Raw genomic sequence first — 144179 nt, forward strand, 5'->3', positions numbered from 1 at the left:
TGGGTTCTTGTACTAAATTATTTTAAAACCAACTGTAGCTATAAAAAGCTGTAAACGCTTAGGCCATGACTCCATAGTGATTATTTGACTAGCCAACTTGTCGAAGCTGTCCGAGAGATTGTCAACCCATTCTTATTGAGAACCTAGTGACATTATTGTTAAATAAAGTTTTAAGAAATCTTACTTTACTGGTAAACAAATAACTTGCAAAATAGTCGTGATACCATAGTTGCTTTCCAAAATAATTATGATGAGGTACACAGAGTATAACACACCATTTCTGCGTTAATGAATTCAAGGGAAGCAACGCCACTATTAGTAATAGCTTTTTATTCGGAGTCCTCATTTTCCAGATAGGTCACATTAAACACAGCCATTAAACAATAGCGTTGAGATAAATCCATACAATGTATGCTGCTTTTGTTGTTGTCCTTGTTCACCAATTGCTTGGTGCAGCTAAGAACCTTATGGAGTGATGGGGCTGATACATGGGAATAGCCAACCTGCAAAACACTGAGGCCAGGAAAGTCAGACTTTAATCAGGTCTCATTCAATTATGTTTCAAATCAACACATCTTGATAGCCAAAACTCTCATTTGAATTAATGCTGTGATAAATGCTGCCTGTTGTCAAAAGAATATAATTAGACAATAACGAGTGGGCATATATTATGCCAGACCTCAGTCTACTTGTTGACCTCAGCAACTTCTACTCCATTAGGCAACAAACAGCTTTTAACCTAGTTCTAATAAAGCATATACTGCTCTATCGCTACATGACTTTTTTTTTTTTATGGTGTCATTTTTTTTTTAAATTGAGCACTGCCTAGATCCTTTAAAGGGAAGTCATGTTTTACAAGATCTCGGGAAAACGAAACAAAGTCAATTTCCCAACCAGGGATTCAATTAATTCATGGAGTAGTGAGCCAATCCTTGTATATTGCCTGTAATAAGGATAAGTATGTAAGGTTAAGAAATAATATGAAAGTATTCTTTAAAATTGCATGATATGTCTCTTTAATGTTTACTTTGGTATAGGTATAACTAACACTGATTCTCACTACTTTTAACTTTGATGAAAAGATCTTTTATTAACATTTAATGAAAAGATTGTTGTGTTACTGATTTTTTTTTAAGTTCACCAGTGAACAATTTGAGAACTTTTGACTTTCTTACAAAAATTTCTATAAATTCTTTTTCTGTGCTTGACTTCAGTTATGAAGGACCTAAAAGACAAAGTATTATCAAGTTATTCATTTTTGAACGTGTGGGATTTTTTTGAGGGGTTAGTTTTGGAGGACGTGACTTTTTCCACATTCTGAATTATGCTGAAACCCCTTGAAATATCACTGTTTGATCATATATCACCCCCCCAGAGCAAGTTGCTCCTTAGAGGGGTGATTTTGGCATCTCATAGACTTCCTTGGAAGCCAAGCACCAGAGGTCTGTGATAAAGGCAGTCGCCAGCCAAATGAACAAAGGCGAGATTCCCTCAACTCAACTACAAAACCTCAGAGTCCTGACTGCTGAATTACCACCAACTTGTAAATAAATAATCACTACTAAATACAGATAATGTGTTAAACAGCTAACACTAGTAAATCACCGGTGACAGAGAGCCTAAAGGTAAATCCCTCACACATTGGCACAACCAATTCTTAAAATCTTATAGTGTTTTAATGTCTTCAGACACATATAATAAATTGAACAATTGGTTACTCAGCGTTAAGAATGTTTTAAAAATAAAGCCTACTCTCTGTTGATTTCATTTACATACTGCCTTAGATTGTACTACGTGGCTATCTGTCTAGTAAGAGAGAGGCAACACTTGGTAAGACTAAATGGAAATTAGTTTTCCATCAAATTTCAGCTATCAAGCTAAATCAACCTGTAGTCTCCTGGCAAAAAATAACATCATATAACAGAGACAACACATTTCAGATACATAAATTGTCCAAAATATAGAGAGTCAATTAGGTTTCACGTGTACAAGATCCCTTCTTTTCTAATTTAAACATTTATGAGTAATAAAAACCAAGAGTAGCGCTTTGGAAAGGCTGTTACTAGGAACCAAATACAGTTCTCGAGAGAATAAGGCTGATGGGAGTTGTCCACTCTTCCCTTTCAAAGCAGTTTTGCAAACGAGGTACAGTCTAAATTCTTGACGGCATTTGACGGAAATATTTTCAGCTGAATTTTTCGAGGTTTAAAATTACAAAACTTAATTCAGTTCAATGTTTGTTTTTGCTTTTGCTTTTGTTTTAAATATAATGATTTTATGACATTTATGCTGTTTCTACACTGGCTTGGTGGCCAGAAAAGAAGGCACAGAATTCTCCACCAGTTTGCAAATAACGCATTTTTCTGCTCCAGTGCACAAACAGCCTTTATTTAACTCAGCACCACATTTTCTAAGGTATGGGCTGGAAACTGTTTGTCATGAAGCTGTAAAATGCCAAAAATTTTAAATGCTGAAGGAAAATGTCAATCAAGGCATTTTCCCATCTGCTGCTACTTCTGCAAGTGCTAATTTTGTTTTTCCCAATTCCTGAAATTTGAGGTTTCCTAGCCTCACATGGAAGTAAGTTTGAAACTTGCTAAATGTCACAAGAGAAGGTGTAAGCAAATGAAGGAATAGAAGGTGTATTGTTCTCAAAGGACACCAATAAAAAGAGGCTGAAGAGCATTGAGAAAAAGGAAAAACATTTTGTTAAGACCCAGACCTCTTGAGAAACACTACACAATGCAAGTAACCGGTTCTGGTGTCACACATGCATTAAAGCATTTTTTCATGGTTTTGAAATATAATGGGAACACACATCTTGAACCACTTAAGATACTTTTGAGAAACCAATCAACGTTATGATATCTACATAGGCAGAAGCTGGATGTTATTGAAAAAACGTGAAGAAGTTTCAGGTATCAGTACAAATGTAATTCTTGTGATTTAGCGTGACTTTAATAAAAGCTTCTACAAGGACTTGCACATAACCATGACTGACGGATGTATTTTTTGACCTTTCAGTTAGCTCCATCAGCTCACTCAAACACATTTTGAACAGATTATGTACTGTAGTACTTGGTAGACTATACATTAAACGAGAGACTTTGCTCTGAGGCACTGCTTCCCACACTCCATGGGGAAAAGGAAGCAGGAAAAAACAAAACTCATAGAGTTCGACAGCTACCGAGGCAACACTTGCCATTTACAATATAAGCCCAAATATTTTTGCAACACAACTATATATTAATTTAATAAAATACACAATATAGCTCTTATACACTCAACAATTTGGCTCATATGCACTGAATCTGCAATAAATCAATAAAAATATGTCATTTGATGTAAACACATTGAATCTTCTTACATTTGCACATTTAAATGGTCATATGATTTGTGTATGTCTAAGACATTTTCACTTTCCTGAGCTATTTTAGTGTCCACAAATGAATAAAACCTATCAATCATGTTAATTTCCTCTGAATATTAATCATTCCACGGTCACTATTTTTTTCAGGTCAAATTTAAAACATATCCATCATTATTTATACAGTTTGTTGGACACTAAAAAGCTGAAGAGGCATTTTAAACCTTTTAAAATTTCTTCTCCTTTAATGAAGTGAATTAGTCTATGTGTGTGCAGGACAAAATGGACTATATCTTTTTACATTTAACTTTTATACGACATGAAGTGTCTTACAAATGACCAAGTTTTTTTCTTTTTTTAAACTTTTTTCCGACTAATGATATGGAATGTTCTTTGTGTTTATATGTGTGGCAGGTAACTTTATACAGAAATGTTTACCACAAATATGTGTTAATGTTTGGTGTAGCTTGGACTACTGCAAGGTCTTTTCGGGATTTTAAGTAGAAGCCTGTGATGACTGCTAGAAATCCACCACAGATCACAAATTATGACCCTGCTTTGTATGGGGTTTATAGGTAAACAGTTAAGTCAGCATAAATCACGGAGGACAGTCTTAAGAGTGATCAGAAATACTTCTATTCTCACACTGCATACCTTCCTAACAGATTGTCAAAAGGTAACTCGCCTCCTCATCCTCCTTTTTCTTCTTTCTTTTCTCTTCTCTCTTTTTCTTTTCTCTTTCAGCATCATTAATTCTGTCCTAATATAAGTTTGGTCAAAACAAAACCATTGTTATCTCTGGAAAAGAAACAGCAGTGAAAAGAACATACTTGTGGGCACTTCAGATGTTCACTAAAAGCCTTAAAGCAGCATTGGTCTTTCTTCATCCCTGTAAAACGGGTTGTTCACCAGGAGGGATCATTTTTAAATCAACAGAAGAGACAAGAAAATGCCAATGCTTTTTTTTTTTTTTTTTTTTTCACTTTCTCACAGCCACAGGGTCATTTCCCCGGCAGTCCTGCAAAAGCTTATCAATTTCTCTCACGACTTCCTCTGCATCCACCGATTCTCTGCCCAGATCCCTGTTGGGGTGATCAAGCTGCTCAAGAACAGCGCCCATCTCGCTGGAATCCCGGCTGGCTCTAGAATGCACATCTGCAAAGACCCTTGCCATCTGATCAGAAGCCATGAACGGAGGGTCTCTTGGTTGCTTACTGGGTGACAGATACTGACTGTCAGTGGGCAAGTACTGGCTGCTTGCTTCGGCCAGGGCTCCTGGTTTTGCTTCGCAACCATCCAGAGAGCCTTTTGTTGAGGTGCAAGGCTCGATGCATGCCTTGGTGGGGCTGCTTGATGCTGAGGGGACCTCCTGGAGGAGAGGGCTCAGGGCACGTTTGGCTTTTAAATAAGGTTTAACATTGGCAATGAGAATAGTGTGCTCTCGCTTGTCTTTTCCAAATGTACAAAAAGTCTTTTTCCCAGTGGGGTTCACAGTTTCGTAAGTCTCAGTCTCAACATTAGCTTCAACTGTGGGTACAAAGAGATTTGTGCGGTAATCTGCATTTTCAGCCTGATTGGCTGCAGGGAACTGTGGCATCCAACACCTGTCAGAATGACCAAGCACTCGGCATTCATCTGTGCAATTAACACACTCTTCTGGTTCTGCAAAACAAAAGAGAAAACAGCAAATCCAATCATTAGGGTTGCTTTTAAATTTCTACTGAGGCTGCGATCAGCTCTCAGTGGGCTTGTTTGACCTCTGGTCTCTTAATTAAAAAGGAAAAGAAAACAATAATTAAAATATTTCAGGATGGTTGCATAAACCTGCTGGTTGAGACAATGGTTTTATTTAAGTCTATTCTCTAGATATTAATGAATTCCCATAGCCTGGGAAGAAGTAAAAAGTGGCCATTGGAGAATCATTCTCAGTGGAATAGAACATCACTGTAAACTAATCTCCTGGAGTATCAGTTAGTCTTTGTTCTGTATAACCCATCCTAGAAACAGTGAACTTCAAAAAGGATTACCAGGATTAATTTTTCAAATCAAATAATGGGGTAAAAACTAGATCACATACTTCCATAACAAGTCCTAAGCTGCTTTTTTTTTTTTTTTCATGTTTCATCCCTATTTTGCTTGTAATTGTTATTTTGGTGACAGTCATGAAATAAAAGGTTTCCTTAAAAAGCCTACTTTTCCTACTGAGAGGAACAAATGGAATTTTCAATCAGAATGTGTTATGAATAAACTTGTCAAAAAGTGTACATTCCTATTTTATTAGATATGGGCATAGATCATCAATCAGTTTTCTTCACTTCAGCTTTTTGTTTTTGGTGTAAGTAGGTGAAAATGGATTTAGTCAACAGATATAGTTCAGATGAATGACAACTCATGATTTCCTATTTTAAATGATAATGTTTTCTGTGAGAATGTTTGCTTCTCTCTTTTGCCAATAGGCATACAGAGAATCTAAATAAAGCCTTCTTTAATGATCCCTATTTCAAAGATGCTGAACAGAAAATAAGAAAGAAAATTCCTGCATTATGACAACAGCTGCATAATTCCACCACCCCAATATTTTAAACAATAACTTTGAACTACATCTTCCTAGTTGTCCCTTTCACCTACAAATGATTGTTTCCCTTTATGTTTAATGGTTCTTTTTAAATCAGAACTTTCTTTTTCCAGGAGAGGATATTTACAATTTACCTTTGTGTGATGGGAATAGAATTCCCTACACATTTAGAGACCTTTGGGATAGTCATTTAATTGATGTGAGAGGATCCCTTCAAATTCATAGTATCCAGTGCAAGGAAAAAATAGTCTATATGAAAGATATTTAAAATAGAAAGCACCAAATTTAAAACCACTGATAAATTTATACAGTTACTTTCTAAAGTCATATATAAAACCTGAGTTCATATTTAAAACACATAAATAATTCCTTATCCTAAAATAAAATAAAATAAACCACAACTTTATTTATCTCAAAAGGTAAAAGAATTTCTTATGAGATTAATTATTTTTTAGAAAGATATCAAAATGGTGTCTTGATAGAACCAAAGTACTATGGTATTTCATAGCATGTGTCATTCATATTTGTGAAATGTTAAAAATGTATTCAGGTATCTTGCCTCTATTTTAATTTTTCATGTTTTCAAAAAACATATTTACAGACGAATGAATGAAATATGTTGTTTATTATGTAATGGTGGCAGGAATGGTGAAAGATAGCCTCAAACTGAACTCAAATACTACCTGTCTTGGAAGATTATTAGGCAGATGGACACGAACAGCAGCAGAAAACTCTAGACATAGAAATTTGCTAGGAAGCCTTCCTATGTGGATTTAAAGTCGAGCAGAATTTTTTTAAAAAATGGATATCAGAAAATTTTAATATCAGGTATTTTTTTCTACGTATTGTGAATGAGAACCATAAATATAACCTCTACATGAGTGTTAGTCTGTGTTAGAAAATAAATATGTATCATTTCATTCAACCAATTTTATCCTCCAAAAATACAGTAGAAAACTTACTATCTATTTCATTACTTTTGTGTCTTTTAGAGCCATGACTTTTAAAAAATTCATTTACAACTCGTACATTCTCTTTGAAATATGCTAACATAGTTTTATATCTCAATATTGACTGGACTTCAATTTCAGCAACTTGGATAGCCTGGCACTGCATGAATTCAATATGAATTTAAGAAGAGACTGAAAGAGATAGAATAATGCAGATGTATGAAAGTATAAATCGACCTTGAATTTGAAACCATCAACATGAAATGATTGTTTGCATTTCACAGCTGAAAATCTGCAGCTTTTTACTTGACTCCTTTATGTCACGACCTAGGGAGCAAATTCTAAGTATTGATTATGATACATTATAAGCTCTTCACCTTCTGATTAGACTGTAATTTTGACGGTAGCAGTTCCCAGACAGAGAAGAAAATCTAATGGATACTCTTGTACAAGCAGCAGAAACTATGAGCAAAAAGTGAACTATTACTGCCAAGGGTCAAATAAGAATTTATGAGAAAGTGAAATTATTTCTGAAAGAACATAAATAAATAGATGAATAGGTAGGCACAAAAAAGAGACATAGGTAGTATGTAACGAATGACTACCCAGACATAAAAATAGACAAAATGAAAAACAGAAGAAAAAAAGAGGGAAGAAGGAAAGCTAAGTGAAGGGAAGGACAGAGGGGGAAGGGGCAGTTGTGCAGGAGGATTTCTGTCACATGTACCTTCTATTATGTATTTTTAAGATCCCCTCAATAAACCTCTCAATAAACCAAGTATGTATAATAAAAATAAAAATATCAGTGTGGAGTATTTTCTCAAGACCTAGAGCTACAAGGTAAATAATCTAACTTTTTCCTATACCTTAGGGAAAATGCATCTTGGAATAAGTAGGTTGAATTATATACCACACAAATGAAAAAGAAGCAAATTATATAGATTGCCGTTATTAGCATAGATTAGATATTTGTATTAGAAAACAAATTCAGAGGCTCCGGATAGAAGAAATCAAGGTAAACATAATTGATCCAAGATTCAGTTTCTTCCTCTGGACCAATCTGGATTTACAAAGAAATTATTTATCTGCATTTTCACCCTTTCCTCAATAAAACATGATTACCTTTTCACAGAAGGCACCCTTTGCCAAAATGATGGCATAACGCAAATGGTATGCAGATGAGAAACTAAGAGATAAGCATGCTTATATTGCAAAGAGAAAAACTGTTCTGAAGGCCAACAGCTGGAATTCTGGGCAGTTCTGCCTATAGGGAAAGTTTAGTGTCTCATTTTTAAAATGCATGATTCTTTGAAGGATCATGGAATAATATGATAAATTTGTATACTTGTTTAGTATTAGGAATTTTCTATACTCCTGGGCACCTGGGTGGCTCACTGGTTGAGTATGTACCTTTGGCTCAGGTCATGATCCCGGGGTCCTAGGTTCAAGTCCTGCATGGGGCTCCCTGCAAGGAGCCTGCTTCTCTCTCTGCCTGTGTCTCTGCTCCTCATGAATAAATAATTAAAATCTTAAAAAAAAAAGAATTTTCTATACTCCTATAGCTACATCTATAGCCACTATTACACAAGCTCTCAAAAAGAGGGATCTAAACACAGTCATATTATTTTAACTTTTCATCTTAATTATATAATATTTTTTCAAAAGATATAAAGTCACTCAAATGACTATAGTACTTGCAATTCAGTTGTACAATAAACCACACATGCAGACACACATATAGATCTTTATTTGCATGTGTGTGTGCACGTGTGTGTGTTTTAACACATGTGTAAAAAATTGAACTTTCTCTGGGATATAGTCCAAACAAAATCTTAAATGTATAACCAATGTATTCCTGAAAATTTACTATCTGTAGTTGTCTTAAGAGAAATACAGATGAATCAATAAAATGCACAAGAAAGTTCTATACTCATAGTTTAGGAGATAACATGAATACATATAAAACACACACACAGACACATATATATACACACATTTTTAAATATAAAACATTACAAACATAATGTATACATATAGGTATTTATATTTTTATTTAAAATCTCCAAAATTTTAATTTCTCTTTGCCCTACAACTGTAGGTATGAAATCCATGATTGGACTAACAACTTGGCTACCCCTGATTTTAGAATATTATGTAATTCAAATTGTTTTAGGCATAAATGCCTGAAATCTACGTATTCATATTTGCTGACATATCTGGAAGCTCTCTCTCTTTTTAACCTAGACTAGCATTTTACTAACTTAATCTTAGCGATATTCTGCAAGCAACTGTTGGGTGCCAAACTACACCTTCAAAGGAACTGTCATTGCGGAAGTTACATCTCTGTGAGGAAAGAAAATATTTAGGTAAAACATCAAACTACCTGCTCTTAAATTATTGGGTTTTAGCAATCTTCCACAAAGGTGTCCATAGCTTAATGTTCCCACTGTGATTCTCACGTTGTAACTAAGGTCCCTGTATCGCTAGGGGTGCATAGCCATCTCAGCAGTGGGTAAAAGGTGCCAAAGATTACTATGTATAAGATTAAAATTTGAAGCCAAGACACCATTTAAACTAGAAAGGACTAATAAAGATTCAGGGAGCCTTTGGTAAACATGATTATTTTGGGAAAAGTCAAGGGAACCAATCCTTGTGTGTTATGGCTTTAGTGGTGTTCACTGCAAAGGGAACATGTCAAGGAGTCAGTCTCCATAAAATGTCTTGGTCCTGAGTAGATCTATATATTTATTCTAGTCTCTCTCATCTCAAGCAGGAATTTATCACAAATCAGAAATTAAGCTTATTTTCCCAGTCTTCAAAGCACTATGCCACATTACCCAAACAGAGATACTTGGCAACTAATTTGTTACTACTTAGGGAGATATTAGAAAACATAAAAGGATTTCCTCCCCTAGTTTCAACTAGCTTGCTGCCTCGGGAGCCCACATATTTGTACAAAAACATGCATATAGTTTCTCGCATAAGAGTTTCACATATGCGTCTGATTTATTTTTTTTTTTATGATACAGAAATAAATGTCTGTGTCATAAAAATCCAGAAACCAAAATCCCCTGAGTCAAGGTATCAATGAGAAGGTTCTAAAATGCTGTGGCCATGGGGTAAGGGCATTTGAGAGAGAGAGAGAGAGAGAGAGAGAGAGAGAGAGAGAGAGTTTTCTTTGCTTTTTGACTGTCAACAAAATGGTTTTATTTCTGCTTTGTAAACAGCTTTAAATAGGAAGAGTTTTTATTCTCTTAGTGTGGTGGTTGCTACTGTTTCTAACAGCATCTTAAAATTAGAGTTGTTTCCAAGTAGACAACTCTATAAATGGAAGTCCATTTTTTATTTGTTCTCATTTTTCTTTTTTATTTCTAATTTACCTTCTTTCACCAACGTAAGCTTTCATAACACCTAATTAGCTGTCTGGAAAAGCAGAGACCAGGCACCCATCTCTATTTATGGCTGGCACTGGGGTTTTGGAGATTAACTCTACAGAATCTAAACTAGGTACCCATCACAGACCAGCAAAAATGACAAGCCAAGACCTTCGACTGGCAGTTTCTGTGTATCAGTTTTCTCCTGAAGGGTTTCACTGTTTCAGAACAGCTTGTTTTCGCTGTCTTTTTCTGTTCTTCAGCACACACACTCAGTTTCACACATGCACACACACTCCCTTATGAGTGCGACAAATTACAATTTAATCCAAATATATTCTAACATATCAGATACAAAGGATCGATGCTAAAATAGAAATCTCATCAGAATACAGTCCAACGGATCCCTAATAAAATGTTCCTTTCAGTGGGTTGACATGATTCACAAAGTCCTGTGAGCTGACACTTTTCTAACATAAACAATCCTTTCTTTTTTTTGGCGGTGGGTTATTATTCACTTACTTTCCTTTACCATCCTGTAAACTCCCTATACTTGTTGGGGTGATGGGGTGAATTATTCCGCATACATGGCATCTTAATCTACATTCATTCAAATTATTTTCATTTATGATTTCTATGTCCCATTTACTAGCCTCTTAGTTAAAAATAAACCTTCTGATTTTGCTCTGACTATGAGAGGGGTAAAAATTTCACTTTCAATCTTATTTCTAGAGACAGCTTTGGAAAGTTGTCTCCAAATTTTTTTTTCCCTGTGTCAGAACAAGAAAGAAAAGAATACATTACAATTTTATCACATGCTTTTCTTTTTTTTTTTTTTTTCTGCTACTGTTCACATGACTGCCAGGCTTAATTTTAGTACAATTTTTAATAAGCTTGGTGCATCCCTCGTGCTCGGAAGAAAAGGAAAAGGTTAGGGAAAATGTGGTATCAGAAAACTAACCACTTTGACTGAGTGATCTTTCATCTATTGCATTGTATTTCCCCTGCTTCTTGTGCACAGGAACATACTGTTTTACGAATCGAGGAACATACACAAATACGTACAGGCAGGATGTGTTTTTGCCTCTTTTACTTTTTTAATGTAAGGGGGACCATGTATCTCATTATAATATGCCAATGCTCATTTTATGAAGATGCCTGTTTACGTGTTGGCAGCAATACCTGATTAAACCCTGGGTATACAACTCCAGAAACTTAAATACTTCCTGATAATTGGCTGTAAGGAATCAGAAGGTGGAAACATAGTTCACATAATAAAAAACCTCTGAGACAAACACATATAGTTTTAGGTTGATCCACTGGCAATAGGGCTTCTAGACTGTGCCTCAGTTGTGCAATACCACTCTGCCTGCTTTTGATAGGTGGAGAGCATATTTTGAAGAGGAAGTTATTATAACACCATCAAATAGTCAAACCGTGGCAGCTTTGAAGTAGCAATCCTCTAGCGTGCACCTGCATTGCACAATGCCTCCCAATGTACTGCCACGGTTGCATTCAGACACCAGAAACCACTGGCCTATATCATATTCAACTGCATCCAATTGCAGCTGGGTATCTGGAGCACTTGGAGCCCCTGCACTTATTATTCAGTGCACCTGCACGCCTTCAGGGATGGTTTTAAGTGTTTGTGACCCCTTGGACATAATAGCACGTCTACCAGAGTGAATTCTCTGGCATATATACTGACAACACACAGATAACGCTCCGAGATGAAGAAGACTTACATTAAATGGAGACTTCAGTTAAGGAATGAAAGCAAAAGGATATAAGGAGATTTGCTATGCAAGCATCAAAAATATTTTAAAAACGAGACTTCAGAGCATGCATTGGGAATCCATAGCACAAACCTAATTGTGTGCCCTGGTACACTGCTCTGGGATTAGCCTTCAGTTTTTAGCTATCCTCTTCCCCTCAATCCCATAGTGTAGGTGCAGCCATCACCTGGGGGAGCAGCAGATGCTTGGAAGCGAAGGCACGGATAAATGTGGGCCATCTCTGTCTTAACTTAGGCTGAGGAGAACTGGCTCTGAAGCTGGATACTATACTATACTAATGAAACAAACTTTGTTTTTTGTTTTTGTTTTTTGAGAAAAGGACCCTGACAGAGTCTCTTAAGGAGAAACAATACGACACTAATGTGCCAGCAGAGAAAAGACAGCTCAAATTCAGTGACAATTTTAGATGTGTACAGTTCAGTAGTTAGTTTAAAGAAGTTATACTTAAGCATTCACAAGAATGAATAAAACACCAACTTTGTGCTTCGAAGGCATTGGAGATTTTCAAGCAAAGGCATCTTGAATAGAATGTTGTAGAACAGTAAGGTTGTGTCCAGAAAAGGTTGGTAGTACGTAAAACTATGTCTCCCCACTTGTAAAATTCTTCCATCTGTAGGAATTTTTTTAGAAAAGATTTTATTTATTGAGACACAGAGAGAGAGAGAGGCAGAGACATAGGCAGAGGGAGAAGCAGGCTCCATGCAGGGAGCCTGATGTGGGACTAGATCTTGGGGTTCCAGGATCATGCCCTAGGCCAAAGGTAGGCGCTCCACCACTGAGCCACCCAGGCATCCTCCATCTGTAAAATTTTATCTCTTCATTAAGGCATTTACACTTTGACTAGAAATTAGAAAGTAGGTTTAAAACCAACTACGGGAAATAATTCAGGATCAATAACATTTTGAACTATGTCATAGGAGTGTCAGGCGACAGAAATACAGGGAAAAGTGTAGACTATGATATTGTGAAAGGCTTTGTACAAGGAGTGGTGCTTCATCTGCAATTCAGTGGATGATCCAGGGTTTCAATAAATAGTGGCGAGCAGGAAAAGGATGATCTAGGGAAAGGGATGAGAAAGTGAAATAACCACACAGGACTGTGCATTTCACAGGGTAGTAAAAGATCAGCTTAATAAGTCAAAGGGCATATGTTGCAATGCCAAAAATGTAAAATAATAACGTACAGAAAATTTGCTAGGATTTAAAAGAGAATGGAAAAGCTCTGAATAAAAACAAATGTAATGAAGCAGGCTATGGGCACTGTGATAGGTATCTGAGCAGTGTATTGTATGTCTCAGACAATTTTTGAAATATTTAGGTGCTTGACTGAAAAAGTATTAGACAACACTTATTAACATACAACACTTTGATGCATTCAAATCAGCATTATTTCTGGAAACAGATAGCTGGAGCTTTGGTCCCAACCAGGATTATCTCCAGTGGAGCACAACAGGACATGACATGATTCACTGGCATAGTTATTCCAACTTCATCGTGACCCCATTCTGCTCGTGTCTCATCCTACTCCTTCTAAACTAAAGAAAGTCTTAATGTATGTTGATTCAACTGGTACTTTATATTAACTATATAAATCCTACAATTTATAATTCTTCATTAGAAAAAAATATTTCCTCTTCTTACATCTATTTCTCTCTTTTCACTCTTTCTCTAATTCGCTATTATTAATCAACTATAAAATTGATCACATATTTGAAAGATTAAATGATTCTTTGAGAAGGCCAGAAGAGGAAAGGTTTGGAAGAAAGAAGACCCTTTAGGTAACTAGGAGAGAGGTAATAAATACTTCTCAAGGCGAGGCAGAAAGCCACAAATAGGTAGATGTTGAATCTCAGAAACTTTTCCAAGTTGTTTCTGGATATCATAAAGAATAAATTACTACAGGAAATTCCTGAAAATGTTGTCTAAAATAAGCACTCTATTTTGGATGAAGATAGTGCCACCATTTCCCCACTGAATTATGGATTCTAGCATTAGCTCCCTAACTCTTATTTTTCAATCTGTCTGCCTCCATGAGATCTTTATATCTCTTGAGGATCAAGACACTGATATCATTATATATGCTTTCATGCTCCATTCCTTGAACACACAGAACTCATTATTCACACCTGAATGTTATCATTGATGTAAAGGAAGACTACACCAAGAAGATATCAAATACTATTGATAATCTATGATGAGAAAGACCACTCCTTACAAATTACTTATTTCAAAACCATTCAGACTGGAATATAAATAAAAACTTGAAACCAAACACCCAAAACAAACCAAACAATAAAAATCCCATTCATTTTTGAGGCTGTGATGCTGGCATTCAGAATGATCCCAGGACCTAAACAGTTATGCATAATGGCTCTCGTTTGCTATAAGGTATAGAGGATTTAAGGTAACACCAGGTCTGGGGTACCTGGCCAGCTCAGTTGGTAGAGCATCTGACTCTAGATCTCAGGGTCATGAGTTCAAGTTTCACATTAGGCCTAGAGCTTATTTAAAAAATAAATAAAGTAACATCACGTCTGTATGTTAAGTACCGTGTTTACATAAAAATCCAAAGTCCTCTAGTAATTATTGAGAACTTATAAAATTCAACATTTATGATTTATTTATTATAATTTCAAATAAGATAAACAAACCTGCCTGGCATATATCCACGGAAGCACAAAGGCCAGAATATTTTCCCCTCAGGGACTTTTAAAAATCAGTGACACCTCTATTGAAATTAAAGTCTACATTTAAATAATCACCTCTTTATACTTTTAAATTACAGAAAACAGCGAGTGTCCTTAAAACCCACACCTCAGCATCTATAGGTTTCTTTCTTCACGCCTACGTTTCTCCCTTTGTCCTTTTTTGACTCTACTGCATTGTGTCAAGTGTGCCAGTTTCTCCCTTTTATTTTAAGTTAGCTGCATCTGTATCTTACCCTTTATCTGATAGCTATCATCACATATGAATTAATTAATAAATCCTTGTAATTTTAGAGTCCTAAAAGGGTTAATGCAGCTTCCAAAAGAACCTGATTTATATGCAGCGATAAACTTATGCTCTGGCATGCAATAGTTAGTAAAAGCTGTTTGGTTTACAGGGGCAAATTCGAAAGTATAGCAACTTAGAAAATAGTCTGATTTTCAGACCCACGACTGTTTAAATATGCGACTATTCTTCATCTTTAAAAAGGATATTTTCTTATGCTTTTATTGCCTGTGTTAGCTAACCCCATCTCAGATAATGACACCATTTTTGATGACACAGATGAATACATCTAAAATTCAAGTCATCCTCCCAGCAAAGTGGTAATCCTGTAAGGAAGGTCAATAAAAACATGCCTATTAAGCCGAACCCTTTGCAAGAAGCAGGCAAGATAGTCTTATTAGCGTTTTTCTCCCAGGCTTGCTATCTGATTTCTTTTGGGATGTGTATCTATTTACCAGTTTAAATTTCATTGTTCATCTTATTTCTAGCACTTGTTTGTTTTCAATTGCTAGAGACAAGTACGCAGAATCGGGTGTCATTTTTAACAGTCTCAGAAAATAGAGTTAATTCAGATGCAACTAATCCTCTCCTGCTTATTATTTAGTAATCAACACCTGCCAATAGGATTTGGGAGTCCCAAAAGATAGATTTTTCAGAAAGATTTTTATATGTTTTGTATTTTCAAAGACATTCTAGTCTCCAAAAGCTTTTCATTAAATTCATAGAACTCCACTCTAGAGACAGATCTAAAGTTTCAATTCAGTTACCTTAAGTGAGATGGATATAGTTCTGAAAAAAATAGAGGGGTACCTTGCTCAGATCAGTATTTTTAAAAATACAATTTAAAAAAAAAAGATTTTATTTATCCATTCATGATAGACACACACACACAGAGAGAGAGAGAGAGAGAGAGAGAGCAAGAGAGAGGCAGAGACACAGCAAAGGGAGAAGCAGGCTCCATGCAGGGAGCCCGACATGGGACTCCATCCCGGGTCTCCAGGATCACGCCCTGGGCTGAAGGCGGCGCTAAACCGCTGAGCCACCTGGGCTGCCTAAATACAATGTTTATAAAGAAAGAAGCAATACAAAATACATTTATGTAAATATATGAGTGGGGAATATATATGAAACTATACTTCTCTGTAAGTGTGATTCCTACAAAAACTATTTTTATTGTGATTTAAATATAAACAAAAGCTGAATGTCCTTAATGCACATGCATACACATACGCAGATGACAATAAATATGTATTTTAAGCAAAAATGCCTTCTGTGAAATGAAGTTTGTCTGAAAGAACTATTAAAATTGATAGTGTTGGGATGCCTGGGTTGAGCGTCTGCCTTCAGCCCAGGGCGTGATCCTGGAGTATGGGGATCGAGTCCCTCATCAGGCTCCCTGCATGGAGCCTGCTTCTCCCTCTGCTGGTGTCTTTGCCTCTCTCTCTCTGTGTGTGTCTCATGAAAAAATAAATAAAATTAAAATAAAATAAAATAAAATAAAATAAAATAAAATAAAATAAAATAAAATAAAATAGATAGTGTCCCAAAGGTAACTTTAGAATAATATACAGATAGTTTGAACCTAAACAATTTGGCCTTGATCTTACTAAACAACTCCTACCTTCAAGCTGCTAATACTGCAACAATTGTTGCTACTATTATTATGGATAGTTTTAAAATACATTAAGAGTAGGAAAGGAAGGATAACTGACATTTTAAATAAAGCCTGTTCTTGGAATTATTTCTCTGAAACCATTCTGTTCTTATTACCTTTGGTGTTCTGTAAGTTTATTGGAAGCTGATGTTTTTTATCCTGTATGATTGGGTCATCCCAAGAATGAAAATTTAAGCAAAATCAATACACTCAATAGCATGTTCTAGAGTAAATATACAGAAGTGTTTCTTGTAATGGATTTTACTGGCAATGACAAGCCATTTTTCTGTAACAGCTTTAATATTTTGTAATCATGAAAGCACACTGAAGCAATGGAGAAACTGGGAAAAGAGGTCAGGAAATTCATATATAGGAAGATAGGAGATGTGTCCCTATATATCACCCTGCTATGTAATCAAACCGAGAGTCAAAAAGCTATTGGAGGATGCTACCCTTGAATCAGAGCAAAAATAAAAATGTGTTTTTAAAGGATATGAAAGCTTATCCATACATAATGCAGTATGAACATCAAAAGGTGTCTACAGTGATGTTTTAAATACTTTCTTATCTTGGAGAGTACTTTCTGTGATTTAATTGATAATCAACCATACCTGGAGCAAAGAACAGATGATAAAAGTGAAGTGTATTTCCCATGAGTAATATTAACAGGGAAATAAATATAAATACATGAGAGCTCATTTTATTTTCAGACTTGTAATCTAAATCCAATCTAAAAAGAAATTCATATTGACATCACAAGGAGAATTCGTTGAGACAGTCTTTTTTAATTTCAGGCATGCTATATTTGAATTTTTCCCCCTAAAAATATGTATGCTCAGTCTTAGGAGAAGTGATCCTTTGTGCTGCCAAAACTATTTTTGAATAGCTGCCTAACAATTTCCATGGTCATTACCGAAAAAGGTTATACAGTAGTCCTCCCTTCTCTATGGGGATATGTTCTACACCCCCAGTGGATGCCTGAAACCATGGATTGTACCAAACCTTATATAAGCTATATTTTTGCCTGTATATACATACCTACAATAAAGTTTATTTTTCAAATTTATTTTAAAAATTAGGTACACTAAGAGATTAACAATATCTAATGATAATATAATGCAATTATAACAATATACTCTAATAAAAATTATATGAATGTGATCTCTCTCAAAATATCTTATTGTATTGTACACACCCTTCTTGTGATAATGTGAGATGATAAAATACCTATGTGATGAGATGAAGTGAAGTGAACAAGTCAAATTTGAATACTTTATTTCACAATGAATCCCTTTGCAATCTTTAGGAAAATGTCAGAAACCTTCACACTGAACCCTAAAATACCTTTAGAATGTTGTAATTATTTGAGACAATTGGAGAATGTGGAACCTGCTAGTGGACACATATTTGGGATCACAAAGTATCTGCCCAAAGAGAGACCAACTTGAATTTGAGAGAGTGTCACCTAACCTTAAATTTTTAGGTGACTTATTTTAAATTTACTAGTTCAGGTGAGTATGTTCCTTGACCTATAATTATCTAGTATTAAAACTCAACCCCCCCCCCCCCACCAAATAAAATGGAGTGAAATCTAACTATTTGATTTGGCAAATTTCTTTTTTTTTAAAGATTTTATTTATTATTTATTCATGAGAGAGAGAGAGAGAGAGAGGCAAAGACACAGGCAGAGGGAGAAGCAGGCTCCATGCCAAGAGCCTGATGCTGGACTCGACCCCGGGACTCCAGGATCACGCCCTGGGCCAAAGGCAGACGCTGAACCGCTGAGCCACCCAGGGATGCCCTGATTTGGCAAATTTCTAATAAAAGATATATTTTAGTATTTTATTCACTGAATTGATAAAAACATACATGATCACAAAAGAAAATTACCTAATTATTACTGTAAATAAGGTCATGGTGATAAGTATAATAGCAAAATAGAAAAATTATTAAGTTAGAAGTACTTGGCAAATAAAAACTTCTTATCTATTGGGAATGATGCTTTATGATTAAAAACATATATCTGCACATAATTTTGCATAAAATTCCAAATATGAATGATTCATTGTAAGATCAACCATTTATTTTAAAAGTTCACAGTCTAACATATAACTATTGAACTACTTATTATCCATACACATAAAGATTGTCTATGTAAACCGTATATTTGAGAGATAACCATGATTTAAACAAAAATATAGTTATGATTACTTTATAACACACAGATAAAATGATTATATGTGATATAATCATTCTAGTATGTTAAAAATCAAAGAAATATATATGTGCAAAAATAGGAAAAGATTATAGTCAGTGAAACTTCAGTAAGTGAGTTGTAAATTGTAGAGTTTTATTGTAGCATATATGTTGATGGAAAAAATTCACAAGCTTCACCATCTTAATACTTTAAGTGAAGGAAATAGAAGTTTTGAAATGATAAGATAACTTCCAATGCACCAGAAAACTATCAATAAAGGACTACAACTAAAAGGCAAGCATGCATATCCTTATCTATGCACCCTTTGTACCCATGATGAAAGAACATATTCCCATACCAAATGGAAATGAATGGAAGGAGCCTTGCCTAAGGACAAAAATCTTCTGGAACTATTTAGTGGATGTAAAAATAAAGGCCTAATCTACCTTGCAAAGGCCTTTGGGTTTCCTGAGGCTCAGTTCCAACTCCCAGATGACTCTGTTTCACATTAGTAGATAGTGATGGTGAAGCATAGGTGAGTACATGCACCTGTGTGTGTGCAGGAAGCATGCACGTGCTCACCAGCAGAGAGTCTATGTCAAGAGGGAGAGATTTTTAAGAACACATAGAATAATGTTCAGAAATTTAAATTCTAAAAGCCAAAATGTTTTTTTCAGTATAAATGTTATCCTTAAATTTAATTTCAATTTTTACAGAATTGAAAAAATAAAACTTTTTTCCCAATTGATTTTAATGAATGTGAAGTCACAACTATTTAAGGATAACAGGGATGATTTTACATAGATGTGTCAGTATATGTGTAGGTACATGCACTCATGTTGTCAAACTTTCCCCCTCACTCCCCCGAATCAGACATAAATAAAACTTTCCTCACTGTAACACTATCTGTTTAAGGACTTTACTTGAATTTTCTCTCCAATTTCCATTCATTTCCATACAGAAATAATGTAACCTCTTCTCTTTTTCTGGCATGAGTAAAGCAATACAAATGAATATAACAGTAATTGTTAGATTGGTTTAACACACATGTATATTTTTCAAGCACCACAAAAACCTGATATAAAAATTTTCTCCACTGGCTCGTTTGCCTTGTGTAGAGGTTAAACTGCTCAGAAACCAATCTAATCTCTCAAAAGCATTCAAATGACTCAGGCTTGGACTACATACAATCCAGACATAGAAAAATATAATGTGATGAACTAAAATTTCACCTGAGATACTTATTTCTTTTACTTAATCCATTCAGTCATGTCAAATTTCAATGTATTTTCCCAGAGTCTCTGAGTCCCATTCTGAACATACTTCGAAATTAAAATATATTGACAAAATTTATCAAGTTCAGAGGATTTTAATTTTGAGCTTCACTAGCTGTTGCAATTGATAGGAACTTTTTTCTGCCCTGCCTTTAGGAATCTGTAATAGGGTGATGTGTACAGATTTTACAGTCATGCGTGAAGTAGTCTTTGATACATATCCATAAAATAACACTTCTAATATGGAGTGCAATTGCCTGTCCAAAGTGGAAGAAGAATTTGTGGACTCAATTTCTTAGGTGAAACAGTTTCTTCTTCAGGCTGCAACAGTCATGTAACTTGCTCTATACCCACAACTAACACCAGAGGAAAATAATCAACCTCCTTTCCTATATCAACTCACAGTCCAGACTACCAATTTCCTCCCTAGTATATTCTACACTAACTCCAAAGTGAAATTTGTATAAGAGGTGATTTTCTTTTTACATTAAATAACTAAAGAATTGAACTACTTCAACTCACTTAAGAACAATAAATGTAAAAAAAAACTCTGATGTAAATGAATATTTAGATTCTCTTTTCAATCCTTAATGCCACACAGCTTTTCCTGAGATACTAATAGTACTGATGCAGATATAATAGAATAGAATTACTTATTTACTATACCACTTTCTCTTAAAGAAATCAAGTCTACAAGTTCTGCATTTATGTGTGTATAGTCTTACGAGTGCCATCATCTAACAAGTAAAATTCGGATCACAGAGAAGAAAGCTAGCAGATGAAGAAATTGCTCACCTGGAGGAAGCAGATCAACAGACTGAAGTCTAGTTGTGATGGTGTGTAGGGTGAGGATAGCAAAGGAAAGCAAAGTCGGGAATGCTTGAAAAATAAAATATTTTTAGTTAACAACTAGAAAAACCAAGTGGGAAAAAAGGGCCAATTGAATCATGAATCCCTCTCTACTGATTGCAATTTTTATATTAAAATCCTTTAGATTGTTCAGTCCTTAAAAGATACGGTCATTGGTATTTCCCCAGATATGTACAACTTAGTGTGATTGGAAGAAAATTACTTTGGGGGAGTATTTCAGTTTAGATGAGATAGAAACAATGCAAAATAGCTATATGAATGCCTAGGTCAATGGGAAAAATACTCTTGTGATGATGGATTCATTTATCCTAGATAAAACAAAAACCTTTCTGTAATAGCGGGTAGAAGATAAATAAGCAGGCCACCAAGTCAGTTGCAGACTGTTCTTTAATATCCCTAGAGAACAAGGCTTAATAGAAATGTTCACTGCTAGTGAAATTTCGATGTGTATTGTCTGGAACTTGAAACAACAGACTATTTGAAACTTAGCTCTTGACTCAGTCACTTAGAAACTCTTAATTTTTAGAAGCATACTGACTTTAATAATGAGAAATATGCATATTTCTGTAACAAATCCAACTTTTGTACATGTTATTTTCTATAAAATTAAAGAGATGCTACATTTTGTTTTTGTTTTGCCTTTTAAGCACCTCTAACTTAGCCATATATGGATGTACAACTGGTCAGTTTCTTACACATGAAAAACAGAGAACGCTTTCTTTGGATCTAAATGCACAGTGAATATATGAAATCAATTGCTATCTGAAAGTCCTGCCCCCCGCCCCCCAAAAATGCCTGTTGGTAAGCAAAGTAGCTTTATTTTTTAAATAGTCTCATTTTCTTATTTTCAACCTTTATTCAACATCTGTTGCTTGCCCCTCCCCTGTAATGTAATTATGCAGGATTCCAATGTAAAACAGGTTGAGTAGTTAATAACAGGCAGCTCAAACATTTTTCCACACTGTTGCCCTGCAGATGTTTTCTTTCATTTTTTTTTCCTCTTTTCCGTGGCTTTGTGTTTAATTTGTGTATGTTTCTTTCCTATTCTTAGAGTATATTCCCATAACAGATGGAAACACCTGAAAATAAGTCTGCCTCATACACATGCTTAAGTGATGCCTATTGTGATATTTAACTCAGAATAGAGAATACAGAATATTGGTTAACAGAAAAAAAAAAAAATTAATCTGTAAGTCACCTTGTTACTACGTTCAATTTAAAATTCTGAAGAGACATTCTGGTTTTTGCCAAAGTAATTTGAGGGAAAGTTTATAGTCTACAACCTTCATTTATTCTTATTTTGTTACCAGACTCATTTGTCATTTTTGCATTTGACACAATTCTCTTAAGTTTTCATTCCCCAGAAATTGGATTTTTTTTCTATCCATGGATCATTTTACTATGTAAAAGGCACTTTACATTCATCTGATAATAATCCAAATTCAGTAACCAAAATCTAACATATTTCAGGTATATTCAAAATATAGCATATATTTTGAAAATAATAAAAGAATCATATAAGGTATAGAACTGTTTTGTTCAGAAAAATATATTTTATCAAAATTGGAGGAATAAAAAAAGGTATAAGCTATGTGCTGGGTTGGATACTGTCCCCCAGTAGTCCTGTGCACCAGGAACATTAGAATATGACCTTATTCAGAAAGAGGGTCCTTGCAAATGTAATTACTTAAAATGAAGTCATACTGGATTGGAGTGGGCCTTAATCCAAAGTATGATGCTCTTATAAGAAAACTGAGACACGGAAACAGTCACACCGAGAAAATGCCATGTTAGGATGGAAATAATCATTGGAGTATTGTGTCTAGCTTTGCTGCAACCATCAGAAGTCACTAGAGGCAAGAAAGGATCCTCCTCTGGAGTCATTTGAGAGCTTAGCCCTGATGATACCTTGATTTTGGACTTCTGGCCTCCGGAATAGGGAGAGAATAAATTTCTGTTATTTTCAGCCACCCAGTATATTTTGTCGTGGCAGCCCTCTAAAACTGATTTTGGTTTCTGGAAGTGATCTGCTGTTACACACCTAAAAATGTGGAAGTGACTTTGGAACTGGGAATGGTAATAAGCTGGAAGAATTTTGAGGTTCATGAGTTTTAAAAGCCTCGTTTGCCTTGAGGGGCCTGTTGCAAGAAATACAGACATCAAAAAACTTATGATTCTGCTCAGAGCTCAGTAAGAAGTAAGGAGAGCTTGAGAGAAAGTTTCTATCATCTTTGAGGATATATATATGTGGCTTTATCATCAAGCACAGAAAGTACATAAAAATATGAATGGTAAAGGTGTTTCTCATAAAGTCTCAGATGGAAATGTTATTGGGCAGTGGAAGGCAGGAAACTTGGCCAATCTTGAATGAAAAGTAGAAATTGTAATTGACGAATTTGGATACTTAGCTAGAGAGCTTTCTGAGCAAAGTATAGGAGGTATGGTCTTGGTTTCTCCTTTCTGGCTATAGTAAAATGTGAGGGCAAAGAGGTCAACTGAGGAATGAACTTTTAGGCAAAAAAGAAACCAACACCTGATTTGGAAAATCATCCGCCTATCCAGATAACATGCTCTGGAAACAAGGATGAGTGTGTAGCTAGACAGCCATTTGCTATAGAGATTAGGGTGTGATTTATGGATCCAATCAACCATCATTAGAGAAGTCAGAATTAGAGATAAGACTACTAAGGATGGATCTATGGAGAACATGTTTGTTTAAGGGTGTGGATCCCCTCAACATCCACAGAAGACAAACAGTTACCAAGAATTTTATGTAACACTGCTAACATGGACCGAAGAGGACAGAGGTGAGACAAAATGAAGGAAAAATTACTCTCAAGTGCAGCCAGAGATACAGGGACCAGGAAGAGTAGGCTACTGCCGCAGAGGGTCAAGAGGGCTTAGAGCATAGAGCACCAGGACACAGAGAATTATTCTCAGGCCCTAAAAATCTAATGGAATTTGCCCTGCTGTGCTCAACTTCCTTTAGACCAGTAACCCTTTTATTCCTTCCATTTTCTTCCATTTAGAAAGAGAGTGTCTATCCTATGGTTGTTCCACCGCTGCATTTTGGAAACAGGTAATTTCTTTTCTAGTTTGAGAGGTCTGTGGAAGGAGAGGAATGATGCCCAGGGGGGACCATACCCAGAGTCTCACCTATACCTGATTTAGATGCTGAAATGTAAGACTTTTTTAGTTGATATTTAGATGAGATATGGGACTTAGAGTTATGCTATAAAGAGTTAAGATGTTTGGGTGATATTGGGAGGGGAGATGGATTTTTTAAATGGGACAGATATGAATTCGGGGGTCCAGAGGGTAGACTGGGTTGGATACTGCTCCTCCAAAATTCATGTCCACCTAGAAAATAAAAATGTGACCTTATTTGGAAATAGGGTTTTTGCAGACATAATCACTTAAGATGAAGTCAGTTAAGTTAATACTAGAATGAATCTAAATCCTATGACTGCTATCCTTACACGAAGAGAAACAAGGGACACAGAGACAGTCATACAAGGAGAATACCATATAACTATGGGAGTAGAAATGGGAGTGATTTGTCTACAATCGCTGGCAACTACCAAAAGCTGGGAACAGGCAAGGAAGAACTTAGTCTAGAGCTGTGAGAGTATGGCCCTGCTAATACTTTAATTTTGGACTTCTGGTCTCTAGAACTGCCAGAGAATAAATTTCTGTTTTTTTAAGCCACCCAATTACTGGCATTTTGTTACAGCAGCCCTAGGAAACTAGTACAGATTGTCAAAAACAAAACAAAACAAAACAAAACCCTTCAAAATATAAAATACCCAGATGGTAAAAAAAAAAAAAAAAAAAAATCGCTGTGGAGAATGACAATAGGGCAAATTAAAAAGTAGATACCAGGAAAAGCAAAATAAGATTAATATGAATGAATTAACATGTTGTCTTCTATACTATGGTTCATAAATAAACTAAATTTGGCATAAGAGATAGATGCATATGCCAGTAAAATTGATGCTGTTGAGTATAAGGCTTAAGTGAAATCATACAGGAAAAATATGTGTGTGTGTGTGTGTGTGTGCGTGTTTGTGTGAGATTATTCAAATTTTATGAAGTATTTTGAAATAGAATATTTTCTTAAAATTCCTGCAAATTAATAGCTCTCTGTGCTTATTTTCTAAGATTGCTAAGACTTCTCACTTCAGTGTCTATTACTTTTGATTTGTGTGTATATTAATCACATTTTTGGTACCATGTGTATGGCAGCTTTGCTTAAAATTTTCATGCAAATAAATGGGGTTTTAAACAAAATGTGACTGTAGGTATGTACACATAGGTGCATGAGTATTTAGATTAACAATAAAAGAAGTCTCTTGTAAGGAGAAAGCATATCTTCACATATGTAAATATGGCTTCGAATACATGCTTGTTTTTAGTCAGAAATTTACTTAGCATTATCTGAAGGCATATATTAATAAATTTTTCCACTTTTTTAAGAAAATGAACTCATAAAAATCAAAATAGTTTTTATACTTATATGGGTGACATTTGACTTAATTTTTCATTTAAGGGGAAAAAATAAGGCAGAAATATATTTCCCTTAAGAAATACAATATTGGGCAGCCCGGGTGGCTCAGCTGGTTAGCGCCGCCTTCGGCCCAGGGCGTGATCCTGGAGACCTGGGATCAAGTCCCATGTTAGGCTTCCTCTGCCTGTATCTCTGCTTCTCTCTCTACCTGTTTCTCGAATAAATAAATAAAATCCTTAAAGAAAAAAAAAAAAGAAATACGATATTTGAGGCTTGCCTGGGTGGCTCAGTTGGTTAAGTGGCTGCCTTCGGCTCAGATCATGATCTCAGGGTCCTGGGATAGAGCCTCATGTCAGGCTCCCTGCTCAGTGGGGAATCTGCTTCTCCCTCCCACTCATGCTCTCTCTCTCTCACAAATAAATAAATAAAAATTTTTAAAAAAGAAATATAATACATTTCACCAAGAGATTCTGCACATTAGCAAAAGTTACATGAATTATTAGCAAAGTATTTCTTTTTAATAATCGAGTACACACATGCACAAAAACATAGTTTCCCTTGGGGTTTTATGTCCCAGCATATTAATAAGTCATCTTTTTTTTTTTGGTAAACACTTACCTTAGTCCTTTTGGGGTATTATAACAAACTACCATAGACCAATGATTATAAACAACAGAAATTTATTTTCACAGTCCTGTTAGCTAAAAGTCCAAAACTCAGCCACCTGCAGACTCGGTATTTGGAGAAGACCTACTTATTGGTTCATGGAAAGCTGTCTTTTCTCTATGTCCTCACATGGGAGAAGGGGGGCTATTATAAGGCCATGAATCCCATTCTTGAGGGCCCCACCCTCATGACCTAATCTTCTCTCAAAAGCATCATACTAAACATTAGGTTTCAGTATATAAAATTTGGAAGGACACAAACATTCAGTCTATAGCCACACTCTTCTTCATGAAAGGAAACAAATGCTGTGAGAGGGGAAAAATTAAATATCAAAGAGTTCTACAAAGAAATGGAACCAAATCTCATACCTGGTGTTTTGGAACCACCTAAAAATGAATTATATATTATTATATATATATAATATACATATATTATATCTCAGTGTATGTTAGTTATTGGGTATTCATGTGCGCTTTGCAAGTGAACAGTCTAAGAATGGATCTAAGTTACAGATCTCTCAAAGTGGTTGAACCTAATGGTGTATAAAAACTGACATTAGTATCTTACACATAAATGCAAGAAATTTATCTTTCACTGTTTTGTTATACTGTTCCAAAGTAGAATATTTCTGTCATTTTATTTCAGTTTCTTTAAATGAAAAATCAATGCATGCTTTATTGCGGCATAGCAAATTACCCCCTGTCACTTTATCTCAAATAATGTCTTCTAAGTACCATACCTACATCTTAGGTTTCAGTGGCTTCTTGGTAGGGATTTGAGTCACCGAGCTGAGCTTTACAATAGCAAAGAGCTATTAAATTAATTTTTCTTTGCTATTTGGCTCTCAATCATTATGCTGACCCAGAAAAAGAATGCAAAATTAAATTTTCAAAACTGATTTATAATATCAGAACTATAATCAAAGGGAAACAATACTTGGTACACTTTGGGTTTTCTACAAAAGTTCAGCTGACTATTAGACTGCTTTAGTGAGCAGATTTTATAATCTGTAATTCTCACCAAAAAGCCATGAAGGCATAATAGGCCATGTAATCATCATTATCTTTGACGATGGCTACAGAGAAGAGGGAAATCATTTAATCCATGTGACTTTGATGTCAAAACAAAATGGCACACTGACAGGTACAGGCTAGGTTATGATTAAATTTCAGAAATTACAAACCTATGTAGCTGAATTCTCATTCATTTTAGTCTTGTAATCAGAGGACAGGTATTTAAGAATATTAAAATACCCAACTAGGTCAGAAGAAAGTCTTATCTGAAAATTCTCTGTGAATTTTCTTAATTCAACAACAATAACAATGACAGTAAAAAAGAAAAAAGGTAAGTCAACATTCTTATTACAACAGAAAGCAAACATCACTAGAGCGCTGTGCAAGCAAAAAATGCATGAGCTTACATATATGCCACAAGCACAGATGAGTTATATTGTGAAATTTTATTCCTTATTCTGACTTTGGACTTCAAAATGTATTTCATTACATAAAAAACCCATAGTAAAATAGATTCTGAGTTTAGTTTACAAAAACTTGCTTAACTCGTAGGGTGGCTGACTATAGTACTGAGAATACTAATTCTGGCTTTAATTTGAAGTCCTAGCAACAAGGAACAGTAAAACATAATAGGAAGTGGAGAAGGAACAGAGCTGGTTCCCTCCAGTCCAGACACTGGAGTGATTCTATGAGAATATATGAGTAAGAGTTTGTCTTCTTCCAGTCTCCTTTGTTCTCTCCTGTATTTTCCCTCCATTTAACACACTTTCTCCCACTTTTGAATTTATTAGACTTCCCTTACTTTCCCAATCAAGAAATACCATATTGGTTTATTTACTTCCTCAGTAAGTTTGCTATGCTCCCAAACTGCTTAAAGATTTCTTCCTTCCTCAAGAAAACTCTCCTTCAGGCCACGCAGTTCATATCTGGTATATGTTACGCATACAAACATGAAAGCAACCCGATTAACTTTATCCAAATTCAGGCGACTTAATAAACCCCTAATTCCCTCAATATTTAGAGAAAAATAAGGCACCTTTTGTGACCTTTTTAATGAATTTCTTGGCCAAAGAGTCCATGTCTTTACAAAAAATGGTAACATTTACAAAACTAGTTAACTGTCTGGTCTGTGAAAATTGATCAAAGTAAGCTGGGGGCATGAAAACACGAGCAAAGCAGAACACACAAATGCACACGTGCACCTGCATTCACACAGATGCATACACACTTTTATAGAGAGACAGAAAGGCCAGTGTCACATGGGAGCCTGCCAGCATCCCTGGCTGGGCCTGCTTCTAATAGCTATTTCCTTTTCCCACTTTTTGAAGGCACAGTCAGCAGCAGGGGTTCAGAATGTGGCAAAGACAATGAGGAAGGGAGAGTGTTCTGTGTATGTGGGTCATTTATAAATCAGGCACTGCCTGTCTTGCTACATGCAGCTGCATATGACACTGCTGAGTTCTTTCACTACTCAGAGAGCACAATGCAGGCAATGAGAGAGCAGTCCTACCATCTTCGTCTCCAGCTATCTGCTCTGTGTGAGAAGTTGAAAATTTCAACCTTTAAAACTGCATTCTTACAAATATAAATAATATTTGGCGGTTAAGAATAGTGAGGAAGGGCAGAGATTGAATTTGGCAAACCCCATAGCTGGATCTGAAGTCTCACTGCACTTATTCTGGATCAAATCACTGAACTTCAACGTTCCTTCATTCTTCATCTGCAAAATGGGGATATCCTCATTGGGCCGTTTTGAAGATTAAAGGAGCACATGCATGCAAAGCACTTAGAACAGTTCACAAAAACAACTCAGTGGACGATGCCAGGAAGTTATAATGCCAGGGCAGTGCTGGCAAGTCAAAGAAAGTACAATAAAATTTGTACACAGACTCAGTGTGAATGAGGAGCTTGCTGGAAGTGAAAGCCACTCATCTTGGGGCTCAATGTTTTAATATTACAGAGCAAAACATACATTACTGTTGTCACTTTTATTTTTAATATGGTCAATATAATACATCTCACCCTAAATTCAAGCATAGAACGAGTAATACACATAATCTTTTTGGAGTGGTATTAATTTATACTGTTGCAGTGGAAAGGTCAAAAATATATGATTTTTTTCCTCTAGTGCATTTTGGGAATGAATGGAATCAGAATGTCTGAAACAATGATGTCTGTGCTTCTCTAAGAGGAAAGTACATTCAGGATACACAAGGTAATTTGATAAACTATGAAAGATGATGCTAGTTTTGGTTTTTCTTTGGTTTTTTTAATTAATCAAATACCAGTTTGAACAATTATTTCCACTACATCTTAATGTTGGGAAAAAATAATGAAGAAGGTTTATTTTTTGTTTGGCCTTTTTTTTAAGAGTTTTTTTTTTAAGTAATCTCTATACTCTCTGTAGAATTTGAACTCAGAACCTCAACCAAGATCAAGAGCCTACTGTACCTACTGAACCAGCTAGGAGCCCCTGTTTTGCCTTCTATTCATTATTCACATATGGTTTATTAACATTCAAAGAAATAGTGACTAAAAAATACATCTTATTTAACTCTTAATTGAACATTGTGGAAAGAACTTTATTTTCAGAATTGCTTGCCTGAAATTTTCTTAAGATCTATTTCACATTTTCACGTGTATGACTTACTTCTCACATACAGAATAAGTTACATTGATACACTTGTTTTATATTTTTCCAAAGGTATTTGGACAATATCAATATACCTTTAAACAAAGCAAGTATTCACTCCCACAATCAAGCCATCTTTTAAGTCAAGCATACTCATCCAAACTCTTTTCCTTTTTTTTTTTTTAAGATTTTATTTATTCATCAGAGAGAGAGGGAGAGAGAGAGAGAATGGCAGAGACACAGGCAGAGGGAGAAGCAGGCTCCATGCAGGGAGCCTGATGTGACACTCGATCCTGGCTCTCCAGGATCACGCCCTGGGCCTAAGGCAGGCGCTAAACCCCTGAGCCACCCAGGGATCCCTCCAAATTTCTTTCCTAGCAACTATTGTTTATATGCATACACAGTCTTTGTGTAGTTTGAATCTCAAAGGAAATGTAATTATGTGTGGTAATTTATATTTTAGGGATGAGAGGCTTAGAGATTGTGCAATAAAATGTCCTTATTTTCCAGGTAAGAAAACTAAATTCAGAACAGTTAGTAGCAAAATAAAAATTACTCTCCTAATCCCAAGTACAGTTCTTTTCCCTCAATCTATGTATTTATACATTTTTCTTTTTATGTTGTGTTTTTGTAGTAGTCACCCATAAAAAACAGATGACCACATAACATGTCCAAGCAAGGGTATTTCTGAAAGTGACAGAGACCACTATTAATGATTATGTCTGGACAACAGGTGTATACAGAGATTTTTTCTGGGTAAATAATGACAAATGATAATCTATCTATAAAGAAAGACTAAGTTTAGCATCCTCTGATATGTTTCTGAAAAGGTCATTTAAATAATAAAACAAATAAAAACCTTCTTTGGGATCAGTAATATTAACATTTATTCTAGATACTAATATGAATTTTTATTATTTAAAACTGGAAAACGATAGCATATTTATTGACTGTATTAAAAGATGTTTCATCTACATACATAGAAAAGTGCAGTAGAAAATCCTTACGGCATGGGGTGCCTGGGCTCAGTTGTTTGGGCATTCAACTCTTGATTTTATTTCAGGTCATGATCTCAGGGTCGTGAGATCAAGCCTGGTGTTGGGATCCATGTAGGGTACGGAGCTTACTTAAGATTCTTCCTCTCCTTCTCCTTCTGCCCCACCCCTTACTCGGAAAGAAAGAAGAAGAAAGAAAGAAAGAAAGAAAGAAAGAAAGAAAGAAAGAAAGAAAGAAAGAAAGAAAGAAGGAAGGAAGGAAGGAAGGAAGGAAGGAAGGAAGGAAGGAAGGAAGGAAGGAAGGAAAGAAAGAAAGAAAGAAAGAAAGAAAGAAAGAAAGAAAGAAAGAAAGAAAAAAAGAAAGAAAAAGAAAAAGAAAGAAAGAAAGAAAGAAAGAAAAGGAAGAAAGAGAAAAAAAGAAAATCTTTGCTGGTTTGTGAGAAAAATCCTTAATACCACAAACAAAAATAAGGGAATGTTAGGGAAATCCACACAAAATAAGAGCTAATCAAAAACCTTTAAACCAAATTAAGAGTTCTAAAAAAGACTAGTGATAAAAACATGCCTTAAAAAAATCAAATAAATAAAACAGCTAGTAAAAAACAACATATAAAAAAAGAGGAGGAGGGATCCCTGGGTGGCTCGGTGGTTTAGCACCTGCCTTTGGCCCAGGGCGTGGTCCTGGAGTCCTGGGATCGAGTCCCGGGTCGGGTTCCCTGCATGGAACCTGCTTCTCCCTCCTCCTGTGTCTCTGCCTCTCTCTCTCTCTCTCTCTCTCTCTCTCTCTCTCGAATAAATAAATAAAATCTTAAAAAAAAAAGAGAGAGAAGGATAAAAAGGCACTAGATCCAGAATGAAAATGCAAGTATGCAAAGAGACTGTATGAATTAATCATACAAAACAGAAGGGAGAAATATAATGTGCAAATTTGATGAAGCGATTCTGGTGGTGCTCACTTGAGTAATCAAAGAATGACAGATCAATAATTAAAATTAGAAAGAACTGAAAGAAAGTTTCTTTAAAATTCAGGAAATTAATAGAAAGGAAACCTCACCCCTTTTTTTTTTAATTTGGGGAAGAAACAAACCAGAAATATGAATAATTTCACACACACACAAACTTTAAAAACACAAATCAATGAAACATAACTAAATATAGACTCTCTAATATCTCTTTTGACACAACATCAATGCCTACAAGGGAATGCACACATTACAATAATACACGCTGAAACCATTCAAATGTACCATGGCTAGTAATTATCTAGGACACTAAAAGATCCTGGCAAAAGTTAATCTAATAAATCTGCCATTATCTTTAATACTTCAAATCTGCGCCTTGAGCTAAACAGTTGTCAGAACAGAGCTCTGTTTACATAGAACTGAATCAGAGTGGGGAAATAAAGATGTCAAGGCTTTTCCATTTTTTTTTTCCCTTTCGGTTGTTGACATGAAATGATTAGCTGGTACATTTTATTCTGACTTTCCACACGGTGCCAAAGATCGCTTTTTCCCCCCTCCTAAATATGCTACATAACGTGAAGGTGACTGCTCATTTGAGTTCTTCAGCTCTGAAAACTGGCTTTGGCAGTATTCAAGGCCATTCTACACGGCAACATTTCTGATCATTATATCTCTATGACCTGAATCAATCAGCTTCAGGATGAGAAGCAGTATGTTGGAATATTTTTCGAAAGGATCATATTATTTAATGATTTCTGTAAAACAGGTGATTTCATTTCACTAGATAATACTCAAAATTAGTACTGTAAATTGTTCAAAACACAATACAGTGCTCTTTGGTGTTTTCAGGAACATAAGCAGAAATAATTGCCTGCTGTTTCCTGGAAGATTAAGAGAAAGTAGTATGAACTTTATAAAACATGAAACACCGATGTTGGAACCTTGATTTTCCTTCAAAACTGTTTGACTCTATGCAGGCAAATGTTCTATAATCTCGATTTCTCTATCAGGTCAACAAGAAAAGTTCCTCTGAGTATCTCTCAATAATGGTAGCTAATATGAATGATTATATGTTGTTAAAGAAAAACTAAGCAAAACAAACAAAAACCACAAAACCCTCTCCTCTTTCTATATGTATCTTCTCATATTTATACATTCTTTACATATTTATACATACATACAGAAATGAAACCAATCAATTCAGAACATTTTATTAGGTCAATGATGCCACAAAATACATCAGGTTAAGGTAAAAATCCACTTAATGAAATTTCTGTGTACACTCTTAACATGATAATTACATTTTACTGCTTTATCAAGATTATGGGTGTTCACCTTCATGGAATTTAGATGCTCCACTGTTATGACTTGATTATGCATGGAAAGAACTGGAGAATACCTGAAATACTGAAGCATATTTTCATGTATTTGAAGGAATGATGGAAAGATAAGTGGGATTATGATCTATTTGATTTCATATAACAAAGAAAACTTAAATTCATTTAATGTGAAATACCAACGACTTGTAGTATCAGTTCTGTTTTGTTTCTGACCCCCTTTTCAACTTTCTTTGTAGTCTTAAAAAAATTCAGTTTTGTTTTGAGCTGTAGGATGAGGATGCTAAATATATAGACCCTGTGTTTTATTTCGTTATTAGTATTCTATGATCTTAAAAAAAATTTAGAATACTTGACTTTTGATTCTATATAGAGAATATATAAAGATGGTCATTCTTATCCAAGCAGTGTGATTTGGTAACAAGTGGTTCATTGCACTTCTGGTAGAAATGCATTTATAATAAACCTAAATAGCAGATAATGTGGTAACAGAGCTATTCATGTTGGATATGAGGCAGTTGGCTTCTTAACAACATTTTCCATATTCTGCTTATTTGGCAAAATCTCTGCATTTTTTTCTGTATGAGTTGTATAAAGTACATGTTACATTAACATAAATCTGAAAAGATAGCTTGTAAAACTAATATCCTGTCAGGAATAAAGAGAATCATCTTAGATTTCTAGCATGAAACACTCATGCAAAAATTTGCTAAACTGCTATTCTGTAACATGGCTAATATACATAAAATAATTTTATTTTATGAATAAATAAGAACTACTCTGTATAGGCATGAGGTGTAGAAAGAGTGGAAAGCCAACCTGAATTCATCGGTTTTCAACTTAATGAAAACAAGTGCATGTAGCTCAATGGAGAGGGGGCACCTGAAAATGTAAGCAGGTACCTAAATGAATGGAAGATTGTCTCTATAAAAAAATGGATCCTCTACCATAAGGAAAGCAAATGACTCCTCTAAAAAAGTAAAGTTTTAATAATGAATAAAAACAAATAAAGGATAAAAGTCAAAGCCACACAAATGATTACACTTGATGCAAGTATTTCCTAATGATTTAAGTCTACTTAAAAATCAAAAAAAAAAAAAAATGAGAATTATTTAAAACAAATCAAGTGGGCAATTATTAGTTTGTTGAGAGTGTCAATCAACTCTGGACGTGGGAGGAATTTGAGTAGATGAAAGCACCGCCAAACTTCATATTTGACTCCTTTCTTCTATTAACATAGATAAAAACTTAAGCAGTTTCACTGTCATTTAGAAGAAAAATGTTTTTTACCTCAATGTGAATTTCAATTTATAATTCTTCTAATCTCTATTGTTAACACTCAAAATGTGTGAAATCTTATACCTTGCTTAAAAAAGAGAACCACTAACTTCATTATTCAATATAAATGATAAAAATAAATTTAAATCTATTAATGCTTTGAAATATGTAATATATTTTGCTCAATACTGTTTAAGACTGAGTGCAAAGAATTAACTTTAAGACATTTTAAAATAGCCAAATTATTTCCCTTATTTTTTTGTCTGCAAAAAAGTATATATCTTTATTTTCTTCTGTTAAAATAATCTATCTGAAGTAACATTGACATTTTCTAATTGTATTCTAATACAATTTTCTATTCACATAATATGATTTTTCTTTCTTAAAGTGTTAGGACTAAATAAATTAATTTATAGGAAATTATAAACCCATTCTTGAAAATTTACAAAATAAGAATTTGGTCCTTGAAAACTGAGGACTCAAACAATTTTATGCCATCTGCAGTTTTCTTTTTGTGTTCTAGAATCAAATTGTATTTTCATAAAATGTTGTCTGTTAAAAGTTAAAGGTAACTGGTTTAGAAAACCAAGGTAATAGTTAAAAATAAAATATAAAGATCAACCATCTATTCTTGTGTCTTGGTAAGAACAACTCTTATAATATCATATATGTATGTATAGAGCTTACAAACTGTGTTCACATTTATCGGTACGCTTGAACTTCATCTCTAAAGAAGATGGGGGCATTGCTATTCTTTCAAGAGGATCCTGAAATCCAGCCTTAAAAGAACAAATGGCAAAAATAATCCAGAATCCAGGTTTTCTTCCTCACTATTTACTTCTACATGAACCAAGATATCCTGAGCAGACTTAAAGTACAAGAATAATTGCAAAGCCATAATCCCTCTTTTAGTAAAGTGGAAATAACATCTAAATTACAGAAGTTTTATCTGTGAGGACAGTGATGATATTTGTAAAGTGTTTAATACAAAGTAGAGATGTGATAAATAGCAAAGAGGTAGTCTACTGCTTTGTTCCAAATTTTCCCATCCAAAATTAACTTTATTTCAGAAAAGCTTAGTCGGGGAAGGGGAATGATAACCAGCAGGCTATATCTTTAAAATGAGTTGATTTTTACTGAAATAGTTGTAGTAAATACAATTTCCCCTGAAGACATAATTTATCTTTGGAAACCAGTCTTTTCCTTTCCTTCTTGCCCTCCCTCTTTCATCCTTTCTCCCTTCCTTCCTTTTCTTTTCCCTTTCCTTTCTTTCTTCCTTTCCTTCTTCCTTCCTTCTTTCTTTCTCATTTGTAATCTTACTTTTATCTTGTATGTTTTTATATGACATATTTTTTTTTTCTATCAGCATCTCAAAACCAAGGAGCTGGAGCTAGTATTGATAATAAAAGGCAAATTTTCATTAACTAAATGTGATCATGCCCCTCCTTTTTGAGAACTACTTAATTTCTTAAGATGTAAATTATTATTATATTTGGAGCCATTTTTTTTAAGACTTAGTATTTTGAAAGAGAGAGAGTGAGCGTGTGCATGCACACCGGAGAATGAAAGGAGGGGCAAAGGGAGAGAGAATCTTAAGCAGGTTCTGGGTTGAGTGTAGAGCCCAATCTCAAGAAAGTCACCTGAACTGAAAGCAACAGTCTGCTGCTTAACCGACTTTGCTACCGAGTGTGCCTGGAGCCACTGTTTTATACCAGGTAGCTCACAACAGAGAAAAAGCAATTCAACTTCTCCGTCCGCATACACTCAGTTTTAACTTATTTGGAAAAGAAAAACAGAGTTGATTTCATTTCTTGCAGACAGAAAGAAACTGTTTTCAAAATTATATTCAATTGAATAATTGAAGTTTTCACTTACTGGAACAAAAGTGTGTCCTACTTAGCAGGTATGCTGAGCAGGAATCAACTAGTTAATAACATATAAAACACTAAAGTCTATATAGCTCAAAGGCCAATATCTTTCTACTCCTCATCAGGGAATTACAGAAACATCCTGACCCAGCTCTCTGGACACACAGGAGTTCCATCCTGATTCAGATCCTTGATTAATATACTCTAGAATGATACATCTGGCAATGGCCTACATAGGATCTCTCTGAGGACTAGGGAAAAAATAGATTCTATTAAAATAGAACAATTATACTACCATATATTGTGACTGTATTTCGGTTTGCAGCAAAACAAAATGAAAAAAAAAAGGTTAAAAATTTTAAAATAATCAAATGCTGATCTCAGGAGACTTCAGGATAACATTAAAAAATGATAAAATTTACCTTCATATTGCTTATTTTAGAGACTAAAACTACTACTTCGTGTATTTATTCAACAATCAATAAAAACTTCATTTTGAAGGTTAAAATTTTGCGTCTAACTTCTGAATTAGCTAATGCTTCATGACACTTTTCTTAATACTGAACATTCAGTTCTAGAGGAAATCCCTGCATGTAAGAGGAAGACTGACACCAGGATTGCCCTTCATCCTCATTGATTACTTTACACATTCATTACTCTCCAAATTCTAACAATTGCTTTGTATGATGGTAAATCTGCAAGGCATTGCTGAACATAATTTTATACACAAAAAAGTAGCTATTATAATGTAGGAATTGTATTGCGCTCCAAAAATATTGCAGAAAGAACCCTCCTCCAACAGCCATTTTTAGTAATAAACACCTGTGGCTGAGAAAATATAGCATGAGGAGTCATACAGTTGACCTGGTCTACCTACTTCTAGCATTTACATCTAAATAACTAGCATCAGAGTAGGACCAATTTTATTTGCATCTAACTTGACCCAGAAAAAATATATAAAACTTGACTATAAAATATCCAGGACGTGTTGCCATCAATTATCTGCACATTCCTGATATGCCATTCTTTAAGCACATGGACTAAAAAATATACCTCACTGAGTATTGCAATATGGCTTCTAAAATGTATGCGTAAAAAAAAAAAATGTATGCGTCTATGATCTATAAATTGGAAGTATTCTTACAAACTATTTTGATTTTAGTCTCTGAAAACACAGCTTAAATTATTATAAAAGAATATAGAATATGAAACTATAAAAATGTAATAAGTTTTTAGATTTTCTTCTTAAATAGGGGATTTATAAACTGTGTTCTTTTTTTCTTCTTAAATAAGGGATTTATAAACTGTGTTCTTTTTTTTTTCACAATACGTATATCCTAAAAAGACAGTAAAAGATTACAAAATGTGAGAAAGTAGTATAAAAGACATATAATTAAGAAAACGCTTTTTTGACTGAAGTGAAGAGCTATGTAATAATTTAATCTTTCTTATAAAAGATATTTCTGAGGGCAGCTTGGGTGGCTCAGCGGTTTAGTGCACCTTCAGTCCAGGTTGTGATCCTGGAGTCCCGGGATCGAGTCCTGCATCGGGCTCCCTGCATAGAGCCTGCTTCTCCCTCTGCCTGTGTCTCTGCCTCTCTCTCTTTGTGTCTCTCAAGAATAAATAAATAAATAAATAAATAAATAAATAAATAAATAAATAAATAAAATCTTAAAAAAAAGATATTTCTGAGTAATTGAAAATTAAATAAAGCAATCATCAATGCTAAATTATTGTATCACCACCATGATATTTGAGATAGTAAGATCCAGATGATTTCAAGCAATTTAATTCACCATTAAAGTATGGTGAATTAAAGTATATAGGTATACTTTAGTATACCATATAAAGTATATAGGATCCATCTCTACTCTGATCAACCTGTAATTCCTCTAATAATATGCTCAAACTTTAAAAAGATAAAACATGAAAGACCAATGCAAAAATTTTTAGTAGGCCTGAATTTGAAAATTTGAGTATTATTTGAGAAAATGTTTTCTGTGTCCTAACTCCTTGATATATTTATGAAAGTAAATGAACATATCAGTTTCCTTTAAAATAATTTTTCCCCTCACATAATATTTTAATTCACAGGAGCTTATAACACTTAAACAGGAAAAAATGTTGATTTGTATTTCAAATGTTCTCTTTTCTTGTTTTAACAGCAGTAATTTCCTTGGTATTCGAAAATTGTGAACATACCTTAAAATGGAAGTATTGACAAGAGTCACATCCCTTGAAATGAGGAGTCAGGAACTATACCCTCCAATCTAATCTGTGCCATGGATTTCTTTTGGGTATGGTGAAGCTGAGAAATTCTACTGTTTCTATTTCTTTAACTGAAGAAATTCCTAAGCCTCTTAAGAGTTTATTTATTAGAGAAATGGATATAAAATTCTTTAATTATAAAACAAGTTCAAATAAAGATAAAATCAGATATTGTATCACATAGATTATCTTCCCGCTGAATATATATGTTTAAATACACATAATATTTGTTTTTTTAATTGGAATGCTAACTTGGAAAATGAGATTTTCTTTTATGGAATGAGCTAGAAAAATTAAATAAGCATTTTTTTCCTCCCCTTTAGAAGGAACAGTATGAACAGGAGATTAAAAGAAGAAGAGAAACAAAGCAATAAAAGTACTAATCTAGAGTAAGTGAATGTGAAAATACAAGTTAATTTGTGTTCTTCCCTTCTATTATAAATTATATTAATTCATCGAGCATTGCCATTTTTAGAGATGCCTTCCAATAAATGGATATGAAATACATACAGCATTTTAGAATTCCCAGATGTAACTATTTTACATTAAGTAAAATATTTAAATTACTATAGAAGAAACTAGCTGTACTAGTTTATGGCACATCTTAATTCATTTTAATAAAAGACTTTTAAAGTTTTATTTCATTGTAAGACTGCCAAATATCACCCTAGTTAACTTCAAAACATTAATAATATTACAAAAGTAAAAAGTAAACTAATACAGATAAAATTAACTGTTGATAAATGAAGAAGGCAGCTAGTTAAAGAAACATTCAGTTCTTGTATAGAAATGAAAGCTGGCAGTATGCTTCCTGGGCATGGCTGAGAAATGGAGAATTTCTCATTATTTATCCATAAAATTACAGACAATTTAATAATAAGCATAGAACTGTTATTCAAAGCATGAAAATGCTAAATATCAATGTCTGGATACCAGAAAATAGAGGATGAAAAGAAATAGTAACAGAAATTTTTATCAGTCTGCAGCATGAAATATTATCAAGTTGAAATTATCTTCCTGAATTTTATAAGCCTTTTAACTTCCTGTTCTCACTGGCATTTATTAAACCATAAGTCACCTTAAATTGGTTTACTTGTATTAAAATTTAATAAGCTCCAGTATATATTCAAAATAAAAAGTCATAGTCTGATATGCATTCAAATATAGGTTTGCCTTTAATTTAAAAATAAATACCTTTGTTAGTTGGCATAATATTAACATGTTTATTGATTTAGGAAAAGGTAAAATATATAAGGATAATATATTTTACTTTGGAGAAACTAAAATAATTCTAGATCAGCTGTTTCTATGAATTACATTTTAAATAATTTTCTTTCTCATGGATTCTCTTTCTAACTAAACATTTCCACTTGTAAATACACAAGGGAGATGAGTAAAGCTATTTGTAAAGCTATTAAACATTTAATTGATGTGTATACACACTACATCTCTAAGTAAAAAAATAGCTTGTATTCTTTTTAAAAATTAATATGCAAATGTTAAAAGCTTTAACATTAAAAAATAATCACCAAGGAGCCAAAAAGAACAATATTAATTTTTATGTTTCACTTTTTATCTGTCCATTGGTCTTATATTTCAATTTTCCTGCACAATCACTGTTTATCTTATTATATTAAAAACCCCGATACAATAAACTAACTATTGGTTGATCTGCTGTGCAAAATCAGTCTCAGAGAAAGTACTAAAAGTGCCCCTTTTGCCCTAAAAAATGAGCCACTATGGATAATAAATCATGGTCATCCCACTAACTTCTGTTACTAAGTGGTATTAAGATGGTTATAAGTTAATGGGTGAATGAAGTTAATTTATTTTATTTTTTCACATGAATTTAATTTAAAATGAACACAAAATTTGTTTCATTACTCTCTATTTTTTTATTTAATAGAATTTTGGCTAAAATGATTCAATGTCTATAATTTCTTCATACTCAATTTTGTGAAACACTTTTGACAAGTGAATTGATAAACAGTCACCCAAGAATTAATAAGTTAAACTTCCAATAAGCTGGAGTAGATGAAAAAAGTATATTACAGACATTTTTCAGAAGATATGATTTTAATTCAAATCCATGTAACTTAAATGCCTGCAAAATGATTCTGCCAAAATATTGATGCTGGATTTAAAAATCACAAGGGATACCATTTTCAAAGGTTATATAGTTATACCGTCAAATGAAGGGCATACAATATAGCTAGTTAGAGTAATGCAATTAGTGAACATGCTGTGGTTAGATTATTTTGAAAATTGTACCTGGCACAAAGTAAAGACTACACAATTTACACATCACACATCATCAAACACAAATGATACCATAAAGGGTTTGTAAGGCTCATGCATTGAATCTTTTTTTTCTTTTTTTAACCCAGGAGAATTTTCAGTTTTATTCAGAAGTCATATTCTCTGATCATAGCTACATACTAAATATATTATTTCACCTACTAAAAATTCATGATTTTGCACATTTTTGTCTTTTCCATTCAATTTCAGGTCCTAATTTGATAAAACAAAGTATATTCCTGTGTGCATATTATGGCAATAACTTGAGGTTTTTTAAACTGCTGTATCTAACATCTGAACTCTTTTACTTCATTAAACAATCTCTTTAAATTCTAATTGGACAAAGAACCTTTGAGCACAATCATCTAAACTCTTTATTACATTAAACTGACATTATAGTCATTCTTGAAGCTATTTGTGAAAACATTTTTGCTCAAATAATGCCAATAATATGAATATGGTTAGAGTGCTGATCTAAAAATTAAAAATATTGTTTTCGTATATGATTTCTAGAACCTAGTATGAGATATGAAAAATTAATTATATTTCTTTCTTAAGAATATTCCCTTTAAGAAAACTGGGCTAGTTTTCCACGTAAAAACTTTGAGGAATCCATAGCCTATTAATTTTTTTTTAAATTCCTATGGGGATCTGTTTGTCTCCTTTGGAAAATTGTCTATTTGCAAGACATGGATGAAGCTAGAGAGTTTTATGCTAAACGAAATAAGTCAGTCACAAAAAGACAAACACCATATTATTTCACTCATATACGTAGAATTTAAGAAACAAAACAGATGAGCAAAAGGAAAAAAGAGAGAGAAAAATAAGCCAAGAAGCAGACTCTTAACTATAGAGAACAAATTGATGGTTAACAGAGGGGAGGCAGGTGGGGCATAGGTTAAATGGGTGATGGGGATTAAGAAGGGCACTTGTGAGGAGCACCCGGTGCTTCACGAAATGTTGAATCACCATATTGTACACCTGAAACTAATATTACACTGTATGTTAACTAACTGGAATTTAAATAGAAACTTAAAAAAAACTTCCTATGGAGTTTTAGTTTTTATCAGGAACCTTAAAAACCATTCATGTTCTTTGAAACATTAGTAATTTTGCTTCTAGGATAAATTCCTAAAGAAATAATAAGATATATTAATGCAAATTCCCCCTTATATATAAAAGTAATTATAAAGTATATGTATATGACATATAAATAACTTTCCCCAAATGGAAGCATGCATCAATAAAGACTTGTTCAACCACAATTTTGAATAGTGAGATTAAATATTGAGTTGAATATAACTAATGCTTTTGAAGATTTACAAATTGGGGATTTGCCCAAGATATAATGCTAAGTGGCAAGGAAATACACAAATTATATATTTGGGATGAATCCAATTGCAATACATATGTGTGTATATACACACATACACACACACACACACAATACATACACACACGGATACATTCGAAGGCACTAAGGAAACATATAAACAGGTTTACAAAGATTGTCTCTAGGGAAGTTTTATTATAATTTAGAATCCCCACAAAGTTGGATATTTTAATGTAAGAGAACTCAAATTAGATGATTCTTTCAATAAACAGATCACAAGCATCATCAGTAAGATAATTAACCAGAAATTGTGTCCTTTTCCATTTTCTATGACTATATGGTGCTATACCATCTCTCTACCCCTTCTCTCTTCCCTAATGCCTCCTTCTACCTCAAACTCCCCTCCTCTGCCCCAGTCATCCTGGACTTTGTGCTTTTCAATCAATATGCCAGATAAGCAGGGACTGCACTGGTCCTTCACTGCTTGAAACTTTCTTCGCCAGAGAGCAATCTGGTTGCACTTCCTCAGGACCTTCATGGCTCTCCTCCCTGCTGACTTGCATATGTTGACTAGAATGCATATTCTCCATGAGGTCTCCTGTCTCACCTTTCCACAATATATCTGGCTTAGTGTAGATAGTGAAAAAGTGTTAAGTGAATGAACATTATTGCCCAGAAATATTTTTAATTATTAATACACTATCATCCATCCTCATTATTAGCAACAACAGGACCGCTGAAAATTTGGGACAGCACAAATGAATTCCCTCTCAATGACCTTTTAGTTATTGATATTATATGTGTAGAATTAATCATATTTCTATACTGAGGAAATAATTGGTAGAATTTGAATAGAGGCTGCAAAATCAATCTTACAGTGGCAAAACATTTCAGAGTCCATACATCAGTATATATATACAGCATTACAAGTAGTGAGGCATGATAGAGATAACCTAGTTTGTTCCTTTCATTTAAAGGTAAGACCCAGTCAGTTAAGGTCCTAGTGAAAGACAGAGATAAGCAACTGATATTATTACTAAGCCAATACCAGGAATGAATCTACTAATTCCAAAGCTGACATTCATTACAATGATGTAAAAAGTTTCATAATGTATAGCACTTCTACAAATATTCATGCAACCACCTCTGATACTTAAATGTCAGAAAGTGTTTACAAAACAACAAAAACAAAAACAAATCTTATATTAAAGAGACAGATCAGCTTAGATATAACAGTTACTAATCTAGCTTTTTATCTGACCAAAAAAATAAAATAAAAAATGCATTAGTATGTGTTGATTTGTATAAAATAGAAGTGTTGTTATACACAAATACAACTTTTTGTAAATAATTTTTAAATGCACTAATGATCCAAAGAGAAAAAACCATGACCTCTAAAGATTTCAGAGAAAATGGACTGAAGGTGGGGGACCATTGTATCAAGCTTTTCTCAGCAGAGAAAAAAATTCCCAAAGATGTTTGTAGCTCATTGCAGTATGGGTAATCTCAATGAATAGTCACTCTCTCTGCACGGTTTATCCTACCAATATACTCTCACAGGATTCCAACCATCCTGAAAATACTGTACCTGATGGGGAAAAAAAAAAAAAAAAACTTCTATCATGTTCTAGGGCTTCATTTCCCCGAGGGAGCTCCCTCCTCAGCTTCAGCCTTATACAACAATGACAGTGGGATTTGAGAGAATAGTTCATTACAGGAGACTTCGTGGTATCTGTCCTCTTGTGTGACAAAACTCCATTATTATTTTCTGGTATTCATGGCAAATTGGTGGTCAATATATACATCTTTATCTATTTTAATCACAAAATTGTAAGGCACACTTTACTAAATCCAATAAAAAGTAATGTACAAATCAACAATGAATGTGAGTTCCCTCACCCCTACCCAGAGAACTACTTCATAACTGTTCTTTTGATGATGCAATGTTAGATTCTTTTTTTAATGAAAAGGTGGTTTCTTTAATAAGAATGACCCTAAAGAGCTGGTCACATCTATAAAATGAAAATTTAAATCCAATTGAGATTGTGTTTAAACTAATAGTTATTTCTAACTTAAATACCTCAAATTACCTACAAAATCGTTCTTACGAACCTCCATTGACATCAAGGGGACTGTTCCACACAATGGGAACAAATTCAGCTCTCTTTCTCTCATTACTCGTGTTTTGTGGGTCACTTTCAAATTTCATCATTTCAACCATTTACCCCTCTTTAAAAGTTTCAGAAGTAATTTATTTTGCACTTGTGAGATAGGGAACATAAAATTGCTTTTAATAAGCAAAAGTAGAAATGTAAATGGTAATAAAATAAAAGTTAACTACCTAAAATTTCATTTTATCAAGTGACTTTGGAATTGTAGCCATGTGCCATTTTTAGACTTCTATTAAAACCATTAATTAATATTCTGAATACATATTAGAGATTACTGATTAAGTGATAGTCTGGCAGCTAGAAATTTTCCTATTTTACTTCTAATTCTTAGTTTATGCATTGAGAGTATGACTCACTGTGTGCACTTATAAGAAAATATTAATATTTCAAATAAGAATACAATCGTTATTGCAAAGACTATGAAACAGTCCACAGTGACATTCTAGGCTCAGAAATTCCAAACATTCCTTGTTCACTGTTCAAGAGGATTCAAAGTATTTAAACACAGGACATTCCTGGAGGAAATGATTAAACTTTCATTCAGCCTTGGGAGCTGAAATATATCTTCTTTTACCCTACCTAACCACAACTGTAGTTTCTAAGTCTAAAATGATATGTTACTTTCCTATGTTATATCCTGTTTATATTATAAATCACTGTTCCTGTTTATATTATAAATCACTGTTCAAAATCACCCAGACTGTGTTTCTCTGATAGACTTTATATCTCATAAATTGCCAAATAGTGTTAATTATTTTATTTGTACTGAGTCAAACCTTTGCTTTTCTATTCGTACTGACCACCACATGAATGCTGATCTTTATCACTTTGTATGAAAGTTCCCAGCCCAACTGGTCTCAATGCCACCTTTCTCTTTCTATATTTTGTGCAGTCACAGAGAAAGTTTCCCTATGTAGCTGCATTACTTTTGTTATGCTCCTACCAACACATTTTTAATGGCTTCCTACTCATCATTAAAAATGCCCAAATTCTTAGGTTAACATCTAACAACTGGCACAATTTTGTCTCCTCAATTTTTTCTACCAAAGTTAATAATGTTTTAAATAAACTTTTAAATTCTAGAATAATTTTGGAAAAATTGGTAATACAGAGAGCTCCATATACCTCACACCTAACTGGCCCTATTATTATTATCTTATATTCATATGGTACATTTGTCACAATTAATGAACCAATATTGATGCATTATTGTTAACTGAAGTCCATATTATACTGAAATTTCCTTAGTTTTCACTGTATATTTTTGTTCTGTTCAAGAATTCCACACAGGATATTGCTCCTCAATATTTTTATCTGCAGAAGAGATGAAAATACCATCCTACAGATTTCACAGCTGCAGGTATGATAAAATTTTCCCTCTCCCCCATTTTTAAAGTCAACACTCACATATTTGTTGATTTCACATGCATGGTAGGTAGATCTAAGATGTGCTTTTCAGACTTGCATGTTTCAATAACAAAAACTCAAGCTAGATGTTGTTTCAAGAGCTTCAAATGGCATAAATTTTTACTGGGGCAAACTACCAGATATCAGGACTTAGGTTTGTTTTGTGCATAATTTTATTCCTTATTGCCTAATACATTGTCTGGCACACATAAATGTTGAATCATCTATTGCAAAATATTTTTGAAAAGATAAAAGAATAATGTATGCCACTTTGAAATATCAGTAATGCTTTAGACATCAGTATAATTATTACAGCATGGATTTTTTATTTTTTCCAAAATTTTAACAGATACTATACATTAGGAGCACAGACATAATTATAAGGGGATACTTACAGCACCAAAGGAACAAACTACTTTTAGTCTCCCTCAAATAAATTAGAAGTAAATTATAGATAACATACTAATTACTATCTATAATATCTATTCATCATTGAAGATTTCAATAAGGATTTATATGGCAACATACTCAATTGAGTCAATATTGACTCAATTTGAATTTCAGTTGTCTTTGGATCAAAGCAAAATAGAAATCTGACTTCTTTTTAAAGTAATTTATGATGCAGATGGGTTCCCCCAGATAGAATTAATGACTGTTGCTATATTATTAAAGTGAATTTGAGCAGTTTAGCATTATTAAACTGATATCACTGAAAGACTGGTTACATCTGAAGAAAATGATAGCGTATCACTCAAATATTGATAGTATTAATAAATGAACTGAGGACATGTAAGTAATACATATACTGAAGTGAATGTACATATTTATATTCATGTCGCTACAGTTCCAAAAAACAAATTAGACAAAATGTGTAACCTCTGTTTATAAAACATATTGCTCATAATCTAAAAAAAATACTTTTTCTTATAGCTTTTACAAAGCTGTTTCTTTCACTCTTTTCAACAATCTGCAAAAAAATCTGCAAATGATTATTAATAAGATATTGTCATGTGAACATGAAAATAATTATATTGTTAATGGGTTTTGAATATTCTTATGCTAATAAATCTATGTGAAAGTGTATTATTATATATTGTTTAAATATTTTTGTAATTTCAAGTTAAAGTGTCTAATAACCTCATAGAATTTCCAGGCACAATTATAATACATTTCAGGAGTTAATGATATTCTGATGGATGTAGGCTAAGTGTAAAATTAAAAACAAATTAAAAAGCTTTCTCCATTCAAATTTTGAAGATAAATAATATATATACATGTATATATATCTCATATATGTTTTCATACACACTTATGGGTATAAAACAGAAAATGAGTTTAGCAATCAAATGTATAGATAATCAAAATACCTAATTAAAGCAAGTCTAGGAGATGCATTTTCTGAACTGAAATTCTATGTAGCCTAGTTTTAAAATCTCAATATTTTATAGGAGGAAAGGGGAGCAGAAAGAGTGTTGGTATTCTCGGTATAATGCAAGGAAGAAATCCAGAAAACTCTTGCCTCTAGAGGGTTGTTTCTCTAGTCTTTTCCATTTTATTTTGTTTATATATTTTATTTATTTGAGAGAGAGAGAGAGAGGGTGTGCCCACGCGTGGGCAAGAGCACACGCAGGGGGAGGGGTAAGGGAGAGGGAGAAGCAGGTTTCTCACTGAACAGACAGATGCTTAAGCTTAACCAGCTGAACCACCCAGGCACCCCTAATCTTTACTATTTTAAAAATATGTTCCTATTAAAGTATAAACTCCAGAGGATTTTACATCATGTTCTGACGAGGTACACTTATACTTCTCTTTGGATATTCTTCAGTATAGGAGGACTTTCCTGCTCTTCCTTTTCTTAGTGTTGTCTCCTTTTCCTTCTGACAAATCTTTCATTTTCACCATTATTTTCCCACTCTTCTTTCACTCTAAATAAACTTATCTAATTATTGATGTATTTTTAAATCAGTACATGGATATGGCCAACTGTAATAGCATTCTCACAAATAAAGGAACACCACTTTCCTGGTGTTCAAATATAATGACTTTGTTGCAAATATGGCTTCTGGGTCTAGTAATATGAAGGACTACTTCTGAGCTCTGTCTCAGCTAAGAATCAAGATGAGTCTTCATTTTACTAATTTGTCTCCTGTGTTTCATAGTGACAATTCATTTTACTCTTTTCCCGAACATGTCGATTTATCCACACACTCTAATTTTTGTATATACTTTATAGTACAATATTAGTAACAGACACTCAAAAAGATAACCCAAATTTATCCATCTTTCCCTCAATATTACAGAATAATCTAAAAGTCTGCAGTCAGATATTTCAAGGGGAGTATCATATATTTCAAATGGATTGTATTTTCTTTTTACATCGTCTCATTTTTCTTGTACTCAGTCCTGCTGCACCACTTGCTTTCTCTGCACATTGCTTTAACCAGCCAATACTATTCAATAACCAACAATATTATTACAACCTGATGGAAGTTTTTAATTTTGAAATCTTGATGACCCTCTCTTACTCCTTACCAAGATGTTGAGGCTTTTAGTCTCAAAATATTGGCACCGCCATGACTCCCTCTTATTTTCAATATCACCTAGACTATCGAAAACTTCATTACTTCTCACATACACAATTGCCACTGTGAGATAATGAACAGACCCATGAAATTGTTATCAGATAGCCTAGGCTAAAGTTTTGGTTCAGCCACACAAAAGCTTGATGACCTTAGTTAGACTGGTTGTTTCATCTATTTAAAATGGAAAAGGCAATTATAACTTATAAAATTATCTTATAACTATCTTATAAAATTATTCAAAATTGTGTATGGTGAATGAGATAATTTAAGTAAATGTGCATAATTCAGTTCTTTGAAGTCATTAAACGTTTGTTGGATCTGTTTCTAACTGCAACAGACCTGACTACCCTGAAGATTAATATACTACCATGTCATTTACCAGAATCAAGATCCAATAATATTTACCCTGAGACTTCAAGTTCTTTAAAATCTTCTCCTTGATCTTGTTTTAATCTTCCATAACTTTTTTCTTTTTGTAAATAAACATTGGGGATATACTGAAAGTACATCAAGAATAAGAGAGGTATCTCTTTTGCAACACAAAGCCTGCAGACTACCAGGGGAGACAAATTAGTGCAAAAAAGGTCTCAGCACCAGAAGCCACTTTCTTGAGAAATGAAAGAAGAAATTGGAAGAAGACCTCCCTGGCTGGTGTAGAGTAAGCTAGCAGGAGGATGACACAAGGGCAAGGTTTATAGGCCAAGGTTAAAACTGAAGATTTCTTTCCCCAGTACTCCATGGAAATCACTGCAGGGTTGTAATTGGGGGAGTGCAATGATCAAATTTACATCTCAAGGACAACACTGTCTTGCTAATGGATGGTATTTAACTACCAGACAACAAAAGAAGCAAGTGAGCACTTGCCAGGGAGGGTATTCTGAGAAAGGGAGGCAATCTGGGAAGGGGAAATACCCTGGAAGGAGGGGAACTGAAGAAATTTCAAATTGAAATGGGTGATGTAACAACAAGACTTAATGATACCTACTGAGACAATGGAGAGAAAGAAAAGGAGTCCCATTCCTTGTTTCTGACTTGGGTGAGTAAGTGGATGGTAATAACCCTTACTGGGATTAGAATGGAGCTGGCTGGGGAGACATAATGAAAATAGAAAATACTGGCAGGTTTGGGATGGAGAAAAAAAAATGAGGTAAATGGAATTTATCCAAGCTTTTTTTGTTCCGTTTTAATTGTGCAAAACCTTTGATCAAATACCTAGAGAACTGTGAAATGCCTTAATACATAGAGACTACAGTGTTTTACAAATTGTAGATCATTAATAAAGTGGAATTAAATGTGTGTATGTAACTTCGATATCTCTGAGTCGTCTGTCATAGTTCTAAAAGTAACACGGATGCTTGAGTTTAATATATGCAGCATAACTGCCTTGGGGATTTCTCTTTGCACACGATTATTGAAGACTAAATAAGCAGAAGGGACTAGAGTGGAAAGAGCACAGACGTGACGTCAAGCGGACAACTGTTACACTGCTAAAGGCCTCAACTGTGGGCAACTTCTTTCAGTGCTCTGATGCAAAGGCTTTTCATTGATTACAGGAGATAAGAGCATCTTATCATCTGGCCATTAGGACAAATTTGTTTAAAAGTACTTGGAGCAGGAGCACCTGGGTGGCTGAGTGGGTTAAGCATCCAACTCTTGATTTTGGCTCAGGTCATGATCTCAGGGTTGCGGGGATCTAGCCCAGGTGGGGCTCTGTGTTGGGCTATAGAGCCTGCTTAAGATCTTTCTCCTCGATCAGTCCCTTCCCCTGCTCCCTCTCTCTCTCTTAAAAAAAAAAAAAGTTCTTGGTGCAGTGCTTGCCATATATAGGTATTCAATATTTTTTTTTCTTTTTAATTCTTTATTGCTAGTAGCTGATGTTCTGTTATCTGAGTAAGTTCACACAGTCAGTCCAGTGTTTATAATCTTTTAATGATTTTGCTAGGATTTATATTTAAGATACGGTTGCCAGCTCTGACAACTTTGCTAATTATCAACAAATATAGATAATACTTTGAACTGAGTAATTTTCCTTTTGAATTATATTGCTCAGAATGATTTCAATGAAATTTTATGGGCAAAGTAATTAAATTGCATGGCTTGATATACAAAAACTAGAAAATATTAACCATGCCCCTGCTTTTTTGAAATTTGATGATTGATCAGTTTGGCCATTGCGCTCCTTTCATTTCCAACTCTCCTCTGGTCTATTATTAATTAATCACTCTAAAAAAAAGTGATAGATAACTCCACTCAAAATAAAGTTTTCAATTGCTTGTAGAATATGATTCAAACTCGTTAGTATGACATTCAAGGTCTTTCATAATCTGACCCTAACCTATTCATTTGGTCCAATTTCTTTCCATTATAACTCTACACCCCATATTCCAATAAGAATATTTCTACTTTGTTTTTTTCTATACCTGGATTATGGTGTCACCTGCCACATCTCTCAATCTTTGATCATGTTATTATCCCAGTTTCAAATATTTGATTTACCCTGTGTCTTATAGTCTTACTCCACTTTTAAGAAGCATGTCTAATATATGAAGTTATTCCCTATTCATTTCTCACCAGAATTAATTTTATTTACTAATTAACGAACAAAATTATAGCTAGTTGGATAGAGAGGATTGACATCTTCAAAGACTAAACAACTTGAATGCAGAGTGTCATATACATGAGTGTTAAAATAATATTTATTGAATTAATGTATTTATGTTTTAATTAATGGTTATGAGCAACAGTTACAATACAACTCTATGAATTAAAAAAATGATCAGATACATTTACTTAAGATTTATTATCTATCATTTTTCAGCAGTGTGAAGCAATGCTTATCTACGTATGTATGTATGTATCAGTTTTCTTTTGATGTATCAAAAGTTCTCTTTGCATGTATCAAAGTTTTCTTGCCATCATTCTCTTAAATATCTTAAAAAATGTTAATTTGTAGGGGCAAAAAATCATATGTCTATATAAAGGATATTATGTAATAAACACAGTAATTAATATTAGGAAGGAAATGACTCAGGACAAAAACAAAACAAAATAATTTCATTCCTCAATATGAATTTTCAAAACCTCAAAGAAACTAAAATCCGGGGCAGACAAATCAATCTCCATGAAATATGTATTTTGCTTCAAAAATACACCCTGTATCAGAAGTGGGGGTGTATTTGTTATCAGTCTGCAGATTCTGAAAGTAGTACTCAAAAGGATCTTATGAAGTAATTAAACATTTACATGTTCCCAGGTTACATTTTAGCTTCCAAAGGTAAATATTTATCATATCAAAATTATTACAGAGGTGATAGACCTTTTTTTTCCCTATATTTGGTCTGAAGCAAGACCTGAAGTGCACATTTCTATTATGATTTAATAGGAAACTGGATAAATAATTTCTCTGAGTGGTAGAATTTTTTTTCATTATGTTACTACTTGAATCACAGTATAAATGGTTGTTAATAAGGAAGCAAAAGCCTCAAAATACAAATTAAGTACAATTCCTTGTCCATAATTTTAAAATCCAAAAATATTTTATTTATTTACTTAAAGATTTTATTTTTTATTCATAAGAGACACACACACACAGAGAGGCAGAGATACAGGCAGAGGGAGAAGCAGGCTCCATGCATGGAGCCTGACATGGGACTCGATCCCAGGTCTCCAGGATCAAGCCCTGGGCTGAAGGCGACGTTAAACTACTGAGCCATCCGGGCTGCCCTCAAAAATATTTTAGATCTGGAAATGATGGTTACTCATAGAGTGGTAAAAACTGACTTGAACTGATATAAGCTATTTATAGTAATCATTTAGTCCATTTAGCATAAACATTCGGCCTTTTTTACTACAAAATTTAATGTGTTTGATTGTGAATACAGCCCCACAATCCAGTGGGGATGTTATACAACATATAATTTACGTATTATATCACCTTTCCAAAATCTGAAAAATTCTTAATTCTGGAAAGCATCTTGTTCTAAGAATTTTAAGCATATATAACAAAACATCAGCTTTCAAACATTTATTCAGACTGTGAAACTGGAAAGTACGTGAGGAACAAATTTGAATATGTTAATGTATTTGGCTATATAGTTATCAAATATACACAGTTTGCTATATGACCTATTCCTATTTCTTGTTTTTTTTTTAAATAATTATAAATATAAAATAAATGCCATATCTGTTTTTGACAGGTGTGTACCTTGGCATAGAATATTTTGGTGATTTCTGGATCTCCCTTGGCTTTTCACAAAAGTGAGGCCAATTATATAATATAAATGCTTATGTAAAATAATAAGATTAAAGATCTTTGCCTTGTACTTTATAGAGAAGATTGGGCCCACCTATTATGAACTCTATAATTATTTTCCCTTTACCTCTACATTGCTGTTTATCTTTTTAATTTATTTCTCCTTTCTTTCCTTCACAGAAAAAGAGTTGATTTTTACTTTAAAGCTAGCATCTCCATTACATGCTCCAATGAATATCCTCTATCTGGCCCAATCCTTCAATATTTCCTTCTAATGGGATCCTCTGCCCTAGTATATTAATAATTAGTTACCCTAAATAATTACAGCATTTTTCACTCATAATATTATCTTCCTTAGCTACTATTTTCCTTTTCTTTCCCTCATTCCATTATTTGCTGGTCTCTTTGAAATAACAGAGAAATTACTATCTCCAATTCCTGACCTTACTTCATGGTCTATCTTTTTGAAATTCTTTTTTTTTTTTTTTTTTTTTTTATCACTCCATTATAACTCCTCTCATGGAAATCAAGAGTGATCTGTCGGTTATCAGATTGCATAGCTGTTCCTTGAGCCTCATTTTCTTGGATTCTCTAAAGAATCAAAATGTTTGTTCCTGCCTATCTCTGGCTACTGCAATGTTATGGCTTTCCTATTTCCTTCCTCCCTTACCTACCACCTCTTTCCCATTTTCATCGGCATTTCTTCTTTGTCCCTTCTCCTCTGGACACACTGGACTATTCATTATCCTCCAAATATTATATACACTTTCCATATCCCATGACTGCATTTATGTATTTGTTGTATTTCTTCCACCTCTCAAAGTAAAACCTTCTTTATCCCTTAGGTCTTAGCTCAAATTTCATCTTTTGTAAGAAGTCTTCATTGAATAATTATCAGTATTCTATTCTTTTGAAACTCTCAGACCCTTTTATAGGCACATAATCAATAGCACATTATTTTCTACATTTCATTATTTTTTGGCATATGTTTTACTTCCATTACAAGACAATCAGTTCTGTGAAAATGGGTTTTGGAAATTTCAAAAGAGTTCATTTAAGAATTTTATCATCATTTGAATGTAAGCTCAATGTGAACAGGGATATTTGTTTTGCTTACTATTCAATCCTCAACACTTGGGGGAGTGCTTGGCACATACCAGAAACCCAACGAATATTTGTTGAATAAATACACAACATAGCACCTAAGATATATGATGTGTGTATATGATACTATACAGAGTGTTACTGAATTACATTAAAAATTCAAAACATTTGATTCCAAATGAATGTCCTTCCTTCAAAGCAAGTGAACTCTGGAATTTATATATTTATGCTCACGATGCCAGGTCACATATATGGGCCTTTACTCCAAACTAGTTCATTGAATTGCAAAATAGAACTCAGTATCGCCCTGTTTTTAATATAACAGCATTATCCAATTTTACTTAATGTATCGATTTAATTTGGCTCTCAAGTATACGTGGCTGGAAATGAAATCTAAAAATTCTAGATTTTAGTCACATAACTCATCTATGAGGTCTCTGGATTTTGGATTGTCACAGAACATACTGAATATGTTCCCTGGCGGGTTGAACAATTATTGAACTTTCTCCCTTCCCAACTTCGAAATCCTGCAGGATTCCACCCTGGATCCTTCCCTTACAATACTCATGGATTCTAATCTCCTGGATTCTTTTCTCTCAATGGCCTTTCTCATTGATATACATACTTTGAATATCATCCTATGTCAATGGTTTCCAAATTTATACCTCCTAACTTCTACTCTATCAAACTATAATTTCCAGTTGCCTCTTCTGATATTCATCTGAAGTATTTTTATTTCCCAAATATTTTCCCAGTGATGACCTCAACCTGTCTTTGCCACGTTGGTAAACTGAACTCAGTTGCTCAAGTAATAATGCTAAGATTCATTATAACCCATGTCCCATACTACCTCATTGTTTTTTAAAAGTTCTCTCAAAGATCTGGTTAACTGATTTTTTGCTTTGTTTTTTCCTATCATCTTTCAGTGGTGAAGTTTCTTTAGTAAGTCAGTTCCAGCATACAAATAAGCATTGTTCATTTGGAGAAAATGCTGCAAGTTTCTAATATTTATGCGTTGATTTAACCTATGTGGTATAAATTACACTAAATTGTACTTAAATAATTCAAGTTATAGTCCATTTATTTGGGTATAAAATGATTTCTTTCCTTTAGAAACTTTTATCCTAAAGTCAATTTCAAATGAATGCTAAGCAATTTATTTTAGTCGTAAAAGTAGTGTCATATACTAAAAAGGAATTTTTAATCTTTCACTTAGTTCCATTCCTGCTACTTCTTTACTACTTTGAGCCTCATTTCACCTTGCTTTGGACTACTTTCTCAGCTTCCTAGAGTATCCCTGTCTCCCCAGACATTGACAAAAATAATCTCTTTAAAATGAAACTTTGAACTGTTACCTCCTGAACCTCTAATGGCTCCCCGTCAGCTGTCCCATTACTGGGCTTGTCATCTCTGTGTCATACACCTCTTTCTAAATCTCACACCTTCCTACTCACATGTGTTCATACGTTGCTTTACTTCACTTGTGTTTCTGAGAGTGCCCTGTCATCCTCTCTCCCCAACATCTCTAGGCCAGGTGAGATAAACATTTTCTGAAGGAAGTCAGCTCACAAGTCTCCTCCAGGAATTTTCTTTGATCTGCCCAAACGTTGGCTGGGTTTTCTTTCTCATGACTCCATGTATACCTGGGGTCTATCTCTCACTGCACCAACCTCATATTTTATATGTCAAATATCTTACTACAGTGTGAGCTCCTTGAGAACCCAGCCTGTGCATTAGTTCATCATTGCATCCTTGGCACAGTTGTTCATTAAAAGAAAAAAGTGATTATGTAAATGAGTGGATGAAAATCTCTCCTGGAGTCATTATTCCTTGGTGCACTAAGAAAATATCAGGGACCTACAATTAGAAGTGTAGATCTTATGCCCAGAGAAGAAATACATGCATCCTTGTACTTGGTGACAAATAACAGTAGTGTCAATGTTACATCTGGTATGATAGTTTTTTTGTTGTTGTTGTTGTTTGTTTTTACCTTTTGGAGCTTCTATTTAATATATTTATTATATATATAATATATAAGCATACTAAATATTTATTCAAAATATATGAATCAAGAATTAAGCTCTCAATCATAACTGCTTACATATTTAGATTAATAAAGAAATGAAATGTGATGACAAATCTGAAGTACCTGCTTAGAGGCACAGAAGTTTCTTTATCAAGTGTTATAGGAATGGAAAGACACGAAGAGCTCCAGACCAACAAATTATAAACCTGGAATTAGTACTGTCTCTGCCTCTAACTGAAGATTCTATTAAAGTCATTGAACCTGTTTGCTTTCTTACTTACAAAACAGGGAAATTATACTTCAAAAATCTTTCTACTCTAATATTTCATAACATGGCTTTCAAAAGAACAGAGAACTTGCAATAGTAGTAGCTTATATGTTTCAAGTGAAATAATGGAAAATTTTTGAAAGAAGCTTAAGACCTATTAACATTATTTTCTCAGTTAACAGATGAACTGAAAACCTTTCTAGATTGTCATAGTTTACAGGCATACTCCAATATTCATAAAGGTCTACATAATATTAATATAGAATTTTACTTGTAAAAATGAAAAAAAATGTCATTCTAAAAAACTATTATAGGAAAATCCTCTGGTTGTATTGGAGTATTTGAAAGATAAAATAATTCTAAGGCTGGGAAGGGTGCCCCTCCCCCAAGGCAAAATGAGTTTTTAAAAGTTTGAGAAATACTGTCCCAACATCCAAATTGGAGTGTTTTAGCAAAAGTCATTGCTGTGCTTACTAAAAGCAAGAGAATCTCAAAAACACATTGAGTCTATAGTAAATCATGCAACACTTGTTAAGGAGGCTTTACGATGAGAACAAATGTGAGGGTGATAAAATCTCTCTATTTTCATGATACCAGCTGCTGGATTCTAGAAGCAGATGTTTGCACATGAGTAAAAGAGATGTCATTGAAACTTTTAAAGTTAGGTGAACTATGGGACTATTTGCAAGTTTGGTAATCAAAAATAAGCTGAAACTGCTCACAGTTTGGGGAATATTTTATTCAGTAAAATGTAAAGCCAGATGAATTCTGCAAGTCCTAAAAGACAGCACAAGAGAGTGAAAATGTGGATATTAAGGTCCTCTTCAATAAGTGCAGTCCAATGAAAACTTATTGGGCTTGAAAATAATAATTCTTGGCAAATAATACAATTTCTTAAATGCCACATATTGGAATCATAAAGCAGCAGTGCCTTTAAAAATTCGTAAATGATTTCTTCCTGACATTAAATACTCAACAGTTCCTTATCGTCCCCCGTATATGGCAGTAATTTTCTATTTTCTTCCAAAGACAAATTGACTATTAGTAAGTTTACAGCAGCATTTCTTTTTAAGATTATTTTCAGAGATTGTGAGATGGCTGCTGAGAGGATGGACATTGCCATCACCTCCTTGTCCTTATGTATGTAGAAGCAATTTGCTGTTGTCCATTTTAGAAAGGTCTGGGGAAAAACACCGATGGATTGGAAGGGTCAGAGCTGCAGTAACCATAGTGCAGCACAGAAAACAGAATGGAAGTTTGAGAATGAATATAAAAGTACTATGCTGGTACTTTCCCATTATGGGTCAGTTCTAGAGGAAATTGCAAAGTAGGTCAAAATTGTGTTCAGGGTCCTAATCCTGTCTAATAACTCCCTCCAAAATCCTATATATATGGCCCCACCCCTATTTTGGTAGACAAAAGCTTCACGTTCTATTCTTCTATTTCTTATTACTTCATTTTTAAAATCATTCCTTCATGGTAAAGTATAGGTTGTGGAAACTTTAAACATTTCCTTTCCAAACATAACTAGAAATATGGTGAAACTGAAGTCATTATGCAGTAAATTAGGGAGGCAGATTTGAAGGAGTGGGACTCAGAGGCTCCCCAAACTCTGAAATCACATAACCAATATGCAGTCCTTTAAAGTAGCCTAATCTTGTTTTGAATATGGGGCCCACAAGCAAAATTCAAGCACTATCTTAAAAAACAAAACAAAAAAAAGGAATAACAACAACAAAAATCCATTAGCTTTAGTTTTTGTAGTTTTCCAGAATGTCCTCTGGGAAGAAGGAAGGCAACCCTTAAGAATGTAATTTTGTTTTAAAACTGAATTCACTGAAGCAAATCTGGTTTATTTGGTATTTCTATCATTCTCAACTTTCTATTGATTTTATTTGTATTAGATTTTAATCAGGGATTCCATTGTGAAATGTTTTGAATCCAGAATGTAATTTAGGAAGTCAGATTTTCTAGCAGAAGAGGGAGGACAGGGGAGGCACAGAATTGAATAGAAAAAAAAAAAAGAAGAAGAAGAAGAAGAAGAAGAAATTAAACGGCAATTAATTAAAAGGAGAATTGAGAAAGAATTTGAGTGAAGCAACTTATGAGGATCAGAAAAGTACTGGAATCCAGTTATAGAGGAAGGGACCAACAGCTGGTCACCTAGCAGGGATTTTAGATTCTCCCATGGTGATGTTCCACTGCCATCCCTAGCAAAGGCTGTCAACACTTACCATGTGCGATGCTATTCTACTAGCTTGTGGCTTCAATTCAAGCAGTTGGTTTCGATAGCAGAAGACTGACTATCCTTGAAAAACTGAGAATGGTCCTAAGCTATTGATAAGGAGCTCAGAGAAATTATCAGCATTCATGAATTCTACACATTTATTATATGGGAATCAATATAGACTACTGAATTTTAGGGAAGGCTTACTAAATCTTTTCAAAGAAGGAAAATGTCATTGCTAACAAACAAAATACTTGACCAGGATTCTGTAGTCTGTACCAGACTTTCTGTAGGACAGAAATTCAAAGGTACAGGCACTTCTTTAAAGTGGTCAAATTGGATTGCTTTATCTACCTACTTACCTACCTACCTACCCATCTATAATATTTGGCAAAGGGAGTATGCAGAAAATCTAATCGACAAATAGAAAAGCAAGGTAAAAAATGCAATCAAATATAAAGAAACTAAAGGCATTCTTTGAGAATTTTTAAAATCCCACTAAAAGAAACTAAAATAACCTCTTTCTATTAGAGGATTTATTAATATAAAATCCTTACACCTATCCCTAGCTGTAGTGCTGTTCATCACCCATTCAATTAACTACTGAACCCTTTCAAATATTTTTGCTAAAATAATGAGTAACATATAATAGTGCTGTATATTTGGGGTGATTAAACTGATGGTAGCAAAAAACACAATTATCAAGAGTAGAATAAATGGGAAAAATCTGCACAAAAGGGAAGAAAAAAGTAATATTTGAACTAGTAATATGAAATCTCAAAGGCCTAAGTCATTTGCAAAGGAAAACCATGATTAGCATAGAATTTTACACTGAAAATGTAAAGATTATTTTTGGAATTGATTCTAATTTCTAAGTTAAAGAAATATTTTTTTTTTAAATTTTTATTTATTTATGATAGTCACAGAGAGAGAGAGAGAGAGAGAGAGAGAGAGGCAGAGGGAGAAGCAGGCTCAATGCACCAGGAGCCCGACGTGGGATTCGATCCTGCGTCTCCAGGATCACGCCCTGGGCCAAAGGCAGGCGCTAAACTGCTGCGCCACCCAGGGATCCCTAAAGAAATATTTTGATTCAGAAACAGAACATTGTTTTTCTTAATAGAAAAAAGTTTAAACAAGGAAAGAAGCCAACTAAATTAATATAAAAATATAAAATATAATATGCTACTGATTTTTTAATTGAAATGTTAAGGCACTATTACAAAATTTTTGGAAGAGAAAAAACTCATAAACAATTTTCTTTTTGTTTAATTTTTGGTTTCTTTCCCCTAAGAGGAAATTTACTTTTGTTTTTTAAGAGATTTTTAAAAGTATTAAAAACTGGGTTTAATATTTGAAATCTGACATAATTGCTTAAATACAGCTGTCATCATCTTTCATCTGTAAAGAAAATTATTCTTTATAGGTGTGCATTGAATCAATTTGGCATTGCTTCTCATGATGCTTTTCAAATAAATTAACAAGAGTACATTGACCAAGACAATGGCTGATTGCTTCTTCAAACATTTTAAAATTATTTCTGAGTAAACTGTTCATTATGTGAATAGTATAAAGCACTGGGTAAGAGGGTGGGTTCTGAAGGCGTGTCATTTTATTTCTAATGCTAACTTCACTATTTACAGCTATAGAATATTGAGAAAATTTCTTAATACACACTAAATGTGAGAGTAACAGTACTTACCTATTTATAAATGCAATGAAAACGAAATAGGATAATAAGTTTTAAGTACTGAATGATTCATTCAATGCATATGAACGATTTTAATGTTCTCCCCTAAGGTTTGCATACATGAACTCAGGTTTTAACTTATTCTTAAATTTTGTTTGATACCTAGTCATAGCAGTGAATCAGATTGTCTATTTGAGCAAATTCTCCCATTTGGAGACAAAGTTGTGTATCAAAGACACAAGTTTTGGCTATATCTAGACCTAGGATAAAACTCCAAACTTGAAATGCAACTAGCAGTGTTTATAGAAAATTGTAAAAGCTCAGTAAATGCTAGTCTCCTCCTTGAACCTAGATAGGTAGATCGAAGGTATAAACATCGATACATGGAAGAAAGAAAGAAAATAAAGAGAGAGAAAGAGAGAAAGAGAGGAAGGAAGGAAGGAAGGAAGGAAGGAAGGAAGGAAGGAAGGAAGGAAGGAAGGGAGAAAGGAAGGGAGAAAGGAAGGGAGAAAGGGAGAGAGCATAAGGGAGGGAGGGAGAGGGAAGGAAGAAGAGAAAGGGAGGAAAAAGATCATACAGATAATGGAGATAGATAGGGAGATAGGTAAGATGACAGAGGCAAATGACAAAGAGAGATGGAGGGGGAGAGAGAGAGTGAGAGAAGGAGAAAGTGAGAGAGAGATCTCCCATCTCTACTAGTTACATACAGTTTCTTGAAGGCAGGCTCCAAGTCAAATTTATTTTTGATGTTCCTAAAGAATCTAACCTTCCTCACGTATTGAAAAGATGTATAGATATTTATTAAAAAATGAGTTTATAAACAGTCAACGAATCAATGAAATACTATTTTAACTAATCCTCCGAAATCATGCTTTAAAGTAGAGGTCAGTATCTCTCCTATAATTCATAGATTATCTAAGTGTGGCTTTCAGATTCATTATAACTTTCCCATATTTATTAATAAGGATGTGTGGAAACTCTTGTTTTAGAGGAGACATTTGCATTAGCATTCTCACTCTTAGACTAGCAATTTTTTTTATGTGTAGTATTAGCTAAAATATATGCCCAATATATATTCTTCTAAGAACAATAGCCACCTTTCTAAGGTATTATTTTCTAATATCAAAATTGATAAAATAGATTTTTAGTATAAACTACATCTTCAGACATAAATAAAACCACTTCCTTTTTCCATAGGGGTCCTTACCCCTTCTCATCAAATACATTGCTCATTTGGTTGATGAAAAAAATTTAAAGAGTTAATGTGAACAGCATATAAACTTTTTGATTAATACAGTTTCTCATGACGATATAATAAATGCAAACTCTTTACTTTATGCAGCCTTACAAAAAGTAGCCAATGCATTATCTGTCAATCACTTTATTATACACATAGACGAGTCTACGTTAGGTTCTGTATTCACGTATTAAGATCCAACAACCCATTATTTAAAATTCGTCTAAAAAATTAACATACTATAATACGCTATAGTCAAAACCCATCAATATCATTTAAGCCACTTCAAGTAAACATTCAAATCTGTAGGCATTATGAATATTCCATAAGCATTCAAATACTTTTTACTGAAAATAATTTAAAATGGAATATTGCATTGTTAGACAAAAAATTGCTATGGTATATCTGGCAGTTATTACTTATAAAAAGAAGACTTTTGGAGAGGCCAACCTTAAAATAAATCCAGAATAATTATATTCAGTGCAGAAATATAAATATATATTATACTGAACATATGTATTTATTTCTGTATTGAATTTATATATGTGTGAATGTGTATATTAACATTTCAACATGATTAGAGAAAGTAATAAACATCATATCTGTTGAAATATGTGTGACATGACAGATTGCACTACAGGAAAAAAATTATTTTCTATGAATTGTCAATCAATAAATGACTTACAAGAATAAGTGACTATGTCGCATAGTATAATGTAGCTCCTCGTTAAAAAAATGAAATAATAAATATTAGATATTTTAAATGCCATTAGTTTTTGAAAACTAATATTAACAAATATAACATGCATTTGTAATTCTGAAATACCATTTATACAACAGTCCTTTTCATTTTTTATAACGAGACGTAAAAACCTATTCATTGCATCTAAGTTTTACACATGAGTTGCTTACTTCTCTTTGGGTGAATCAGTAGCAAATAGTTCGTTGTGTTTGAAATGATAAAAACATCAAAACTAATAAAAAGGAGGCATATCAAACATCGAAGATAGACTTTCAGGAAAAAAATATGTGTATTTAATAAGAAGTGTTTCTTTTTTATGTCTCTATCAGGGTAAACAAATACATGTCTATTTGACATCCATGCAGATTTAGATGTAAATCAAAAAAAGTAGCCAAAAGTGTTGCTTCGCTATAATTTGACTCATGAAAAACCACATTGAAGCTACAATCCGTGCTAAAAATAAACCCTGCTAAGAGTTATAAAATCCCAGTCAGGTTTTCTTTTTACCTAAAAGTGGTGCATTTACTAAATTTAATCTTGTAAGTTAGTATATTAAGATGTGCAAATCTAGCTAACATATGCCCTATTTTCCTTGCTAATAAAACACAAAATGGGAAGGGTTAAGAAATGCCCATAAAGATAAGAACAATCTAGTGACTTAGGTCAAGTTCTCATTTTAAGAAGATTATAGACTAATATCCATGCCCTTCCTCTTCCTGTTGTTAACTGAGGTATTGAATAAGTTGCTTTCTATCTGGGACAAGCTGAGGATTTGCTGTTTCTTTTGATATATTATCAATGGTCCATTCCACCGTGATAAACTGCAACTCTCGTACTAATAGGTTTATAATGATTGCTTAAGCTTTACACTTTGTAAGCATTGGAAGGCTTCACTCACCTTGTTCAAGTGGTTGGCTTTTAGTTGAAGTAGTTTTCATCTTGAGTGCCTCCCTAACAGACATGTCACAGCAGGAGCCTTTGTTAGTGTCTTGGTCACTGTCAGCCTGATCACTGTCCCCGTGCCCACTGTCTCTCAGGCTGGCTCTTTCTGGGTCCTTAAACGTGGAGCTACTGAAATACATATAAAGAAAAAGAAGAGAAAGTGTTGTCTCTACGAGTCCGAATCTGAAGTGTAGTCTCTTGCAAAGCAATTTTGACACGAATGCAAATGGGGAAGCCGAGAAAGTTATTTAATAGGCCTTACCTTTGAACAAACTGCTGCCTGCTGCCCATGTAATTGGGCTCTGCGGGAAAATTGTCTGTCTGCGAAAGAGAAGGAAAAAAATACGTATAGTTGTACACTGGACAAATCTCCTGCAGAGCAACAAGATTTCCTAGTGGAAAAATGATTAATAATTCAAAAATTCCCTTAATCTTCAGATTTGGACATTTTAATTAAATTGGAAATTGCTGACATGTAATTATGTACTCAGAACAATTAAATGATTCCGGTCCACAAATTACCTGTTAATAAGTAAACAATGAGCCTGTCATAACTGGCATTCTCTGCTACTACCGGGATGGATAACACTGTCTGTGTTGTTTCATGACTTAGATATTAAGATTGAACATTTGTGGGGGGAGTGGAAAAATGACCTAATTTCTCCATATTAAAAGTGTGAATTATTTAATAATACTCATTTTTAAACATAATTACATCATCTGCTGGGACTCTATGCCCTCCTTGATGTAATATCACTTAAAGTCATCCACTCCTCAATTAAGAGAGACAGGGCCTTTACTTCAAATTTTGCCAATAACAATTACAAGCATGGCACATATGGCTGAACTCATCTCTATAATTCATTCTCATCTACATTCCGACTATGGCATTGAACTCAAACTATACAGAATAAAAGGGTATTACTTCTGGTTATTCAGAGTGAAGTAAAATTAAAAAAAAAAGAAATAAAATGTTACTTAAAATATTGAGAGTAACGACATTGAGAAACCAGGCTTGTTTTTGTGGTTGTTTTACTGCTTCCAAACTGATGTGGAGGTCTGCCAAAAAGAACTGAATTCTCCTTGTATCATGGAACAGAGTCTTTTGGGAGAAAGATACTAGATCTTTCATAGATCTCCCTATACTGTACATTCATACACATCACTTCTTCTTGCAGCTGACTCAGCAACAAAGGTTCTCCTGTTTTCTGCATCACTTCATATCACACCATTGTGCTCTGAAGCAGCTATGGATTCATACAAGATCACCCAGCATGCAAGAATCAGGGACACCGGAGCATACAATTCATGAAGAAGAGGGCCCAAGGTAAGGCTTAATGTAATACAATATGTGTTTTCCTTATAAAAAGTTAATTTAAACAACTAGTACTCTTTTCTCATGTTATAATTTTATTTTTGTGTGTGTGGGTTTTTTGAACTATTACTGGAAAAAAAAAGACATGTTCAGACTAATAGTTTAATGTACTAAGTTTCACTGTCTGTTAAAAGTTTGGGGACAGGAAATACTCTCATATATTTCTTTATCTATAGTCCTTTGTTATTGTTCAAATGACCTTTATCAAAGTGCAAAGACCAAGGTAAACAAGGTCAAAACATTTTTCACTTCTAATCCACTTTAATTAGTAGTTGGTACAGACATATTTCATTAACATGTTTTACTAGATTTTAGATTCTGTGAAGCACCTTAGTGTTTATTTCTATAATGGTAAACTATCCATTCTTAAGGATAACAATGTAGTAAAAATATTAGGGAGGGAGGCAGTGCCTGGGTGGCTCAGCTAGTTAAGCATCAGACTCTTAACATCAGTTCAGGTCCTGAACTCAGGGTCATGAGTTCAAGCCCCACACTGGGCTCCATGCTGGGAGTGGAGCCTTCATAAAAAAAATAAAATAAAGTAAAATAAAATAAAATAAAATAAAATAAAATAAAATAAAAAGTAGGTGGAAAACAACACTGAGGCAAATGTTTGCAAAAGAATTTTGCCAATTTTTGGGCAGCTCTGGTGGCTTAGCGGTTTAGCTCCACCTTCAGCCTGGGGTGTGATCCTGGAGACCTGGGATCGAGTCCCACGTCAGGCTTCCTGCATGGAGCCTGCTTTTCCCTCTGCCTGTGTCTCTGCCCCTCTCTCCCTCTCTCTGTGTCTCTCATGAATAAATAAATAAAATCTTTAAAAAAAAGAATGTTGCCAATTTTTAAAAATTCAATTACTTAAAATTCCACATTTTAACTTAATAAAATCTGTTGACTTGGTCAAAAACATGTATGTAACCCATTTTTGTTGTCAGTTAAAGACTAAGCCATGGATATCTTAGAACACTTCAGAAAAACAGAATCCTGGGGAGAGAATAAAATGTAAAGTGGAAGTAGAAACTCTAGTTATCATAAATACAAGTTACCTTGTGATTTTAATGCTTTAATTAGGTGGAGCATCACAGGATATGGATTCCTATTCAGTTAGACACAGAGAGATAGACTGGGAAACTTTTCCTTTCTCCGCTCTAACAGGGACAGTATCTGAAAGTGTTTGCCTATTAGGAAACAGCTCTGATAAAATACAGAACTTTAATTGAGAATTAGAATACATTTCCCCACCGAATGAAGAGCTATTTTGTGTGCATGTGCACATGTGTGTGTATATTTGCAGGTACGCATCAGAGTGTTTGATGAACACTGAGCAATAGCATTGTTACCAAATGTTATTCTGATGAAAATAGAAACATAAGAGGAAGAGATTTTAGAAGAGAAAGAAAGGTGAGAAAAATAAAAGTAAGGAGAAAGGCAAGAGAAAAACAGGAGACAGAGACAAACAGGTATACATATGCAGGAGGAGGAATGAGAGTAGAAAGAGATAAAAAAAAGATGTAAAAAAGAAAGAAAGAAAGGTTGGTTTATTATTGTAGAATTTCACAAAATACAACTTTAAAAAATGTACAACTTAATCAGCAGCAGAGTATCAGAAGTTTACTAATATGGCTTGCATTTACCCACTAAAATAGGTAGAAACTTGAGAAATTGTGTGTGTGCTTATAATTACCATAATGAAATAGCCATTTGGCGTTTAACAAACATATAACTAACTCACCATAAAAAACACACTGGCTTTAATATAGAAAATAACATTTTCATTATCCAGGCTCCAAGGGTGTCAGAAAACTCATTTAAAATAATCTGAATATAAAATAACTGTATTTGCATAGAAAAATGAAAATAGACCCAAAACAAAAGCCATATGTACCACAGCATCATTTAATTCAGAAATAAAAGGGCCTTAAGATATTTTCCAATAATGTACTCTAAAAATTTAGTTCTACCTTGCATATCTCTAAATCTTAACTTTTAAGTCTAAGAAAAAAGTAAAATCTGAGGTCAGACACTTGCAGCTTATTAGGTTTCAGCAAAGTAATTAAATATGAATATTTATAACTCTTGAAAATTTTATCCTCTTCCGTTCAAACTAATCTTAAAACTAATGTTTTCTCTTCAAACTCAACTCGAATGCAGTGACTTTTACTTTTAAAACATAAAATTTGTTTATTATTTTTTAAAGTACCTGGAATTAATAGGTAGTTACAGAAAAGTCCCAAAATAAACATTTTAAAAACTTTAGAATATGAGGATCTTTTTATTCTTTTTCAGTCGAGATACAAAGACAAAAGTTTGGGGATTTTTTAGAGATTATTTGCTCATGACAGACTGAGCCGCCCCCTCCTTGTCTAATTTTTTTTGTTTCTTGTTATTTTGTTTGCTGAACATGAAAACTTAGATATTCTTTACTTTCCTCTGCACTGAAAACACAGAGATATAAACAAGTAATCACTTAAACACACAAAGCGGATAAGTCTGCATGATATGAAACATTTCTTTGATTATTTGCCTCTATGTATTTCTCTTTGTATTTCTCCTCTATGTATTACTCAGCAAACTGTAGTCAATTTATAAATGATATTCAAAATCAGAATTTTTTTCAGCAATAGTCAATAAACTATTCCCGAAGTATATCAGACTATATATTTACATATTCTACAATTTGCTCATCCTATTATAACTCTAGAAAACAAATCATGATTTTAAAAATATGCATCCATGAGGAAAACCAAAAGGAAACACCTATTGAAACTGAACCATGTTGGCTGAAATTGGGTAAGTTCTACTAAAAAACCCAGTAAGCTCAATAAGGCAAGAAAAATAAATAAAGGGTAAATTAAAAAGAGAGGGGGGAAATTTAAATATTTTGAAATAACAAGTATAGAATCTGTACCCTGAACATGACAAAAATTGATGAAATAAATCAAAGAAGACCTAAATAGATGAAGAGATATATTGTGTTAATGTAGTGGAAGACTCAATATGGTAAAGACATCAATGTTCCTCAAATAATCTATACATGTAACATAATAACATTCATGTTTACAGCATTATTTCCTGTAAATACCTATAGAGGATACTAAAATTTGTAACGAGAAGCAAAGTGACTATAATAGGCAAAATAGTTTTGAGAAAGAATAAAGTTGAAGAACTCACACTATTTTCAGAGTTACTGTGAAGCTACACTAATCAAGACAGTGTAGTACTGTAGACAGCAAAGACACATAGACCAATAGAACAGAGAGACTGTCTATAAGTAGCCCACAGAAATACGGCCAATTGATATTTGACAAAGTTGCAGAGGCAATTCAATAGATAATTCAGTAGAATTATCTATTCTACTGTATGTGTATGTATGTGTACATATATGTATATATACACACATATGTATATATATCTACATGTCAAAGTGTATTATATGTCTAAATGTAAATATAAAACTTCAGGTAAAACCTAGAAGAAAATCTTTGTGACCTGACATTTGGCAGTTCTTAGACATGATGTCAATAAAGCATAATCCGTAGAGAAAAAAAAAAAGAGAGAGACCCAGACTGACACAGCAATTTGGTATTTACCTTAAGGAAATGTAAACTAGGCTCACACAAAAGATCTGTACATAAATATTTACAGGAGCTCTCTTTTCAAAACTGGAGTCAATCCAAATATCTTTCAATAGGTGAACAGATAGACTGTGGAGCATGGATGCAATGGAAAACAATTTAGCCATAAAAAAACAAACTGGTGATGTAACAACTTGCATGAATCTCAACAGCATTTTGGTGAGTGAAAGACGCCATCTCAAAAATTTGCATACAGTATGATTCCATTTATAAAAGTTCTCAAAAAAGCAAAAAGCAAAAACTATTATGACAAAGAACAGGTCAGTGGATGCCAAGGTTTAAGGTTGACTAGAGAGATATAACGTAAAGAAGTTTAAAAAAAAAGATTTTTATTTATTTATTCATGAGAGAGACACAGAGAGAGAGAGAGGCAGAGACATAGGCAGAGGGAGGAGCAGGCTCCCTGCAGGGAGCCTTATATGGGATCCAGTCCATGAAAACCCCGGATCGCATCCTGGGCCGAAGGCAGATGCTCAACCACTGAGCCACCTAGGCATCCTCATAAAGAAGCTTTTTAGGGTGATCGAATGTTTAGTATCCTGACTGTGATGGTGGTTTCATGAAGTTTTTATATGTATATGATTAAAAATACATAGAACTCTACACTAAAAAAAAGGTTCATTACTGTATGCTAATAAAAGGTAATTCTGAATTAAATCTAAGGTGATATCTGCATATCACATGTGCTGAAGATCCTTCCATCTCACAGAAGATTATAAAACTACAAGCTCTTTTATTAAAATATCTTCAATAAAGACTGTTTCTGAACTTTGTCTTTTAAAATTACACAGAGCCAACTATTAAAATCTATGTAGAAGTTCCATATTCATTTGGACAGACTACAAATGGATTCAAGATATAAAGATCTATTTAGCCACACTAGCAAACCCAAGCAACAGTTCTATAAGATAGCCACCTTAGTATGAATTATTTAGCTAAATTTTCACTTATTTCAAAGATGTTTTTCTTGTGCACAGTTCCCATTTACCCAGCCATAACATAAATACTTCAAACGAAGTTTGCAGACTGCATATATTGCAAAGGAACAGAAGGAACAGCTTTTTTTTTTTTCTTTTTTCAAATAGGCTCCAAGCCCAACTTGGAACTTGAACTCGTGACCCTGAAATCCTGAAATCAGGAGTTGCATGCTCTACGGACAGAGCCAGCCAAGCACTCCAACAAAGGAACAGCTTTCTTATTTCAATGCAGAAAACAAACATGGCTATATTGTGAAGAACTGGGATCCGTCCTCAGAAACAGTGAGTTTTTACATTTAGAAAATGTCTTGTAAATTGATTCTACAATTGGAAGTGAATAGAATATCTTTGTAAGGACTCTAAAGGCATTTATTTATTTATTTTTAAAGATTGTATTTATTTATTCATGAAAGACACAGAGAGAGAGCGAGAGAGAGAGAGGCAGAGACACAGGCAGAGGGAGAAGCAGGCTCCATGCAGGAGCCGAAGGTGGGACTTGATCCATGGTCTCCAGGATCATGCCCTGGGCCGAAGGTGGTGCTAAACTGAGCCACCCAGGCTGCCCTCTAAAGGCATTTAATATAAAATGATTAGTATCTAAGATGTACCAAAGTGTATGCAAAATATCTTCAAAACAATTTTGCAACTTTGGTGGTAAAATTAGGATATACTGTTTAAAATGTGTAGTTTTATATTTTATATGAGATAATATATGAATATTTCTTAGTTACCGAAGACAATTCTTGTTATAACTTTACACTTAAATCCTACATTCAGCACTGTAATAATCATGGAATAATGATAAGCGAATGAAAGTCTGAGCAATTTTAAAACAATATTTAGATTACTAGAAAATGAGACAACTGTGGGATAAGAAAAATAAAGACCTCATCGTTCTGAGTCCCATTTCTAATTAATTTCTAAGGAAAAAAAAATTCAGAATACTATTTTCCAAAAGTATTCCTGCAAAAGGGAGAGAAAAAAATAATTCAATCATTAGAAAGATGGATTGTATGGTTAGTTTTCACCATCATAGATGCAATTTCAGCAAATGCTAGAATTCAATCTGTGATTAGTGCTATATATATATATACACACAATACCTTGGTGCTAATTTGCCAATATTCTCTTATATTTCCCGTGACAGAGTCACGGAATGTTAACAGACTCATGGGGCAGTCAGGAAATTTCCTATGGAGAGAACAATTTTTGACAAACCAAAGGGCTCTGGCATTTCCAGAATCCTTGGTGTGGAAACATAGGCGGCAGTGGTTTCTAAACTGCTGGTATCCTAGACATTCTTTTGATTTTCTGTCTGTTTTTTTTTTAAATTTTATTATTATTATTTTTTTAACCTTTGAGATGGAGGCTCAGTGGGTAAATTCATTCCACAAACATACACTTAGCTCGGACTCCAGGCAATATTTTAAATATCCAGCATTCAACAATGTAAAATTAGCAGTATCTGAGATCTGATCAGGAATTATAACGTATGCAATAAACTACAAAAATATAATCCATAGCTAAGAGAAAAGGGTTGCTGGAGGGGAGGTGGGTAGGGGGATGGAGTAACTCGGTGATGGGCATTAAGGAAGGCACATGATGTCATGAGCACTGAGGATAATACATAACTGAGAATGTCTAAATTCTGCTGAAACTAATAATACACTGTATGTTAATTAATTAAATATAAATAAAAGACAAAAAGAAGGACCTCCCAAATGTTTCAATACAAATATGAAGAAAGTTTTAATTCTAAAGGTATTGATTTAGAATGGGAATTATTAAAGAAGAATGAAGGTATGTCTTTTTTTTTTTTTTTTTTTTTTTTAAGCCTAAATGCTATTTATTGAAAAGAGCAGAGAAGAGAGAGTACAGGCTCCCTAGGCACAGGATGGAATAAAACAAGCAGATCAAGTCCACCTCCTGCTCAGCATATTCTCTTGTTGCCCCACAGGGCCATCTTGTTGTTGATGGACATCTTCAGGAAGTGGTCAGACTGCATGTAGTTATAGCTATCTTCTCCAAAGCCTCAAAACGGCACATGAAAGCCTTCCGATTTGGAAATTCATGCAGGCACTTGGGCTCAAACATACGGTTCTGATCCAAGACATCATAAGTGAGGAAATCCACAAAGGTGAGCTTTGACGCCCTCAGAAAGAACTTGTGACAAATGAATTTGGGGTTGGATGTGTAGTAATAGTGTTAAATCTTATCATTATAGCTTCAGCTACACTAAGATAGCCAGTGTTTTCATACCCAAAGGGTACAGAGGAGTGGAATTTTGAAAATTCTTTTGAATTAGGGACATAAGTTTGACTAAGTATATTGATGCCATTGGGTTGAAAACAAAGCCAAACAAGTTGAACTTTTCCCTTACTTCAAAGGCACTGCTTTAACATTGATAGTGAGCATTCTCTTTGCAGCAGACTGAACACAAGGGAGTGTTAAGAGGTGAATAATTCACTTTAAGCCTTTTCATACTGACATTGCTTCTGATAGCTTTGCCTTCAACAGAATATATGGTGTGGTTCTTTCTACATTGCTGAAGTAGGCAACAGCATTTTAAGCCACCACTTATAAAGTTATCTGACAGCACCCTATGGCTTTGGAATTTTCAAAGTGCATGAGGTATGGCAATAACTATATTTATCAATGATTTTCAAAATAATACATTTTATACAAGTATAGCGTGGTCGACATTTGTGTTTTGCAACTAAAGGCATAACAAAAATATAAGAAATTCTTACCACATTTAGCAAAAACTAGCATTACTTTAAATTAAAAATGAGAGGACCAGAACAGCCACATCCTGTAAGCGAGCATTTTAAGTCTACTGCTCAATTAGGATGACTGAGATGATTTTTTTAAAGTAATGTGGCTGTATATTAGAACATTTTTGCAAATGTTAACTCTTTTATAAACGACACCGATAACTTTAATAATAACCTGTATGCCAGAATTTAATTATGTAACTTATCAATCTTAAAGAAAATCATCTTGGACAAGAAAGAAGAAAATTGAGATAATCAAAAGTTAAGAGGAGTGCTATTTGTTATCTATAAAAGCACACATTCTCTTTTTATATTTGCTGAAGCATGGAGCCCATAGGCCACCAAGGTGCCACTGAATGTTAGATGTGCTTTCTCACTGCCAATTGCATAGAGTTATACCATGAGTTGCTGTCTTGGGGAAAAAGATCCAAAATTCAAGTTGCTAACTTCAACATCTCCAATTAACCCTTTCTCTTCAGTATAGTTAGCCTCTCCATCTGAATCCTAGCTCATAACTAGTCTTTTCTTTTTCTTCCAGTTATGGCAGTGGTCACGGTGATGGTGGAGGAGAGGAGGAGTTCTATTCCTTTCTGCTTTTTGTTTGTTTGTTTGGTTTTTGCTATCTCTTGTCTTTGAAGACTCCCCTATGCTTTCCTCCTATCGTGCTCTTTTTCTGTCTCTATTGAGTATGGAAGGATTACCCCACTGGAGGGAATGCCTAAAATTGGATTCTCTGCAATTGGACCTCCAAACTAAGCAGTCAAAGTTATATGCAGCCAATGCAATTCATTAGAAGTCTGAACTTCTAGAATTCTGACATTGGAGAGAAGGAGAAAAAAAAGGGAGGGACACAAATTGGTGACTCATAATTTTACTTATTATCCCTATGAATGCCGAGTCTTCTTCAGGATACATTTTCTTAAAATCTTAATTTATTAGGGTTAAAGAACTTGCTAACAAGTTAGTAAAAAAAAGTTTTTATAAATTGATTTACTTAGATTAATTTAGCTAATATGGATCTGTCTTGAAACCATACTGTGTGAATCTAAATTTATGTAAATCCTATCATTGTGCTCTTTCTGTGGTAGGAGGTTTGGAGTGTGCGGTCCTATTTTGGGATCTACAAAACAGCATTATTGATATTTATTATCATCCTTCTCAATTGCCCTAGAAGACATAGTAGTGTTACTGTCTACATGTTTTGTTTTTTAACAGAGAAACTACAGCTAACTAACTTTCAAAAAGTCAACCCATCATATAACCAATTCATTGCAAAAAAGATAACTCTTGCCGGTGACTGCCAGGACCCAGTCAGTTGCTGCACCGCCTTTCTGAGGAATAGAGAAAAATAAGGCTCCACCCAGATATGTTCAGAAGTTAATGAGAAATTCAGGCATCTTGCCTAGAAGTGTTTTTAAAAATTACTGTTACACACTAAGAAAAAAAGAGTACTATCACCCCTAATGAGAAGACAACCCATTGAAAAAGTTTGTACTTTTACCTTTCTATACTTGCATGTTAAATTATTTAAATATGCTGAACATTATATATAACTCCAATAACTAGATTTTCTTTCCTTTGGCCAATAACATAAAAAGGCAATAATGGCCATTTATTATCAAATGTTCTAATGCATGCAGTAGGCTTAACTGTATGATTACTTACCATCATGATAGTCATATAAATTATCAAAATAGGCACTTCTGAAAACTTACCTTTTAAAGTGCAAAAGAAATTCAAGGCATTATATTTAATCAATCATTATGTAAAATTCCTCAAAAACAAATATCTAATTTAAAAGGTGAACCAAAGTGTATGTCTGTTATCCATTTCATCAGTTTGTTTTTTCAAAATACATTCAAATTAAAAACATGAATGTGATGATTGCGGTACACACAGTTCACCAATCTTGCCCCCCAAATATTAAATTGTTAATTATAAGATAAAGTCAATTATTATTCAGATAATTCAATTTGTAAGTGAAAAAAATCATGAACAATATCAGGTTCCTGTCTGATTTTGAAACTGCCTTTCAAATTGTCACCTGTAAAGGTATATTCGAGTTCCAATGGGATTAAAAAAATAGAAGGAATTCAAGGTGAAATTGAATGATGCAACACCTTTCTCATTTTTTTTCCTTCCTCCAACACTTGATAATTTTTAAATCTTCAGAAGCAACAATTCAGGCAATCAGCTAACCAACCAATATATTTAACAATAATTAGTAAATACTTTGGGGGAATTTTGAAGTCCCTAGTCTTTTGCATTGGCTTCAAAGATAACTTATTACTACCCTTTCCAAAACAACAAAAATCATATGCAAATTTAAATTGTCCAAAAAAATTATCCATTGTATTTGAATTTCTGGTTTGAAAAACAAGAATAATGTGAGAATATAGTTATGAAAATTTAGGAGATAATATACAAGGAATTTGGAAGGCCTGTCCTCAGAAATGACTATTACAAAGTAAAAGGCATTCCTAAATTTGAAGAGAAAATATTAATTATTGATCAAATTTATGAGTATTATATTACTAGAATATTTATCATTATCCCTCTGAAATACAGGAATAAGTATCACATTCAAAATGTATGATTCAATGGCAAGAGTCTATTTTAGGTTGGCATTCATACCTGAAATTAAAATAAAGCTAAGTGTCTTTACTAATGTTAACAGATTTTTAATTAAACATTAGCACAAAATGAAATGAAATATCTCTACTCTTTATCAGACTGACACTTAATACCTAATTCAAGTATCTCTGGCTTTCTTTGCTTGGAGACTTCATTCAAAGAATTTTTATCCTATAGTAAAAGTATCAGTCTTACCTACACAACAAATTCATGAGATAATAGGCCTGCATTCTTCCATAACTAATTTTGAAATAACAGACAAATACCTTGATCTTGTTAGAGACTATTTATAATTTGCATGGTACGGTTTTTTTTTTTTCTTTTTTATACACAAATGGAAAGAAATTAAGAAATGTTAACAGTGATGCCTTGCAAAAACAGTTGGTCGACCCTGGCTGGTGGCTCACTATCTGCTTTTGAAAATCAAATTTTATTGGAATTCAGCTGGGCTCTTTCATTTATATGTTGTCTATGGCCGCTTTCATGCTTCAATGGCAGAGTTGAGTAGTTGTGACAGAGACCGTATGGCCCATAAACCTGAAGATATTTACTATCTGACCCTTAACAGAAAAAGTTGCAGGATCCTGGCTGAGCAAACCTAAGTCTCCGTTCTTAACCTTATAATTAAAATTTTCACTCCACTCATTCCTGTAGATAAAATACTAATGAGGCATTTTCACATATACACTATCTTTAATTAGGTTACAGTCAAGAAACACACACACACACACACACACACATACATGCCGTTTTCATCTTCTGTGTGACACAGACTTCTCTTACAGAGTTTGCATTTGGAAGGTGCCTGATTAAAAAAACTTTTCATATTTTTTAAGCGAATTTCAGTGTTAGGTGATTTGTAGCATGTTTATATTCAATTCCAAACTACTTAAAACTGTGGAAACAGTACCATCATGGGAACACCTGAAAACAAAATGCACTTAGACACATTAAGTTTCCTGAAGTGTATTACAAGTTCCTCTAGAGTGTACTTAGAATAAGAGTAAGTAACCTGTTCTTTCCCAGAGAAAAGAACTCTTCTGTTCTTGGTCCTTTGTCTCCTTTGCTTCCTTACGCGTATTACAGGGTGTTTTTGTCATTGTTTCTCAACCTCTCCAAAACTATTCCTCCCTTTCAACCGCACCAGCTGGAACCATTATAGTTATTTCTATTTTATGCATGGAGAAACTGAGGCCTGTGGAATTCATGAAAGGCTAGCTGGAGGTCCCAATAAGAGTAAGTAAGAGGAACAAGGTTTCATTGACTCAAAATGTTGCACTCCTTCAAATAAAAAACCTGCAAGTCCTGTATGATCCATCTTCCTTTTGTGTGTACTGTACTATGCTTTCTAATCTATTTATCATTGTCTGATGTATTTTACAGATTTATTACTTTCATTCTAATAATGCCTGTTAATCAATGCTCCCTAAAGAGTTCTGATACCAGGTCACACCCTCTTGAATGGCTTTGTTCCTATAATTGTTCAGCTCTGAATCATATTAAACACAGATAAAAGCAATGAGGTCTATTGGACGACTTTGATTCAAATAAGAGAATCAAAGCCGGTTCTATGATCAAATCTGACTATCCTGGGTTTCTTCTGGAGTCTCCGAAATTTGGAAATATTTTCACTATAAAGGACCAAATTACAGAACCTCTTGAAACTACTGCTGGTTATCAGTTTGAAAGACCTTGTGGCAATGTGTTATACGTACATAGGTCCCAGCAGAGTTTCTGAAGCATAATATATAGAAGCCTTAAAGAATTATTTTCCAAATTGACTTGCATTCTAGGAACTAAGTTGCAGTAACTCCTACTAGCAATTATTCATGCTATAAAATGTTTGTTATATAGATAACTCAACATAAATGCATATCAAACATGATATCCCAACTGGTATAGGAACAGAAACCCTAAACTGAATCAGATGACATTAATTCTCTATTCCTAGCTATATATATATATATATGAGTAACGTTTTTATGCTTCAATTTTCTTACATGAAAAGAGGGGTAAATGAAATCAGATGTTATCATATGTCTCTAACTTTCTGGTATTCATTGCCCTTTTGTGGAAACTTCTCTTCAGTTTCTACCTGGTGTGAGGTTTTCTTCCCACAAGTTCTCCCTGCATGAAAAGCACAGTTCTTAAGGAAGATTTAATAACATCTTACCACTTCGGAGTTTGCTTCAGTAGTGTAAGAAATTTAAAATATCTGGAAATTTTTTTTTGGAAGACGTTCTATCAAAAATTGGTCACTTTTTAAAATGTCTATTTAACATTAAAATAAAAGTGACCAATCCTGGTTTAGAAAGGTCAAAATGGAAATGTATGATAAAATAAATTAACATTCCAGTAAAATTACTTTTTTATAATCATAAACATTCTGGAATAAAATTGTACTCTTATACAACTGCTAACATTCGGGCCAACTGAAATATTGTTTTTATGGAGAATAAGCCTGCATATCAGTACCCTAACTGCTTCAATGTTTTATGTCATTTGCTGTTAACAACAATAATCATATGTGTTAACATTTATTCAACATCTAGTATTGATCATATCCTTTATATGCATAATTGTATTTCATCTTGAATTCCTATGAGAGTTCTATGAGTAGCAAATATTATTACATCTAATAAGAGAACAGAAAAAAAAGTCAAGCAATTTTCTCTGGACCAAAAAGCTAATTTTTTTTTTTTTTTTTGAAATCAAGAACCTTAGGAATTGAATCTCAGTGTAAAGGATCAAACTGTCAGAGAGTAACTGATTAAATTAATGATCCACTAATTGGCCCAGAATTCCAGCATTGTTAAGATAATATGAATAAACATCACTGATATGGAATGATGTGTACCTATGATAAATTATATCATTTTAGGGAAAAAGCAGCTTAGGGTATTATGTTTAGTATATATCTGTAAAAAAAAATCTAGTTGTGTGTCATGCACGTGTGTGCATATAACAGCATGGGAAGATAGACAGGTTTACAAATCCTTATTCAAAACCCTTGCACTCAAATGTGTTTTGTAATCCCTAACTCTTTCATATTTCAGAATAATGTTTTGTTGTACATGTACCCATCCCAGCAGGGACTAGTACAATACCTCAAATTTAAACATGTTACTACTTCTTCAGTAAAAAATGTTCATATTAACACTAAATGGAACATGTAAAGATTAAAAATTGTCTTAAATCAGTTCAAGTCCTAGTCCTTTGGATTTGTACTTAGTGAAGGGATTGTGGATCTCAACAACAACGGTTAGCAATAGCTAGCTATCTCTGAGTACTAAATTACAAGCAATTAAAACTTTTTAATTACAAATTTATTTTCAGCCCACAAATACATAATGAGTTCGTACTATACACCAGGTGCTATTTTAGGTATGATTTTTTAGTAGAAGTTTTGCAGTAAAAATTCCTCTTAAAATATAAAATGATGATAAATATAATGACTATCACTAAAATGACTATATATTAATGACTATAATGATTAAATAAGAGTACAATCATTTAATTTTGGAAAAAACAAAAAACAAAGAAACCCAAAGACACATTTCCTGGACAAAAAAAAAAAAAAATCTGAAATTACTTTTAATGCAAAAAACTTGGATTTTTTGCATATAAAAATTTTATAATAGTTGTTATTCCTGAGAGTAAAATCTCTTCTAGGGAAACTATTGACTTGGCGAAAATCAAATAGGAAAGAAGTAACTGGCCCTGCAGTCAAATGTAGCCAATTCATCCCTGGAGGCTGACTACAAATTCCCAGTTCAATGTTAGAGTAGTTGAAATCCAAAAGGCAATAGACTAGCAGTGCCTGAATCTCAACTATACAGGTCTAGAAGCACAGTCTCAGTGGAGTAGCTTCATCTTTAGAATATCCGTCATGGAGCACAAAAACCAACGGCCCCAAAATCTCATATATCTATCTTTCAATTGTCCTTGAAAAATTCTTCCTTATATATTACTTAATTCTATGTTTTTTAAAAAAAAAACGTTATGTGCTCTGCTTATATGTGCATTAGACACATTTTTGTATGAATATAAAACACAAAGTAGATACTTTTTCCCAAAAAGAAGTGAAAAAAATGGAAGAATTTTTCTCTTTTTTGATAGCCTGCTTTCTCCTTTCTTCTTTTGAAAACAGAATCAGGTTGTCATACATAGTTTGAAAAATAGGTTTTTCCTGTCTCTGAAGGGAGCATGAGTTTATTCAAGCAGAGTTACGTAGTTTATAAAAGCTATACACTTAATATAAAAAAGACAAAGTGTAAAACTCTTCCTGTAGTCTAATTTGATTTAAATTTCCTGATACCCCTTTTCTTAAGAGGACAGAACATCACAATATGAAATGGTGCCCCTAGTAGCACAGTGCATAAACAGCTCAGGCTGAAAGCCTAACAATAAGCTCTCCGTCTATTATTGTAGAACCAATAAATAAGCATAATGAAAATCATGACACATTATTACATTACTCCGGATTGCCTCTATTCATTAAAAAAAAAAAAAAGATGAGTGCATTTAAAATAATTTCACATGTCAAATGACAGTAAGCCTTCTAATTGAGATGATGTTGAAAGGAATATTTGTAAAGGGCAGATGCACAGTCTTATGTGGCTTATATCAAGATTACAATAGAAGCATGAAGAATCTGAGCTATAACTATTTCTTTCCAAACTGAAGATAGCATAGTATCCCAAACAGTCACATTGTTCACCTGCGCTATGTGTGTTCTGACAGTATGAAGTCAATAAAAAACACATTAAAAAGCTTTAGGAAAGACATCCCTGTCAATTAGCCCTTGGATGGATTCTATGTTTTCAGTTTCCCTGTTGATTTAATATACTAGATTATATTAGTAGCACTGGCTTGTAAACAAGGAAGCGCTGAATCCTATTAATGGAGCTATGCTGCCAAAATAATCAGCTTCCTACTTATCAAGTTTCCAAGTATTTGGAAAAGCTGTGAAATGGGATTATAAGGTTAAGCTGTGTACATCTGGCTCATCACTATATAAATATTTCAGAAATTTGATCTCATAGACTGAAAAAACACCTGTCTAATCATGACTCTTTTCCAAGTTACATGAACTTCAGTGAGCAGAGCAGTACGCAGATGCTGACGAGAAATGATGATCCATTTACATAATGAATTTCGTGTTAGGCATATAATTTTATCATATATCACTCTTCCGAGTGAAAACATAAGAACTACTTTGAGAAGTTCTGTGGTATCATACTTATTTTGGTAAAAGGTATTGAGAGAGGTGCAAACTTTTTAAATTCAGGTTAATCTCCTGAAATACTAAATATTGTTTTTTTTTCTTGTGGCGTGGTATATAATTTTAGAGGAATTGGATGTTGTAAGTATAAAGTAGTGTAACATGGACCCAAAGAATAATTAATGAGAGACAGGAGTTTGTGCATAAAATAACAGTAAAAAGTTCAGCAGTCCCTCTAGTTAATTGAAAGCTTAATGAATTTGAACATCAGTTGCTTTAACTAGATCCAGGATTAAACAACTACTCTGGCTCCGTCAAATATACACCAGCCCATTAGGTCTGATTTTATTTTTTTCAAATTTTGTTCAAAAAGGTAATTGTGTTAAAAGTGTACTGACTATGGCTCTTACCGAATTAACTTCAAATGTCCAACTTGAAAACATAGATTTTGAAATTGTGGCCCAAAATGGCAGCTAAAGGTCAATGAATCAAATTTCCAATTATATTTCCTGGGAGCAGATGGGTGCAATGAAACCTAATGATTGAATTTTAAATGCTTTCATGCACCTTTTATCTGTTTCCCAACATGTTGATTCTACCTTAATGCTCTAACAAGATAATAGGTTTATTACAATTAACCAACTGAAATGATATCTCCATTTTCCAATTATTTATATCATATTACCTGGGGATACTGAATCAGAGCTCCTTTCCTCTCCCACCCGTAGTGCCTTTCCATCACCATCCTATACTGACACCAAACAAAACCCAAACTCTAATATCATTAAATAACAGATGTGCCCTGGGAGATTTGATTTCTCTAGTTAAATGATGAATACTTAAAATGAAGCCCAACTTCACTGAAGCTCATTGGGAGATCTGTAATGAAAATAGTTGGAAGGTATTTGTTGAATAAGTTTAACTATAAATTCCCTTTCCTTATGTTATGAACTGATATGTCAGTCTATTTCACTGGACTGTGTAAGCTTAATATATAAAGAAGGTTTATTAAGTGGTTAAAAAATTGTATGTTCTAGGGGCACCTAGCTGGCTCAGTTAGCACAACATTAAACTCTTGATCCTGGGGTTTGTGAATTTAAGCCCCAAGTTGGGCATAGAGTTTACTTAAAAAAATTAAATGTTCTATTTTCAGGAGTGGCAGATGAAGGATTTTATCTCTACTATATCTCAGTAGAGCACATTCTTGCCCAAGGAACAAAAGGAAGGAATTATGGAAAGACTTATTTTATTGCTTTTAAGTAACAGAAATCAATATTTTATCTCTTAAAAGTCTAGATGAAAGGAAATCCAAAAAGATTTTTAACTAATAAACAAAAGCTTACCTAATAAACAAATATATCAAATGCATTTTAATAATGCTAAACATAACATTAGTTCATCCAACCCATCTCAAATTCAACCCACTGCTCTATTGCTCCACTATAGGAATCGACCATAGGCATCTGAGGTCCGAATGTACATATAGTTAAACAGCTTAAGGTGAGAAACACCACCATGGTCTCATCAATGAATGTATCGGAGTTCTTTAAAAATATTTACATTAGATGTAAATGTGCAGTGTTCTTAAGGTATCCCTGTAAAATATATATTTTCTGAATAGATATCACAGAAAAGAGACCAGATGAAAAGAAGAAAAGAATCAGAACAAGTCAGTATAAGTCATAAATAATAATTCCCTTCCTTTAGCTTCAAATTTTGTATTTTGATGGTAATTTTCAAATATCTAAACAACTTTTTGAAATTTCTAAACAAATAATATGTATTCAGATTATATGGTTTCATGTAAAGACTAATGTGCGAAACTTGGTATATCTTCAGGACATTCACATTTTTACCAATATTACTTAGAAGTCACATTTCCAGTAGATTTCTAAGCTGTATTCTTTAAGATAAAGTATGCATGATAGCTCAAGAAAAAGCACAGTCAGAGAAATGAGTAAAATTCAGACCGATTATGGATGATTACAGGCCCAGTTTCTGATCTACTGAGGGGGTATCTGCTCCCAGTACTCAAGCTTCTTAGTGACAGAAAAGCAAGACCCAGCCTGGCATCCTCTCCAGAGAGAGCAGCACCATTGGTGCTATGCCTCTCTTCCCAAAATACCAAATATTCCAGAGTAAATTTACAGATGGGCTCAAACTATAATGTTTGGATAATTGCGGATATAAACGTCCCCTCTGAGAACTTGCAATTTGTCAGTTTATCTTACACAATATTTAACACTATAATCTTTCAGAAAGTCTTTCTCTTGCTTTTGAATGTTAATTGACAATGAATTCTAAACTTCTTAAATTTGCATTTCTATGCTCCTATTATTTTTTCTTTGATTTTGTATCCCAACTATCTGGCAAGTGGAGATAAATTTTTAATATGGCTTGAAAGTTCATTCTGCTTTAAGACTTTATTCTATCAAACTTCCTTATTGTTTGATATGCATTTTTACAGTTAAAGTTTAAAATTCAGAAAAATAGTAATTAAGTCCTAAAATAGCTTAAAAATAGTAAATTATTTCAATTAAGAGCTTTAATTTTTTTTTGCTATTTATTACTTGAATTGATGACTATGGATTGAACAACTCTGCAGGTTGTAGATGTATTTTAAATAACAATACTGTAATGGGCAACATACTGTTTGTATAAAAGCTTAGATTATGTTTCCTCAATATGTGCATAAAAATTTCATACCACCTACATAAAATAGATTTTGAAATTTTGAGAAAAATTTTGTTAGGTTGGGTTATTATTATTATACACTTTGATAATTGCCCACAGTGATATTCTTTCCCCATTATCAGATGGCAAATGGTTGGTACTAAAAGTGATTAAGTCATGAAATTATATATTAACAAATACAAATAAATGCAATCCTAAAATTACTATTTATGGTTTATCTATAATTTCATTTCATTAAAAAAGTCATATAGGAAAAATAACATTACTTTCTTAATAATTTACTAGAGCTGTGTGATTCTTAAGCCTTAACAAAGAGACATAATATTTGGATTGTGCAGTTTTAATACTTCGTAAAGCATATCAAGGAATAGGACAAAAGATAAAAGATATACTCTTAACACTATTTGCTCTTGATATACAGTATATATATATATATTAATGTATAAACCTATATATGTGTGTGTATAAATATAAACAAATTCATTGAAAGCTTGATGCTCATGATCATGAACTTTGGTCATTTTTTTTTCCAGGAACTTGTAATAGTACCAATAGACTTGTATAGGAATTTTTCATTGTAGTTATTAAGAAGGTAACAATTAAAAATTATCAAAATATACCACCTTCAAATAAACTGTTTGCCAGTATGTTTATATAAATAATATCTTAGACTTTGGCCTCTGTAATTTCTAGATTTGAATCTAAATTCTAGCTCATATCTGATCAGATCACAGACTTACAAAAGGATCCATATTTTCAAGTGCTTACTATGTATTAGAAACCTTGTTACTTTCTCCCAACGACAGAGACAAGCAAATTGTATATGGTCCCTGTCTTCCAATATTCAGCGATTTAAGCTGCTTTGTGACAAATTAGCTTTGCCAACAGTTATAACACTGATCCAGAGTTTTAAAGCTGTTGAGATTTAACAATATTCATGTTTTTGTGTGTGTAGATGAATTAGAGCTCTATAAAAACAAAGCCTACATACCACAATCAAAGAAAGAATGAATGGAAATAGGTAGGGTATTAAGTCTCCTGTTAGTCATCCAGTCTCAATATCTTTATTATGGCTCTTTAAAATTCTTATGCATTAAGTAGCTTTAGGATCAAGCATAGAAGAAAAATACTTGCATTGACTTCTGTTGATTAAATATCATTTTCTAGTTCAAAAGACTGCACTTTTCTTTTTTACCTCCCAGTCTGTCCTGCTTTCTCCAACACTGTCAAATGGTCCTACCACCATGTACTTCAAACTTAACCAGGCAAAAGAGGAGCATGATGGAAAATATTATCTACTCCTTTGCGAAAGCTGCTAAAGCGTTACATGTCAACTTTTCGCCTGAGGCAAAATTTAATGGCTGACTTGTGGATCTTTATTTCTAGAGATTTACTATGGAAACACTGACATAACCTTTAACCAGAGCAAACAGAGCCACTCTAATAAGCAGGCAACACCAAACCTAAAAACGCACGAGGAACAGAAAGATCCTGGCAGGAATTAATCTGCCATTTTCACACATCTGCCCGAGGGAGGTATTGTAATTGCAAAAATTTACTCTAAGACTGCTGAGACTCATAGTAATTATGTTTCTTTTTTTTAATAGAAATAGCCACAGGTGGTAACAAATTGGGTTTTGAGATGGGGAACTGGGCATGCATTCTAACCCAAATTACTATGTAATTGTCTTGATTATAAAAAAAAAAAAAATCGTAGAAAGTCTATTGCTCAAAATCAGAAAAAAGAAATTCTCCTTAAATGTATTCCTTGTCTTTCAGTTCTTTTAGTTTCTCTCCACTTAGGCATATAGCTTCATTTGTTGGTATTGGCACATCTGATAGCAGGGCCACACTGTAGAATAGGCTTTTGCCAATAACCCTTAGAAATTCCTCTGAGTGGGATTTATTTAATAGGATAGTTCACTTATTTCCTGCCTTATTATCATCTAGAGATAAGTAGTAGCTTTCCTAGAAGGTCAGGATCTGGAAATGTAGCTAATAATTATTATTATCCATGCCAATGCTAAAAGTGCAAGGTTATAGACTTTTTATTTCAATCTATGTGTTGTATTAAAATGTGTTTGCTATTTTTCACACACACATGCATACACACACACATGCTCTCAATAATCCTCTATCTTACTCTACACTTAGATTCATGCATTAGCACCAACATATTATCATTGTTTTTTGTTTTTTTGTTTTTTTTAAACAGCAAACATATTCCAGGCATACAAAGCCAAATAAGATTCAATAGTCAAGTGTACCACCAAACTTTCTTAACTAGGAAATTCTGGTTTACTCAACCAAGATTAAAATAAGAAATTAGGCACTGGCCTAAAACAAAACAAAATTCATTAATGTAACATGAGGTCACACAAAACTTAAAATAATAATAAAAATAAAGCAATCAAGTGTCTTGCCTTGAAATTATATGAAGGTAAGTTTTTATAAAATCTATAATTCCATCTTAATTATAATGATCATAAAGATAAATCATTTCTTTTTTTCTTTTTCTTTTTTTTTTTAAGATTTTATTTACTTATTCATGAGAGACAGAGAGAGGCAGAGACACAGGCAGAGGGAGAAGCAGGCTCCATGCAAGGAACCGGATGTGGGACTCGATTCTGGGACCCCAAGATCACACCCTGAGCTGAAGGCAGACACATAACCACTAAGTCACCCAGGCGTCCCATTTCTCTTTTATTTTTCTCGACTTATAACTCCCCTTATTCACATTCTCAGTGCAATAAGTTAATTGGGGCAAACTATTTTATAATAGATGCAAAACTGCAAAAACAAAATAGAAAGCAAGGCTTGTGTGCCTCAAGAAGTCACCACAACAAAATTCACCAATATTTAGACAATATTCCACTATTTGCTGACAGAACCATGGAAATAAGCAAATTATTTTTAAGGTTGTTTGGAAAGTTTTTATGACAAATGTTTATCAGAGATGTATTATTAAGCGATTATCGCTTTGAGCTGGAAAACATTTCCTTTTGGAGCTAATTCCCCGCCCCCAGAATGCTAAATTATGATGTTTTTCCTTCGTAAGTTTTGCTGAAATTTTAAGTATATATCTCAAACATTCTGATTTCTTATTGTCATGTCATATACTGAAATGGAGATATTAGCAAAAAAGCACAGATTGGCCACCTTATACTCTGGTAAGATAATGCTTCTCATTGTAATCATAGGTGAATTTCTTTTATAAATATCAGTTCTGCATATTGGAATTGCTCTGGTGAAATACCAAAAAGCTATTGAATATTCAGTCATAAAATAATCTCAGCTTACTCTGATAAGTTATATCGTGTGAAAAATAAAATAAACAGCTTTAAGCAAAGGCATTTATATTGGGGTCTATGATTTGAAAAAAAAATATATATCTTGAAGATAAAAACTATCATTTTAGTTTTCAAAACTGATGGAAGTGTTCATACTGCAAGCAAATATTTAGAAACTTATCCAAGACACTGATAGTGTAAAATTGGGTTATAGAAATAAGAAAGATATTTAAGCCACTGTGACATTTCTGCCTATAATAAAATACCTGTTGCATTGCTTTATAAAAGTAAGCTATTGGAATTTAGGAAATATGTGTATATTTCCACTTGAATGTTATTGAATTGGAGGGCATGAAAATTCTAGGTATAATTATAATCCAATCATTGCTCAGCAATGATTATTAGTGACTCAGACAGAAATGCTGCAAAGAGGTATTTCAATTGCTGACTTATGCTTAAATTACATTTTTTAAAAGTAATCAACAGAAGAAGCTGAAGAAAATATATCTAAAGAGCCATACTTGTTAGAAAGAAATTATTTAGTCACATTTTAAGTTAAATCTGTTATTTAAAAAATATTTTTTGCCACCAAAATAGCACTGGAATTTTTCTGAATATAAAGTCATTCTCTACATGATGTATTAGTATAATTTACAAACAAGCACGCAGTGTCTTAAAAACAAGACATATCTACAAAACAATTATAAAGGTATAGCTTTGAAAGCTTGAAATAGAGTTTTAATACTCTCACTTTCAAATTCTACAAAGGCTGCTTTTAGCTGATAAAGAGAGTAAACAAGAAATTGTCCTTTATATGGTCCCTTTAATGTGTTCCACTAATTAAAAATCAATCAAAAACATTATAAGTTTAAAAAATAATAAATATTGTTCAGAGAGGGTGTATTCCAGAGCCAAACAAGCTTACATGATTATACTTATCTGTACCTTGCCCATTTTGCCTCCAATATAAATATGGTTCTTAACTGTATTACTGAGTAGAAATGTAAAGAAAATAACACAAGTCTTTAAATATTTCAAAATGACTAAAACAAAATGCATTTCTAATACCATTAAATTATTTTAATATATTCCATTCCTCTAATCAAACCAAAGTCTATTTATGTAGATTAGTTACATCTAAAGTCTCATTTACCCAACCTGTATTTATCCTTTGATCACAAAGCTTGTTAACTTAAATGGTCTTTTATTGTTATGATTCATTTTCCCATAATTATGCTGTTTAACTGCCTTATTTTTTGAATAAATATATGCAAACGCGCCAATCATATTCAGTACAGTTATGCTAGATGCTCAATGAACTGTAAGAGCCATTTCACTACAATAAAACTGCCTGGATTAGATCCAGGGCAAGGCCTACAGATACCAGTAATCACAATGCCACTAGGACCAGAACAGATAGAAGTGTGTCACATGTATATCAATAGATTCTCTCAAACACTGTCGGAAACCAATTTTACAGTCTGTCACTGGAAGAACTTTGTGCATACAAGTGAAGGATGCCACCCACACAGCCACAGTTTTGCATCTGTATTTTTGCCTTTTTTTTCGTCTTTCTTTGCTTTACCTAAAAAAATATTGAACTTGTACTTCTGCAGTAGCAAGGAAGTTACAAGCAAACTTCTGCTTAGTCACAGCAGGGAATGTTGATGTTATTAAGGACTTCTTTATTATAGATAATTTATTTCAGGCGACCAAAGGATAGCAATATATCACTGTCAAAGCTGGTGGTGAAAGCTATGACTAACCGTAAAATACTGTGTGCCACTGAAGGAAACTCTTGTCAACGTCTCCTTTACTAAAATAGGTTGACAATAGATTAGTGTAGGTCTGATGAACTTTAAAAGTGTTTTGTAGGTGGGTGGCAAAAGTCAGTCTTCAAATTGATAGGCAAAATGAACTTTATGCCATTCTCTAACAAATATACAGTCATTGGTTAAAGGAATTCAGTACAGGGGAAAAAAAAAAAAACCTTCCCTCATGACTTTACTAAAATACGACTTTAAGATAATGCCCTGTGGGATTTATTAAACAGAAGTATCACTGAGGGGAATACATTCTGGAGCAATGACTAATATCATAATTAGCAGGTGCATTTGTAAGAATTTACCCACTATTGAGTGTATTGCAAGACTTCTCAGCATAAGGGAGTTAAGTTTTACTTCCTAACTGGCATAAGGGCAGCTCTAGCGGCTTTATCCTCCTCCTGTCGTTGTTTCATCATCAGGATTAAGGCATATATTTTCACAATGCCTCTAGCCATCCTACCAGCCTCCTGAAACAATCAGAAACTTGGATGAAAACTTTTTTTTTTTTTCTTAATCTACCTAAACTCCAACCTATTGTTCACTGAAGGCCAGTAGTTCCTCAAATTCTCTGCTCTAGAGCGACTGGCTCTACTTTAAGGAACTTCAAAATGTGTGAAGTTTGAAAACAGTGCAATCATCAAGTTTTAAAATATTTTCAAAGAAAAAATAAAGATTTGAATACATCCATTAAAAAGAGAAGAGCTGCCTTTGAACTAAAAAAGCATATAATAGGCTAATATTTATTCTTGAGTATTTGTATACATTTTATGGGAAATATAAAGACATATATACATATATACACACATTTTAACTTTGCTGAGTTTTATGATTCACATTTTCATAAATATAGGCAGAGCCAACCTTCATTGCAGCAAGTGCATGTAACCCTTTATTAATCTAAACATGAAATATTTTCTTAAAGATATATTTTTATTCGTATAGATCTATTTCTATTGCATTGTATTACACAAGCAGCACTCACAGTAAAAAAAATGAAACCTGATAGTGGTAGCGAAACATAAGAAAAGAGTAAAATCATATTTGTAAATAGTTTTAAATACCTATCTGGAGATTTTTAAGTTTTTTTTTTATTTTAAAATATGTATATTTCTTAATCCTTTGCTAAAAAATATTTGATATTATTTTAAGAGTAACCAATTTTTTAACCTCACATGTAAATCTATTTTCACTGTAAAAAAGTAAATAATATACAACTTTAACTTTACTATGAGAGGTTTCTAGAAATTATGTTTTTTTATTTATTAAATTTCTTTAATGTGGCTTGAACAATATAGTCACAGGTGATGTTTTAGTACATGGAAACTTTTTTCTTGACTAAGAAATATGTTCAAGCAACTGAGACTGGAATTCTAGGAAATACTTTTCTATTATATAGCTTTCATGATCACACACAGCCTTAAATAACATGAAGATGTCAAGAATCAAATTCCAAAACCCTCCATGTAGACTTAGATATGATAATATTTATTGAAATTATAAAATTCACTCATAGAACTTAAAATTATAAACTCACTCATGCACTCATAAAAATTTAAAAGTATCCTACTTCTTTATTTTTAAAAGATGGATGAATTATCATCTCAGCAAAATAATGATGAAGTATTTTACCTAGCTGACATTTTGGAAATTTTATTGAAAACTAACAACTAATAGATGAAGAGGGGTTATTACCTATAAGTAGTTATATCAATTAAATGTAAAAATAAGGATCTGGGCTTTCTAGTTCATATAGTTTTAAAAACTATACTTTTGTGTTTTCTTTCAAAATAAAGAAATGCACCCAAATTTACATTGGAGTGGAGATTTTCATGGATTCACACAAAACTAAGGATAAAAGTAATAATGTATCAAAAATGATAATAATCTGAATTTTAAACTCTTCTTTGAAGAAACTCAAAACACCTTGATGGTGTTTTTTTGGTGTGTTATTTATATTATTTTTAGTATATGATAGAACAAAAAAATGCCTTTTGATTGTGTACTTATATTGACTTAGAGTAGGAATTAATCCTTTCATCTTTTAAAAATTAAAAAAAGTAAAGACACTCTTGGAGGCATCCTATAGGAAAGACACATTCTTTTTTTGTTTAGCCCACCATTACCCTTAGAAATACAGGTGTATATAATTATGGAAATGAGTGCGTGTCACTAATCAAACTGTGCCATCTTAGAACAACACTGCAGAAAAATATCCCCAAAATTATATATGAAGAAAGAAATTGTTCACATGTCTTATGCTTGTTATTGAGATCGCTGATATACTAGAATATGAAGTTTTAAAGATCATGATCTTGGGAGCTCATCAGAGTCCCTATAGTCAAAAGTCTCTTGTATTAGAGAAGTGAGACTAAAGGCAGACAATGTATAATGTTGCTAGTAAAGATATACTTTTCGTTTCACCTTTTCCTTCTAAAATACTGATTTATCATCTATGCTATGTTACTTTAGTCCTCTATGCTCCAATCTCATTTTTATATATTTGGATTGACTGTATTTACCATGTGTTTAATTCCTTTTTATTGAAAAGGCCATGCACATATATCAAAAGGATTTTCTCTTCCTAGCATAGAAAGTCTAAAGTCAATCCTAATGTGAATCTTTTGAAATTGAACTATAAAATACTACATGAGAATGTATTCTTTTTAAAAATTTATTTTAGTAGATCTTATTCTGCAGGCTGAATGTATTTTCTTCTATGAGATCATACTGAAATGACTTGCAGTAGTGCTACAAAAAAAATCTGAAAACACAGATGTTCAAACAAAACTGGAAATTCTCCCAACAGTGAAGAAGTCCCCAGCCTCTTCTCAGTCAGGCCTTCGTTGAAAACACCTGTTGAGAAGTTACCATGAGGCTGAACAAATAATTCTTGATAAGCCTCGATATGCAGTTACTCGTGACAATTAGTAATGATCTCTACTTGATTTTAGATTCTCATATTAACATATGAAATAAGTCACATAAAATGACTAAGAAAAGTGCTTTTATAAATTTGTCTGACAATCTCTTTTCCTTACCTAGCACAAAATCTGTGCTCCTATTTTTCAAAATCAGTGTTATAGCTTTAAAATGAATAAAATATTTCATTGTAACAATGTTGTATTATGACTCACATTATTGAGCATATTTTAATCACTAGTCTATTATTTAAACACTTCACAGACTGACTCTACTTCATCTGAGAAACTTGAAGAAATCCTGAAATAAAATCCTCTTCTCACAAACCACTGTTTCTACATAGTGGTTATTTGTGTAAATCAGCTTACATGATTGTTCTGCATTCATTTTCAATAAAAACTACTCTCATGCCCAAGAACCTACAGATCTTAACCTTAGAAACTGGACTCACATAATGTCATTTGATACTCAGAAACATCTTAATGTAAGCTTTGATATGAGTCTTACACATCCTGAAATCCTTAAATTTCATATACCACTCTGTACCAGTGTATTTCAAAACAATTACAAAGTACGTTTCATTCCATCAGTAGAAGTACACCCCGTGCCCCTTCTAAACAGCACAAACATGCTGGAAAATAAAGCTAATGCAGACCTAGTAGCTGCTAGTCCCAGGGTACTCTGTGGATTAAAATACTACCTTCAGAAATACTTGTGAGATTAGTCGTGTGTTTCCTAGCAGGCTGTGTTAAATATGCACATTAATAAATGCACTCGGAAACAAGGTTATGGATACCTGAGCCCTTGAATTTAAGCGTGTCACTTCAGCACAAAGTGTTTGCAGCATGCTAGTTTAAACAGAAAGAGAAAAGGAGGGTCACCATAGTTACTCTGTTCTCAACAATAGGTACTGAGAAAAACCTGATAATATTTAAGAGGAAAGTAACATATTAGGAATTTACAAAGCATTCTCTATAAAACTTTAAAAACTCAGTAGGAACAAAAAAGAGAAAGAAAGAGTGCCTATTTTAACGGTTTATATCGAGGATATTTCCAGGGCAGGAGCAATATGCCACACTGAGTCACCTTGGAGAAAATTTCCAGAACTTAAAACTGAAACTTTTTCTGTGTTTTTATGGCATGGATTAGGATTCTAGAAGAAAGAGAACAGCAAGGAAGTTTGTTCCTTTGTTTTCTTTTTAAATTACCTCTTTCCCTGCATGTGTGAGATTTGCTTTGGCTTAAGATTTACTGCTGAGAGAAATCGTCATCATCATCATCATCACCACCACTGCCATCATCATCATCATCACCATCATCCATTCCTCAAGCAATGAACAGCTTAAAGAACAGCATGGTGTGAATACAGTATAGGCCCCCCGACCCCTCAAAACCCTCTGGATCCCTCCATCCGAATATGTTCCTCACTAATCTGACCAAGTAATCAGGCTTTCTGATATTCTACTGCGCCCACTTCATTTTTACTGGAACCTAAATAAGAATTCATCTAACAGCATTTGAAATGGAAGAAGAGGCATGAACTCTCTGTGATATCTTTGTAATTGTCAATGGTAAAAATAGAGGAAAGGTATTTAACATATGTGTCTAATAAAATGACTGCAAAAGATCTATAAATACATATTTTAACATATCTCCCTAAAGGGATTATCATAAATACCAGTTTTACACAGTCACAGAAAGACTTTCATAGAAACCACAATATTTTTTAAAGGATATATTTCTTGTTCAGCCTTTTATAGACATCAAAATATCGTGATTACTGGTATACAGTAGACATCATAAAAAGTGGGATTCAATACTAGAATTGATACTTTAGTATTCAGCAGCATCAAGTACAAGAGTGTTTTATAAGGACATTAAACTATCTTAAGAAAATATGTTTTGCTTTTAGCATTTGTCACACTCATGTTGGAAAGGATAAGGTTACGGAATGTACCTATTCATTTTAATAATAAAAACATTACTGAATCAAGTGTCATTAAAAGGTATTTGCTTTTCAAAGCATACAATTAAGAACAAATCAACTTCATTTGCCCCAAACTAATCTTCCTCCCAAAGTGTCACTTTTAGTTAAACTCAATTTTGAATTTCAAGTAGTGCTCATCCAGGATAATTTGTAGCAACATGCATCTATAATAAGCAAGAATTAAGTTTTTCTGTGACACAACTTAATAGTGGATAAAAGAAGCTAGGCAGCGACCAGACAAAGTCCAGTCACCTGCTATTGTTGTAATCTATGTCCATGATGGGTTAGTCATTTAGGTTTTTTAAAAAAATATATATATCAATAACTTTGGATTACACCATCTAAAATATATTAAATTCTCACTTAGCTATACTGGAAATATACAGTATGCAAACTAAATGCATCCTGAAATTCTTTTTGGTGCATCAAGTGCCTTTCAACCATATAAAACGACTCTGTGTACACTCTATTCCTTCCTCAATGACTCCAAGAAACAGCTCTGGAAAACTACAGGACAAAATAGACATAAACTTTTCTTGGACAGTTAATGGTCATTATGCAGAGCCCACATTTATTCAAACTTTTGTAAGAGCTTCAGAACATAATTCACATATTAAAAGTTTAAACTACCCTAAGCCATTAGGATGCAGTTTCTGCTGAGAAGAAGAAATAAAACTCGTGTTCTTTAACACACTGTCTAAAATCTAAAAGGGACTTTTGGTGGGGGTGGGGGGAGGAGTGAAAACTTAGCTCATACTCAGGATCTGAAATTCAGGCTAGCTGCTATCTTGTACTTGAAGAAGAAGTTAACTTCTGAATATTTGAGTATACACTTCTTTCATTTCCGGCATCAGATTTAAAAAAAACACACACACACACACACACACAGAATTAAAAAGCAAATCTAGTTAAAACTTTGTTTCCCCCCTACTCTGGGTATCCTCTGTAATGGAGAGAAATGTCGACCAACAAGTAAAATGAGCTCTAAATACTGAACGCTGCCAACATTTTTAAACCTACAAAAATAAACTTTAAAATACAACAGAAGTACAAACATTCACATCCTTTAGATCTCAGGCTATTTACAAGGGAGGGGTCACGTATAGACAGGTACAGGTAGTGGCAAAAGTGTAAAGCGATTTTCATTGGAAAATGAAAAAAAAAATTCTTTTTTTTTTTCCCCCCTCTCACTGCTGCTGGCAAGGCGGCTGGTCCTGGTCCGAAGGTGTCAGGACCGCTCCAGACGCCAGCAATGAAGTCAAGTCCCAGTTAGGCTACAAGTCTCTTACCTGAATTATGGACATCCGAGTGGCAGGGGTCTCGCTTGCGTTGGTGCCTTGTCCGGTGAAGCTGGTGTGGCAGCCCGCGTGGCCCTGGGGCACAGTCAGGTTGTTGGAGGCCGGTTTGAGGTACATCACCTCGGAGCGGGGCGAGCTGAGGGGCAGGCGGGTCTGGTAGTCGAAGTACATGGGGGAGGTGGCCAGGGAGGGGCTGCTCACCACGTTCATGACGTTCATGGCGTTCCTCTCCTCCACCTCGCTCTGCACCAGCATGATATCGTTTTTGTTGATCTTCTTCTTCTTGCCCTTGCCGCCGCCCAGCTGCGGGTGGCTGTACTCGGCGATGCGGCAGTTGTAGGTGCGAATCTCCTTGTTCTCGCGCTTGCACTTGACGGCGATGGTGATCATGGCCGCGAGGAGGATGATGGAGATGGTGCTCAGGGTCACGATGAGCGGCAGCGACATGTCCCAGTGGTGCTGCTCGCCGTTCACGCGCGGGACCCCCTCGGGCAGGGAGCCGCTCACCGAGCGGATGATGAGCTTGGCCACGGCCGACAGCGTGGGCTTCCCGTGGTCAGTCACCTTCACGACCAGCTCCACCACCGGGGTCACGTCCTCCCAGAAGGGGTGCAGCGTGCGGATCTCGCCGCTGGAGGGATCGATCTCAAACAGGTGGTCGTCGTTCCCGTCCACGATCTCGTAGGTGAGGCGCCCGCTCTCGCCGAAGTCGCTGTCGAGGGCGCGCACGGTGCTCACCAGGTAGCCCAGGCCGGCGTTGCGGGGCACCTGCAGCTCGGCCGTGTCGTTCTGCAGCGTGGGCAGCACGATCACCGGCGCGTTGTCGTTCACGTCCAGCACGGTCACCCTCACGGTCGCGTTGCTCTCCAGGTGTGCGGGCGCCCCCGAGTCCTTGGCGAGCACCTTGAACTCAAACGCCTTGGTCTGCTCGTAGTTGAAGGAGCGCAGGGCGTAGATGGCCCCGTTGGTGGGGTTCACGCTCACGTAGGTGTAGATGGACACGTCGCCGATGTGCGAGGGCAGGATGGAGTAGGACACGGTGCCGTTCTGGCCCAGGTCGGGGTCCTGCGCGAGCACCGAGCCCAGGTACTCCCCGGGGATGTTGTTTTCGTGCACCTGCAGCACGTAGAGCCCCTTGGTGAAACGAGGGGGGTTGTCGTTCTCGTCCAGGATCTTGACGGCGAACGACTTGGTGGAGTTGAGCGGGGGCGAGCCCCCGTCCCGCGCCACGATCGTCACGTTGTACTCGTCCTGCGTCTCGCGGTCCAGCGGGCGGTCTGTCACCACGGTGTAGAAGTTGTCGTAGTTCTCCTCCAGCTTGAAGGGCACGGCCCCCCCGGGCCCGCCCAGGCCGCCGCCGCCGCCGCCGCCGCCGCCGCCGCCGCCGGCCGTGCCCCCCCCGCCCAGGACCCTGCACTGCAGCTGCCCGTTCTTGCCGGAGTCGCGGTCAGTGACCCGCACCAGGGCGATGACGGTGCCGGGCGGGGCGGCCTCGCTCAGCGCCCCCTGGCGCACGGAGACGAAACCGATGGACGGCGCGTTGTCGTTGCGGTCGATGAGCTTGACGGTGACCTTGCAGTGGGCCGGGATGGGGTTGGGCCCCAGGTCCCGGGCCTGCACGTCGATCTCCAGCATCCCGTTCTCCTCATAGTCCAGGTTGCCCTTGACGCGGATCAGGCCGGTCTTGGGGTCGATGGAGAAGAGCTCTCGCACGCGGTCAGGCACGTAGCTGCTGAAGGAGTAGAGCACCTCGCCGTTGGGGCCCTCGTCGGCGTCGGTGGCGTTCAGATCGATGACCACGGTGCCCAGCGGGGCGTTCTCGGGCAGCTCCACCAGGTAGGAGGGCGCCTCGAAGACGGGGCTGTTGTCGTTGGAGTCGATCACCTTCACGTTGATTTGCACAGTGGCCGACCTGGGCGGCTCGCCGCCGTCCAGGGCGGTCAGCACCAGCGTGTGGTGGTTCTGCTGCTCGCGGTCCAGGGCCTTCTGGATGACCAGCTCCGGGAACTTGGTGCCGTCGCCGCGGGACTTGACGTCCAGCGCGAAGAGCCCGTGGTCGTCGCGCGTGAGCAGGTAGGTGCGGAGCCCGTTGTCGCCGGCGTCGGGGTCGTGCGCGCTCGTGAGCGGGAAGCGGGTGCCGGGCGCCGCGTTCTCCGAGATGTCCATCTCGATCTGGTCCGAGGGGAAGGAGGGCGCGTTGTCGTTGATGTCCTGGACCTCCACCTTGATCATGCAGATCTCCTTGTCGTTGGCGAACACCTCGAGGGACAGCTGGCACTTGGCGTTGTGGCGGCACAGGGACTCGCGGTCGATGCGCTGCTTGGTGTAGAGGAGCCCGCTGTCGGCGTCCACGTCCAGCAGGTGCGGCGCGGAGTTCTCCAGCACCCGGTAGCTCCCGGACTTGCTGCGCCCGCCGCCGCCGCCGCCGCCGCCGCCGCCGCCGCCGCCGCCGCGCTCTGCGGGCGGAAGCCCCGGCTGCAGTCGAGCATCCTTGCCGATGTTGCCGATCACGGTGCCGGCCCCTTGCTCCTCCGGCACCGAGTAGTTGAGGTTTTTGAGCGTCAGGGCAGGGGCCCACAGGAGGAAACAGCAACAGATGGACAGGTACATCCCAGACCGGAGGGGTGGGGGCGGGAGCAGCCGCACCGGAGGGGCGAGCGAGTGGGTGCGCGCCAGCCTGGGGCCCCGGCGCAGCGCGCGCGCGCGACGCGAGCCCCGAGTCCGTGGGTCCTTCCTTCCCCGCGCTCGGGGGCTGCGGCACCCCCCCGGGGCCGGTCTCCGTATTCCGCTCAAGTTCCCCGAACCTGTTGATCTACAGCATCCGCACTGGGCGCGAAGCGGCGGCGGCGGCGGCGGCGGCGCGGCGAGGCGAGGCTGCAGGGGCGCGGAGCAAGGCGGCGGCTCCCTGCGGCTGGGGGCGAGCCCCGCGCTTTGTCTCCGCCGCCGGGACTTGGGGACACTCAAAGTTGAGCGACGAGGCCGGCGAGGGGATGGCAACCGCGTCTCGAAGGGCCGGCCACTGGCTTCGCGGGTGTCCCCGGCTCCCGCTGGGGCGCTGCACCTCCACTCCCGCGGCGGGCGCCCGGGTCCTCCTCACATCGGGTGGGGGAGGGAGCGGGGAGGTGTGTCTTCGGGCAGATGGGAAAGTGCAATCCTTACTTGTGTCTCGCCTCCCGTGGTGAAATTGCTGGGGGTGAGGAGCAACGGGGAGACGGCAGAGAGGAGACCGAGCCGGGTGTATTCTGAAGCTTCGCCGGAGCCCTGGGAAACGTCTGCTGGCTTCGCGGGCCGTTCGGTTTTCAGGCTGTGTTTTGCTGCATTTAGAGATCTAATCTCGCATTGCTGGCTGAGGCAGAGGCGGCGGCGGACTGCATCTCCCAGCCAAGCGTATTCTTTTTCTTTCTTTCTTTTTTTTTTCCTCTTTTCCCTCCTCCTCTCGCTCTCGCTCTCTCCTTTCCGAGCAGCCAAAGGGAGGGGAGGAAATGCAGCGCAAAGAACTAGTGTCCCGATTTGTAGTTTCCTCCCTCCAGCAGGCTCCTCCCTCTCTTCCTCGGAAAAGGCTGTCCCCCGAAGTCAGGAAAGCCACCGCCAGATCAGCGTTTGCGGTGTGAGTCTGTGGGGAGGAGGCGGGGGGCGGTGGTGGAGGGTGGTGGCGGGGGGGGGCGGTGGCGGTGGAGGGGAGGGGGGGTCTATAGCTCTGTCCCCGCCTCTGTTCGGAGAACACACACGCTGTGATTCCTCGGTGCCAAGCCAGTAGCCGCCGCTACCATCCCATTCTCTCCCCGAGAGAGCAAGGACTCCTCTCGATGCAGTTTAATTCCAGTTTGCTTTTCTTCCCAGGCGAGAGGAAATCAACAGGCAACTCATGGTTGGAGGTGCAGATCTGAAGGGGGAGGGGGAGGCGGAATAAAAAGGAAGGGGGAGCCACCCTCCCAAGTCCTCGCACACACACACACTCTCCCTGTGTCTCTCGCTAGAAGGGAAACAGTCTCTGCATTCACAGGGCTGGGCTGTCAAGTGCCTCTCTTTTCTTTCTATTCAGCATCTCCTTCCAATGGCCCTGCCTCCCAGTCCTCTTCATCTAGAAAAGGAAAACCTTGGCGAGGAATAAAAGTGGTGAATATTGGAAGCTAATAGAGTGCGGGGTGTTCCCCTCCCCCCGTCAATTTCTTTCCTTTTTTCTTTCTCTCTCTCTTTTTTTTCTTTCTCTCTCTCTCTTTTTTTAATAGTAGGAGTGGGCTGGATGGAAGAAACACATCAAGGTTTGGCGTGATGCATTCTGCAGTCTGGCTCTCAGTCTGGCTCTGGGCGACTCGAGGAGGGCAGGGGGTGAGGAGCTGCGGCCGCCGCGGTCCAGCGGGGGGGGGGGGGGACCCAACCCCCGAGAGCTCCCTCCGAGGGGCTGTCAGGCACAGGTCTGGCCGCACATCATTTCGGGTTCTCGAGGCACCTCGACATACGGGAATGACACATCCAGAAATGCAGGTGTTCCGATCCGCCCGATGAGTCAGAAGCGGTGGAACGAATCGGATTCACTCTGGCCTCATGGTCCTTCCTCCACAGACATTAGTTGCGGCTTCTTCCTAACGCTTTCTCTGACTCACTCTAGAGAAAGAAAAGCCAGATTCATGTTTTGGAGGAAAAGAAAAAAAAAGGGGGGGGGAGATAAAAAAGGGAGGGTGGGAAGGAAGGAAGGTGTAGCTGAATCCAGCAGCACTTTTACTCTACCTCTTTCTGCCGGGGTCCGAGGGTCTGGAAAACAAGGCGTCTGTTTTTGCTAGGTGTAATTTATTTGTTTGTTTTGTTTATTTTTTTAAACCTTTCCTTGGGGAACCCCCAAATCTTTCAGAGTCTTGGGGGGAAAAAAAGAGAGAGAGAGAGAGAGAAAAAAAAATCAGGATTCCAATGACTGTTCACAGCTTAGCCCCGCATCATAGTTCACGATTTTCCTCTCAATGTTCTCTATTCACAAAGTCCAGCACCGGTGTGCATAGTTAATTGTGCAGTCCGTAGTGGAGGGCTTTTTTTTTTTCTTTTTTTCTTTCTTTTTTTTCTTTCTTTTCCTCCTCTTCTATCACGGGTGGTCTCTTTTAATCTGGTGCCCGTCAGGATCAGCTCATAGCCTGCAAAAGACGTGCGGATTTCAAGGCAAATAAATCCATCTCCGCAGAGCAAAGCACCGGAGGAAACGAAAGGTGAAAATTCAACAGTTGGAGCGGCGTCTCCCCAGCCGCCCTCCGCCGCTGCCGCATCCGCCGGGCTCGCGGTCCCCGCTCTCTCCCCAGCGCCTCTGGCTCACTGACTCTATGCACCTCACGCCGCCGCTTAAACATTGATACTGATTCCCTGCCAGCCAATCCGCGCGAGGAACGAGGCCCCGCCCCCTCGGCCCACGCCCAATAGGAGGCGGAGAAGACACTGGCGGGGGCGGAGCCAGGAGCCCCAGCTCCTCGGAGTCATTGATTAGATCAGTTAGATGGGAGACGGGCTGGGCTGCCCGGGGCCCCGCGCTCCGCCTCGGCAGCGGCGCCCAGGGCCTCGCCGCCGGCTCTCCAGAGTCTCCAGCTACCGGGGGGAGAAGCTCCTCCACCGTCTTCCTCCAGAAGCAGGAGATTTAAAAGAAAAAAAAAAAAAAAGTTTGACAGCGATTTAATTTTTTTTTTTTTTTTGGTTCCATGTACACAGGAACCGGAATCGCAGCGTGCTTGCAGAATAAGGTAGCTGCGGTCTTCCCGATGGGTTTCTGTACACACACACACACACACACACACACATCCTGGCACCAAACGCACACCTAGAGAGGCTCAGATGCAGAGAGAGGCTCAGATCTTCTGGCCGCGTGTCGATCCGTCTGCATGTGGTGCAGAGGGATGTGTGTGCGTGGAGTGCGTGCGTGTGTGTGTGTGTGCGCGTGTGCGTGTGTGTCTAGGGGTGTTATGTGTATTTCAGGGAGAGTGTGTGTGTGTGTGTGTGTGAATGCGAGGGCGCTCGCGCGCCCGCTTCTGCCAGAGCTGGTGCAAACCCCGAGCAACAGCAATCGATATGTAACTTTCTTTATCCTCGGAGAAAAATCAACCGTCCCCAGGCACCCATGCAAGGAAAGTCACTTGATTATGAAAGTGTTTCAGAAGAAAAGCAGAAAGCCCGGTGAAAGAGAGGCCGTGTCTCCCCAGAGGAAAAACTCTCCTTTAAGGGAAAAGGCTCACTGTCAATTCCAGCTTTGTAGTTTGGGGAAGCTCAAATTTGGATATGTAATACTTAGGACACTAGCCTTTTAGGTCACCCTCAGCTCAGTCCAGATTTAAGGTGAAGCGGACACCTCTCCGTGGACACACACAGTAGTTTTCAGGCTTTGTTACTGGATCTTGTTATTGAAGTTCTATGTGGCATCTGAATTTTATCTCAAGACCGAATGAGTGTTGATAACCACGTTTGCCAAAGCTCCTATGCATAACAGCTGAGCCTTTAGCGCAAAGCAGATCAGTGGGGGATCTGTTAAGATTCATGTTGTGTAAGTAACACCACCACCACCACCACCACCACCACCACACACACACACACACACACACACACACACACACACACAGAGGCTCCTGATTCATTTACTTTGTCAAGTTCAGTCTCCAATTTCAGAGATCCTTTCTTCCCAAACTATTATCACAGACATCCACAAGTGAAGACTGATTTGCTTCTGAGCCTGTGGTTCTGGGAAAGAGTTAAGAAGGAAAAAGAAAACAAGTATTGAAATAGAAAAGGTGAGTGTTTTGATTGCTAGCGTATTGATCGCAATTCATAAATACTAAAGTTAAGTTGCCATTTATAAATTGTGAATGACTAGCGTACAAGTCTGTTACATGAATCATTCAGGATTCGGAGAAAATCAAATCCAGACCAGTTACAGAAAGTTCTGATGATTGTTGTTGGGATAATTGCTTAAAGATTCAAGTAAAGGAGCTATTTATTTCCTGGAGGATTCAATGAGATAACCTATAGTCTGAGTTTACAGTCTGATCTGGATCCAAAATTCACCACTCCCTTGAGAGATTATCTTCAACAATTTAAAAATTCAAAGAGGAGCTCTTTATAGCCAGACCTTCAAATCCTAAAATGTCTTTGTATTTTCTCAGTAAGTAGTTTAGGCATATACCTTCAATAAACGGGGAGGCTAGAGCTTTGTAGAAATCTGGGATGTTTTGCTGAGTGGGTGCCTAACCATGCTGCTTTGTGAAATTTTACCTTTCTATCTCTTTAGGCTTGATACATCTGTCCCAACACATGTGCCTTGGAAACTGGGGCTTTGATGCTTTAAAAGCAACAGCTAACCTAAATAAAGAGTAATAGTTACGCACTCATTTATTAATCACTACTTTTTAAAAATATGACAAACATGGCTTTTATGCATTATATGCTAATTCTAGCTAAGTCATAAAGTATCCCTGAGGTTTACAATAAGGCAAAAACAAGAAAATGAAAAAATTTCAAGGGTAGGGGAATATGGCTTATTGACTGGCTCTGATTAAGTGTGCTGTTACACAAATGAGGGGGGAAAGAGTGTTTAGGAAGAGACCTGTGAAAGGAAAATACATCCTCATAGACAATTTGCTCACCACCCTTCCAGAGTAATTATGTCACACTTCCCCCTAGTGTATAGAAAGAGAATAACATGCCACAGGGCATTTGCCAAAGGGAGCAAAATGGACCTATGTCAGGTATCTATTTATATTTTAAGTTGTAGTAAGGAGTTCTGTTATTAAAAACTGACATGTATTCAAACTAATTGATTTTTATCCTTATGTCTCATCCCTACATTATTCTTAAAGGATAGAGAATCAACTGATATTTTCAATTCTTCTGCTTCTTCTTAACCAGATACAATTTTAAGCTATTATCACCACTAATTTTTTATCATTTATATCACTACATGTATTTTATCATTATAAGTTCTATCTTGCTTCCCAAATATTTTTGTTTGATAGTTCTTAGGTAATTTATTTGTAACTATGCTTAAAATATTAAGTTCATTTTAAAAATTGATATACATATGGTTAAATAGTTCAAAGATTTTATTGTATTCTATACCATAGTAGGCTATGGACATATGAGATCTGGTTGAGGAATCTAGAAGAATGTAGTGTTATGTATAACTAACAGTACCCACGATCTCACATTTCTCAAAAAGAGACTGGTTGATAATCATGATTTACAATCATAGTTGGTAGTCTCAGCCTTAAACCAAAATTGTGTTAATACTTTTTTTGTTAAACATATATGGAACATCCAAAGATTTCGTTGATTTAATCAAAATACAATGTGTATGTACTCTTATTGAGCAAAGGTACTTGAAAAGACATATAAATGTAAAAGTATTCAGTTAATAAGATATGCTAGTCCAAGTAAGATTTAAAACAAATTGATTGTTAGGTTAGTCTAGCTACCGACAGGGGCACCTGGATGGCTCACTCAGTTAAGCATTTACCTTCTGCTCAGGTCATGATCTCAGGGTCCTGGTATCAAGCCCAGTAGGGAACTCCCTGCTCAGTGGGGCACCTGCTTCTCCCTCTCCCTCTGCCACTCTCCCCGCGTATCCTCTGTCTCAGGTAAAATCCTTAACCCAAACAAACAAAAATGAATAGCTACCAACAGAAGCATCATGGTCTATATTATAGACTAAGGAATATTTATTAATACTTCTACATTAAATCAGTAATTTAATTCTTAACACATAATCTTAAAGATGCTTTTTAATGAAATCTCATGTTATTTAAGTTACTTAATTTTGTCTCTGGGAGACTGTTTTTCACTACTTACTAGTTGTAGTTGTAGTTCTGAGAGTTTATGCATGCAGCCCTAAAGGCAGCACTTACAGCATTCTTCAAAAACTTGTCTTATTTGCTGTATTCTTGAGCTCAATAAAATATAGCTCTTAAAAGAAATTTTGATGCTGATATTTTCAGCACAATCACTGTTTATATGAATGAAAAATCCCCTCTCTACTATTTCTTTTCGGTCCTAATGTTTACCTTCATTTCACTACCTGGTTACATATATTTCTATTTGTTAATAGAGAATCTTCAAAAATAATTTTAACAGCCAAACTGTTTTATATAGAATAAGTATCAAAAAGTTGCCATATTATATTTGGATACTAAAATGAGTAATAGTATTTCATTCATAGATAGTTCTCTTAGTTCATTGCCTTTTAGAGAGATATTTGTGACATTCCTCTAAACACAGCTATTGGCCATTTGCTAACTTTTTAACAAAGCTTTCTCTTTTAACGAATGACAAATTTACATTACTGATAGGAAAATCACTAGAACATCTTTCTCTGTTATAATAAATATAAATTATAATAAAAATGTGAGTTAAGTATAATTTTTTAGGCTTTTTCCTCAATTTTAAGGGGAAATATTTTATGATTTAAAAAAGCTTTTGACAACTCAATCTCTCCTATACAGCAAAATAAGAAAAAAATCTAAAATATCTTCATAAATTAACAGTATTTTAAATTGAATATTTTTTTCTAATTTTTATTAAAACTACAGAATCTTGCTATTAGAAAATATTTGTTAGGAAATAATATATTTTACTTTTCTTCTTTATTGTATATATATGTTGTTATAAAATGATAATATATACATATATATGTGACCTCCTCCCACACATGTGAAGTATCTTCCTAGTGAAAGTCATAAATAAAGTTACAGGATTAACTCTCCAAAAACATACAAGTTCTATTAATTTGAAATTCACACAAGAAATGAATTAAATTTCCAACCAGTATTCATGTATTTTACATTTCTAAGTATGTTAGTCAGAAGGACATACTCATAAATTAGTAACGAATGATCAATTTTTGAACAGTGATACATATTTCAGGACTTTTATTTTTAAGTATCTACCGAGACAAATTTAAAAGTTAATTAACACTTTTATATTTAAATTTGACAATTTAAGCTCATTTGGTATGGTGTAAATAATTTGTGTGTGCAGTTGTGTGTAGAGTACTTGAGAGAGAGACCACACAGAAACAAGATTGTCAGATGAAAAAAAGTTACATCTAATGTATTAGTTAACATATAATTAAAACGGGGAGTTGGATTACATTGTGAAATATGTAATTCTGAGAAAGCTTCATGAATTCCAAATGTTATATTCATGTCTTCTCCTGACTTAGCCAGAAATTAAAGGATTCAATTAATTGTGAAACCTCAACGTTCCTGCCCCAGGAGAAGTTACATGCTGGCTCCCCCTTGTGGTCACTGCAACAATAAAGAGAGACATCCAGGCATTTGTTTTGAAAATTTTCTTCATTAAGAAATTTAGGCTTGTTCAATCTTTGTATACAGTTTTTTTTTTAAAGAAATGAAAAGTTTATGAATGAAATAGTTAACTTATATATGCACCTGCTGGATGGTTAAAATAAAATAGCTCAGGCGAGTAACAAAGATAGTATTTCATGTATGGTGCAGCAACCCCATTGTTTCTTATAGCTAAGGGCAAGTTAGGACAGTTCTAAAGCTGTGTAAGGCCAGCCCTTGGAGGGAATCTGGGCCACTTGATTCAGTAGGTGGCACTCTTTGCTCAGAGTCAGTTTTGCTGCGATGACCTGAAATGTTTCAAAAAGCTTTGTCACTGGAGGTCCTGCCTTTCAGGTGAGGCAAAACCCAAAAGCTTATAATCACTTATTGGTATAACAGGTCACACATTTTTGTCTATTATTCTGAGATATTTAAATGTCCCGTTATATAGTTATCACATAGAGAAGTATGAGAAGGATATACGAGAAGTACACTGAGCTCTTCAGAAAGCAAGTGAGTGTTCTACAAATCCCCTGCATTTTAATTATCATCATAATCATTAACCCTCCCAAGTCTCAGCGACAAGGTCTTACTTGGATAATTATGTTCTACTTATGTAAATTCCTCTTTTCAGTGAGCTAAGCATATTATTACCTCTTATCTTTAAAAATTTGGAGCAGTTCAATTGAAAACCAAGAGCTATTAAATAGCTATCGTCCATCACCGTGGAAGCAGCACACTTTTGTTTTAGGTAAAGCACCTTTGTTTAGTCTCCTCTATTCCAGAACTGCATAAACAAGTGTATACCCAATAAAATTATTTCTGTTCTTACTCAAGGGATGTTTTAAAAGGCATGCTAAAAGTTAAGTAAAAGGAATCGCTGGATTGAATCATTCTTAAAATTACCATGGCTGGTTTGATTCATGGAGCTATGAAACCTCAGTTCTAACCTCAGATTCTTAGAGAGTCCACAGATTTCTGAGTCAGTGTCATCTGTTTCTCGAAAAGAGGACAGCAAAATATGCAGCAAAAAGGCCATGGTCATTTACAAGTTACCAGTACTAAAGGAAATATAATAATTTTCGATATTTTAAAGTAAACATTGAAGAACTTGAGTCTAACTTTGGTAGTAAAAAGAGTGAGGTATCTTTATCAACAAGACTAGTTATTATAGTATAAGCTTGCTATGTGACAACAACAAATATACTATGAAAACAAAAATTACTTAGATACTCGAGTACTTATTAAATGTTGGCCAGCTTTTGGGCAGCTGGGTGGTGCAGCCAGTTTAAACAACCAACTCTTGGTTTCAGGTCAGGTCATGATCTCAGGGTCCTGGGATGGAGGCCCGCTCAGCGCCAAGTCGGCTTGAGATTCTCTCTACCTCTCTCTCTCTACCCTTCCAGCTCCTTCTCTCTCTCTCTTTCTCTCTCTCCCACTCTCTCTCTCTCTCAAATAAATCTTAAAAATAAATTAGTAAATGTTGGCCAGCTCAGCTTAGAAAACACAAATAAATTCTAAAATATATTGGCTATAATAATTAGATGAGTTGGGATGATCTATTTTCCCCTTCTATATGATTTGATTGGCATATAGGAATCAGAGAAAAGCCTAAAAAAAAGAAAGTCTTTAAAATTTACTGTACTACTCAGCCATTTATATAAATAGAAATATAAATTAACAATACTCTGAAGGTATATCAATAACGAACAGTGGTAATTAAAATCTTTTGTGACAGGGATCCTTCCAAGAATCTGCTGAGTGTTACAGAATGTCTTTCCAATAAATGTGATGGTAATCTATAAATTCAGTCTGTATAAATATTTTCTTGAACACTTGTAAGAATTGTGTGCACTTTATTAGCATACTCAGGTACAAACACTAAAGTAACTTTTAGAAAATTATCAAAAAGTAGCTTTGTCTACTGATAGTAAATTTTTAAGAGAGGTGAGATGAGTTTGTGTGATGCACTGCACAGTATGAGATATATTTTAATAATTAAAAAATCCACTTTTTAAAAGAAAAAGCTTCCTGTGCTGTGATCAGAAGCTTCATTTGCAGTGGAAGCTCAATTGACTATAACTATTGTGATACAAGTGAATCTCACAATCAGCAGAGAAGGAAAAAGATTGCTCAGGGGGCAGCCCTTTCACTTTACTATTCATGTTTAGTAGCAACAGGTCTGTTGAGATTAGAGATCTTTCTCACTCTGGTAAACAATGGACTTATAATTCTCTCTGGTTAGAGGTAAAGGGCACTGCTCATATGAACAGGCAAGAGCAATCAGAGAAGGGCATAAAAATGGTGAGGATTTAAATACAATTTTATTTTGTGGCTCATCCATTTCAACAAGTATAAATTGATAATATTCCAAAAATGGTAGCTAGACTCTTTTTGAAAAGATTTATTTATTTATTTATTTATTTATTTATTTATTTATTTTTTATTTATTTTAGAGAGAGTATGAGGGCAGGGGCTGAGAGAGGGAGAGAATCTCAAGCAGACGCTGTGCTAAGCAAGGAGCCCAACATGGGGCTCCATTCCAGGACCCTGAGATCATGACCTGAGTTGAAATCAAGAGCTGGACATTCAACCAACTGAGCCACCCTGGCACCCCATGGTAGCTAGATTATTGAGTCATGTACCTTTCCAGGTGTCTGCTGAATGCTTAGAACTCATTTTCAAGACATTTGTATATAAAAATACAGATTTAAAACATTGCATTAAAAAAAAAAAGATTTTATATATTTATTCATGAGTGACACAGAGAGAGGGGCAAAGACACACACACACACACACACAGAGAAGCAGGTCCTCCATGGGGAACCTGATGTGGGATTCAATCCCAGGACTCCGGGATTATGCCCTAAACCAAAGGCAGATGCTCAGCCATTGAGCTACCCAGGGATCCCAAAGTGTTGTATATTTTTAAGGGAGCATTTGTGAAGAAGCAACCCAAGGAACTCCTTGTGCCCCATGGACTCCTGATTAGAGAAATCTCCAGCCCTGTTATTAGATTAAGGTATCACTCCAAGTAGTTTATGTTAAGAATAAAACATTTAAGGAAAGAACACCAAACTACTTGGTTTTAAAAGGTACATGCTTCAAAAGAAATACTTATGATTAGTCAAAGTCTAAAATCTTGTCCTAGCGTCAAAGTGAATTGGTGACATGTAGATGTCACTAATTCCTGTCTTGCCTCAAACCTTGCTAAATTTCCATTGAAAATATCATTAGAAAAATAAAGGGAAAATAGAGAAAATTGTGTATCATTGTGGAAAGGACAATAATGACATATTTAAATCACTGAAGATGTTTTTTACATACAATTGAGATTGGACTAGACTGAAGGAAACTTCTCAAATTTTTAACTCCCCAGAGTCACTTTTCTGGGAAAAAGAGGAAAAGACCTGGGAAAATGTAAATATGTGCCCTAGAGAAGAAGCCAAAAACATAGGCCATGGAAAATAATACGAAAAAGTTCAGCTATTTTCCTGTAATTCAGAAGAAGGGGCCAATGAAGAAATAAATAAAATCAGAGAAAAATGAACATAGTGACAAATGCAGGCCATCCATTAACAGAACACAATAATAAATAATAGAAATTATAAAAGAGAAAATAAAATAGAATGGAAAAAATGAGAAAATTCTATTACCATAAAAATATGAAAGGAATGAGTTTTGGGGTGGAAAAGGCCAGATTTGTTAATTAAAATAGCTCATTGACTACCAGGCAAAACATAAAAACCAACACAGAAATAGTCTCTTGATTTTTGAACTGCAAGGATAATGAAAAAAAAATATGTATTGTTAATTGTTAATTCTGAGTTATGCTCCTAGTGCTGTTTTGCCTGGGCTCCACCCGGTGGGCAGAAAGCATAGGATGAGCAGCAGCCGGCTATATTGGTTCATGACCCAAACCCACAGGTCAACGCAGAGTGGGGTTTCGACCATTTCCAGGACAAGTGACATTTCAGGGAAAAAGCTGAAGGGAAAATAAGCAAGACAACGTGCCTTGCAGGCACTCCGTTGTAGCTAAGCCATGGAAGAAACCACAGTGCTGCAGGACACCAGGAGCTCCTTAACATTTAGGCTCAGTTTAAGATTGTTATAAATAATATATATTTTCCCCTTCATGACTTCATTTATTTTTAAATTTTTTTTTTCATTTGTTTTTATTGAAGTTCGATTTGCCAACATATAGTATAATACCCAGTGCTCATCTCATCAAGTGCCCTCCTCAGGGCCCATTACCCAGTTACCCCAACCGCCTGCCCACCTCCCCTTCTGCAACCCTTTGTTCATTCCCCAGAGTTAGGAGCCTCTCATGGTTTGTCTCCCCCTCTCAGTTCCCCTCCTTTCCCTTATAATCCCTTTAACTAGTTCTTATATTCCCCATAGGAGTGAAATCATATGATGATTGTCCTTCTCTGATTACTTACTTCACTCAGCATAATACCCTCCAGTTCCATCCACATCGAAGCAAATGGTGAGTATTCTTCCTTTTTGATGGCTGAGTAATATTCCATTGTATGTCTATACCACATCTTCTTTATCCATTCATCTGTCAAAGGGCATCGTGGCTTCTTCCACAGTTTGGCTATTGTGGACATTGCTGCTGCATGACTTCATTTGTTGCACAGACTCATTCTACACTCCCACCTGGAATCAAGAGTGGTGCTTCAGTCTTTTATAAAACCTTGACTCCATATACTCAAAGTCCTACTGCATTCTTGGTTCTTCCCACTCCTATACCAGAGTAATAAGCAATTTCCATGGTTCTGCATATTTCTTCTCCTTACTTTGTTTTTCTTTCTATAAGGTAACTGAACAATATAGTAATTTCCTGATTTTACTGAATTATTTCTATTTCTGGTAACTCCCTTTGGTGCATTTTGTTCCTCCTATAAAATAGAGTCCTCTTCCAACTTTCTCATCCTAACAATACTACAAATGTAATATAGAACTCCTAGTTCCTGCAAATCAAGAAAAATGGAATCTTCTCTCAAGCGACTGAGCCCCCCGCCCAAAAAAAAACAACTGGAAAGTGATATTAGCAATCTACAAAAGCAGAACTACAATTCATTCATTCTTGATTTTGCAAATGAGATATATATTTTATGTTCTGGAATTAGGCAGACAAGGAAAGTCCTTTCTCCATGATCCAGAACTGTTGGCTAAATTCAGTTGTGTATGATTGTAGGAATGAGGTCCCCATTTCCTTGTTGGTGGTCAGTCAGGAGATTTTCTCAGCTCCACAAGGCTGTCTGCATTCCTTGTCACATTGCCCTCTCAATTTTCAAACTATCAGAGTCGGCCTCTTTTCAAATTTTGAATCTCTTTGACTTCTGCTTCTGCTGCATCTATTTTGATTCCAGTTGGAGAAAGTTCCCTGGCTTTAAGAGCTCATGTTATTAGATTGGGTCCATTCAGATAGATCTGACAATCTCTCTAAATTAAAGCCTGTAACCTTACTTACATCTGTGAAGTCCCTTCTTCCATGTCCTATACAATTTTCAAATTTCCAGGGATTAGAATGTAGACATCTTTGGAAACAGCATTTTGGCTACCACAATGAGGGAGTGGATAAATATATTATACAACAGCTATTTGTTAGCATCCTACCCAAATGTTAATGTAAGAAAATTAATAAGATGAAACAACACCTAAAATGTTATAGTAGGCAGCATTTAATAAAAGCAGAGTATACTCTACTAGAATTTTCTTATAACTTATGTATACACATTTGTACATAAAAAATAAGTAGGGACATAAGTCTGAAACATTTATAAGGCTATGTTGTAAGCATTTGTATCTGGTGGTAGGATGGTCGGTGACTTCTTATGTTTGATTTTATAAATTTTCTATTATGAACACATAATAATCTATGTTAAAAATACATAAATAAGCTAATATTACTATTTCCCCTCACTAACACTTTAACTTCAATCACTTTACTATCTCTCATATAGGCAATATTAATTTCCATGTTTGCTTTTGTTCCTCTTCCCACCAGGCAAGTCTTTTTTTTTTTTTTTCATAGAGATCACTTAGTTTTCTAAAACGCTAGAGTTCCATAAGAAACAATTGATTGTTTATAACTACTCTCTCTTGCTTTTCATTGTTACATTCATTGTAAATAATTTATTCCCCAAGTAAAATAACAATATCTTTGGTGTATGTCCATGACTAGCATTCTTTTTTATTTTGGTGCATTGCTGGAAACCAAACAATGGTAAGGAGAAAAATTAATTTATAGGTAAATGAAATAAGAACCTGTTTGACTTGGTATACCTTAACATAACATTTCAAAGAGAAAAGATTTTTTAGTACTTCCCACTTTTATTTACGTGACTTTACTCTTAGATAAGGCATACAAAATAGCTATGTTCCAATATTGCAATATCAGATAGATTTCTTTAGTGATTCATGTAGAATAGTTGCATATTAATAAAATACTATTTTTCTTATGGAAGTGTGGATTAATTCTTTGAAACTTATAGTTGCCTTCATTTCTGTCCAAATGAATACATCGATCATTCATCCCAATGGGTTTAAGATATTTATACATAAAACCAAAGCTAAATGGTTTATGTGGACTTAGCATTTTCAACAAAAGCATCAAAAATAAATTTATTCAACAAAGTATCTATAAATATAATTACATCACAAAATACAGTACATAGGATAGTAGTGGTCTAGATTATATCTAAAATTTTCTGAGGGGAGGGGTGGGCTATTCAGGGTAAGATGTCTTATTAATGATGTTGAAAATATTATTGGAAGACTTTGGTTTCATCTGGTCCAGTAGGCAAGTAGGTTAACCTCCCAGAGACTAAATTTTATCATTTCAAAAAGACTAATAAAATATTTGATGTTCCTCTCCCAAATTTGCAGAGAACCACAGGACATTTGGAAAAGATATTGCTTACTCCAAAAAATAGTTGCCACTATTATTATAGTATTAGTTCATTTTGTAGCTAAATTATGACAAAAATGGGCATAAGAAAAATTGAAGAATTATAACTTTGTTTCAAAAAATACAGAACTGCATTTATTTATTATCACTAGTCTCTTGGCCATCCTATATATCATCCGTTCTCAAATATTACGAATGTTTAGAGATGTGCTTTCTAGGTTAATATCTTATTTGTTTAATCTAATAAGTATTTTACATATTTGAAATTAACTTGCTTTTGATTTATATGTTTATCTGAAAATAGTTAACTGGGTCATATTTTTACTTTTGTTTACTTTTTCATTTGTTTGCTCCTGAATGTGTGGAAGCATAAACACAACTATAAAGAGCACAGATAAGCTCTCAAAATGTTACATGGCATTTTACCCAAACATCTGTCAAGTAAAAGGTTAGAATTTTCACTTCCAGAAGAAAAACATATACCAATTAGCAGCAATATTCTACTTCGTATTGCATGGTCTGAGGGGGTTGGAAATTGACATGCTGGTTGATTATATGGAGGGTATTTCTACGTGGGGCCTTTTCTGCCAAATAACTGTAAGTTAATTCAAAGGGTAACCTATACACATTATTTAGATAGTTATTTGATACATAAACATTTAGCTTTAGTGTGTATTTGACTTTATATTGGATATGTTATCAAAAATTATCAGTTAAATTAATTATTAATCAGTTAAATTAATAATCTGACATATTCTAAAACACTAGTGGATACTGCTTTTCTGGATATATAGAAAATTTGCTATTGAAAGTCCCATATTGAAAAAAAATACTTGAGGTTATAATATTTTTAAATGCCATTTAAATTCTTATAGATATCTAATGTCAGAAACCTACTGAAAAGTAAAAATTCTAAAAGTTTTTAAAAGATGGGGTTTTATTTATATGGATTAGTATTAAAATATAATTTGGATGATATTTTAAGTTTGTGTTTGGTATAAAAATAATAGCACAAAGCAAAATTAATATGATGTTCAAAATGCAGTTCAGTCATAGTATTTATAAAAGCAAGCAATACCTACATGCTATGTAAGTAGGGTATGTATGTGATACAATTACTAATCACATCTTTATATAATTTATTTTTTCTCAGTAATGATAAATCAAGCATATCTTTCTATACCAGAACATTATCTTTTTGAATACATATGTAGAATTTTATTGTGTAAACACATAATCATATGTGTAACTAATTTCTTCTCAATAGACATATAGATTGTTTCCAGTGTTTTATTCATAAAATGTTGAAACTGACACAATTATTAGCATATTTATATATATGTGGAAATATTTTTCATATGAAATTACCTTATTAGAAAGTAACTAGCTATGTCAAGAGAAACACATATTTTAATAACAAATGTAGATATATTCTACTAAAAAGTTAGAGGAACTGTATTCTTCAGAAATGTCAATGCCACATGGAAAGACTTTGGAAATACTTCAGATTAAAGGAGACTAAAGAGACATGACAATTGTAATATCTGATGCTAAACAGAATTCTGTACTGAATTTTAAAAATGCTGTAAAGGACATTATTGGATAAAGTGACAAAATTGAAATACACATAGTTGATTAGACAAAAAAACATATATCAGTGTTATATTTTAATGCCAGTAACCCTACTGGGGTTATGCAAGGCAATGCTCTTATTTTAAGGAAATATACATAACAGTACCAAAAGGCCATGGCATAGAAACTTACTTTCAAATGATTCTGAAAAAAACATGTGTGTTTCTACAGATCGATGTATATGCATATGTGCTTACATAGACATATGTGCATATGTATATAGACACTATATAGAGAACAGAGAAGAGAGAGATCGAGAAAGCAAATGTGGTAAAGTGTTTGTAAAAGGTAAACCTATTAAGGGATTTATGTGTGTTCTTTGTGCTACCATTACAGTTGCAACTTTTTGGTAATTGTGAAATTATTTCTAGGTAGAAAGTTATAAAAATCAATAGATATTCACAAATTGCTCTCACAGAAACAGGACAGTTTTTCTTCCTCTTTCTTTTCCCCTACTTTTGTTTGTTTTTTAAACAATATTTACAGCTTTTCTTCCTCTATCTTCTGCTCGCCTTTTTCCTTCCTTCCACTGTCAAAAATCCAACCAGCAAACTCAAATGAGGGAAGCAGCCCTGGGTTAGGCAGGCTTAAGTCAGTGTAGGGGCCCTGTGGGGGTGCTGCAAACTAGCAGCCATGGGAGATTGGCTACATGCAAGACAACTGAGGTGATGGGAGCAATATTTCACACTCCACCAAGAGAGGCACAAATTTGGAACTGGGTAGAGGTAGTGTGAACTCTGTAATTTAGTAGTGGAATTGGAAGTACTGGTATATATTCATGGTTATTAACATACGTGCATAAAGGCAGAAATACATAAGGTATGTGTGTGTGTGTTTGTGTGTGCATGTACATACATACATGTCTTTTCTGGCTGTTTCCGCTGAAAGAGCCCGGGACAAGTGACACTCCAGTAGCAATGAACTTATCTGGTCCCCACTTGCTTTTCATATATCATTCTCCAATTAAGGAACTAAGTATCCTTGAATAAATTGTTGCTTCTAGGGCTGAGGTAGAGAAAAGAGTAAAATGAGACTGAAAAAGCATGTTTTATAAGAAGGTAAAAGGATGATGAACAAATGATAGGGATATTGTAGAAAAGACTCCTGAAAAGGTTTCCATGGGCCAAATTGACACAGTAGAGTATCAAAATAATGACAGTGGTAGATTATAACTCATTGAATAAGATAAGAAACTACAAGTACTCAATGATACAAATATATAAGTAAGGAGAAGAGAAAGTGCTACTTAGCAAGCCAAATAATAAATATGGAGGGAATTATAGTGTTGAAGATCATCATTTGGCAATTACCCGAATGATTCAGGCAAGTTACATAAATGAATTTAATCACTACGAAAAGTAGTGAATAAAAGTGGGATGAGGATAGAATATGTACACAATTTCAAGAATCTCACTACAAAAATAGTTATTAATTACAAAGTGGTAATAAGTAACATTACAGTGGAAAAGCCTGCTTGATTATCATCAAATAATTAATGTTACCATCAACAAAGGGACAAATAGACATTGTGTGCTACCCATTGGTATACAATAAAAAGAAACAGCATCTGTGATATTCCTCCTAAAAGTAATTGGGGAAATATTGGAAAAACCCAAAATGAGAGACTGTAGCAATCAGAATAATGGCCACCCCAAAGACTTCCATATTCTAATCCCAGAATCCGTTGCTATGTTTGATTAAATGGCAAAGAAGAATTAAGTTTACAAGTGGAATTAAACCTGTTAATCAACAACAAACCTTGAGATTAGCTCAATTATTTCAGTACCAATGTAATCCTATATGTCCTAGAAGTGGATAAAAGGAGTCAGAAGAGAGAACCAGAGAGGTGGCAGTATGAGATTTAGTACAAGGTTGCTGATTTCAAAGACAGTGGAATGGGAACACAAGCCAAAGAATAAGAGTGGCTTCTAGCTCAAAAAGAAAAGGAAATTGATTTTCTCCTTGGGCTTCTAGGAAGAAACAGAAGATTGGCATTGTGGTTTTAGCCCAGTGAACTCATTTGCTTCTGACCACCAGAACTATAAAATTTGTATTGTTTTAAGCCAGTAAATCTGTGGTAATTTGCGACAGCAGCAAGGAACAGCAGCAAGGATATAAGGGCAATCTTAAAAATGACTGACATATAATACACAAACCTGCCAAATTTGGACAAATCAAAGAGAAACTGACAGACTGTTCCCGATTAAATGACAGCAACACATACTGGGGTCCAATGGTAATTCTGGATTGGATCTTTGACTACAAAGAACTTTACTAAGAAACCTGGGCTTACTGGGTGAAGGTACATGGTAGTTCTTTGCACTAGTCTTGCAATTATTCTTTACATTTGAAACTGTCAAAATAAAATTAATAGAAATAAAGCAGGATCAAATTATAACTTTTCCAGGTATTGAATGTCTATTTCTGCATATTTTCCCATTAGTGGGTATTAGAAAATATTTTTCCTCATTGCCAGACAAATAAAAAATTTATAATTTTATTATTGGCAACTTATATTTTTACATATAATAGCATACATTTCTAAAAATCAATTATATGCTTGATTTTTAAGAAATTTGTTTTAGATTAGTCTATGTAAGACAGAATATTTTGCTAAAGCAGAAAAATATGGCCTAAATCAAATGCTTTGCTTATACACCAATAAATTTATTGAACTAAATCAATAAATTTATTGAGTTTAAACATATGAAATAGGAAAACATTAAAGAGTTCAAGAATGGGTTGTTTAATTTAATTTTAATATATGTTTAAATAGACTTGCTTACTTTTAAAAGCCAAAATGAGATATTTTTCCTCAATAGAAATTTGGGGTTGGGGCATGTAGCTGGCTCAGTCAGAAGACCGTGCAACTCTTGATCTCAGGGTCATGATCTTGAGCCCCACACTGGGTGTGGAGATGACCAAAAATAAACAAACTTAAGGAAAAAAATAATTTTAGGGTTAAGTTGCAATTGTCTGGATCTAGTGGCCCAGTTTTTATTTTTTGTTTATATATTTATATTTAGAGGTGAAGAAAAAGACAAACATATTACTAACTAGAATTTACATTCTATCTGGCAGTTTTAAAAACACTTTTATACATATTTTACTCTAATTACACAAAACCTTTCTGAAATAGATATGCCAGAAATTATTTTTCTCATTTTTCAGAGGAAACTGACTTTCTCAGGGTTTCAGAGCTATTAAATGGCAGAGTTAAAACTGTATTCAGTAAATATGGCTAAGTTAATATCACCAAAGGATCCACGTTCCTTTGAGTCTATTTTATTTATCTTGGTATTAATAAAGGAAAAACATTTGAATATTCAAATATTTGATAAGACAGCTGAGCTTTGCATTTCAGAGTGAAGGTTACAAAGTTAGATTTCCTCAGTTCAAGTCCTGGTTCCACCATCTACTTGCTGTGTTACTTTACACCATTTAAAAAGTCCTGTCTGTGCCTGTGTATCGTTTATGCAGTTAATTTATATAGCTATAAAAGCCTTCATCCAAGTCTTGACAAATAATAAGTGCCCAGCAGCGGTTTGGCGCCTGCCTTTGGCCCAGGGCGCGATCCTGGAGACCCGGGATCGAATCCCACATCGGACTCCCGGTGCATGGAGCCTGCTTCTCCCTCTGCCTATGTCTCTGCCTCTCTCTCTCTCTCTCTGTGACTATCATAAATAAATAAAAGTTAAAAAAAATTTAAATAATAAGTGCCCAAATAAATGTCTTATTATTACTATTGCTATGATTTAAAATAAAAGTAAATGGCATTGATCTAATTAAATAAAACAAATCAACACTATTGGGAAGAAGTAGCTCATGATAGATCAGTGTTAAATCAGCTATTGAATGTAAATCACCTAGCTCAGGATCCAGAGTGGTTTGGTCAGTGTGATTTATCTGCATTTGCTAATTGTCCCTTTTGAAAATTAGGGTCATTTTCATCATCATCATCATCATCATCGTCATCATCATCATGTTATCATCTTGTAAGGAAAAGATACATAACATGGCCTAATGCAAAATGTCAAATCAATACAATGGAAAAATTTATACATACAGAGTGCTATTTAGATCTCTTTTTTGTTTTCCTTTTTCCAAGACAAAAAAACAAAAAACCAAAAAACCCCACAAAGCCCCAATTCTCTTCACAGTTGATGCTCCTTTCATGATTTGAATGAGGCTTTTGTTATTAAGCCCAGAAATGTACTTGTTTTCTGTGTACTACCAGGTTTGTACATAGGCTCAAGCAAATGCTAAATATTTGTTTGATTTTGGGCAAGTTACTTAAATGTTTCTATAGTTCCATTTCCTCTGCTCTAAAATGGACAAAATGCAAATATCTACTTCAAGGTGGTGTTATGAAGATTCATTAGGTCTGTATCAAGTGATTATAGCATATGATCTATGTTCAATTTTGGTGTCATAAGAATCACAACTGGAAGAAGTCTAATATTTTTTAAATGCTGGCACTTGAAATGTATTAGTAATTAAGAGACCTGTTGGAATCCAAAGTGAGCAGTAGAAAAATTGGCAACCATTATTAGTATCATGTCCCACCTCTTCACAAAATGTTCATTTTTAAGTAAAGGTGAAACAGATCATCTGAATAAGATGGCCTTACATTTCCCTAACCTTGACTAAACCTCAACAGACTTCTTCCTGACTCCAGGCCCCTGACCTCTTTTTTCTTAGAGCATTTACTTTAGAAAACTGGCAATTGCAATTTCTTCCTCTGCCCCTTTGAGATGTTCATTTTCTACATCCAAAGATACATCTCTTTGAAATGTAATCATCTAGAAAGATAAAAGCCTCCATCTTCCAGTTTCTGTGAAAATTTAGAGCCTAACTTCCACAAGAGACAATTAGCAAATGCGGAGAAATCATATTGACCAAACTACCCCTGGAATGTCCTCTAGTTATTTTGCACTAGCTCACATTGGTATTTAAAAACTGCTGCCTTTTGTTTCAGTGAAGTTGAGTTCAATCTTTGTCTCCTATTGCAAAAATCTTTAATACAGTCTTCATTGCCTATTTAACTAGTCTGGTAGAATTTTTCTTTTATACATCTGATCACAGAAATTGTCTCCAGATTTAGAGAATTTATTATCTTATTGTGTATAAAATAATTATAGCAGTCTGTTACATTTTCAAAGAAGAGACTCATCAAAATTCAGTAAAAATTTATATTTATATTTTCATTTTAGGTAGATAGTTATCAGTTTTGACATCATATGCTAAGTACTTGACAGGATTAATTTTGGAATCATTTTATGATATGTCTTTTAACTTGCTTTATTGTTTCAATTATCCTTATGAAGTTAATTTCATTTTTTACTGAAGTGTCAGATCCACAAATTTTAGCAAACTGCTTTACTCATATAAGTCATTCATATAAATGACTCAATGTTATAGTTTAAGATGTGTTATGGTAATTAATCAAGGACTTAATTCTACTTTAAGATGAAGACTTAAGAAAGCATTTCTATTTCTTTAGTTATTAGCTTGATCTTAGAATCAAATAATTTACGAGACACCAAACTGTCATAAACATAAAAACGTACTCTTAAAGTTTCAGTTACATTTTATATAGTTTTAATTAATTTAATGAAAAATATGTACATATTCTACTTTTATGTATATTCCATGTGATATACAAAATGAGTTTTTTATTTAAAGTATGGTGAATGATTTAGTTGGTAGGTTAAATTAAATGACTTACAATAAATACCACACATAGGGCAAATGTAGACAGAATGAATGCCTTTGATTTTCCTCTCCTCAGCGTTTCTTAAATCCTTCCCTTGTTCATTTAGAACAATAGAAATGATTGGAATGATGCAGGTTACGTTAGGATGGTAAATGAAATTAGCATAAAGATGGTTGGATATGGATAAAAACAATAACAATGTGGGTTGAAATATAATAATAAAACACTCAATTAAAGATCAGTTTGTTAATCAGTAATATTAAATCTGGAATAAGCATTGTGTTGTTAGATTGCACATGGTTTAGATATTAGTCATCAGAATGGAGAAAGGAACATGGCAATAAGTACCTCCTAGAATATGCCAATAAACCTTTGTGTCTATTTAGGTTTATACTTATTTTAATGACCTAATTAGAATAGCCATTATCTATATCCAAACCTAGGAGAAACTATAAATCTAACACTATGATCACAAAATAAAATAAGTGCAATGGAAAGCAATATATAAAAGAAACCTGAATTTATAATCATTGATTTTAATATGCAATAAAAGACAATATGCCTTCAAACAGGAGAAGTATTTTAAAAAGATGTGGGAATTAAAAAAAATTATTTGAGGGGCTCTTGGGCAACTCAGTTGGTTAAGTGTCTAGTTCTTGATTTTGGCTCAGGTCATGATCTCGGGGTCATGAGATCAAACCCTGCATAGGGCTCTGTAGTAGGCATGAAACTTGCTTGAGATTCTCTCTCTCCTTTTGCCTCTGCCCTTTGCCTTCTGCTTTCTCTTTCTCTCTCTCTCTCAAAAAAAAAAAAGAAATTTGTCATTGTTTTTTCAATTATGAAATATTTCTAAATATAAGCACAAAATATGCCATAACACTGACTCAAATTTGCATTTTTCTCAGGTTGTTACTAATTTTATAAGAATGTGGCTACTCTTCAATCTCAACTTCAAAATATACAGTTCAGTCCAAAATATTCTTATTAACAGATTTTTATAAATCATAGGTAAATTTTCTTGACTCTTTCTATTTCTTAGTTGGTATATTATTTAATGAAAAACAAGGCTTCCAATCATAGTGGCAAAAGGAAAGAAACAATATAAAAATATAACTTAGGAGTGATTTCCAACTTTAAGCAGACCATAGTGATTTTATATAATTTGCAGGTGTCATTTTAGATAGACAATATACCATGTACCCAATTACATTCCTTTTTGAGACAACAGTTGCAATCAGGAGAATGTGTGATGAGGTTTAATCAAAGATTAGAACTTTTTAATTAAATAGGGCCTTTTGTGACTAGTCATTTGACATTAATTACTGTTTTAGTTGGATTCCTTTTGATTTGTAAAGGGCCCTGAGCACTGCAAAAATTATATCGCATCACAGAAATTGTTGATAATTAAAACAAAAGCTTGTCTTCATCAGCCCATCACATACCTTAAAAAGGAACATCATTTTAAATGTTAAATGGCTCCCTTAGATAAACAGACTAGAGGGTTTTAAAGGAAAAATAACAGATGGCGTGTCAAGCCAGTTGCTTTGGATGGGCAGTTTAAAAGTTGTTGATTGTAATGATTTATTAACTGTTTTACAATGTTCAGCCACACTTTTAGGGCTAACTAAGAAGTATATGTGCAGTTCTAAAGCCTCAACACCCCTATGAGAATCATAAGCTTAACTACACCACTGCCATGAATAGAGGTCATCATTCAAACTTAATACTAAAACAGAAACTGACCTAAAAGTTCAAATAATATTTTTACTTGTGGACCCCTGAAGAATGAAATGAAAGTCGAAACCATTTTCGTAAGATGATAACTCTAAATCCAGATTGAATGCTCACACTAAGAACTACCATTCACCTCTTTGTGACTTGGAGTTTATATGCAAGCGTTAATCAAAATAAAACAATTTGAGAACCAATGAACTAACTTGCTTCAAAAGAATCTGAGAAAAAAAAGTAAGAATTTATACATGAAAAGGTAATTTAAAAAATAATAATGTGTTGTGTTTCTCGAAGACTATAGTGATTTAACTTGTATGGGCATAGACAGTAAATTGTTTTTCCAGATGGAACAAAAGAATCACACTTTTCTATGTGCTGGCCGCTCTATAATGGAGGGCGTTCAATTTTTGTACAATTTGCCTTAGGTTAGGGTTATAGTCTGTGGACAGAGTAAAACTAATTGGCCTGAAAACAGATATCACCCATGCCCTCAGCTTCATTAGCAGCATGTGCTAACCAACTGAGTTAAATAGACATGGTAGTAATAAAACAGAACTTGAAAAATACATGGTTGTATGAACAAAGGATATACAGTACTGAGAATGGGACATGTTGTGGTTAATTTTGCCTTTCTTAGACCATGTGTAAAAGCTAGTCAGCTAAACTGTATTTGATATAACTGTACATAAGAAACTTAATAATCTCTCACAACAATACAATTAAGTAATTATTACTTAAATAATATCAATAATGAGGCCATTTCAATCTCCGTTAAAATAAAATAAAAATTATAAATACAAATTTGTAAGAAAAGATACTCTATATTGTCTGTAGATGCGTATTTAGGCATGTTATTAGCTGACATTTCAAGTGTAAATTTTATGCTCTTTTCATGTTCAATGGAGACTTACTATGAAAACATCCAAGAGTGGAAATTAATTGCTCATTAATGGTGAATAGCTTTAGGGTGCTGAGGAGACTTTACTGACCTCGCCCCTCTCTTATCCAGCACTGGGATGAAACAAACTGGTGCCACAGTGAAGGACAACTACAATGCCAAATTGTCCAAAATAACTAGGAAAATCGGCTACGCCATTATGATATGCCCAAAATATCATTAAAATTAACTTCATACCTTGGGTTTTCCTAGCAAACTGAAGAATTAAAGAAGTGTAAAATTAAGAAACTAGATAGAACTTTACAAGTAATGATAATAAATATCATGTATTTTTGCTATCAGAAACTTACATGTATTATGTCATTTAATCCTCTTAACAACATTCTGATGCATGATTATCCTCATTTTACAAGTGAAAAATTCAGAGGTTAGAAAACTTTTCAAGATGACATAGTTAGTAATGACCTGGTATATATGTTAATCATGATCATATTTGGAAAACAAATCTAAGATTAAAAAATAAGATTACAAAAAGACTAGCTTTAAATGCTCTATTTGGTCTTTTAATAAATTACATTTCTTTTAAATGTTGAGATATCACAGAAACTATGGAAAACTAGATGTTGGGCAAGAAAAAAAAATGAGTCAAAACGGGCATTAGAAATGTTTTTACAGGGATCCCTGGGTGGCGCAGCGGTTTGGCGCCTGCCTTTGGCCCAGGGCGCGATCCTGGAGACCCGGGATCGAATCCCACATCGGGCTCCCGGTGCATGGAGCCTGCTTCTCCCTCTGCCTGTGTCTCTGCCTCTCTCTCAATCTGTGACTATCATAAATAAATAAAAATTTAAAAAAAAAAAAAGAAATGTTTTTACATTGAAGTTCCATAAGTCCAGACCAAAGATTCTTCTCCTATTTATCTGTGTATTTAATAACATTCTGTTCAGTGTAAACTTTACCTCAGTACATCCTGGCCAACTTTAGCCCCTGGGCTCCGTTTTGGCTTTTGGTCTAGTACTAGAATCAAGGATATACTCTTTCTTTTCTTCTTCTTCTTCTTCTTCTTCTTCTTCTTCTTCTTCTTCTTCTTCTTCATTTTATTTATTTATTTGACAGAGAGAGAGACAGAGAGAGCAAGGAAGAGAGAGAGTGCATGAGCCGGGAAAGAAGCAAAGGGAGAGGACAAAGCTGACTCCTGGCTGAGCAGGGAGCCCAACATGGTCTCGATCCCAGAACCCTGAGACCATGACCTAAGACCATGACCTGAACCCAAGACAGACGCTTAACCCAGGAGCCCCAAGGATATACTCTTCCAAATCTCTCTCATGTAAACAAAATGCTTCTGGAAAAATCAAGCCTCTAGTTTTTCCTTAACCCCTAATAAAAGAATCCCATAACTCGACTTGGTTCAATATAGATCCTGATATGAAAGGAATTCTACATCCTTGGGGCCTCACTTCTATCCCACTGCCTAGGCTCTTCCAGATCTCACAAGCTTCTTTTGTAATCATTTGTGCAAGTTCCCCTCTGTTTGAACAAAACCAAAGCTTTTATATTAATATCTCTTAAAAGTCAGATCACCTTCAGTAACTACTTTCAGGCAATTTGCTCTCCTCCTTTGCTATAGAAACAGTTTGTGGATCTCCTCAAAGGCCCCTTGGCCTCTAGATTAAGAAGCTAGAAGACAAGAGGAGTAAATCCAACAAAAATGTCTATGAAACAAATATCAGTTCTGACTCCTGTTGTCTTTAGATAATCTGGAGTTTGGATATTTAGTCTTGGGGTTAAAGATCTTTCTCATTTATGTTCTAAGTAAAGGGAATGAATGATATTAGAGTCGCTCTATGACAGAAACAATCTTTGGCATGGCATTAATCAGACCAAGGTTGGAACCCAAGAAAACTTCATCTTGGTGTCATAGTTTACTATTACTAATTCTCTTTTTTTCTAATGAAACCAGAAGAATGCTAATAACCTTAAACTTTTCCTTGCTTTACTTCCCAACATGAACAAAAGCTAAAAGGTAAGAATTATGGAAGTTTCTTTTTTTAAAAAAATCTGATTCATACTCCTAAGAAGATATTAATGTTTTAAATTTACAATTGAAGTTAATTCTATTCCTTGTACCCATGAAAGACAGGCTCAAACTTAAACCAATGGATTTAGCACATCAAACACAAAGGAGTTAAAATTACAATTCGTGGTTGAACTGAATTTAAAAGAAAGTGTTAAATTTTTTCATTCAATGTTTTTAAAACTAAAAACTGTATCTTATTAGAGCAATTAAATAAAAAACAATAATAATCATAAGAAGCTTATTTACAATTAAAGTAATAAACTTATTTTTCTCCTAGAAAATGTATTTGGGAAGACTATAAAATGAAAACTATGTTTGGTATTCTTTGCATTGCTTATTTTCCCATAGAAAGCCTATCAGTTAAAATGATGAATTTTAACCTTTTCCATTTCTCCCAGAGAACATTTAATTCATATTCTTCAGGCTTTTGAAACTGGTTCCCCATACTGATGAAGAAGTTATTGTTTTTATAATATTTACTAAGGCCCAGTTATTGAACCTTCGTCAAGGACATTTCATTTGCTTTTAATGTGTAAATCTCTGAGAATCATTTTGGGAAAAAAGGCAGGCAAAATATTAATATATGCAGCTAATTGTATGGTTTAATGAATTCAAATTAAGTCATAATATATTATATTAAATACAATGCATGTGGTGAATAGGAAATAAAAAGGTCATGACATCTAAGAATAGTAGGAACAAGAACTAGAATACTAATGGATCAAAAATGTCCTGTATAAAATATTCTTTTACTCCAAGTCCCAGTTTTTTTTTCTTTTCAAACCAACTGTTCTCAAAACTACTCAAAAAAAGTCAGCCATAGGATTTTTCAGTGTTCTGTGACTTCAAGGAAGTGCAGGATTGTGTTATACATTAAAATATGCTATTTTCAGAAATAATTTGTTAAATCATAACGTTCTGAACATTAATTATCTGAAAATGTGCACGATAAGCTATAATTTAAGAACAACGTCCTCACTCTTTTTACAATGACATTGAAATACATTGCTCAGAAGATGTTGACTCATCCAATAGAAAAAACTACTACTCAAATGGTTGTCCCAGAATAGGTACTTTACAAAGTGTATGTAGAATGGTGGTAGTTGGTCCACATGACTTTTTCTAGTTCCTTCCAGTCTAAGTAGGTGGTCACTGAGGAACACAGAGAAAAACATCTTCTGAATCTTTGCCTTGTGATCCTTCAGGTATATGATTTGATAGTTTCCATTGTGTATTTTATTGATACAGCACCATGCCACATATATTGATCTTTTCTTCAAAATCACCTCCAAAGCCGTACTATGGTAATAACAGACTAATTCATGTTTATTGCTTTATTCATAAATAGTTTGGGATTTAAAATTTTAAGCTCTGAAAGTGAGTTTAGAAATTTTATATATTCACACTTACTGTCTGCTGTGATGATGTTTCTTCCCAGTTTCCTTTGCTGACCTCTTTTGGCATAGAGGTATGAGCATGGACTCTGGGAGGTACTACCTCAGTCAAAACCTGGTTCTACTACTTAGTAGCTATGTCATCTTGGAGAAGTTACTGAGCCTTTCTTTGGCTTGAATTCCTTATCTGCAAAATGTGGATGTCAACAATATGTAAACAGACATTTTTGTTACCCAGTGTATAAAGAAGGAAACCAAATGTCACACAGTTGATAGCAAATTCACACGTTAGCTGAAATCAAATAGCTGGTATAAAATTATAAATTTCTGGTTAGTAATTAGTAAGTAGCAAAACCAGGATTTGAAAACAGAATGGCTTTTTCCTCCTTGGTATTGGTGAATTATGTTTTTTTAAATTTTACAAATGAGTATAAGTTATTCAATGGGACTCTTTCCCCATGTAATATAAACATTAGCTTAACAAAGGATCAGTTCATATTCAAGTAACATTTAATTTTGATTCAAATATATTTTTCTCAGCTCTCAGAACAAGTCACTCAAATCAAGACCACTTCGTAAATTCAGTGGTCTTTAGGAAATGAGTAGTGAACAAATGCAATGGTTAGTAATAGCAAGAAAAGCTTTCTCCCTTCATTCACTATGCTTGCCATTGTCTTTCCTGGATATGACTGCATGCAAGGGGTAAAAAAAATTGATGTGACCAAATTTTTAGAATCTGCAGAAATAACAGAGCCTCGGGATTTGAACATCTCAATAATCCCTGAATAACCCTGCACTTAACTTTGCCACTACTTTATCAAGATTAAGAATAAAATAGTAGGGTTCTAAGTCTCCTCCCTTATTACCAGAGAAGGTGCTTTCCTGAGTAGGGTGATAGAGTGTTATAGGCAAGGATTGCTCGGCTCACCTTAATCATGTCCCTCAATCACTGTATCCAGTAGATACTCATGGAAATTTCTAGAAAATGCAGTTGACTCTTTTATGACAAGGGGCTTATGTGTATTTACGCCCACATGGTAAAAAATTCACATATAACTTTTGACTCTCCCAAAATCTAAATACTAATAGCCGGTTGGTTGGAAGCCTTACTGAAACCATAAACAATCAATTAACATATGTTTGTATGTTATATGTATATGTTTTTTTCTTACAATAAAACCAGAGAAGAAAATATGATTAAGAAAATCATAAGAAAAAAAAGAAAATCATAAGGAAGTGAGAATGTATTTACAATATTTACTGAAATGTATTTATACCAAAGATCTGCATATAAGTGGACCCATGCAGTTCCAACTCATGTTGATCAAGGGTCAACTGTAGTGGGCAAGGAGTTGCTACTCCTCCATTTATATACTTTATTGTTAATTTTTGGAGAATTTGTGAGAAGTGTGGATAAATAGCTGTTGTCACATTGCTATTGAGCATGAAAGCCTTACCAAAATATTGAGTATTTATTCAGAGATGTGGACCTTGAATTTAGGATTGGCATTATAAAAGAGGTTTTTCCTTATATACACGTGTGCATGCACACACACACACACACACACACATAAGCCCTAGAGAACTGTAGTCATAGCATTGAGAAGGGATTATATATCTGGCCCATCTTCCACAGGTTTTGCTTCTCAGATGGAATTCTGCTTCTCCATAAAGAATCAGGTGGTGAAATAAAGCAGTGATCAGATAATACATATTGTGCTTACATGCATTTCTGCTATTCCTTAAACATGCTTTATGTTTTCCTAAATATTTTCCTTTTAATTAGAATGCCTTTAGCACCTCGCCTCTACCTGTTAAAATCATATCTATTTTTAAAATTTATATCACATAAAGTCATTCCTTACTATCCTTTGAGACCCCCTTAAAAAGCCCACATCTATGTAAATCTCTTTTGAGTCCTTGCAATTGATGTGATTGTTCCTTTTTTAGACCATTACAGCAATTTATTTATAATTTCTTATGACACTTTATTTTGTTCTGTATTGTCATTTCTGCTTAATTGCTGTATCATTCTTCTCCTTTTTAAATTTATAAAGAACTAGAGGAGAAAAAATGGCTTACCCATCTCTGTGTAGCCTGCAGTGTCTAGTGCAGTGTTTTACAAATAGTGTCCTCTTGATAAACACTGAAATAAATTACCTTATCCTTTTCTAATAGTGCCTGTAACTGTGTTTTGTTCCCTCCATCAGAATACTCTGTTGAATATCTGAAATTTTAGGAATATGGAACTTCCTTTATCTTAGCACACAATAAATACAAGAGAAGAGCCATGTAATTACTGCCTCTCAACTGGCTTCAGCTTGTCCAGATACCAAGTTTGAATATCACTTAGTACAGCTGAGTGAACAACAGACTGATGAGGAAATATTTCATAATTGTTGTGCGTGATATGTGAGCCTATAAATTAAGAAAGAAAAAGTATGCAAAGCTTATCATTTACAAATCATCATAAACAAAGGGCATCAAATAAATATAAATACATCCAGGATCCATAAGTAATTTTTTATTTACATAAATATTTTATTTATTTATACATTTGTGTATATATAATCTCCAGGATATATAAACAAATGAGATATACAGTGATCATTAAAAGCCATTTTCTAAAATCATGACTCACATAACCCCTATTTTGCAAGTGGGATGTCCTGGTATATTACTTTATTGTCCTAAAATCATTGCTTAATTTTAAGGGACTTCATTTAAGCTTCTTAAAATATGACATGGTAATCATTAGCATAATTTGTATGAATAACAAATAACAATGATGATACTGCAGTTCTTTTAATGAAATAATTCGTTATTTGAGCTGTCTAAGCATTATGCATGACAGCTACCCTATCAACAGAGGAGTTAATTCAATGCACATGCAAGAATAGTTTAAATATTAAGCAATCAATCAATCATTCTCTCATCCTAGTTAATGAATAAGACTATTACTTCAGTTGTTTCTTCTCTGCTGAAAGGATGAACATAATCAAATTGGAATTTTGCAGAAAATGAGGCGAATTAACATTTATACTCCATATTCACATATGCATATCATAGGTTAGACTTACTTGAAGTAACATTAAATAGATTAATGAAGATTCAAACTTGTAAAAATTATTTTAGCTTTAGTCAGTCTTTGGTAATAATTACTGAAACTGTTAACATATTTTATTAACACGGCAGGTTTCTTAGATGGCTAACAAGTAAGTTACTGATTTTTTACAAATCTTGTAAGTAGCAGAGAAATTTTACTGTGTTTCACATGAAAGAACAGTCTTTGTTACCACTTGATTATGGGCTTACATTAAGGAAAGACTCTGGATAAAATATAGAATAAATTAATCTGCGTAAGAGTAAGCAATGAAAATAGAATAGCTAAACCAGGATCCTTCCTGCACTCTTGCAGATACGCAAGCAGAGAATGTCTGTTGATAGAGACGAGATGTACTTTAATCAAGGAAAAGCTAAAAAGATTTTGACAAAAAAGAGATTTTGACAAAAAGAGATAGAAAGTAACAGAGTAATAAAGTATTGGACCTTTTAATTGTTAGTAGGAGAGAATTAGAAAGTTGTATGGATGGGAGACTTTTACGAAGAAAGCAAACATCAGGGGCACCTGGATGACTTGCTTAAGTGTCTGCCTTTGACTCTGGTCATTGATCCCAGAGTCCTGGGATTAGAGCCCCTCATGGAGAAAAAAAATAATTTTTTAAAAGTTTTATTTATTTAAGAGACAGAGAAAGAGAGAGAGAGAGCAGGAGCAGGGAGGAGAGGTAAAGGGAGAGGGAGAAGCAGACCCCTGTTGAGCAGGGAGCCTGACATAGGGGCTTGATTCGAGGACCCTGAGGTCATGACCTGACCTGAAATCAAGAGCCTACTTAGTGGACTGAGCAACCCAGGCACTTCAATAAATATATATTTTTAAAATAACTTATTATGAGCAAATGTTTGGGAAATCTTTCAATAAAACATCTTAAGTTGTGTCATCCTGCAAGTGAGGGTGTTTTAAATTAAGTGTGCATCAAAGAATATGTGTATATATAAGACCTATGTAGAAATTGTAAATAGTGAACACTGATGATTAAATAACATGTTAAAATTAGGAATCATTGTTAAGAGTTTATCTCTGAATTGTTATACTGAAAACATCATTTGTTTAATTTGAAATAGTATTATAAAAAGGATTGTAAGAAAAACTATCCAACAAGATTTAAATAATTAACTACTTTACTAGTAACTCGATTTTTATGGAACACAGAAAACATATTTTGTGATATAGAAAAGAAGAAAATGTCACCAAAATTTTCAAAATTAAAAATAAAGCATACAAAAAAGGTTTAAAAGCTCTTTCATTCTGTTGAATTGATGAAATATATACACAGGTGTTCTTAGAGTCTTCACTGGTGGAGCCCCCATGAGGTTGCATATGGAAGCAAAATTGTCTTAACAAAATACAGCTTAGGATATGACTCCAAGTATTTCTTTCCATTTAATATCAGCTGTTCTCTGGTTTATTGCATCAACATTTCATCAGCTATTTTCTCTCCACAATTCCATATTTCAAACATCCCACAATACAATGTAAACCAATATGTATATTTTTAATAATAAAAATTGAAATTCTGGAGAAAGATGCAGGATTTCAGGATTTCATAAAAGCAATGGAAGAGAGAGAAGTGCAGCTGCTGGAATCAAATGCAAAGTAATACAAAGCATGTCAGTATTAAAAAAATTAATGACTAATGAAGAAAATTTTACAAAAGATCCTGACAAGATTTATTTTTTTACTTTTATGTTAATCTCTCAAACCTTATTTTGTCATTTCTTCATAGAAAATTTTGGTTCTTGCTTTAAGTGGATTTACTTTGAGTGACTTTTTTTCTAGAACTGATTATCCTTAGATAATGAGTTTTATATTAAAAGAAAATACAGGGATCCCTGGGTGGCGCAGCGGTTTAGCGCCTGCCTTTGGCCCAGGGCGCGATCCTGGAGACCCGGGATCGAATCCCATGTCAGGCTCCCGGTGCATGGAGCCTGCTTCTCCCTCTGCCTGTGTCTCTGCCTCTCTCTCTCTCTCTCTGTGACTATCATAAATAAATAAAAAATAAATAAAATAAATAAAGTAAAAAATAGAATATATTAAAAAAAAAAGAAAATACAGTGCAACCATAACATGCTCAAAAAAAAAAAAAAGCATATGGTAGTTGATCAGTTAGTTCCTTGAATACATAAAAAAAATAAATTGGATTTGGATTTAGAAAAATTAAACAGAAAAGCAAACAGTACCTCCAAATACCAGAGATAAAGTTTCCTTCCCAAGCAACCTCAGACAAGAAGCTTTAAGTGCAAGGTCAATAAATCCAAAGAGCAGGAGATGAGAAGAAGAAATTGTCTAGGTAATTTATTACAGAACTTTAATTAAAACATCTGAGCCAGGCTGAGCTTTCCTCCCTCCATCCCCTTGTCCTACATAGAAGGCATAGGCAGCAACTGCCGTGGCCTGATTTAAAACTGAGATCCACTCTTTAAATTAAGTGATAGTTATGCCACAGGAAGTTCCAAATGTTAGTGTCAGGGCCTGAGAAAAGGAAATAACTTCTGAGGGAAAAAAATTTAAAAACACACAAGACCGTTTTTGCCTGTTTATTAAATTTGCTGAAGTACTGCAGTCAAAGGGTGAAGTCGTCCTTACGTTGTGAGTGATGCTGTGATTAGGCATTTTGCAGACAAGCATCCTGCCCCACAGGTATTCCCTTGTGTGGAGCCCCTCATCAGCCTTCTTTACTAAGGAAGTCATCCTGTGGAAAGAGACCTATCGAACTGAAAAAAGAAGTCTGTATCAACTGCTTACATTAAACAACATGGTCTTTTTCATAAAAATGAAACAAAGAGGGGCACCCGGTATCTAGGAGAGTTAAGTGTCTGACTTTTGATTTCAGCTCAAGTCATGATCTCAGGGTTCTAGGACTGAGCCCCTCACTGGGCTCTGAGCTGAGTAGGAGTCTGCTTGAGATTCTCTCTCTCTCTCTGTTCCTTTCCCTGTGCATCTCTCTCTCTCCCCCCTCCCAATAATAAATAAATAAATAAATAAATAAATAAATAAATAAATAGATATTTTTTAAAAAAAGAAACCAAAAAACCAAAGATTACCAGACATATATAGAGTAACAATTGTTACTATATTACTCAGGAAGAGAATTGTTATTATATTATTAATATAATTAATATTATTAATTGTTATTATATTATTCAGGAAGAGAGTTTGGAAATAACATATTCCTACTTTTTAATAAATTTCTATGGAGAGACTATGTAGGCTAAAACATATTGAAAAATAGACTTACCTGGAACAAGGACAGAGCAAAGAGAACAAGGAAAATTTACTTGACTTTTGAAATAGGAAAAAAGCTAATAAATAAACTGGATAATATATTCCCAGAGTTAAAAACCAACTCCTTGATCAGATAAATAGATAATGTTTACTTAGTGGTTATAATAGGTTTGGTATTATTACATATACTTGATGTATTCTTAATTCATACAATCTCACAACAATCTATGAATGTGAGACTCTTACCATCTCCAGTTCACAAATGAGGAAACTAAAGCAGAAAGAGAGACTAACTAATTAACATAAGACTCTATGGTTAGTGATGAGTAGCTTTGTTTTTATTTTACTTTTTTATTTTATTTTATTTTATTTTATTTTATTTTATTTTATTATATTTATTTTTATAGTCTTATATTAGTTTCACGTGTGCAAGATAGTGATTCAACAATTCCATACATTATCCAGGAACAGCCACACTTTGAATCCAGGTGGTCTTGTAACATAACCACATACCTACCAATCAAGCTTCAGTGATCATGAAGATAAAATTGAGAGAATATCTAAATGTTTAGAACCAAATTATAGTATTAAAATACAAAAGAAAGACAAAGGTGGAGTTAAAAAATAAAATATCTCAGGACGTGAAAACATTTATAAAATGTATTGATATGGTTAGCAACAAATATATATGATATTTTGTATTTGTGTCATAAAAGGATCTGTAAGAAAGGTCCAAAATTGTATCAGGGTTTGGTAATTTTCAGAAAAAATTCATATAAAAATATCTGTGTTCAAGGCACCTGGGTGGCTCAGTGATTGAGCGTCTGCCTCTGTTTCAGGTAGTGATCCCAGGGTCCTGGGATCGAGTCCCGAATGGGGCTCCCCACGGGAAGCCTGTCTTTCCATCTGCCTATGTCTCTGCCTCTTTCCCTGTTTCTCTCATGAATAAATAAATAAAATCTTAAAAAAAAAAAAAAAAAACAAACCCTCTGTGTTCAAAGCTTTTCTGCCAAATGGGCAGAGACAAGTCTTTTAAAGTGACTCTTAAGAGGAGTTAGAGTTTAATTTAGGAGTATCTTAAAAACAACAACAGGAGCAACAACATTGAATGCCATCTAACAATAACTGCAATATTAAAAGTTTTATTAAGGGCTACAAATGCTAACACCTATGGAAATAACAAACATTGGATTTAGAATCCAATGGAAAGAGGACAGAAGAGCCAATGGAAATTCTGTGTGGTCTAAAGGAGGTAAAATAAATTACATAAAAATTAAAAGAGAATAATTTGATATTTCTGTAACATGAGCAGTTTATCTCTTGGGCCAAATAAATTCTTTCCTTTGGGACCAATCATACCACCTGGCTCTGCAGTAACTCATATAAATGCAATGATGCAAATTCTACATATGTATCATATATAATTGAAAATTGACCTGTAAAACATTAATAACATAGCCATAGCTACAGAGTTGAATGCAGTATTTATAGATAATATAAACAATAAAATCACCTCATATCCTGTACAAATACAATTTTCTACTATTATTTCAATTAAAGTAGGTATTAATTAAAAGTTGTATGCTTTCCCTTATTTCTTGTAGAGAGAGAGAGAGCATAAGAGGGAGGGGTAAAGAGAGAGGGAGAGAGAATCTTAAGCAGGCCTTACGCTCAGCATGGAACCGCATGTAGTGCTTGATCTCAGGACCTTGAGATCATGACCTTAGCTGAAGTCAAGATTCAGATGCTAAGCTGACGGAGCCGCTCAGGCACTCCAAGTTGTATGACTTCTAAATGTTCATATTTATACCCCTTGAATTTTATTTGTGCTTTTTTCCTATATTCAGACACCGCATCACATAGTAAATATTTATTTCTTTGCCAAATATCCTTTTTCAAAAAGTTTTTATTTATTTATTTGAGAGAGAGTGAGAGAGTGCATGGGCCGGGGGAGAGGGGGAGGTAGAGAGAGAAGCAGGCTCCTCACTGAGCAGGGAGCACCACGCAGAGATTGATCCCAGGACTCCGAGATCATAACCGCAGCCAAAGGCTGATGCTTAAAACTGAGCCACCCAGGTGCCCCTATTCGTCAAATATTCTCTATATGACTATAATATTCTGATATTTTTCAACATACTGAAATCGAAAGGTTTTTGTCTCCTAAAATACTGCAAGGCTTGTATGGTATTTATACATGGGAAGAGCTAAATCGGTAGATGACTGAACTCTGGTGCATTTTCCTTCCATTGTGATTGCTTTGTCTATAAATGACTAACATGCTGCTTTTACTTTCTCTTTTTCTCTCATTCCTTTCCTTCAACCCATCCCCACACCCTAAATTAGGTTAAAATGGTGTAATGAAAGTCACGCTCATGAAAACTTGGTAGAGAATGCCATTAGTTAATTAATTAATTAATCAATCATATTCCTGACTTTGAATTTTTTTTTAATTTTTTATTTATTTATGATAGTCACACACACAGAGAGAGAGGTAGAGACATAGGCAGAGGAAGAAGCGGGCTCCATGCAGGGAGCCTGACGTGGGATTCGATCCCGGGTCTCCAGGATCGGGCCCTGGGCCAAAGGCAGGCGCTAAACCGCTGCGCCACCCAGGGATCCCATAATCCTGACTTTGTAGGTCAAATATCTCAATTACCTTAAACTCTCCAAATTCACTGCAGGTACCCGAGATCAAGCAGTTCTCATTCTATTTCAGTTGTCAGCTGCTAATCCCTGATTTCTGAAAAAAAAAAAAAAAAAAAAAAAAAAAAAGATAAAACCTAGTTGAGGGATTAATTGTAGTAATGGAAATAGTTGATACTATTGCAATGGCATAAATTGCTTCAAGAAATCCACCCCCCCAAAAAAATTAAAATAATAAAATAAAATAAAAAAAAAATGAAATCCCCAAATAGTCAGGTGACAGAGGGAAAAAATGAATCTGATCATTATTATGGTCACCTACACGTTAGACCACGTTCAGAGCTGATTTACCACAACATCATTTGAGAACTGTGCCAATTTTTTGGTTGTCTTTTGTTTTCGGCTCTATTCGTAAATATGCAGTCTGTCTAACTGCCAAAAAACAGACGCTCCTTGCGTTTCATGACTTTAACACCCTGGGATAGAAGTAGGGTTCCGTCAGGTAAAATAAATGTAGGAATAAACAACAGAATCTACACCTTTTTAGCAGCGACATGTTGCCACATTAAGCATTCCAGAGCCACCCTCGCCTCACTCAATGAAAATTGCAGTTGAGTTTAACATACCAAAACCCTTTGACTGCCAGAGGCATTCGAATTTGCTCTGCTGAAAATACTTTCAGAATCCACAGGGGGTCTAATTTGGGATAAGTCCCGCCCGCCCCGTGGTTGATTAATACCTTGTCTCCTTACATACTGCAAGGCTTACATGGTGTTTATACTAGCCATTCCACAAAAAGACAAAAACAAAAACAAAAACAAAACAAACAAACAAAAAACAATGCAGAACCAGCAGAGAAGTTTTGCTTTGGATTACTACATCCACTGTACAACAGTGGTAGTGACATAGCTTCCTAACATTTCAGCAACAAAAATCTACCATGGGGCACTCTTCCATTCACAAGCAAATGAGATTACTTGGTTTTCCAGTCAGTCCATAGTTAGGTGGTTGTTGTTTTTTTTTTTTTAGAAGGTTTTTTTTTTTTTTTTTTTTTAATTTATTTATGATAGGCACACAGTGAGAGAGAGAGAGAGAGAGAGAGAGAGAGGCAGAGACATAGGCAGAGGGAGAAGCAGGCTCCATGCACCGGGAGCCCGACGTGGGATTCGATCCCGGGTCTCCAGGATCGCGCCCTGGGCCAAAGGCAGGAGCTAAACCGCTGCACCACCCAGGGATCCCAGTTTGTGTTGTTGTTTTTGCTGTCGTTTCCTTTGGGAGAGGTAAGAGATTCCCTGAGAGAAGCTTCTGGGAGAAGTACTCACTAGAGGATAACATCTGCACTACCAGCCATATAACCATTTATAGAGAGAATTAGAATTCCTCTGTTGTGGTTTGAACATAAACTGTAATTGCAATATTCCTTGAACAGAGCTTTCAACTATATCTTGTTCCAGAAATGAAATTTAATAAGTACGACTCTAAAGTGGTGTGTGCAATGTGTTGTGTATTTTGTGTTTCAGTATGAGTACAGAGACTCATATGTAGACATCGTACTGTGCTTGCTTCTAAGAAAATCAAGTTAAAAATAGTGAATATGCTTTCCTGTCAAAAAGAAAAATTAAGCTTATTTTAGGAAAAGAGCCTCACATATTATAAGAATATAATAAATTCCTCATTAGGTATACCAAGTCTCTATAAAAAGTAAATGTTTCGTTGGTTGCTTTTTCATTTAATTGTAATTCATTTGTTCTGAAGGAAGAAAAGCTTATGTGTAGTTTGGAAAGGCTTGAAGTATTTTAGAAAGATAGGAAATTTCTGTAATGTCCTTACTTTTTGCTTTAACACCACTCTCTGTGTTAAATCATGTGATTCTCTTAACTTCCTAGCTGCAAAATGGAAGTCACAGTTTTCACAAGAGGAAATTTATACCTTTTCATGTTAGCTGATCAGTTGAATGGATCCTAAAAATACTATATGTGGATTATTTCATTAGTCAGTTTAGGGTTGTAAAGGAGGTGATTAATTACCTCTCTATTGTAGGAAGAAAACTCTCCCTATATTTAAAACATGAAAGACAAAGACTATAGGGGCACCTGGGTGGCTCAGTGGTTGAGTATCTGCCTTTGGCTCAGGTCATGATTCTGGAGTCATGGGATCGAATAGACATCAGGCTCCTCGCCGGGGAGCCTGTTTCTCCCGCAACCTGTGTCTCTGCCTCTCTCTCTGTGTCTCTCCTGACTAAGTAAATAAGATCTTTAAAATAAAGATAAAGACTGTAGTGTATAAAGATGACTTAAAAGTTGATAGAAAAGTGTGTACAGAAACAATAACAATAATGTGTCATTTATTTAGCACCAGTTAGGCTTCAAACACTTTACTTACCTATTCTTTCATGCTGTTATTTATTCCAATAGAGATACAGAACAAAGCCAAATGAAATCCACTGTCTCAATATGGTCTAATGCAAACACAGCCACATAAACAATTGATTTTAACCACTGAAGTATTGTAGCTGAACATAAAAAAAAAAGGACCGTTGGAGTCAAACCATAATTTGAACCCAAACTCTCTCAGATCAAATCCAAATTTAAAAACTACACAATGCCAACATTCCATAATACAAATAAAAATAAAGAATAATATTGTAGCTATTGTTGGATATCATTCGATTTTGATTTCAAGTATTCCTTAATGAAAGTCTGCTTTTCTTTATCAAGAGTGCTATTTTAACAGAACTACCTCTGCAGGTGGTAAATACACCCCTTCCAGTTTTATAAGACACACTTGATTAAAAATGGTTTTTAATTCTAAGAAGCTTTGAACTAATTTAAATTTTGCTAAATAATACAGCTGGGTTTATAATAATTTTACTGAAGCTTATCAGGTCCTTAATATAATTCTTATTCTTTCCTCTAGATCCTTTTAAAAAAAACATTTCTTTTCTGAGTGTTTGCTGATAAACATCTCAGTGAACCATTCTTTTCACAAGGAAATGAGATTAACTCAAGAAAAATTTCATAGAATTTTTTCTCACTTTGGTTTCTTAAAATGGAATATTCCTTTTTTTAGCCTGCTGAGGGGATAATTAACTAATAATTCAGAGTGGAATAATTATAACTTGATGGTTTCAAAATATCACCTCCAATACAGCGCCGTCCTGCCAACATGTGTACTCATCCATAGCCTTTTGCGTGTTTCCTACAGCAATTATTCTAACTTTTTACTCTGTACATTTTCCTTACTCACCTTGGCCCAGAGCAAATAAACAGAACAAATATACTGCTCGAAGTTTTAACTTCCATCGGTGCCCTGAGATCAAATTTATCTGTTTCTGAAACTTTCTTTACATTCCTTTTGCCTCGGACTCCCTCCTTATCTATTATTTTCTCTTTTGGTTTCTCTTCACTTTCAGACTCTTTGAAAATAACAAAAACAAGAACAAAAAGTTTCCATTTCCCCAAATCAATTCACATCTTTTGACTGACAGTCCAGAATTCTCTGGAAGTCTTCCACGCAAAGGCGTAGTTTTCATTTAATGTGACCTCCTGTTAGTTCTTGACATTGCTACTGATATACCCACTGTTTTTATGAAATTCTCCTCTCTCTAGCATCATAGGAGCTTACTCTTCTGGTTTTTTTTTATTATTATGAATGCAACTACTTAGGGTTCTCAACAGATCTCTCTCCTACCATACAATAAATTGTGGTTCTGTCTGTTGCACTTTGGCCACTTTCTTGTTCCAGATGCCTTCCTGGGTGGAGTCATCTTTAGAATCATCTGGTCTTGTGATTTCCAGTCGCGGATGATTTACCACATCTATATTCTTCCTCTGTTCTGAGATCCATTATCTTCAGTGTATCTCATGGATGACTTGAAATTGACATGACTCAACCTAAATGAAGTAGCTTGTTCTTCTAAGTCTTACTCCTCCTGTGCTGTCTTGGTTAATGATTATCATCATTTACTTAATTTTACAAGAAATAACTAGAGTCAACCTCTGCTGCTCTCTTTCCCTAAATCTCTACTACTTGTCCTACAATTGATCCAATAATATGTACTATTATTTTATCAGCTAAATAGATTTTGGGATATAGCTTAGGTTTGTCATTTAGACATTGTCTAGACATTGACTTCAATTTAGATTTCAGAACAAGTAGTCAAGAATAAAGCAAAATAAGAAACTTGGAAGAAAATTAAATGATTCAATTGTCTTTTAAAGAATTAATATGAAGTTACATAAAAATATTTCATGAATCACAACTTATTTTTACAATTTTATATGAAGTTACAGAGACATATAATTAAAAAAAGAACTAAAATATTAGAATCCACTTTCAATCCATCTATTTTCATTACTTTTACTGGATTCTTTTTTATGTTCAGATTCTCATCACAGTGTACCATATGTCCTAATTGATCCACCTGCGTCAGAGATTTTCCATTCTGTTTTTTCCCTTCTGCTTTTCATTTTTGTTTCATTCAGGTTTAGTTTTCTAAAAGTCAGAATTGCATAATCAACTACAATATACTGAAAATACATGTGCAAAGAAAATTGAGCTTTTGTGCTTGATCTGTGACTGACTCAGTCTTGTAAGTCCTACCGAATATGTAACAAGAAAAAAAAAACTTATTTTTAAATCAGTTTTGAAAATTTAGTTTCATAATAATTTAAGTAGTCTATTTTACATGTTTACTATTTTTAGGGAAAAAGTGATTGGCTTTTTAAATTTTAGTCCTGCAAACCCTTCTGTCTTTCCTCTTTTCCTGTCCCAAATAGGTGTGTCACAATATGGAGGCAGATATGGTGTAGCTGACCTAGTGACCTCTGCTCTTGTGAGTCTACTAACCCCTGTCTCTCTTTCCTCAGAGCTTATGTAGTTATTGGTGGTGCTTCCTGGTAGACTCAGCTCTACCTTAGTGACACACATAGATTTCTCAGGTATGTTCTTCTTCTGAATCCCAGGATCATCTGCATGCCAACCAGTCTTGACTTTGGGGTCAAGTTTCCCTTTGAAATAATAGGCACCAGGTAGGCTACTGGCCTTGATGTCAACTATCTTCTCTGTTTTCTCAATGGAGCACCAAGAAGTTCTTTTGCAGGCTATACAGTCCACCTGGGAGCTCAGGCAAGGAAAGTCAAAACTGGATTCCAACGAATCATGATGTATGCACCACTGTACTGGGATGAGGCCATTTTCAGAGCTGGTATGGGCAATAGCCAAGAAGGTGATCTCCCCCTAGAGTCCCACACTGTGGAAGAAAGTAACCTCTATTTTTGACACAACATTCCCTAATGGAATCATTGAGTGTAAGATAACTTACAGTTTTATTCTGAAGGACTAATGGACATGTTCTAAGCATCCAGATCTGCTTCTCATTACTTCTAATACAATCCTCCAGGAAGAAAGGGGCTAACTTTTCTAAGTTTTATTTCCTACCTGTCCAGGAATTCCCTTATCTGAAAGTTTATTATCAAGTTTGCCAGTTAAAATTATTATTTGATTAAAAAATGATAATGAAATTTAGCTTGCTTACTTTTTTTGTTACAGAAGGTAATGATTTCCTCTCCCGGGATACTAAATTTCATATCTTCTGGAGAGATAGGTGCCTGCAAAAGAATGTTATTTAACAGGTTATAGTGTAAACTCTGACAGTTGGTTTTTATTTTTTGTAATGCAGGCGCCTGACACAAGCTTTGATTTCCTAACCATTCACTTCAAAGTATCCACATCAAAGACAGCTATATCAAATAACACCTTGCCAGTCACATGACTAGATAAAAAGCCAGCCTCCCTGCCCCCTTCCTCCCTCCCCTTGCTAACCTTTTTTGTTTTATAGAACTTAGTTGATTTCAATCACTGACCATTTGTTTGGTCCCCTTGTTTTTCTCTTTCAGTGCTTAAATCCCACTTTTAGGTTTTCAATTTACCAATAGTGAGCCTGAGAAAACGTAGCCTCCTCCTTACTGCCTTATACCTCAATAAAAGCAGAACCCCAGGTTTATTCTCCTTTCTCTTTCTCTACCCAGGAACTCACTATGTGACCCACTGTGTATCCTCTAGAACCTGTAAATAATAAACTCTTGTTTCCGAGTGTACTCATATCTATTGCTGCAGACATATTCCAATCATAAGAACCACCAGGGCTGGTCCAGCCACACAGTTATCGATAGGCTGAGATCAGCACGAAACAAGGGTAAAGTGAAAGATCGAGTGAATATTTGCAAATTCTTTTCCCCATAATACTTTCTTAATAAAATTTGATGATACTATTTTTTTTTTTTTTACACAGGTGTTAAAATAGGGCTTGGGAAACTACAGCCCATTTGTTGCTTTTGTAAATAAAGTTTTATTACAACAGAAGCGCATCTATCCATTTGCATATTGTATGTGGCTGTTTCACACTATAGTGGTAAAATTGAGTAGCTGTGAATGAAATCATATGTCCCACAAAGCCTAAAATATTTACTATCCAGCCCCTTTAAAAAAAGTTTATTGAGCTCATGCTAAGTAGAGACTAAAATTTAAGAAGTCTTTTGTAGACTGTTTCCAGATGATCAATCCAGAACCATCACTTGTCCACATTCTTAATAAATTTCTTCATAAAAACCATTTTACATCTTTTCCTGAACAGACTATAGTCCTTCATACCTGTATAATGGTTTCTTTTATTGCACTTTTGGCCTAAAATATCTTTGAAGTCCATTCATACATCATTGACATCTGTGAAGTCTTCTAGGTCCATAGTCCCTTGTTTCTTGTTCTTTGCTTTTTTTTCACCTCAGGGATGTCATTCTAAGACTTATCACAATACTTCATCATTCCAAAATAATTTATCTCCCTCTATACTATGACCTCCTGCTAAATAGAGAGTCTAATTTACCTTATCACTTCATGGTAGGCCCTGGTCCTGAGACAACAAAATAAACCTTGGCTTAATTAATTAAATATTTTAAAATAATAATGACTTATAATAATAATGACCTATAATGATATATATATTTATTCATTAAACAAATATTTTTTAAAATAAAAAATAAAATAAATATTTATGTTTATTTGCTCAACATTGTGTTAATAAACTAATTCAACAAATATATTTCAAATGTCCATCATAGGTCAGACATAATATTAAATTTCTTCAAGCTTTTTTAATACAATCAAGGTATTTTATTGATTAATACACACATTTATTTTTAATGCTGGAATGTAACATTTTGCCTGTCCCTAATCCTCATGATTTAACACATTTCCACATTTCTTTTGATAGATCATTAAAGTAATAAACAAACTTTGGTGAATTGTAATGTTTAAATTAGAATGTCCTTTTTTCATGATTTGTTCTGATTTCATTATTCTTCATAAAATTCATAGGAACCCTTAAAAAAAGGGCTGAGTTAAGAAAACAACAATAATAATGGCAGTTTGAAATTTTTTTCTCTTTTTAAATTTAATGTATATAAAATAATATTAAGAACACAAATTCTCCCAGTTTGATTGTTGTTCTGTTCTTAATAAATTAAGTTTATCATAAGCAGGCATAGTTTTATGAAAGTATATTTTTTCCTGAATGTAGTCATAGAGTGTCTACTATTTGCCAACATGGTACCCAGTTCAGGAGATTTAAAGATAAAATGATAGCCTGAAGAGATGCACTAAACAGAGTTGTAAACATTGATAGAGTAATAAACACTCAGATCACAGACAGTCTCCTTACAAACATGTGGATTTGCTAATATGCTTTAATGAGCTTTTGAGTTTTTACACTACAAAGCACTAGGAATTTCAAATCTTCCTTATGGCGGTATCATATACATCTACCACTGATCTATTTCTAATCCCCACTTAATGTTAATTACTAGAATTGGGTCACCAACAAGCAAAATGTTCAGTTCTACTTTGATGACAACTCACTTACTTCAAAGTAATTCCACTAATATTAATGCTGCCCTTCAGAATACTACTTATTATTTAACTAACATACTGAGATAATAATAATTAATAACATATTCAGCATTTGCTATGTGGCTTACATGCCATAACTCAGTTAAATCTCAATTATATGGTATTCTTAGGGGTATGCAAAATTTTCAAACCTAGGTTTGCAGGGCCCCACCAGGAAAGCCTGGTGCCTGGGCTGCCACCTGGGGTCCTAAAGCTGGCAGACACTGGGGAGAGAAGGATGGGATCAGAGAGAGGTGCCCTGTGGTTGTGTTCATGTGAGTATACTGGATGCCTAGTGTTGCAAAATCCACCTGGAGCCCCTGGAACCAGTGGTTGACAGAGTGAGCTGGGGGCCTGCTGGGAGCCTGGTGTTAAAGGAGCTGCCTGTGGCCTTTGGAATGTGCAGGTACAAGGTAAGATAGAAGACTGGGTTCTCTGGAGTCTGTGGGAAGCCTTGTGCCATAGGGTCCACCCTGAGCCACTAAAGCATGCCAAGTGCCAAGGTGAGCAGGACATGGGCTAGAAGGATCCTGTAAGGAGTCACCTAGGCTCGCAAGAGTTGGCCTGATACTAGGTGGTCCAACTCTGGAGTGGTCCAACTCTGGGGTGGCCTGGTGTTGGGGTGGGCTGGCTTTGGGGTCTACAGTGAGATTGAGCTCACTTTTTTCACCTCCCTCATGGAAGATGTCCCTCCACCTTGAACTAATTCAGCTTGAGGGAGGGGTAGTGGAGATAGTGTGCATTTATCTTTCCTACCTTCCTCAATATATTTTTTTCTTATTTTTATGCTTCACTCGGGTGCTGTAATCCCTCACCTGTAATTTTTGGCTCTTGTGAAGGTATATTCATATGCATATATTGTTCAAAGTTATGTTTCTGGGGAATGGGAAGATGAGTAGTAGATATTCCTATGCCACCATTTGATGTGTCATGCTCATATCTCAAATTTGGAATTTAGACTTTAGAGTTGATGCCAGAAAGAGTTAAGATTTCTGATGCTGTTGGGATGGAATGAACACAGTGTGTCTGTGAGAAGGACATGAAGTTTTCGGGGCAGAGGGATGGAATATTATGGACCGAATGTTAGTGTGCACCCAAAATATATATGGTGAATGCCTAACACCAAGTGTGATGGTATTTGGAGGTGTGGCCTTTGGGAGGTAATTAGGTTTAGATAAGTTCAGGAGGAGAGGACATCCATAATGGGATTAATATCCTTATAATAAAAGAAAGAAATCAGAGGTTGCTGTCACTGCTTTATGAAAACACAGAAAGAAGACAACCCTATGCAAGCCAAGAAGAGGATCCTCACCAGAACACAAACGATGCTGGCACCTGACCTCAGATTTCTAGCTTCCAGAACTTTGAGAAATAAACTTTATGTTGTTAAAACCACCTATTCTGTGGTATTTTCCCATAAAAACCTGAGCAGACTAAAACATTATACTCTTTCATTATTGCTCTTTAAGCTTCACCCAATGATAAGTAGACTCAAATTTATTCTCTCAAATAGCAATGTGAAAACTAGAGAACACATAATAGAAATTATACTAGCATCCAAACATAAGTAGATGCTTTAGGGGAAGAAAGATCACAAGGGAAATACATGTTAGAAATGTTTTTGTTACTAATAAAATTCAGGAAAACGTGTTTGAGGGGAAGGAGGAGAAGAATAAAGATATCATGGAAAAATTAGTAAAATAATAAATTGAATTAGTCATTGTCCCCCTAAGAAGAAAGGCAAAAGAAAACCAATAATAACAGAGATAAAATATAGATTCAGATAGCTGAATCTACACCATTGGGTAAGAAAAATGTAAGAGATTATAAATTTTACTGGAGAAGAGAGAGAAAGCTGAACAGGAACAAAATTTGAAGAAACTGGAAAAAATAAGAATATTCTGTGTGAAGATGTTTCTATAAATCAAGGTTTAATTTGTGTTAAAGAAAGTTAATTGAGAATCAATCATCAGGTAGAAATATACTGAACTAAAATATATTCCCTCATATTGTCATGTAAAAATAGACCAATCTAAAGAGTTCGGAAGTAAAAATGTATCAAATAAATACTAGACAATTTGCTTTTCTTGTAGGGATTGTGGTGGTAGTAGAGTAGTAAAGAGATTTAAAAATGTAAATGGATTCAGCAAGTGTGTCACAGTATACTTACCTGTAAAACAAAACACAGATCTTCCTCAGTCTATGATGGGGTTACGTCCCAGTAAATATTGTAAGCTGGAAAATACATTTAATACATCTAACCTACCAATCATCCTTGCTTAGCCTCACTGACCTTAAATGTGCTTAGAACACTTATATTAGTCTACAGTTGGGCAAAATCATCTAACACAAGGCCTATTTTATAATAAAGCACTAAATATGATATTTATTGAATATTGTACTTAAAGTGAAAATAGAATGATTATTCATATACAAAACAATTGAAATTACATTAGCCTGTTTACCCTCATGATTTATTACATGACTGGTAGCTTCGGCTGGGTGCTGCTGCCCAGTGTCACGAGAGAGCATTGTATCACATATCACTAGCCCAGGGAAAGATCAAAATTCAAAATTTAAAGTATAGTTTCCACTGAAGCCACATTGCTTTCACACCATAATAAAATTAAAAAAAAAAAAAGGTAAGTTGAATCACCATAAGTTGGAGACCATCTGTACTCAAAGACTCAACTAATGAAAACAAGGGTCAAAATTAACCATTCACAAAGGAGAATTTGTGGTGTGAAACAGACAAAACCAAACAAAAATAAGAAAGAGAAAATAATAGTGATAGAATTAAAAATCAGTAAATAAGCAGAATTAAAAACAATTTCTTTCATCAACATTAAATGTAAACTCATAGTTAATTTGAGGAAAAGAATTAAAACCAATGCACAAATCTAAAATAAAAATTTTATAGAATTGCAATTGAACTATTTAGTACACATATTTTCAGAAAGCATCCGAAAAATCAGAATAAATGGAAGATTTTTAGAAAATGAAATAATCTGCATATAATAAAGTAATTTAATAATTATAAAACATAAATCACCAGAGTCAGATATTTTTTTAGGATAAACTCTTTACATTTTAAAATTCCTTACA

The 144179-nt window shown here is 34.9% G+C and overlaps 1 protein-coding gene across 1 annotated transcript; it reads right to left on the minus strand.

Annotated features, from left to right (window-relative positions):
- Nucleotides 1-313: 313 nt before the first annotated feature.
- On the minus strand, nucleotides 314-96299 carry PCDH17 (protocadherin 17). Its single transcript, XM_077855478.1, has 4 exons — nucleotides 93471-96299; nucleotides 63112-63170; nucleotides 62806-62978; nucleotides 314-5029 (listed from the first exon to the last, which is right to left on the minus strand). Exons 1-4 carry the CDS (start codon nucleotides 96087-96089, stop codon nucleotides 4347-4349), a joined length of 3534 nt encoding a protein of 1177 aa, XP_077711604.1. The 5' UTR covers nucleotides 96090-96299; the 3' UTR covers nucleotides 314-4346.
- Between the last annotated feature and the right edge of the window lie 47880 nt (nucleotides 96300-144179).

Source organism: Canis aureus, chromosome 17 (assembly GCF_053574225.1).
Source record: "Canis aureus isolate CA01 chromosome 17, VMU_Caureus_v.1.0, whole genome shotgun sequence".
Classification (NCBI taxonomy): domain Eukaryota; kingdom Metazoa; phylum Chordata; class Mammalia; order Carnivora; family Canidae; genus Canis; species Canis aureus.

Bases quoted from the DNA above. Each gene is read 5' to 3' on its own strand.
- PCDH17 (XM_077855478.1), bottom strand. From the start codon at position 96,089: ATGTACCTGTCCATCTGTTGCTGTTTCCTCCTGTGGGCCCCTGCCCTG. The intron at 63,171-93,470 runs GTAAGAGACTTG...TCTCTTTCGCAG, and splicing joins CTCGGATGTCCATAATTCAG to ACAGACAATTTTCCCGCAGA. The intron at 62,979-63,111 runs GTAAGGCCTATT...TATGTATTTCAG, and splicing joins AGGCAGCAGTTTGTTCAAAG to TAGCTCCACGTTTAAGGACC.